This window comes from Malania oleifera, chromosome 8 (genome assembly GCF_029873635.1).
Source record: "Malania oleifera isolate guangnan ecotype guangnan chromosome 8, ASM2987363v1, whole genome shotgun sequence".
Classification (NCBI taxonomy): domain Eukaryota; kingdom Viridiplantae; phylum Streptophyta; class Magnoliopsida; order Santalales; family Ximeniaceae; genus Malania; species Malania oleifera.
This window is the reverse complement of record NC_080424.1, coordinates 11,118,965-11,263,143: the sequence shown is the minus strand read 5'-3', so window position 1 is coordinate 11,263,143 and position 144,179 is coordinate 11,118,965. Positions and strand designations below refer to the sequence as shown.

General features: G+C 35.6%; 2 protein-coding genes across 18 annotated transcripts; both read left to right on the top strand.

Moving 5' to 3' along the window:
• Positions 1–28,774: 28,774 nt before the first annotated feature.
• LOC131162430 (uncharacterized) lies at positions 28,775–83,821 on the top strand. Of its 17 annotated transcripts, none has more exons than XR_009138805.1 (4): positions 28,775–29,085; positions 29,330–31,022; positions 68,237–68,288; positions 81,238–82,506. XR_009138805.1 is itself a non-coding variant. In XM_058118886.1 (2 exons), exon 2 carries the CDS (start codon positions 29,529–29,531, stop codon positions 30,909–30,911), a length of 1,383 nt encoding a protein of 460 aa, XP_057974869.1. In that variant the 5' UTR covers positions 28,775–29,085; positions 29,330–29,528; the 3' UTR covers positions 30,912–31,197. The 17 variants fall into 17 exon arrangements, 2 of the variants coding, with proteins under 2 accessions (XP_057974869.1, XP_057974871.1); XR_009138807.1 differs by lacking the exon at positions 68,237–68,288 and adding an exon at positions 83,241–83,546 and having other exon boundaries at positions 28,844–29,085; positions 29,551–31,022; positions 81,238–81,397; XR_009138797.1 differs by lacking the exons at positions 68,237–68,288; positions 81,238–82,506 and adding exons at positions 69,053–69,212; positions 83,241–83,546 and having other exon boundaries at positions 28,845–29,085.
• On the top strand, positions 61,949–62,931 carry LOC131162580 (uncharacterized). Its single transcript, XM_058119195.1, has 2 exons — positions 61,949–62,494; positions 62,647–62,931. The coding sequence occupies exons 1-2, from the start codon at positions 61,949–61,951 to the stop codon at positions 62,929–62,931; spliced, it is 831 nt and encodes a 276-aa protein (XP_057975178.1).
• Positions 83,822–144,179: the final 60,358 nt, after the last annotated feature.

Here is a 144,179-nt window from a genome sequence, read left to right as displayed (position 1 = left end):
TATTTTTAATACTTTGTTTTATATCAACAATCACAACAAGTAAACACAAAATCAATTCAACCACAACCAATCAACAATATAATCAAAATCTTGATCTTTGTATCAATAATCCTGTAATAAATTGTAAAGCACGTTGAATTTATGTAAGCCCTGTGTTATTCCAAACTCACACTTCTTCTTTGTGTTTAGTTTTTAAACAAACTTTCATATTAATAAGTTTAGGATGATCAACAAACGTAGTCCCTTTTGGTTTTCGCAATCAATGCTGATTAAGCCAAAACGAATTATCCTCCGGTCTATTTAACAACCATACACTCAGAATTTAATAATTTAAAGCATACACGCAGGTTGTAAGTATTTCTAAAAAATAAAGAGTAAGGAAGATAGAGAGATAAAAATCTTTTACGAGGTTCGGCTTATACCCAGCTTATGTCCTCACCTTTGGCAAATCACCAAAGGATTCACTAGTTCAGCTCCGTTGATGGGTGGAACAATATCGATTACAATCACTCCTTCCTTTAGGCTAGAGCCCGCCTCTCCAAACAATATTCCCTCGTTCGGTCCAACGATTCTACAACATTGAATTGTCTATAAACAAGAACCAAGATAGAGAAAAGTTTGTGTACAAAAGACACTCTCACAGCAGAGTAGATTAATACAACAATCAGCACAAAAATACTTCAAAGTAAATCAAGTATAATAGGATTGAAGCTCAATACTGAATTTAGACCGCCAAATATCTTCCAAGTATTGAAAGATTCAGAATTTGAAGGCTTTACTTCGGAGTTTGTATCAGCAGTAACTCAGTAGTTGAAGTTGAATGAACACAAGAGAGTTTGAGAGCTTTTTAGAGAACTTTGATTGCTGGAAATTTCTTGATGTGTAAATTCTTTGAAGTTTGGGGTTATTTATAGATGTTTAAAAAGTAATTCCTTACCCCAAAGTTTTCTGGAAGTAATCCCCAAGTTTTTCAAAATAGTAGTGCCCAAAAAATCCATTTAAAAAATCTTCCCATTGGAAGTTTTTAAGCAAACGTTCGAGTGGCAGTTGCCTGCCACAACCTTGCAATTGCCTGCCATAGAAGAAACTTAAAACATAGAACATTGGCAGTCGCCTGCCAGAACTCAAGCAGTCACCAAGCATGACCACCCAAGCGTCTGGCTATGCTCAGGCAGTCGCCTGGCACCCTACTGCCTCTTTGAAATTTATTCATTTAATTTGGGATAGTCGCCTGGCATGTAAAGGCAATCGCCTGGACCTTCTGTTTTGTGAAAAAAAAATTTTATTCTTTAAACCCTTTTTCTTTGATTTGAAAAACATACTTTAGGGTTTTACTAAAACTTTATTTCCAAGTTTCTTTTGATTTTATGAGAGCTTCAATTCAGTTTATATTTGAAGTTCACTTGAAGTACTTACATACAAAACATCCTTAAAAACATATTCTTTTAATCTTCAAGTAAGTCCTTGTTCTTCTATCATCTTTGAGCTTCTGATCATCTTTCTTTCTTGATCTTTTTGAATCCTTAAACTTTATCATCCTCTTGAGCTTTGTCACTACCTTTAAGCTTTGCATTCTTCTTGAAAAACTTTCACTTGAAATAAACCATATTAAACATATCATGATTTGTTATCATCAAAATAAGAATTGTAAGTCTTGTTAGGCCAAAAATCTCTCCCTTTTTGATGATGACAAATCGAGAGCAAAAATAATAATAATAATAATAATAATAATAATAATAATAATAATAATAGGAAATAATGCTCATGGCTACCCCTTTCAACAAGCATGATATACCAAAAATATTTATACAAACCATGTCACTTGCAAAATGAATTCATACCCATATATATTCATATTCTTACAAGCAATGATATATTCATACTCTTACAAGCAATGAATTCATACAAGGTATTCCATACATATTCATAGTCTTACAAACCAGAGCATATTTCATTTTTACACTTCCTTCTCTCAAACACTCTCCCCCTTTGGACATCAATCAAAAAGGAAAAGAGAGTGATACAAAAACAACATAGTGAAGTGTTGTAGAATATAGTACTCGTAGATCTTACAAACACAAAAGAAATACTAGTCGGTGAAGTACTCAGAGATACTAATACATAGACAAAAGTGTTAAATAACACATAGAGAAAGTACATCAATCAGAGGCTTCCATAGACCCACTTTCATCTTCTTCTTTTTCTTATTCACCATATTGTTCAGCAGATTCATCATCACTAGATGGAGCAGAGCTGATATCCATCTGAGATTTTCCTTTGGAAGAGCTAGCCAAATGTTTCTCAATCTTGTCAACACGCTGAATAAGGCTTGAACAATGAGTTTCCACAATAGAAACCTTCTCCCTAAGTGTATCAAGTCAAGATTGCATTCCATCACTGAAGTTTATATAATGATTAAAAAATGGAACGAACCAAGAAGGAGTTTTTGGGTCAAGCTGTACTGAAGGGGCTGGCATGGAAGACTGATGCGGTGGTGCAGATAAGATGTGACGATGTCCCTTATGAAACCACCTTTGAGGCGAGTGCTTATATCCCATACGCTTAAGAATAGTATCAGAAAATATATCGTAATGGGTTTTTCTAGCGAAGTTAAATGATGGTGTGAGAACATTGAAATGAGCAAATACCATATTTAACATCCCAGCATATGGTAGAATGACACGAGGGGCATCAACTTTCATAATGATCCATTTGAGAAGTAAACTTGGAAGATCTAGCTTTTTTCCTTAACAATACACCACATAACAAAACAATCTAAGAAGAAAATATGATCATAAGAACTGGAACGTGGTAGGATATTATATCTAATAAGTTTGTGTAGGATCAAATCTTGGAGATTGTGTTGTTTATAAAGAGGTGGATGCCCAAAGGATATAGGTGTATTAGTTATGACTAGGGGTAAAAATTCTTCTAGAGTAAATCCTTGGGACATTATCCATTGTCTCTCAACAATGTGAACCTCAAAATCTGCTGGCTTGACTCGAAGAATTTTTCCCAAAGATATGGGAGTAAGATGAATATTTTGCCCTAGAAGATTTGTTTTGATCCCATTTTCAAACCTCTCCATGTTAGCATAGAAAATCTGAACCACGTTTGGATAGTATCCTTTTGCTTGATACGTAATAAACCGTTCCCACCCAATATCCTTAAAAAGGTCCTTGATTTCAGGAAAATCATAATTGAATAATGTAACATCAAGTATTTTACCTAGGATGGGTTCGGCTGAAGCGATTTGATTTCTATAGAGTTTCTTAGCATGAGGAGTTACTAACCACTTCTCTACTTCATCATTGTTGATCCTTGTGGGGGAGGAGGAACCTTTGTTACCAACCGATTTGATCCGTGGCATGATTGTTTTGAAGAGGGAGGCTGATAAACCCTAGGTTTTTATGCGATTTGATGTGGAGGGTAGGTTTGATTCACGGTTTCAAGCTGATTTGGAAGAGGATTTTGTTTGGAAAAGAGTAGGAATGAGGATTTTTGGAGAGAGAGGAGAAGTGGCAGGCGCCTGATGGAAGTTAAAAAGACATAGAACAGGATTTTAAACCCTACCTACCACGAGGTAGTAACCTGCTAGGATAAGGCAGGTATCTGTCAAACAAAAAAACTTAAAAGTCAGTAGCCTGGCAGTCGCTTGACACCTTGGTGGCAGTTGCCTGTCAAGCAGAGAACTTGTTTAGTTTGCTTCTCATATATGCATCATCCCTAATTCTCTTCTAATGAATATGAATCTCTCTTCAGAGAGTGGTTTTGTGAATATATCTGCTAATTGGTCATTTGTATTTACAAATTCTAGCATTATGTCTTCGTTTTGCACATGATCTCTCAAGAAGTGATGTCTTATGTCAATATGTTTTGTTCTTGAGTGAGATACCGAATTTTTTGAAACATTTATTACACTTGTGTTGTCACATTTTATCGGAATAGTTTGATATTGAATTTTGAAATCTTTTAGTTGTTGTTTTATATACAACGTTTGGGCACAGCAACTCCTTACTGCTATATATTCTGTTTCTGTTGTGGATAAAGCTACAGAGTTTTGTTTCTTTGAAGACCAGGAGACTAAAGAGTGTCCTAGAAAATGACACGTTCCACTTGTGCTTTTTCTATCTATCTTGCATCCAACAAAGTCTGCATCGGAATAACTTATCATTTCAAATTTAGTTTCCTTTAAATACCATAAACCTAGTTCAAGTGTGCCTAGTAGATATCTAAGGATTCTTTTAACAGCTGTTTGGTGTGATTCCTTAGGAGCCGATTGGAACCTAGCACACATACATACAGTAAACATAATATCTGATCTACTTGCTGTTAAGTAAAGTAAGCTTCCTATCATGCCTCGGTAATGCTTGGTATCTACTTGTTTCCCTTTTTCATCCTTGTCAAGTCTAGTTGAGGTACTCATGGGAGTTCTTATAGGTTTACTTTCTTCCAAATCAAACTTCTTTAACATGTCTTTAATATATTTAGTTTGATTTATGAAAGTTCCATTTTTTGCTTGTTTAATTTGTAATCCTAGGAAGTAATTTAACTCTCCCATCACGCCCATCTCAAACTCTTTTTGCATAGACTTAGCAAATTCATTACACAAATCCTCATGAGTTGCTCCAAAAATAATATCATCAACATAAATTTGTACTATAAGCATGTCTTTGTTTTTGGTTTTTATAAATAAAGTGCTATCTATTTTTCCTCTTGAAAAATTGTTTTGAATTAGGAACTTGCTTAACCTTTCATACCAAGCTCTAGAAGCTTGTTTCAATCCATATAAAGCTTTGGTTAACTTAAATACATGATGTGGATTTTTTGAATTTTCAAAACCTGGAGGTTGTTTTACATATACTTCTTCATTATATATCCATTTAAGAAAGCATTTTTTCCGTCCATTTGGTATAATTTGAAGTCCTTATAGGCTGCATAAGCTAAGAGCATCCTAATTGCTTCCATTCTTGCTATGGGGACAAAGGTTTCATCGTAATCAATACCTTCTTCTTGATTATAACCTTGTACTACTAGCCTAGCTTTATTTGTTATAACTATCCCATTTTCATCCTTTTTATTTCTAAACACCCATTTAGTTCCTATGATTGATTTGTCTTTGGGTTTAGGTATAAGTTTCCACATTTGACTTCTTTCAAATTGATTTAGTTCCTCTTGGATAGCTATAATCCAAGAGTCATCTTTTAAGGCTTCTTCAATATTCTTGGGTTCATCTTGAGATAAAAAGGCATAATGGTTGCAAATATTTTTCAATGAGACTCGAGTGGTTATTCCTTTTGAAGTTTCTCCAAGAATTTGTTCTTTTGGATGACTTTTAGCATATCTTCATTCTTTAGGTAGTTCTAGATTTTCTACAATGTTTTCATTCCAAGTTTCATTAATATTTTCCTCTTTTATTTCAAGATCTTCTTCTTTTTGTGGAATATCTTCTTTTTCATCAATCTTAATTTTGTTTTCATAATTGTTTGATTCATTAAATGTTATATGTATTGATTCAATGATAGTAAGAGTTCTTCTATTATAAACCCTATAGGCTTTGCTATTTGTAGAGTAGCCTAAAAAGATACCTTCATCAGATTTTGCATCAAACTTTCCTAAATCATCTTTAGTGTTAAGGATAAAACATTTGCATCCAAATACGTGAAAGTAGGACATATTAGGTTTTCTACCTTTCCATAGTTCATACGGTGTTTTGTCTATACTTGATCTTATAAACACCCTATTTACAATATAACATGTTGTATTTATAATTTCAGCCAAAAAGTATTTAGGTAGGTTATTTTCGTTTATCATTGTTCTTGCCATTTCTTGTAGGGTTCTATTTTTTCTTTCTACAACTCCATTTTGTTGTGGAGTTATAGGTGCTGAGAAATTATGATTTATTCCATATTCATTACAGAATTTATCAACTTCTTTGTTTCTAAACTCCCCACCTTGATCACTTCTAAAACTTGTTACATTATAGCCCTTTTCATTTTGTAATTTCTAACATAAGGTGATTAGCATGTCACAAGTTTCATCTTTATTTGTTAGGAAGAATACCCAAGTGAATCTTGAATAATCATCCACTTTTACAAAAGCATATTGTTTTCCTCCTAGGCTTAAGGTTCTAGTTGGACCAAATAAGTCTAGGTGTAATAGTTCTAGGGGTCTTTTAGTAGATATATACTTTTTCTTTTTAAAATTTGTTTTAACTTGCTTTCCCTTTTGGCATGCATCACACATCTTGCCTTTTATGAATTTGGTATTTGGTAATCCTTTTACAAGGTTTTTCTTTGATAATTTGGATAATAGGTCCATACTAACATGTCTTAATTTCCTATGTCATAACCAACTTATTTCATTCATGGCTGCCAAACAAGTTACGTTTTGATTCATTAGATTCTCAAGGTTTATACAATAAACATTATTTATCTTATAAGCTATAAATAAGATTTTGTTGACCTTATAGGTCACACCCTGGTTTTGATAATGACAAATACAATTGTATTTAATAAATATCTAGTTCATGTACAGGTTCATATTAGCATATCTTCAGTGGCAAGTGAAAAGCTCAAAGACTTGAAGACAATTTCATACTCTTAATTGTAATAGTTTTTAAATGAAATTTGTCTGTAATAGTAATTAGGGTTTTCGGTTTGTAATAAGCACACACATCACATGCATGATTTAATTTGTAAGCTCAAACCGAACCATGGATGAGATAGGACCTTAGGGTGCACCTTCGGTCGACCGACACCGGACTTTCTCGGTGTTTCCAAATTGGACCCCAAGTGACCTTAGGACACACATATATATCACATATGTTTATTAGGCACTTGAAATAGACTTATTTGGGTCAATTCGGGACCGAAATGCACACTTGGTGCACTTTCGGTCGATCGGCCAATTCAGTTCAATCTAGCCTGGTAGACCGAAACCGGTCCGGGTCAACTGTTTGACCCAGGCCCGGTCGACCGAACCCTTATAGGTCATTTGACCTCGGTCGACCGAACCTCCTGGGAGTCAACTTTTTGACCTCCCGATCGATCGACCAAATTTGTACTCCAACTACCTGGTCGACCGAGGGGTCTTGGGAGGATTCCCAACGGTCTAGTCGACCGAGCCATGCAGTTCAAAAAGGGGCCGATCGACCGAACCTTGGAGTTTTGGAAAATCGCCCTTGCCCGGTCGACCGACGACTCAGTTCAAAATGCCCTTGGTCGACCGAGCTACTTGAGTCCTGGTCGACCGAACCACTTTTGGTCGACCGGACCTCTCGGGTTGATCCTATTTTTACCGCGGTTAATAATTTTTTTAATAGGGTTAAATTATCTTAAGTGTCATTAAACTTTTCCAATAATCCCTAATAAGTCCCCAACGGTCAAAATTTTCAGCATGTCTATATATACTCCTTCATTTGGTGGATTAAGCACCGATTAACAAAAAGATTAAGAAATCCTTTCTCAAGCAAAAAATATTCTATCTTGCCTCTCAGTGCTCAAATCTTTTTGAAACCTACTCAAGCTTGCCTTCTTCTTCCATCCATATTTTTTGTAAGTGTATTGAGTATTGTTATCTATAGGTTTGCTCTCCATATTGTTGCATATTTGAATCGATCTTTTGAGAGCATAACCTAAGTTTTCTTAGGAGGCTTTGCCAATAAGCCTACCCTAAGAAAGACTTGTGGTGACATCCCAAGTATTGCATTCTCATTGCAATATCTTAGGAAGTTCGTTTTTGTTTGGGGATTGCAAAAATACTTTCAAAAATATTCGAATATCTTGTGGTGTTCATATTGATATATTTGTGAAAAGATATTCGTGTGTGTGATATATTAATCTTTGTGGTATTATTTATACAAGTATATATATCATTTGCCAAAAACAAAGATTATCTATTTTGCAATCCAAGCATATACACATTCTATTGATTGATAATGTTGAGGCTTGTTTGATACTCTGTGTGAACACGCTTGACTGAATATTTTGAAGTACACATATTATTATTATTGACACTCTCACGTACTTGCTACACTGATAGAAAACATTGTTGAGAGTTGACATATTTAGACCACACAGAGCTTACATTATTAAATCATCTGTGGTGTTTTGTGTTTGTGCGCATTTGTGGTACAAATCTGCTTTACGTGAAAGCACTCTTGTATTGTACCTTTGATTGTATATCTGAGAGATTCCAGGCGTGGCCTGAAGGGGCAGTAATCCAGCCCGGTAAGGATTGGTGTAAAGGTTGAGGTCAGCCCTGTGGTAATCTGACTTGGTTTGTATAGGTGCCGCTCCACCCATTTAAGTGAGCAAGGTATTGTGATAATCCCTGTGCTAGTTAGCCAAGGCAGGGACGTAGGCAGTTGGACGAACCTCGATAACATATCTGCTTGTCATCTTCTCTTTACTGCTTTCTGGTGCTTGAATGATTGTTTAAACTGCTTTATTTAATTTCTGGTATATTTACATTATTTGCACTAGATTGACCCTAGGCTTGTGAACATACTGCTGCTAGGAGGAATACCTAGAAGATAAAATTTAAAAATACCAATTCACCCCCCCTCTTGGGTTCACGGTAAAGCTAACAGATTTTATTTTCTTTAGGACTTTGGATAACACATTTTTCTTTCTTAAAGGTTATTTCAAACCCTTTGTCACTCAATTGGCTAATGCTTAAAAGATTGTGTTTTAATCCTTCTACTAATAACACATTATCAATAGTAATAGAAGGTTTTTTACCTATTCTCTCGATGCCAATGATCTTACCTTTGGCATTATCGCCGAACGTGACATATCCTCCATCATTTTGTCTCAGAGAGGTAAACTTGGTGTTATCGCCGGTCATGTGTCTTAAACACCCGCTGTCCAAGTACCACTTGTCCGTTGATGATGTTGTCCTAAAATATACCTACAATGGATGATTCATTATGTTAGTCTTTGGAACCCAAATCCTTTTAACTTTTTAGTTCCATTATTAACTTTCCATTCTCCTAGTACTTTAACATACTTCTTTTTTAGTGGGCAATCAAACATTACGTGACCTTTAGTCTTGCACATATGGCAAGTAGTGTGTTCATGTTTATTGTTTGAGGAAGTGTTAGCATAGTGCTTGGCTTCCTTGACGAAGTATCCCATGTATAAATTCTTATTCTTTTTATTTGTTTTACCATTATAACTTATTCCTTCTTTATTCCTATGTAGCATTTGTTGTCCAATCATCTTTTCAAAATTATCTTTACCTTTTGTAAAGTTATATATAATTTTTTCTTTATCCTCCACTAATTTCTTAAGTTCATTCACTTCTAAATCCTTTTTATTCAAGTTTTCTTTATGAGTTTTGCCTAATTCTTGAGTTACTTTACTTACTTCCTCCTCCAACTTCTCAATACAAGAGTCTTTTTCTTTTTCAATGGTTTTGAATGATTCAAGTTGCTTTAATAGTTCTTTATTTTGATCCTTCAAGGTTATATTTCTTTTGGAAATTTTTATAAATCTTTTATGTAGGGAAAACAATTCAACTTGTAATTCCTTGTATGAGGGCATACTATCACATGACTCATCACAAGATTCATTGCAAGATTCTATTGAAGAGTAGTAGGAATTTACCTCTTCATCATTCGCCCTGGAGCATATGTTTGTCATCTCTTGTCCACTTGAGTCGTTTTCCATTTCGCTAGAGCTTGAATCATCCCAAGTAGCCTTCATAGCTTCCTTCTTTTTCTTCTTGTCTTTCTTAAGTAATGGGCAGTCCGGTTTGATATGCCCTGGTTTCTTACAGTGATAACATATTGGAGGTTCATTTTTACTTTTATTTTATTTTCTACTTGATTCTCCTTTTTCAGTTTTCCTTTTGTTGAACTTTCTAGGAAATCCTTTATTCCTTCTATAAAACTTACCTAGTCTCTTAGTGATGAATGCTAATTCATCTTGATCTAAGTCACTTGTTTCACTTTCTTCTTCACTTGAGCTGTGGCTAGATGCTTTTAGTGCAATAGATTTATTATGCTTTGGTTCAGGATTTCTTTCTTTTAGAGTCATTTCATAGGTAAGGAGTGAACCTATGAGTTCATCTAAGGAGGTGGTCTTAAGGTTTCTTCCTTCAGTAATTGCTGTAGCCTTTGGTTCCCATATGGAGGGAAGACCTCTTAGAATTTTCCTAATCATTTCGTAGGTGGTATAAGTTTTTCCTAAAGCACTTAAGGAATTGATTATGTGAGTGAATCTTGTGTACATACTTGATATGGTTTCATCTGGATTCATCTTGAATGCTTCATAGTCACTTGTTAACATGTTTATCCTATTGTCCCTAACATCAATAGTTCCTTCATATATGACTTCTAATTTGTCCCATATCTTTAGCCGTTTTACAAGTCATGAACCTATTAAATTTGTTAGCGTTTAAAGCACAATACAAAGCATTTATAGCACTCGAATTTATTTGAAGCATTTTATAATCTAAATCGATCATATCCTTTTTCTCTTTTGGAATCTGTTTTCCATCTACTATTTTAGTGGGAATAAGGTCTACATCCATGACTACTTCTTATGCTTTCCAATCCTTGTGTTGGAGGTAGATTTGCATTCTCTTTTTCCAAAAGGTGTAGTTGTGTCCACAAAATATTGGTGGACAAGTTCAGGATTGGCCCTCTCTAAAAGGAGCTACTCCAATGTTTGCCATTTACATTTTTTTATAGCTTCTTGTTAGGAATTTGCTATAACTAGGCTCTGATACATAGCTTCCCAAGAGGGGGGCTGAATTGGATTTTTAAACTTGTATTATTTTTAATACTTTGTTTTATATCAACAATCACAATAAGTAAACACAAAATCAATTCAACCACAACCAATCAACAAGATAATCAAAATCTTGATCTTTGTATCAATAGCCCTATAATAAATTGTAAAGCACGCTGAATTTATGTAAGCCCTGTGTTATTCCAAACTCACAATTCTTCTTTGTGTTTAGTTTTTAAACAAACTTTCATATTAATAAGTTTAGGATGATCAACCAACGTAGTCCCTTTCAGTTTCCGTAATCAATGTTGATCAAGCCAAAACGAATTATCCTCCGGTCTATTTAACAACCATACACTCAAAATTTAATAACTTAAAGCATACACGCAGGTTGTAAGTATTGCTGAAAAATAAAGAGTAAGGAAGAGAGAGACACACACAAATCTTTTACGAGGTTTAGCTTATACCCAGCCTACGTCCTCGCCTTTGGCAAATCACCGAAGGATTCACTAGTTCAATTCCATTGATGGGTGGAACAATACCAATTACAATCACTCCTTCCTTTAGGCTAGAGCCCGCCTCTCCAAACGATATTCCCTCATTCGGTCCAATGATTCTACTACCTTGAATCGTCTATAAACAAGAACCAAGATAGAGAAAAGTTTGTGTACAAAAGACACTCTCACAGCAGAGTAGATTAGTACAACAATCAGCACAAGAATACTTCAAAGTAAATCAAATATAATAGGATTGAATCTCAATACTGAATTTAGATCGCCAAATATCTTCCAAGTATTGAAAGATTCAGACTTTGAAGGCTTTACTTTGGTGTTTGTATCAGCGGTAACTCAATAGTTGAAGTTGGATGAACACAAGAGAGTTTGAGAGCTTTTTAGAGAACTTTGATTGCTAGAAATTTCTTGGTGTGTAAATTCTTTGAAGTTTGGGGCTATTTATAGATGTTAAAAAAGTAATTCCTTGCCCCCAAAGTTTTCTTGAAGTAATCCCCAAGTTTTTCAAAATAGTAGTGCCCAAAAAATCCATTTAAAAAATCTTCCCGTTGGAAGTTTTTAGACAAACATTCGAATGGTAGTCGCCTGCTATAGAAGAAACTTAAAACACAGAACACTAGCAATCGCCTACCAAAACTCAGGCAGTCGCTTGGCATGACCACCTAAGTGCCTGGGTGTGCTCAGGCAGTCGCCTGGCCTTTCTGTTTTGTTAAAAAAAACTTTTATTCTTTAAACCTTTTTTTTTTATTTGAAAAACATACTTTAGGGTTTTACTAGAACTTTATTTCCAAGTTTCTTTTGATTTTATGAGAGCTTCAATTCAGTTTATATTTGAAGTTCACTTGAAGTACTCACATACAAAACATCCTTAAAAACATATTCTTTTGATCTTCGAGTAAGTCCTTGTTCTTCTATTATCTTTGAGCTTCTGATCATCTTTCTTTCTCAATCTTTTTGAATCCATAAACTTTATCATCCTTTTGAGCTTCGTCACTACCCTTAAGCTTTGCCTTCTTCCTGAAAAACTTTCACTTGAAATAAACCATATTAAACATATCATGATTTGTTATTATCAAAATAAGAATTGTAAGCCTTGTTAGGCCAACAAGGACGTTGATAGACAGAGTGGGGGAAAATGTTAAGGGCTTAGAATTTTGTGACCCTAATACATGATTTTGATGTATGATTATTGACTTGGAGGAAATAATGTTTAACCGAGATAATTGTGCAATTTTCACTCGAATGGTTTCGATATGTCTTGGTAATGTTGTGGTTGGTTCAGATAGTTTTGATGATGGTATTCTCGAATATAAGATATATGATCATTATTGGTGGTTACCTATATATGACTGAGAATACTTTGGAGACTTGTATTTTAGGGGAAACACTAGGTAAGCTATCTACCTCCTTCGATGTCCTAATGGGTACTAAGTGAGCACCCTAAGGAGCGCTCAAATGTAGACTTTTGGCATCCTTGAGGGGTTTCTTGGGCTTCCATGAGAGAATTGGGAGCCCTCAAGATGATATATTAGAGAATGGGCTTGTGTGGCACTCTCCTCCCAAAAAGTTGGGAGGACACCCTTCTTGACCATTAACTATACAATTATGGAGTGTTACCCTAGACCTCAATTATGATTGGGGATAAGAGTTAGCTTTAGTATTGGTGGAATTGGAGGTATTTCCTTTATTGTTAGAGTCTAGGTTCCTTAGTGATAACTTTAATTGGTTCAAGGCTATTGAGCCATAAGACTAGGTGTTGACTTAACTAGGCTTTTCAATCTTGTTTTGATGAAAACAAATGAAGGATATTTTAACATTTGTTGTTGAGTGACTTTATTTCAGGATTAAGTAAAACAACACTCATGATCATGGAAGCAAGTTGGAAATCAAAGTCAATCAAGTGAAAGCTTCTCAGAATATTGAAGTAATAAAAGACAAATGAAGAGCTTAAAGGCTAAGTAGGACTTGAAGTAAAGCTCTACCTCAAGAGACTTGAAGACTTAGAACTAAATGAGTTCATGCTTAGAAAGACATTTGTAAGCACTTCAATCCGATACTATTTAGACATATGAAGCTCTTTAGGACAAGAACACTTAGAAACCATTTCTTTTTAAACCCTTGAAAATGATTTTTAAAGAGTGGTACTTGAGCTTTTCAAAATGAACTAGAGTTTAAAAATCAAATATGAAAAAGAGATGACTGGTCAGCCGACTGACCATTTCTGAACTGGGATCAGTCAACCGACTAACTCCTTGGTCTGTCCAGCCGACTGACTATTTTGAACATAGTTGAGTCAGCGGACTGACAATTTATCAGAATTAATTTTTTGAGAGACACAGCTGACTAACTAGTACAAAAATGACCCAATTGAGTGAGTTAGCCGACTAACTCTACGGAGATTTTGAATTTCGAACTATACGAGAAGTTTTTCAAAATTAATTCTATGATTTAACATATTTTAAAAAGTTACCTAAATGCTCCATGTCAACTTGTTAAATGAGGAAACTTTTCTTCAAAAAGTCTATAAATGCCTCTCTTGCTCAATGAAAACATACGCTCAAGCAATACATGGTTTCTACACTAAAACTCTCCTAAAGCTCATACTTGCTCACACTCTTGCTGGGGCAACTAACATTTCTATATCAATAAGAAAGAACCATTGGTGACTTCTAAACCTTGAGTTTCATATTTTCTATTTAGATTTGGTTTTGAAGTACGATTAGTGATTTAACTTGTACAACTTGCTATGTGTTTGAGAGTGTTCTTGTATGTAGAGTTTATCTTGTATTCTTGTAAATTGTGACGATTTTAGGATTGTTGGATCGTTGGCTAAGCGAGGGGATATCGCTTAGAGAGGTGCTGCCCTAGCCTATTTGAAGGAGTGACCGAGTGAGGGAATATCACTTGGAGAGGCGAACTCTAGCCTACTAAAGGAGTGTGTAAATGGTGTTGTTTCTCCTGGCAAAGGAACTGGTTTTAGTGAATGCTTTGGTGGTTTGCCAAAGGCGAGGACGTAGGCTGGGTATAAGCTGAACCTCGTAAAAATCGTGGTCTCACTCTCTCTTTCCTTTGCTCTTTATTTTCAGTATATATATAAACTGCGTAGATGTTTTAAATTCCTTAATCATAAACACTACGTGGATTTGATATTAAGTAAACTTAAGCTTAATTTGTTTTTGAGATTGCGAAAACCGAAAGGGAGTACGTTGGTTGATCCATTCTTTGCGGAAACTGTAAGGGAGTACGTTGATTGGTGAAACACTGAAAGACTCTTTAAACTGAAAGTTTATTTAACATCTAAACTTTTGGAAAGAGTATTGTATTGCACATCATTTTAAGAAAGCAAATTCATTAACTACAGAGCTGTAAACAAACACAAACTGAATCTTCTATCTTAGTTTGTATATTGTGGTTGATTGGAAAATTGATTAGTTTGATTTATTGATTGGTAACTTGCTTGTTTAAATATTTGTGTTGTGGTTGTGGATTGAAAGTATTTATTGTGTATTTGAATAAATCAACAAGAAGTAAAGAATTCATTAAAAAAAGAAAAAGAAGTTAAGGATTCTTGAAAAGAATTAAAAAAAAATTTTTAAATCCACTTCACCCCCCTCTTAGGACTACACCTTCGTTTTCAATTGGTATCAGAGCGGGGTTATAACAAATCCCAACAAGTAGTTATAGAAAGATCTAATGGCACACATAGGAGTAGCTCCCTTTGGAGAGGATAAATCCTCAACCTGACCACTTATCTTTTGTGGTTTGAACTATACTTTTTGGAAATGACGTATGAGAATATATCTTCAAACTATGAATTGGAAAGCTTGGGAGGTTGTCATGGATGGTGACCTAATTCCCTTTAAACTAGTAGATGGAAAACAAATTCTTAAGGAGAAAAAGGACATGACTGAAATTGATCACAAAATGCTGTAAGTTAATTCTAGTGCTATGAATGCTTTATATTGTACTTTCGATATGAATGAATTCAATAGAGTCATGGCTTGCAAATCAGCCAAGGAAATATGGGACAAACTTGAGGTAACCTACGAAGGCACTATAGATGTTAGGGATAATAGGATTAATATGTGAAATTAGGAATAGCTTCCAAAGAGGGGGGTGAATTGGATTCTTTTTAATTTTAATATTTTTTTTAAGCTTTGCTTATGACACCAAGAAAAACACAATAAATAACTAATAATCACACTTAAAAAATACTGAAATTTAAATTCACAAGCCAATCAATTAACCTTAAACAATTCAACCACTCAAGCAAGAATCTTATAACTTTTATCAATTTCTCTGTAGATGTTCACAACCTTCTTTAGATAACCTCTTCGTATGCACTTCTCTTAATCAAGATTTCCGTGGATTAACCAACGTACTCCCTTTTGGGTTTCCGCAAAAAGTCAATCAAAATGTACTTTCTAAATATCAAGAGTCTTTCCTTATTTCTAACTTTAGAACCTGCAACCTGCACTTTAAATCACACAATAACAGCTTGTATAGAAAATAGGAAGTAAAGAAGAAAGAAAGACACAAGGTTTTTATGAGGTTCGGCTTCAACACAGCCTACGTCTTCATAATCTCTTGGAAAAGCTTCAAAACATATTTCAAACGATATTTAGCTTTGAAATACTTACAATATGTTTCCTAAGACTTTATATGTCATGCTTGAGATCATTCTCATTCTTTGCTTTTGAAGTTCTTTGGATATTTGCTTGAGCTAGCTTTATCTGCAAATGCTTTAGTTTCTCTTTGGATCATTTGTTAGATTATCTTCCTTGATGATCCACACTTGATCCATACTTGATCTTCACTTGATCCATACTTAATCTTCACTTGATCCTTACTTGATCCATATTTCCCGAAACACAAAAACTCAACCTTTCCAAGTAAAATTGTCCTTTGTTTGTTATCACCAAAACTAATTGAAAGATCATGTTAGGCCAACAATCTCTCCCTTTTTGATGATGACAAACAAGGAGTAAAGATAAAGTGTTGATTAAGGTGTAATCCCAAGAGGGGGGTGAATTGGGTATTTAAAAAAAATCCTTTGAAACCTATTTACCAATCAATCCCTATATCTAAGTTTAACTAGTCACTTATCAAGTTGGTGTGAAATTATTCAATATACACAAGCAAGCTAGAAATTGAAATACGATGCGAAAAATAAAAAGATAAGGGAAAAGAGAATGCAACCATGATTTTACGAGGTTCAACCTACTTGGCCTACTTCCTCGCCTTGAGCAACCACTCAAGGATTCACTAACCCTACTCCTTAAAGTGGGACGGAGCTTCCCTTACAATCCCTTGCTTACAAGAGGCACAACTTCCTCCTACTCCGCTGCTTATAAGAGATATAACTCTCTCCTCTCACACCTGTTCACACACCGAACCGTGTATACAATAGAATCTGGAAAATATACTCAAAAATAATGCTTCTAACAAAAGCTGGTGAGTACAATTCAAATTCCTAAAACATTGACATATGATATAACTTGAAGCTCGTAAATGGATGAAAACGATAAAATCGTTTTATGTATGATATGCCTCAACACACAAATCCCTTTTTAACCAAAACTTTCAAGTAAAGATAAATTTAAGACGTTTTGGAATAATCTAGGGTTCTTGGTTCACTTTGCAAAGATGCACACTTATATAATTGAAGTGAACTTGTTCGCAAAAACTTTGTCTTGAATAAACACTCAATCAAAATCACAAAGTTTTATTTCAAGTACTCGACCACAAAACTGAGTATATTAATTTGCAGAAAAATATCCCTCAATTAAAATTATATTTATAAGTATCAAGGATATTAAATCAAGTTCTAATGTATCTAAAGATAGATCCTTTTAGAAACCACACACTTGAATCAAACCTTTCAATGGGTCACACACCATAAAACAAATAACGATCTAGTTCAAAAAGACTTGATATATATAAAGATACTTTCAAGATCACTCTTTTAATCAAACACTAGGTTTTTCAATAAGAAGCCCTTTGAGAAAATATATGTATATTTATATACTCTTGAACCAAAATTTAATCTACGAAGTTAGATAAGCTTTCTCAAGTAATGATCTCTTAGAAAATTAATTTTTGTGCAAAAAGCACACTCAAGATCAATACTTTTCAATACTAGTCAAGAAACAAACAATGAGATGATATGCAAAAATCACAAGACTAATAACTTGAAAGATCAAACCTCAATACTAGATTGAAGTACAGTAGAGTAAACAAGTTCCTTTTGAAAATCTGAATTGATTTGCTTAAGCTTGAAGATATGAGATTGATGTATAGGCAAACGAATACACTAAGAGTAGATAATCAACAAACTTGCAACAAGGTGTGTTCTTCTCTTTCTTGTGTCTCTCTCTCTCTTCTAGGGTTTAGATATTCATAATATATAGTATATTACCCTTAGAATTGATCTTAGCCGTTGGATCAATAAGATACCTTGTGTGTCTTTTTAATAAAGAACTGATTTTTAGGCTTTCCCGTGAGTTCAGGCAACCAAACTCGACTTCAGGCTCCTGAAGTGTCAACTTCAAGCGCCTGAGGTTCCAAGGTCAGGCGACCGAGGTACCTCTGTCAGGTTCTATCTTTCCCATTTAATTCTTCAGGCTATCGAACTTAATCTTCAGGCTACGGAAGAAATTCTTCAGGCGCCTAAGGTTAACTTCAGGCTACCGAAGTCCCCTTTTTTCACACATATTCATTTTCAATTTAAAATTCTACTTTGATTCTTTGCTTGGGTCTTTTACAAAACAAGTTTTCATGATTTTAAACACATTTCTAAGCCCATGTAAGTACTCTAATGATGTACATGAAATGCATGAATCCTAAAATCATTCTAAGTTATATTGAGCCTCAAGATAAATCATACAAAAATGTAGATACATAAGTTCTAAATACCCATTCCCAAGACATTCTTGAACTTTGCCGTTTGCATCTTGATTCTCATACTCTTTGAGTTCCATGGTACTTTCTAGTATGTATAAGCTTTACTTTATGACATCCATGACTCGTTATCTTTCTATGCATGCTCAGTGTAAGTCCTGGTCACAAACCCAATGCACAGATCAAATATCAAGTGATTTGTCATTATCAAAAATCGGATTGGACTCATAGAGTCAACATAAAGGTTTTATGTGAAATGAAGTACTCCCCCTTACTATAAGCATTAATAAGTAAGCCATATAAATAGCCATGTAGATAAGTTCATCATATGCTCATTCATCATCTATCAAATATTCTTTATTTATCCAATTGATGAGTTGCATAGTAAGTTGTTATTGCTGATATCATATATCCATGTCAGTATGAGTTGTATAGTAAGTTATTGCTGATGTCATATATCCATGTCAGCTAAAACCATTTAGTCATTTATCTGAAACCATTATGTCATTTATCTTTACTGAGACCACTCTATACTCTCCCCCTTTGTCATTAGTCAAAAAGAAAAAAAAATGATTTAAATTCAAATACAAATCATTTGAGCATATCAATAACCATATATTCCAAACATATGTACACACTCAAGTTATTGTTTTTCAATATAGCATGGGTAGTGTGTAGCTCACAACATTTATTCAAGATACCAACAGAAATTAATTTGATGGTTTTTTATTTTACTAGTTTAAAATTTAAAATTTAATTCATGATATCAATTGATTAATGATTCATGATACTCCCCCTGAATTCTATACATTCAGTTTTGTTATTAATTTTGCTTTTATCATCCCATGTAAAATATTGAATCATATCATGTATCAAATATCAATATCATGCTAAGATCATCAATGTCACATCATGCTCATAGACATAATCATGCTCATAAATAATTTAACTTTGTGATACCAAGTGAGCTTCTAGATTTGATATCTATTGAAATTTTTAAATATAAAACCAAAAATACTTTATAGATACCAAAGCTTAATATCACATAATGTATAGTTCATGGATACCAATATAACTACTATATCTTTCATAGCTCATAGATAAAGAGCAGTATGTTTATCCATGTGATTCATTTAAAATCATGCATGTTCAAGAATTATCCTTATATCAAAAATTTATGCTTAAGCTTAATAATCTCATTCTCAATTTTCAACATAGTGAACCATACTTTTCAATATAAATCAAGTCAAGTTAATTAATACACATGTAGCATATAGCATATCAATACATCACATGTAGGCAAGTAGGCATGTAGCATGTAACATCAAGGCGCTTATATAATAAGCTCAGATTTGATATTTTCTTTATATTTTCTCAAGTTAAGCCTTGTAAAAAAAAAGGTCATTTTTATGATTTTAGCCAACAATGCCATTTTCTATTTTATATATGTGTGAAGTCATTATTTCATTTTTGGTACCCATATTTTCTTTGGTTCGAAGGATTTTTCAAGAGAGGTTTCTTTTATTTTCCATACTTGTTTGGTTTTAACACCTTTCCTTTTAAACGGACATTCAAACTTTATATGCCCCTTTTGCTTGCATTGATAGCATATGGTGTTTGTGAAGGAATTAGAAGATGTGCAAGTATAGTCTTTGGATTCTTTCGAGAAATATCCCATGTAAGAATTCTTTTTCTTTTTATTTTCATTTCCATTGAAACCAATGCCTTCTTTAGTTAGAGACATTCTTTGTAAGCCAATCATCTTATCAAGGTTTTCCTTTCCTTTTGTGAAGTTGTAAATAATTTTATCCTTATCTTTGATTTGATTCTTGAGATCATTTAACTCTATATCTTTCTTGTTATCAACCTTCTTTAATGATTTCTCTAACTCTAGAGATAATTTTTTTATTCTATCCTCTAATCCAGAAATATACATATCTTTCCCATATACAGTAGAGGATAGGGATCGAAGATCTTCTATCATTTGTTCATTCTTGCTTTCTAGTTTCTTGATTTTCAAGTTGTTTTCTTTTTCAGCAAGATTTTTGGATTCTATTTCTTTCATTGCTGATTCATACTTATGTTCTAATTGCTTGAGTTTTGAATCTTTATCTCTTTCAGCATTCTTTAAGAATTCTAACTCTTTCATTAAACTTTCATTCTTATTCTTCGATGAGGTGTTTTATTTATTTGCTTTCATCAGCATCTTATGTACTTTGAATAAATCATTTTGAAGTTCATCATAAGATAACATACCCTCATCACTTGATTTATCACTACAAGAATTATTTGAAGATTTAGTTGAGGAACTTTCTTCGTTATCCCATGCCATAAAGCACGTGTAGGCAACCTCTTGGTTACTTATTTCATTCTCCGAACTACTTGTACTATCCCAAGTAGTGGCTTTCATGGTTTTCTTGTTTTTCTTTTTAGACTCTTTCTTTAATAGTGGGCATTCTGGTTTTATATGTCCAATTTTATTGCAATTATAGCAAGTAGGGCTCTAATACCAATTGAAATTAGGAATAGCTTCCCAAGAGGGGGGGTGAATTGGATTTTTTTAATTTTAATATTTTTTTAAGCTTTGCTTACGACACCAAGAAAAACACAATAAATAACTAATAATCACACTTAAAAATACTTAAATTTAAATTCACAAGTCAATCAATTAAACTTAAACAATTCAACCACTCAAGCAAGAATCTTATAACTTTTATCAATTTCCCTGTAGATGTTCACAACCTTCTTTAGATAACCTCTTCGTATGCACTTCTCTTGATCAAGATTTCTGCAAATTAACCAACGTACTCCCTTTTGGGTTTCCGCAAACGGTTAATCAAAATATACTTTCTAAATATCAAGAGTCTTTCTTTATTTCTAACTTTAGAACCTGCAACCTGCCCTTTAAATCACACAACAACAACTTGTACAGAAAATAGGAAGTAAAGAAGAAAGAAAGACACAAGGTTTTTAAGAGGTTCGGCTTCAACACAGCCTATGTCTTCATAATCTCTTGGAAAAGCTTCAAAACATATTTCAAACGATATTTAGCTTTGAAATACTTACAATATGTTTCCTAAGACTTTATATGTCATGCTTGAGATCATTCTCATTCTTTGTTTTTGAAGTTCTTTGGATATTTGCTTAAGCTAGCTTTATCTGCAAATGCCTTAGTTTCTCTTTGGATCATTTGTTAGATTATCTTCCTTGATGACCCACACTTGATCCATACTTGATCTTCACTTGATCTATACTTAATCTTCACTTGATCCTTACTTGATCCATATTTCCCGAAACACAAAAACTCAACCTTTCCAAGTAAAATTGTCCTTTGTTTGTTATCATCAAAATTGATTGAAAGACCTTGTTAGGCCAATAATATGCTTACAAGCGAATATGAAACTTTTAAGATAAACCCAAATGAATCTATAATTAGCATGTACACTAGGTTCACTCATATAATAAACTCCCTCATTGCCTTAGGAAAAACATACTCAACTTATGAAATGATTCGAAAAATCCTTAGTGGACTTCCATCAATTTGGGAACCTAAGGCCACTGCAATAAATGAAAGAAGAAATTTGAAAAACACCTCCCTAGATGAATTAATAGGTTATCTCCTTACATATGAGATGACAACAAATGAAAGAAGTAGAAAAACCAAAGCCTAAGAATTTGTTGCATTTAAAGCCTCAAAAGAAAGCTCTGGTAATGAAAATGAAAAAGAGATGGATGAAGATGAACTTCAGCCTTCATATCTAAGAAACTTGCCAAAATCCTTAAAAGGAAGAATATATTCAAAATAAAAATCTAGGACTCGGAATCAGATGAAGAAGAAAACAATAAAAAGGAATCAAGGAATAAAATCCCTACATGCTATAATTGCAAGAAAGTTGAATTCTTAAAACCGGATTGTCCAAAACTTAAGAAAGATTCTAAAAAGGAAAAGGCAATGAAGGCCACTACATGGGATAATCTAAGTTCTAGTAGTTTAGATAATGAATCAAGTGACCAAGAGGTTGTTTGTTATATGGCATGGAACGATGATGAAGAACAAAACTTTTCATCCAAATCGGTTAATGAATATAGTAGTGATTCATCTAATGAATCCAATAATGAGAGCATGCCATCTTATGAAGAGTTACAAAATGAATTATTCAAAGCTCATAAAATGATAGTTAAAGTAACTAAACAATATACCTCATTGAAAAATAAGAATGAAGCTGTCATAAAGGAATTAAAATATAAAAATCTTGCTAAAAGAGAGAGATTTAAAAATCAAGAGACTAGAAAGGAAAAATGAAAAGATGATGAAAGAAATAGAAGATCTAAGATTCCAAACTTCTATGGAAATTGAGAAAGGCATATATATATATTTTTGAATTTAAAAGTAAAATCAATAACTTGTCTCAAGAAATAGTGAAATCATAAGTGAATGCTGATGGCAAGAAAGATATAGAGATAAATGATCTCAAAAGACAAATTAAAGATAAAGAAAAGATCATTTACAATTTTACTAGAGGGAAAGAAAATTTTGACAAAATATTTGGATCACAAAGAATATCCCTAAACAAAGAAGGCATAGGATTTAATGGAACTGAGAATAAAAGAAAAAAGAATCTCTACATAGGATACTTTACAAAAGCCTCAAAAAATTATGCTAGCACCTATTCTAATGCCTATACTCACACTATATGCTACCTATGTAAGAAGAAGGGACATATAAAGTTTGAATGTCGTCCATTAAAGAGGAAATATGTGAAAATTAAACAAGTTTGGAAAGTAAAAGAAACTTCTCTTGTTAAACCATCCATACCCAAGAAAATATGGGTACCGAGATAAAAGTCAAGTTCATAAATCAAGGACTCCATAGATGTTAGGTATTCCTTTTATAAATTATGAAAGAAACATAATCACATCTTCTACAAGGATATTGAACTTGTTGAAATGAAAAGATGAGTTTTAAGAAGCCTACTAATGCTTATCATATTAAAACTATTAAAAATTGTTGGCCTCAATCAATGAATGAATTGTACAAGGTTTAAGTTAGAAAACACTAAGATTTGCAAAGCAAATTTTGGAGTTCATATGAAATCAAAAGAAAAGAAAATCTGAAGCAAATTGAGCTTATTGCATAAGTAGTTTAAAGAAGAGAGCTTGACAAAGAAGTGGTCAGCCGACTAACCATAAGATCAGTCGACTGACTAAACAACACCTTTAAGGAGAAAGGATAGGTCAGCCAACTGAACAAAAGCTTAGCCGACTAACTGATGGTAAAAATTTTTTTAACAAGTTTGAAATGAAATACTTGAGCAACATAATAACAATCTAAGCAAAAGTATAGGACAATGCACATGATAATGATAGATTTCATGCTTATGTGATATGCACATGTGTATATCTTGAAATTGGTATCTTGAAATCTTTAAAGATGATGAAAATATTAATGATTTATGACTCACTATATTTTGAAAATCTGAGCATAAAAGTTATTAAGTATGATTTAGAAACATGAATTTTGAAATGACTTGATTAATTCTTGACCATGTATGCTTATGTTGGATCACATGAATAAATGAAAAATTGGCATCTAAATAATTTGGTACCTATGAGCAGTGCAAGATATGAAATCAACATTAGTATCTATGAAGTATATTGGTATCCATGAATATATCAATTGGTATTTGAGCAAGACAGCATAATTATGAGCGTGTAATGATATTGATGATATTGACATGATATTGGTATTTGATATTGGTATCCATGAGCATATACATGATATGAATCAATTTTTGAAGCATGGGATGATAAACTTAAAAGTATAATTGGTATCAAATCTGAATGTAATAAATTCAGGGGGAGTATTATGACTCACTACTTGTAGTATGATTTTTAAATTGGTATCATGAAATTTTCAATTGGTATCATGAATTAATGTCAAAAGAGGGAAAGAATGATGAATGACAAATATGATTTTTGAAGTATTTTTAGCTAATATGAATGTTGTACAACATATGTCTGATTGTAAATTTAAAGATGTTACAACACATATGTAATATGAATGACAAATATGAAATATGCATGACTATTTGACTATTGAAGCACACTACATATACTATATTACAATATATTGAGAAGTGTGTGTTCATTGACTCACTCGAAAATGAGCAGCTCGAAAGCTATCCCAAGTATAGGAGTTACGTCATCTAATATTAAGCCCAAGGGCTAGATCGTCTCCTCAGGGAATGCGTTTTAATCTCAAAATTTAACGTTCTTCCAATCAAAATTAAATTGCACTGAACTTGGTTCAGATTCGGGATTTCAAGGGTGGTTAATTCTACTTTTAACAAATTAAATAACACGTAATTAAAAAAAAAAACTAAACCTAACAAGCATTGAACTAAAGAACACTAATGGAAACCCTAATCAACTCAAGGAAACTTCGGAACACGCGCTAATTAAAGATGGCAACTTAGAATATGGAATTAAACACGCAATGGAGATGCAATCAAAACTAAACACACTCACAAACAGTAAAAATCAAACCTTTAACAAAATTAAGAAATTGGATCAAAACCAAACTTCAAGGGCAACCAAGAACTCAGACAGAAATTACCCCTAACAAACTAAACTAGACTGAACACAATAAAAATGAAAACTTTAATATGACTTGACCCTAAACTAAAACAAGTTTCGACAAAAAAATTTAAATTTGAAAAGATAACTAAATTAAAACGAGATTTGAATTAAACGAATGATAAATAAAAACTACTAAATTAAATCTAATAACAACTTGAATTAAATACAAGATAAGTAAATAGAAAAAAAAAATTAAAATCACTTAACAAGTATCCAAACTCTAATTTTTCAATAAATAGTAATAAACAAATAAAAAAACGTTTTCAATTGCAATAAAAGGAGAGAGAGAGAGAGAGAGAGAGAGAGAGAGAGAGAGAGAGAGGCAGCCATGGTAGGCCGTGGAAAACTCAGCAACTGCTATGGTGGAGCTCTCGGGTGCTGCAATAGAATGAGGCTTGAGGAGCTCTGTTCGGATCTGCTGCTGGTGTGGCTGGGTTTGTTCTAGTACAGCGGAGCTGTGCTGAAGATGGTTGATGCTGGAGTTCCAGGCTTTGGCGTGGAGTTGCAGAGGATGGTGGAGAAGTGCTCGGGAAGTAGAGAGACGCCGCGGCTGCTGCTGTGTTGTGGAGTCGCTGGATGTGCAGAGCTGCTGCAACAGATGAAGGGGCTGGTGGTGTTCTGATCAGAGGAGCTGGGCTTAGGGAAAGAGAAAGAAAAATAGCAATAGAGAGAAAGAAAGGACAAGAATAAAGCAAGGTAAAGAGAAAGGGAAAGAGAGGGGAAGGAGCAAGAGAAAGGGAAGGATGGAGAAGAAGAAGGAGAAGAAGAAGAAGAAGAAGGGGGTTCTCGGCTGGGGGCGGCGCCCAACAGGGGAAAAGAAGGAGAATGAGAAATTTAAATAAAGGAGAGGGGAGGCTTGCCCTAACCCACGACCCGGATGGCTCAACCTAACCCAATTGGAGCTGACTCGGCAACTTGACCCAACCCGAATTGTTATATTTTTTTTTTTCATTTTTTTTATTCTCTGTTCATCGCAAATCTGACTCTTCTAGAGCCTGTTTCTCGAAAAACTCAAAACACAAAAGTTGTAGATAATCCTTTCCTCTTTCCCAGAATTTTGAATCATCTCGATCGGAACTCAGACGGAAAAGTTATGCAAGAAATACAAACAGGTGTTGGCTTTGGTTTTTGAGATTTTTCTTGCAACAAAAAATTACCAAAACTTCATAAATAATGCAATAAAGTTCAAGAATGAAGATTTTGGCACTTTATTAAAATATTGGATAATTTTAGACATTTAATTAAAAATATAAACCGTAAAGCCCGGGTTAAGATGCCCAATTATGCAATTTTGACGCGTAATCATTCATATGTTCATTTGAACTTAATATTTTTGATATCTTACTCTTTTTGATTGATGTCGAAAGGGGGAGAAGTATTGAGCAAAAATTGAGCATGATATTGAAAAATTCGAACATGATATGTATATCAAAAGGAAGGGGGAGAAGTATTTGATATTGAATGATCTTGAACTTGAATGATGTAATGAGCATGATATTGTATGATATTGAAATTGGTCTTGGAACTACAAATATTGTTAAGATGATGCTTATTGTAAGGGGGAGTCTTTTTAAGACCTATTCAAATTTTTGCTCCTCATTTGTCATCATCATAAATGGGGATATTGATAGCCTAACTAGGCTTTTCAATCTTATTTTGATGATAACAAATGAAGGATATTTTAATATGTGTTGTTAAGTGACTTATTTCATGATTAAGTAAAACAACACTCATGATCATGGAAGCAAACTGGAAATCAAAGTTAATCAAGTGAAAGCTTCTCAGAATATTGAAGTAATAAAAGCCAAATAAAGAGCTTAAAGGCTAAGTAAGACTTGAAATAAAGCTGAACCTCAAGAGACTTGAAGACTTAGAACTAAATGAGTTCATGCTTAGAAATATATTTGTAAGTACTTCAATCCAATACTATTTAGATATATGAAGCTCTTTAGGATAAGAAGACCTAGAAACCATTTCTTCTAAAACCCTTGAAAATGATTTTGAAAGAGTGGTACTTAAGCTTTTTAAAATGAACTAGAGTTTAAAAATCAAAAATGAAATAGAGAGGACTAGTCAGCCAACTGACCATTTTTGAACCAAGATTAGTTAGCCGACTGACTATTTTGAACATAGTTGAGTCAATCGACTAACAATTTATCTGAATTAATTTTTTGAGAGACAAAATGTTGTTAGCCGCCTATCCAGCTGACTAACTAGTACAAAAATGACCTAGTTGAGTGAGTTAGCCGACTGATTTTAAGGAGATTTTGAATTTCGAACTATAGGGGAAGTTTTTCAAAATTAATTCTATGATTTAATATCTTTTGAAAAGTTACCTAAATACTCCATGTCAACTTGTTAAATGAGGAAACTTTTCTTTAAAAAGTCTATAAATACCTCGCTTGCTCAATGAAAACATACGCTCAAGCAATACTTGGTTTCTACACTAACACTCTCCTAAAGCTCATACTTGCTCACACTCTTGCTGGGGGGAACTCTACGAAATTGATGGTTGATTAAAAAGCTTTGGTTCTGATTTGCAACAAAGATTTCTATATCAATAAGAAAGAACCATTGGTGACTTCTAAACCTTGAGTTTCATATTTTCTATTTAGTTTTAGTTTTGAAGTACGATTAGTGATTTAACTTGTACAACTTGCTATGTGTTTAAGAGTATTCTTGTATGCAGAGTTTATCTTGTATTCTTGTAGATTGTGACAATTCCAGGATTGTTGGATCGTTGGCTAAGTGAGGGGATATCGCTTAGAGAGGTGCTGCTTTAACCTATTTGAAGGAGTGACCGGGTGAGGGGATATCACTTGGAGAGGCGGACTCTAGCCTACTAAAGGAGTGTGTAAATGGTGTTGTTCCGCCCGACAAAGGAACTGGTTTTATTGAACCCTTTGGTGGTTTGCCAAAGGCGAGAATGTAGGCTAGGTATAAGTCGAACCTCGTAAAAATTGTGGTCTCACTCTCTCTTTCCTTTGCTCTTTATATTCAGTATATATATAAACTGCGTGGATGTTTTAAATTTCTTAATCATAAACACTACGTGGATTTGATATTAAGTAAACTTAAGCTTAATTTGTTTTTGAGATTGCGAAAACCGAAAGGGAGTACGTTGATTGGTGAAACACTCAAAGACTCTTTAAACTGAAAGTTTATTTAACGTCTAAGTTTTTGGAAAGAGTATTGTATTGCATCTCATTTTAAGAAAGCAAATTCATTAACTACAGGGCTCTAAACAAACACAAGCTAAATCTTCTATTTTAGTTTGGATATTGTGGTTGATTGGAAAATTAATTGGTTTGATTGATTGATTTGTAACTTGTTTGTTTAAATAGTTGTGTTGTGATTGTGGATTGAAAGTATTTATTGTGTATTTGAATAAATCACCAAGAAGTAAAGAATTCATTAAAGGAAGAAAAAGAAGTTAAGGATTCTTGAGACTACACTTTAGTTTTGACTAGGTCATTGGGTTAGACACTTAGTGTTTCCTTGGCCAAGGATGAGTTTAGCTGGGCTAGACTTGGTGTAGCTTGGCCATCACATGGCCGCCACATTAGCACGACTCTTTATGGTTAAGGAAGATCTTGGCAAGGGTGTATCTTTTTTACCATTGAGAACTTCACATCCTTGGCAATTGGCGTCTTTGTTGAAATATTTCAACAAATAGTACTACTACAACAAGATAATATAAGAAAATACATAATATCGTTATCATTAAGTATCGAGAACAATTTTTTTTTTTCTAATATTATTGAAAACGTTACTCATCTTGCAAGCAACGCACTATTATATCTTTTGACGTCCCATTCAACCAAAACAATGGTATTGCCATATGATAATCTTATTTTTGAGTGTAAGATAATGTTTAGTTCACGAAATAATTATTTTTTGAAATAAAATAGAATATAGTAAATTTTTTTGGAACACATGTAATAATTATTTCTCATATATCTTTATTATTTTCTACGTCACCCCACAACGGAATCGATGATTGGTAGGGTAGCTGCTTTTCGCATGAATGTGTGCTGATACTCTCTGGAGGTCACGGGCATAAGAAGTGTGAGATTTTGACGCATTGATTTTCTTTGGAAAATATTTATTAAAATGTTTGGGAAAGCCTCCATACATTGCATCTGCTGTTTTCTCTGCGCACACTTCCATTCGACCTTTGCTTTGCACATAACCGCGTACAATTCTCAGCTTTCATCCATCATTATCTAGGGCAGTTGATGTTTCTCGTGATCCTATACTCCGTTTCCCGGCTCAATTTTGGAGGTTCTGGTCCAGTTAAGTTTCTGCAATTCCCTGTTGACGAACACCGTTTTTGATTTTCTTTTTCTTTGCAGAATTTGTATTTTCTTTTCGTGTTCAAATATTTCTTGGGTGATTTTTAAGCCTTCTTTGGTTCCCTGAGTTGAATTTAACGATTCCAGAAGTTCTTTCTCTTTGTGCCCGTGTGTGTGTGTGTGTGTGGGAAAAATTGTGATACATACTAACATTCCAAGAAGTATTGCTTGCTTGGGAATCTAGGTGGATGTGGAAAGGAATTTGTAAGCGCTTCAAGAGTGAAAATGGAGACATGGAGTTTTGATTCCGTTACCTGCGGACTGTGAAACACTTGATTATTACAAAAATTGCTTCCCATGGCAAGAAATGTAGTTGGACTGCGATTTTAGGGGAAATGGGTTCATGGGTTTGATTTGATTTGTTATATTATATTGAAGAAGCAATGGAGGGCAATCTATGTGCAGGTAATAATAACATGATTCCGGCTGCTGCTTCTTATGGCGGTTTGGAGTTCCCAGGTTCAGTTCGAATTAACCATCATCGTCAACACCCGTATTCTCATCATCAACAACAGCAGACGCAGCCTCGTCAGAGTGCTACTACCCATCCCCCCATGCATGAGGCGTTTCCCCTTGCAATGGGAAGCATGCAAGATTTTGAGCAGCAGACTATAACCATGGCCAATAATAAGCGGGGGGAGAGAGAGAGAGGGAAACATTTGATGAGTGATGATGAGGAATTGAGCTTTGTTGAAGATGCCGTTACAGATGGTCACAATGAAGTGAGTAGATCAAAGAAGGGGCTGGGATCCCCCTGGCACCGTGTAAAATGGACTGACAAGATGGTAAGACTTTTGGTTACTGCTGTTTCTTACATAGGTGAGGATGCTGCCTCTGATTTCGGTGTTGGGGGGAGAAGGAAATGTGTAGTTCTACAGAAAAAGGGTAAATGGAAATCGATCTCCAAGGTCATGGCTGAAAGGGAATTTTTTGTTTCCCCTCAGCAGTGTGAGGATAAATTCAACGATCTTAATAAAAGGTACAAGAGACTTAATGATGTTCTTGGGAGGGGCACATCTTGCCAAGTTGTTGAGAACCCAGCACTTTTGGGTTTGATGGATCACTTATCTGAGAAAGAAAAAGATGAAGTCAGGAAAATTTTAAGCTCCAAGCATCTGTTTTATGAAGAGATGTGCTCTTATCATAATGGGAACAGATTGCATCTGCCCCCTGATCCAGCATTGCAGCGTTCACTGCAGTTGGCCCTTAGAAGTAGAGATGATCATGAGAACAATGATGTAAAGAGGCACCTGCAAGAGGATTTCGATGATGATAATCAGGATGCAGAAATGGATGATTTTGATGAGGTTGAGGAAAATCATGCTTTGCGAGGGGATAATGGAGGACCATGTGGAGTACCCTTGGGCTCTACGAAGAGGATGAAACAAAGCCAGAGTCATGAATATGTGAGTTTTGAAAATCCCTCTAATTCTCAGGACTGTATTGGAAGCTCCCAATCTCATCTTCATATTTCCCATGCCGATATGAATAAACCATTCTCTGAAGGCGCACAAGCAACTTGGTTACAGAATCTTAGAGTATACTCACTTCAGTTAGAAGAACAAAGGCTTCAAATTCAAGCAGAGATGTTGGACTTGGAGAAACAGCGATCTGAGTGGCAGAGATTTAGCAGGAAGTATGACTGTGACCTGGATAAGCTGAGAATGGAAAATGCGAGGATAAAGATTGAAAACGAGAACATGGATTTAGAACTGAAGCAAAAGGAGTTGGGTGCTGATAGCTTTAAAATGAGCGCATGGCCTTAGAGCTCATGTGAAAGGAAGCAGGGGCTGATTATAATAAAAAAGAAGCTGTTGGCTTGCATGGTTTGCCAAAAATATCAGGACTTGCATGCAGCAAAACTTTTTTCTGCCTCGGTATGTTGCCATTGATCTTAATTGAATTTTTATGTATTGGATAAGGGAACCTCGCTGGAAATGATACCATTTTTGAATGTCTCTAAATTTTTAATGGTGAATGGTACTGGCATCTTGTTTCAACTTGTTGGCCTTTATAATGTTAAATAATTTGAGGTTGGAAATTTTGGAGCAAGAATTTCTTTGCTTCTGTGTTGTGTATGGTTTCTGTTTATAATTGCATATTGATATCATGTTTTGATTTTTTTTTAAATATATTTCTTGTTTATAAATAAAATTTACTATTTCTTTAACCTGCCTCGATTCATCATGATTCGAATGCTATTATGAATATTTCCTTTTTTTTTTTGTGTGTGTGTGTTTTTGTTGCTGTTTTTTGATGGACAACCTCTTGATGTCTTTACTTGCCAGAGTGTCATGCAATGTGCAAATAGATAGGACTATCCATAGGTGCTAAATTTTTAACGGTGAATGGTACTGGCATCTTGTTTCCACTGTTGGCCTTTATAATGTTAAATAATTTAAGGTTGAAAATTTTGGAGCAAGAATTTGTTTGCTTATGTGTTGTGTATGTGGTTTCTGTTTATAGTTGCATATTGATATCATGTTTTGATTTTTTTTATTTACATTTCTTGTTTATCAACGAAATTTACTATTTCTTTAACCTGCCTCATTTCATCCTGATATGAATGCAATTAGGAATATTTACTTTTTTTTTTTTTTGTGTTTATGTTGCTGTTTTTTGATGGACAACCTCTTGATGTCTTTACTTGCCAGTGTCATGCAATGTGCAAATAGATAGAACTATCCATAGGTGGAAATCTGTTTCTGGAAGAGGCACATCCCCATCCTTTCCTTTTGTCAATTGTATCCCAAATTTCCTTTCCCACAGTTTCAGCAGTGACCCAGAGCTGACCTGTCAGAGCAAGAGCCAGATTCCAAAAAATGCTGGTCCAGGGGCAGTGGAGCAATAAATGGTTTACCCTCCATAGCTTGAGCATCTTCTTTGTGTAGAAAGCACCAATTGACCAAAGTGAAACCCCTACGTTAAAGGTTATTAAGAGTGGGGATCTTCCCAAAGTCGCCTCCCAACCAAAAACAGCAACTTTGATTGGCATAAGAATTTCCCAAATAGCTTTCCGAGTGAAGTTGAGCCTGGTCTCATAGGGGTTGTTCGACTGCTTGTAGCAGAAATTGACCACAAAGGAGCCATTTTTGTTGAGCTTCCATGTATTCAGGTTGTGGTCCAACCATCCAATTGGGACTTTTCTGCATAATCAACCATAGAAATCTGCAAAAAATAAAGCTCCACATCATGGGCATTTCTCACGAAGGGGATGTTCCAAGCTGTCCCACTGATGGAGTGGTCAGCATACATATCAATGCATCTTTCTGTAGGCTAGATTGGAAATGGCAGGAAATTGTGTATGCTGCAAATGCATGTTTGCAGTGAAACTATGTTTTTTTGTTGTTATGTTAAAAGCTATTAGGCATGAATATTTATGAAAATTTATCATGGTTACTGCTTTTAATGTTTTTGGTATGAATATCATGTTGAGAGCTTGTGTTGGTTTGAGAGAAGCTTTAAAATCTAGAGATTTCAAGATAAATAGAAGTCAGATAGAATATATGAAACATAGTTTCAGTTATAGTTGGAATAGTGAAGAAAACTATTGAACCTGATGGTTAAAAAACTTCAAGTAGTGTAAGATTTTGATTCCCTGTATCTACTATGCAAGGACAAATAGAAGATGATGGGACTGATAGAATTAAAATTAGGTTGAGTCAAATGGAGTAGAGTTTTGGGCTTGTGTGATTATAAAACACCTCTAAAGTTAAAAGGAAAGTTCTACATGACAACTATAGAGCCATGGTATATGAATCAAGATGTTGGGGAACTAGGAATAGTACATCCTAAAAGTAAATATAGTATGAATGAGAGCACTGAGATAAAATGAGCTGTATAACTCTAACCCCTGTTTAATTCATGGAATGAAATTGAAGTAGGAAAGGAATTAAGATAGGAGTGGAATCAAGATAAGAATATAACCTTTGTTGAAATGCAATTAGTGTGTTTGTTTAATAACACAAAATGCCAGTAATCACAATTTAATTCCTTTTAGACGTTTGGTATTCTTTGATGGTTGCTAAAATGAAATGGAAATTAAGTCATTTTTCAAACTTATATGATTTCAATTAAACATTATTTTTTACTGAAAGTTTCTGCATTTTTGAATCGTCATATATTTTTACAAATTTTAATGATAATAATATGTTATATTTTGTTTTGATTTTCTTGTTATCTTTGAGACGTAACAATAATAAATAATGATGATTATGATAATATAATATTATTTTTGTTGTTGTGGTTGCTGCTGCTGCCATCACAGTTGCTGTTATTTTAGTTGTTATTGTTACTGTTTTATTATTGTAGTTGTTGTTCTTTCATTGTTTTTATAAAAATATCTATTATTACTATTTTATTATATTTTAATTGAGGGCGGGCCTTGGATCAATGGTAAGGTTTCTCTTTTGTGACCGGTTGGTCATGGGTTCGAGTCCAAGGAAACAGCCTCTCTACATAAAAGTAGGGGTAAGGCTGCGTACACTGTGACAACCCTTCCCTTACCCTCGCAAAGCGGGGAGCCTTATGGCCCGGGGACGCCCTTTATTACATTTTAATTATTATTATTATTATTGCTCTTGTTGTGGTTGTTGATGATGATATTGCTGCTGTTATTATTAGATTATAATAATTATTGTTGTTGTTGGAGGACAAAAGTGTTATGCTCTCTTGTTCTCACTCCTTTTCCTCTCTTCCCTCTCGTAGCTCTTGTTTCTTGTTTGGCTTTTGATCGATAGTGGCTATTGATTATCATGAGAATAGGTGGGTCTCAGAGAACAATCCAGGTAAAAGGAAAGCCCTTCAATTTTAGTTTAGAGAGAATAAGGGAAGGTGGCTTTGTTTCTTTATTTGAAAGAAAGCCGGTTTGTAATCAATGGGTTATGGTTTCTTTGGCTGCACCTTAATTGTTTGCAAATGGCTTGTCGTCAGTTGTGGGGCAGTTGGGAAGATCTCCTTAAAAAATAAGATTTGGGAGGGTGGAGTATTGGATTGCGATTAGGTTGACGAGGAAATTCAAAATCTTGGAATTAGGCATGGTTTGGAATCAGAAAAAGTTTTCTGTTTTCATCCCAAGAGGCGTTCATGACAGGCGGTTCGAGGAGTTTGTGGGAGTGTTTCCAATATTCATGGAGGATTTAGGTAAAGATCTTCTTTGCATGATGAATGGCACTGATTTGGGGCAATTTTAAAAAAACCATGAAAGTAGTATCAACAAGGGCTTTGATAACCTTGATGATGGAAGTAGGTGTTGACACAGGGGAAGGATTATCTTTGTGCATGGTATGGTGAGATTATGCACTGGAAGGTTAGTAGAGATGGATTGAGGCAGTCAGAAAGGCGAGCTACAGAAGAGGGCAAGCGGTTCACTGCAATGGTGACTAGGGTTTTGCAAGATGATTGACAGGGTTGGCGATGGAGTAATCTGGTCTAGGGGTGCTAAATATTGTCGTTGATTTGGGTCTATTATTAAGTTGTCTAGTCTTGGTTGGGGCTTGTTGCAGGCCTGAGTATCAACTGGTTGGAATTCAAGAGGCCCAACACTCACCTAGTGGGTAGTGGCAGAGTTAATAGTGAGGTGGATAAGAAGTTAGGTGAATATAGGCTTTGGCTTAGAGAGAGTTAGAGCTGAATGGGCTTCCTTGTCAGGCCCAAAATTCTAATTCTCACAAAGGAGGTTATCAGCCCATTTCAAGTTTTAGAAAGGGATTGAATAGGCACTGTGCAACTAATTTCATGCAGAGAAGGAGCTGGCCCTACCCTTTTGTTAACCTCACAGATAACATCAACATTGCAAAAAAAAAAAAAAAAAAAAGAAGAAAGGGGAAGAAAAGACCTAGGTCTTCCATAGCTCAGGGCAGGGGATTGACAGAATGAATACTCCAGCCAGTGTAGCAACTGAATTAGTGTTGGGATTTCAGTTGATGCTCCCGTGCTTTTGGTTCAAGAGGGTGGCTGCCAGGTTGAGGGCTTGATCAAGAAGTTGCCATTGGCTTTAGTTGAGGGTGGGGCTTACACTAAGATGAAGGAGGTGTGGACGATATCCAAAGGATTTCTGATAATGAGGGGATAGACCTAGGTAAGGGAAGGAATTTTGAGAGGGTTTATGTATGCCGGGTGGACAAGTGCGACAATTCTGTTGGGGGCAATGGAAAAAGATGCAAGTATCTAGTGGTCAATTTCTCATATTTATTCTCTATTGACTCCTCACGCTAAATTTGAGGTGTGGAGGGGTTCCTGGATTTGTTTCTAGAAAGACCCTTGGCTTGGGAATGCTTCTTTTTCCACATCTTTCCCTCATTTTTTAGGATTGAGCTTTGAGCCAAATAGAGTTATTTCTTTCTTTGTTGGCAATTTGAAATTCTTTAGTTTCTTGGAATCACCACTTCAAGGGACCACTGAATGATAGGGAGATGGTGGAGCTGTCATCCTTGTTGTCCATATTGAATAACTGTAGCCTGTCCTCGGGAAGGTATGCTCACTCATGGTCTTTTGATCAGTCGGTTATGTTCGTGCAAATCATTCTTTAAATTCTTAACCTGTGCTAATGGTCATTTTGTATTATTAGTATGTGTTAATAAGGGTATTTTGGTTATTGGTATGTACTTGACATATATTTATAAATAAAGGGATATACCTATCATTGTGATTAGGTCTTCTATTTTACTTAAAAATTCAACATGGTATTTGAGTAAGATCCAACCAAACCCTAATTGCATAACTGCCGCTAAATCAAACCCTAAACATCATAACGCCATGCAAACTTGCTGCTGCAGAAGGATCATCAGCATCACCAAAGTCCAGGAGCAGGTTCAGGAGTTGCCCGAAACGCAGTGAAAAAACCTGGATCTGCTGTACTCTTCAAAACCTCAAGAAATACCTCATATTTTGCAAAACTAACCACATAGCATGACACAGAACCTGCCAATCTGCCAGCCCGCAAAACTTCACTGCCAGAAGGAGCCTCCACTCGCCACCACGCGCTGGTCGAAATCCAGCAGTGCTGACCCCACGTGCTGCGTGAGTCTTTGAGCAGCCGTTTTGCTCCAATTTCCTCCCAAATGTCTTGAATCCTTCCCTACACCATAATACCAAGTTGTTTGTCATCCTTTTTGTCCAAATATATCACCTTTTTAGTTGCTCATGTGCGGCATTTTGGGAACGATTGTTTGCTAATGCCTGAAGCTGTTGGTTGTTGTTTATTGAGTTCATTGAGGCCTGAAACAGTGGTATTTCTGTCTTCTTGATTCATTTTTATCTTGTTAATCGTGTGCTTGTAGTTTGCTTGGTTGCCGAATGTTATTTGTAGGGATGGAGACCATGAATTCTGGGAGGATGTTGTTCGCTGTTTATTTCTAATTTGCTATTGCATGGAGTCTGCGTGTGTTTTGGGATGGAGTTCCCAAATCCTGAAAGTATGTTTCCTGAAAGTATGTTTCCCTTGTCAGGCACTTGTTTGAGTGAACATCATACAATAATAGTCTTAGGAGGAAGAGTATTCGAGGTTTTTGCAGTATTAGACATCCCAACAAGCATCCTAATCCGTTGCATTGTTTGTTCAGAGAAAGTCGTCCTACTATTTGTCTAATATCTGTTCCACTAGTCCTTGCGTCATTGTCTTAGCTGCCACCAAGGTCTTAAATTTTGATTTCTACTAAAATTTCAAAGCTCGAAAAGTGCGACCATTTTGATGGAAATTTCGATTTAAAAAAAAATGATGGAAATTAGTAGTAAAGCGTGGAATTCTTTTATGAAAATTTAGAAATGCTTAATAGACGTAATAATGTTAGTTTTAGGACTAATATATTATAAATTAAATACATCTATGTTGTGTATGAGGTGCTATAGTTGTAATTTTGTATGTGTATTAAACATATTAGGTTAATATAAATGGAATTCATAAATCAATTAAATATTATTTAGGGCAAAAGACACTCACCTCCTGTCAAGTTTACAATAAAGACAAAGACCTCTCTAGAGGTTTTTAAAATCCTACACACCTCTCCCTAAGTGTGAATTTAGGGACACCCAAACCCCCTCTTGTCATTATTCTGTTAGTAATCAAACAAAAGTTAAAAGAGATGATTTTTTTTCCCTCGTATGCCCTCAACAGTTAGGAATTGCCAACTGCCACATGTGATCTAGCTCACCATTGCCGTCGTTGGTCTTCTCAACTGTTGAACACCAAACTATCTCACTCTCGTATTGCACACCCTCTCTCTCTCTCTCTCTCTCTCCCTCGCGAGATTCGTTAGATCCATTGATGCTAGTTCCCCATCTCCATCGCCACACGCACACCACAACCACTTTGGCGTCCGAATGCTATCTCTGAAGCTTCGATGCCATGTTCCACTGAATGAGGTCGACCCATCTCTGTATCATCGAGGCTGCCATCATGGCTATCCTCACATCACCACCACTGTAAGTACTCCATTATCGCTGTGATTTCTGTCTTTGTTTTGTATTGACCTATGTTGATGTCCCTCTCCCTCATTGTTTCTATCAGATCCAGTTGGTAGGTTTCTACTACCTTCCCCGAACTCTTTCTTACCCAAACACTGAATACCCCTTTGCTCTCACTTCAAATGGACCGAACTCTATACTCTAATTTTCTCAAATATGGAAAATCTACATAGGTCTTCCATGAGCAGGCATATATGAACTTGTCCTTCCCAAAATTTGTACCCTTAATTTTTCAAATGAACTCAAATTAAATTAAATCTCAACTTCCTATTACTTTCGATTTTCTTCTTCAAAACTTTAATACCAGATTCTAATTCCTCAAATTGACTTAAAATTCCCTTCCGTGATACAGATACAAGGACCTGGATGCTGTATTTACTAGAAGATCAAGACTCGAGCATCCAAAATCAAACTGCCAATGCAATTAGGGCTTTAAAGATATTTTGTGAGAGGCTATATGGGAGAGGAAGGATTGGGGCTGCTGGGAGTGGAGGATTAAACAATATTCTATATTGCAGAGGGGAGGATTAGTTTTGGGGGTTATTGGGATGGAGGCTGAACATGATGTACAAGGGAGAGGGGAGGATGAATTTTGAATACTGTTGGCACTAATGTTGGGAATCGGCTTAACCTCGCAAGTTTTAAGGGGAAATTTGTCCAAATAATTTTTTTTTGATAGTGTTAATTATTTGTCACCCATAGGGGAGGCGTATGGTATTTTAAGAACCTTAGGGGAGGTCCTTGTCTTTATGACAAACCTTAGGGGAGGTGAGTGTCTTTTGATCTATTATTTATTATGCAAATAAAGATAATTTAGACATTAATGGTTAAATAAAATGCTATTGAAAGTTTAATTGTAATATTATTTTGTTTCAATGAAAAAAAGATAAATTAAGAGAGAAATTTCTCTTTGCTTCTATCTCACATTTGAGTTCGAAGGAAATTTCATTCAATGGTTAAAATTTTGACAAGTTTTGCTAAAATTTCAAGGTTTCAATAAATATAAGATGATTTGTTGAAAGTTTGGCAAAAATTAAGCAATATGGAAATCGATTGACATTTCGATTTTGAAGGCAATGGAAAATGGAAATTTCAATAGAAATTTTGATAATTTTGTGGAAATTTATGACCATGGATGCCACTAGCCATATGACAAGTGTATCCAAATTCTTTTCTGCCCTCCAATATTCTAAAAAACTAACTCAAGTTACCTTGTTGATGGGTCTAGTACTCTAGTTAAAGGGATGGGATCAGTAAATCCTACTCCCACTGTCTCTCTTTCTTCTATTTTACATATTCCTAAATCTCCTTTCAATCTCATGTTTGTTAGTAACCTTAAAAAGTCACTAAATTGTTTTGTGACCTTTTTTGATTCTGTGGTTATTCAAGATTTGAAGACGAGGAAGACAATTGGTACAAGATTTTATCGTTTTTTTCTAGGTTTCTTCAAAAACTTTTTAGAGTTGTTCACACGAGGCTATATACTTCTATTCATATGTTGGTAGCCTAGTGTTAAAAGACTTGGATCTTGGATCATTTTTCGTCAAAACTAAAGCAGATCTCGATACACTACCAAATCACGTAAATTGTTATGCTAATATGATGTTCATTTGTTTTCTTTCCATTTTACTTTGTAAGTGCACCCATAATCATAAAGCATGTTCATATCACATTTAAAATTATTTTATAGTGGATTTTGCTAGTTTAATAAGGACATAGATACACATGTCAATTTTTTTTTATTGAAATTAATACCAAGAAAAAGGAGAAGTTTGTAAAGCATTGGTTGCGATTTATATACAGGTATCAAAGCATTAGTAAATATTTTTTAACGTGAAACATCAAAAACTGCTGCACCACCACTTCAAATCCATTGTTGCCTTGGTTATGCATCCTTGGACAAGTTGAACAAAGTTGAGTTCTGTCTCTAATCTTTGAATCTTTTCAGTTGGGAAAATCATTGTGTTCCCTTTGCTTCCCGAGTCAATGAAACGGGCTATTAGTCCTTTCATGACAATCCATTTAGATGTTTGGGATTCCACTCGTGTCACATCAAAGTTGGGGTTTCGATACTTTGTTACAGTTGTTAATGACTACTTTAGGATGACTTGGTTGTATTTAATGGAAGATTGTTCATAGTTGTTTGATATCTTTTGTGCCTTTTGCTCTCAAATTAGGACTTAGTTTGATATGCCAGTTGGGATACTTTGTAGTAATAATGCTAAGGAGTACTTCAACACCCAATTCACTACCCATATGACAAATTTTGGTATGATCTATTAGTCATCTTGTGCCCACACTCCACAACAAAATGGAGTTGCAGAGCAGAAAATTAGACATTCTTGAAGTCATTCTCACCCTTTTGTATCAAATGTATGTAAAGTTTTTCAGAGTGATGTCGTGCTCATCATTTGCTCGCTCGTCAATAAAATGCCATCTTTTATTAGTGGTGGTAAAATCCTATGTTCGGTTATCTTCTCTAATGCTCCTTTCTTCCCACTTTCTCATATATTCGGCTACGTGTCCTTTGTCCATTAGTTAAGTCTAGGAATGGACAAGTTGGATCCTCAGGCTATCAAATGTATTTTTTTAGCCTATTCATATACTCATAAGGATATTGATGTTATAGCCTTACCTCTAGGAATGGACAAGTTGGATCCTCAGGCTATCAAATGTATTTTTTTAGCCTATTCATATGCTCATAAGGATATTGATGTTATAGCCTTACCTTACATCGATTCTTTGTTTCTGTTGATGTCACCTTTTTTAGTCTACATCTTATTATTCTGAGTCCTTGAGTTCTATTGACCTTGACAAGTCTCTTCCTCTGCCCAATCTTCCAGATCTTAACCTATTAAGTATGTCCAATCCTCCTACATCTTCATCTAGTTTGTGTCCTTGTTGCTTGAATCATCCCATTTTTAGGCATACACATGACAACTCAAGGGTGGAGAGCCTTCTCAAGCTTCTACTTCTATACCTCAAGTCCCCTTGTCAGATGATCCTATTGCCTAAAATGTTGATCTTCCTATAGCTGTTCAAAAAAGGAAATGCACTTGTACCCAACATCTATTCTCCAATTTTGTTTGCCATGATTTCTTATCACCCTCGTATTAATATTTTGTTAATATTTTGTCTTTTGTTGCTCTTCCAAAGTCTATTTTTGAAGCCCTATCCCATCATGGGTGGAGGACTGCAATGGTTGAAAAGATGCGTGCACTATATAATAATGATACTTGGGATTTGGTACCTTTTCCTCCAAATAAGTCTACAGTTGGTTGTCAGTGGGTGTATAGTATCAAAGTCAATCTATATGGTTTTGTGGCTCAGTTGAAGGTTCGCCTTATTGTTAAGGGATATTCTTAGGTGAACAATTTAGATTGTTTGGAAAATTTTTTTCCAGTCTCCAAGCTTGCCTTATTATGTATGTTCATCTCCTTAGTCACCCCTAACTGACCCCTACACCTATTAGGTGTGAAGAATGCTTTTCTATATGTGATCTTTAGGAGGAGGTCTATGACTCGTTCTGAGTTGTGCTTCCAAGTGCAGAAGTGTCAAGTTGTATCAAGGATGAGTCCAGGATCGTATTCCACAAGGACCACTGAGTATCAAAGTATTTGTGAAAGTTTAGTGAAATCCTGTTGCTGTAAAATGTGGTTTGAAAATCTTTTTGGTCTTTTATGATTTTGAAAATAGTAAACAAGGTGGGAGATGCTTGAGTAAACTATCAAAATGAGACTGAAATTTTATCAATTTTCCAAAAATGTAAACCTACTAACGCAATCAAACTAAACAGATTGATTGAAACAATTTACCAAACACTCGGGTTATGGGTTCAATGTCTGTTTGCTTCCACTGTTTACTAATTCCTTAGGTCTTACTCTTCTTGTTAATCCAATCAAGACATTAATAAGATGAAATTTTATTACTAAAGCTCGAGTAAATTTGCCACATCCGAATGGAAGAAAATAAAAACTCTCATTAAGCATCAACTGAATGTCATGTAAAATTTAGTTGATGAAAATTCTAAATTAAATCAAGGTTTTGATGTGCCTAACGTCAACAATAAAACAAGAAATAAGAGCTAGCGATTTATCAACGATGCCTTTAATTTTCGGTTTTAACCAAATAAAAGTTTATCAATAATATCATAGGAGAACTAACAAACTATGGAATGCAAACGACATTGTCCCACAACTCGAGTTACCAAACTTAGCCGCTCATGCTTGCAATCCACAATTCTCGAGTCAAATCAATTCCACGGTGGCTCATTGCTTCAATAAAACAAAAGACAACAAATTAAAACAAACCTAACAATTGAATGATAACGAAACACAAGAAAAATACGAACTTTTATAAAACCGACCCTGATTAAACCGAGCTTCGACAAAAAGATTAAATTTTGGAAAAACCTCAAAACAAAAACAATTTTTTATTATTTTAGATCCAACCTAGACCTAATTTGATTAAACAAATAACTTCAATAAAAACTAAATACAAAAAAAACTAAATAACATGTAACTAAATACTAAATACATGATTAAATAAACTTCAAGTTCTTCCATAAAACATAATAAAAAATAACATGTAACTACATAAAAGAAGAAAGAGATAAGAAGAGAGAGAGAGAGAGAGAGAGAGAAAACAGAGAGAGGAAGAGAGAGCCCGGAGTGGTTTGGTGTTGTTGTGGAGGAATGGTGACTGCTGTGATGGTCAGCCGTGGCTGCTTCTGCAAGGTGGCTGAGCAGGAGTTCTGGCTCGGCTGGCCTGGCATGGAGGCTGCCTGTGCTGTGCTCGGTTGCAGAGGCTGGAGAAGAGAAGTTGCTGGTAGGTCTTCTCGGCCGTGGTCTGGCAGAAGGGCGGCTAGAGAGTGGTGGCTACTGGTCTGGAACTGGTGCGGCAGAGCACCTCCGGTGATGGTTCGCGGAGTTGAGAAGGGAGCAGCTACTGTGGTGGCTCGTCGAAGGAGGTCTACTGGTGGCGCGTTTCTACTGTGGAGGGGCTGTAGAAAAAAATCAGAGAGAAGGAAAAGGCGAGGGAAGAAGGAGGGAGTGCAGAGAGTTCTGGTGTGGGGGCACCGCCCCTCGAGAAAAGAGAAAAAAGAGAAACAATAAATAAGAAAGGGAGGGGGGATGAAGCCCTAAACCTGCGAGACCCACGACCCGACCCGGCCTGCATGGCCGGGTGTCACGGGCTAAGCTTGTTCAGGGCATTATGCTTGCCTATGACCGCTTATCTCGTGTGTTTGGGATGGGTTTCCATCATGTAAATACTAGTGTAGGGTTATTTTCTAGTATTTATTTCATTGTAAGCCAAATAAGGCAGTATGACTCCTCGGTCACTTTGATGTTTCCTAGTGCTAGAGTGAGAATGGCCTAGAAAGCTCTTTAGGGGAGGGTGAGTGTTCATCAATCATTGTAAAACTCACTAGCAATTGTCAACGTGCTTAGCCTACTTGCCTCCCTCGCTAAGTACAACATGTCAACGGAGGATTTGTTAATGAATTACGTTTGCTTCAATATTTATTGCTTGGTTGCCACGGCTTTCATGAATTGATTATTATTTCCGCTGCTATCTGATTGAATGTTAATGAAAGTGCTTCGTGGATGAATGTTGGTAAACAAAAGGCTGGCTAGTTAAGCAAGAGTGCTTTAGCTAGCGCCGCACGGCCCTTCACAACGGTGTGAAAAAGGCGGACCGTGACATTTGGTATCAGAGCCAAGTCGGTGACACTTGGTGAGAGCCCAAGGTTGAGTTGCTACGTGAATTCGATTGCCTTCGTTGTTGGGTTTAGGAAGCTTTGGTAAGTGACCATGGCACCAAACAATGCTGAGAGGATCAGCGTGCTGGAAGCACAGGTTGAAGAGTCAACCAACACTATGGCCGCGGAGGTGGCCCAGATGAGAGAACTTGTTGATGAAGTGAGGGGATCACAAAAACATCAAGCACGTTTGATAGGCGACATTTCAGAGGACTTTCGCCACACTGTGGAAACTTTGCAAGCCCGGATGGCAGATCTGGATGCAAAGGTAAATGTGATGGTTCTTGCTATGGGGAACTCCAACACTCCGGGAGTCAGCAAGACCAAGGTGCCAGAACCCAGGACGTATGGGGGTGCCCGAGATGCCAAGGAGTTAGAGAACTTCTTGTTTGATGTGGAGCAGTACTTTCGCGTTGTGAGGATGGCCTCAGAACAGGCAAAGGTGGATACTGCAACCGTGTACTTGGTTGGTGATGCCAAACTGTGGTGGCGTACCAAGTACAGAGAAATTGAAAATGGAAACTGTGTGATTGATAGTTGGGCAGACTTGAGGAGAGAGCTCAAGGCCCAATTCTTTCCTGAGAATGTTGAGTATAATGCAAGGAGAAAACTGAGAGATCTCAAGCATACGGGGTCAATCAGTGAATATGTGAAACAATTTTCTGCTTTAATGTTGGATATTCGGGATATGTCGGAGAAGGACAAGTTGTTCTATTTTCTAGAGGGGATGAAACCGTGGGCAAGAACTGAACTTCATAGGCAAAGGGTTCAAGACTTGTCAACTGCACAAGCGGCTGTAGAACGCTTGACAGACTACGCTGGTGATGAGACCACTTCGTCCAAACGGTTTGGCGGAGGGGGAAACGGTGGAAAGTCTTTCAAGAATGGCAAACCCAAGAGTGGGGGAGCCGACCCTAATTCATCAACCTCACAGGAAGCTTCGTCGTCTCGAGGGTTCAACACACCCAATGGAAAGGGGAAGAGTAAAATTGAGTGTTTCTTGTGTCGAGGTCCTCATAGAGTTTTTGAGTGCCCTCACAAAGCATCACTTAATGCCTTACAGGCTTCTATTGCAGAACAGGCAGTGGAAGACGATGGGGAAGAGGATGATGCCCCGAGGGTGGGTTCAGTGCGGTTGGTGAACGCATTAGAAAAGCAGGCAAAAACACCGAAAGTTACACGAGCAAAAGGGTTAATGTTTGTGGACTTGAGGATAAATGGGAAGAGTACTCGCGCTATGGTGGATACGGGAGCTACTCATAATTTTGTTTCGCAGTTGGAAGCAGGAAGACTCAACTTATCCTTAGAGAAGGATACAGGACGCATGAAAGCAGTTAACTCTGTAGCCCAGCCTACTCTGGGAGTAGCCAAGCAAGTGGCTATAAAGCTTGGACAGTGGGAAGGTCATGCGAATTTCACAGCGATGCCATTGGATGACTATCCAGTCATTCTAGGAATGGAGTTCCTAATGGGGACGAGGGCAGTGCTGATGCCTTCGGCTGGTTCCCTGTGTCTGATGGGAGATCACTCGTGCATGGTGCAAGTCGTTGCAACGAAAGGAGACGAAGGGAAGTCCCTTTCAGCCATTCAACTCAATGAAGGATTGGGTAAGGGTGAGCAGACACGTCTAGCCACGGTGGTGGTAGACAAAGAAGTAGGCCAAGAGCTGGAGCCTACGACCATCCAAGCGATGTTGGATGAGGATAAGGAGGTGTTGCCAGATAAGCTGCCTCAAAATTTGCCTTCACGACGGACTGTGGAGCAAGGGATCAAGTTGTTATCAGGAGTGAAACCACCTGCTAAAAGGCCATGTTGGATTGCGCCTACAGAGATAGTAGAGTTGGGGAAACAACTTGATGAAGTGGAAGCGGGATGTGTTCGCCCTTCCAAAACACCGTTGGGAGCATCGGTGTCGTTTCAGAGGAAACATGAAGAGCATCTACGGAAGGTGTTCGACAGGCTGAAGGGAAACAGTCTGAATTTGAAGAAGGAGAATTTCTCTTTCGCTCGGCGGAGCAACAAATTCCTTGGTCAAGTCGTTGAACAAGGTCGTATCCGGAGGGGTATGGAGAAGGTAAGGATGATTCAAGAACGGAAGATCCCCACGACAGTGAAGGAGTTGCGTTCCTTTCTTGGCCTTACTGGATACTGCAGGAAGTTCGTTAAGGGGTATTCGCGGAGAATGACTCCAATGACAGGACTACTGGGAAGGTATTATTGGCCGCACACGCGGGATGATGTGGTTGATTATACCAAAACTTGTCTCACTTGCCAACAAGACAAGGGGGAGCGGAAGAAGTATGGTACTTTCATGGCCGCACCAAAGTACTGTTCGGCAGAGGGGACGACACAATTGTTCCTCGTGACTATTGTGAAACATTGGGGTGTTCCCCAAGTTACTATTTGTGACCAAGATTTAATGTTCACTGACAACTTCTTAACAGAGTTTTTCAGGATATTTAGGTCACACCTTGACATCTCTTCGAGTTATCATCGACAGACAGACGAACAGATGAAGAGATTCAGAGAGCTGCTAGATGAGTACTTGTGCCATTTTGTCAACGACAACCAGAAGAATGGCGTGCAACTACTTGATGTGGCTCCGTTCTGTGGCAACGCCCAAAGGTGCTCAATAACCATCAAGAGCCCTTTTGTGCTTGTTACAGGCCAGCTGCCACTGTTACCTCACACAGTGGGCGAGCCGTACAGACGAAAGAGTCCCAGGGCGTACATCTTCACTAGTGAAGGGAGACAGAATGCAAAGTTTGCCCAAGCCTATCTGTAGAAAGCTTTTGAGCAGATGAAGAAGTGGGCAGATCAAGAGAGAAGACCGCAGTCTCATGTCAACTGCCTCAAGCCATTCAACGCCAACACCAACAACCTGAGCAGAAGTCAGTCAAACAGCGCAGAGTTGAAGACAGTGCAACCTGACAGACAGAATGTTAAAGAGATCCTTGCAGACAGAAAGCTCATATCCCCAAGGAAGAAGCGGCAGAAGTTCCTAGTGAAATGGAAGTGCCTTGATGATAAAGAAATCAGCTGGATTTCTGCGGAAGATTTGAAGCCATTCGTGGACAAAGTTGAAGTGTACCTATCGCCAAAAGTCTACGAGGACGTCGACCGCATAAGTGGGGGAGAATGTCACGGGCTAAGCTTGTTCAGGGCATTATGCTTGCCTATGACCGCTTATCTCGTGTGTTTGGGATGGGTTTCCATCATGTAAATACTAGTGTAGGGTTATTTTCTAGTATTTATTTCATTGTAAGCCAAATAAGGCAGTATGACTCCTCGGTCACTTTGATGTTTCCTAGTGCTAGAGTGAGAATGGCCTAGAAAGCTCTTTAGGGGAGGGTGAGTGTTCATCAATCATTGTAAAACTCACTAGCAATTGTCAACGTGCTTAGCCTACTTGCCTCCCTCGCTAAGTACAACATGTCAACGGAGGATTTGTTAATGAATTACGTTTGCTTCAATATTTACTGCTTGGTTGCCACGGCTTTCATGAATTGATTATTATTTCCGCTGCTATCTGATTGAATGTTAATGAAAGTGCTTCGTGGATGAATGTTGGTAAACAAAAGGCTGGCTAGTTAAGCAAGAGTGCTTTAGCTAGCGCCGCAAGGCCCTTCACAACGGTGTGAAAAAGGTAGACCGTGACACCGGGTCACATCAAGTAGTTTAATATATATATTTTTTTCATTTTTTTTCTCCGCGATCACGGCCGATCTTGATCTTCCTGGAGCATGTTTCTCTCGAAACTCAAAACATGGAAGTTGTAGATAATCCTCTCGTCTTTCTTGAGAAATTTGAATCGTCTCAATCGGAGCTCAGACAGGAAAGTTATGCGCGAATTATGAACTAGTGCCGGTTTTGACTCTTGGGAATTTTCCTACGATAAAAAATTGCCAAAAATTCATAAATTGTTCAATAAAACTCAGAAATCATAAATGTGGCACTTTGTTAAAATATTAGACGTAATTAGGCATTTAATTAAAAATAGAAGCTCTAATGACTGGATTAAGATGCCTAATTATGCAGTTTTAGCATGTAATCAGTCTATATGGAGCAACCACTTGTGTTTGTTGCTTAGGGGGAGTCAAGTTCAGTGTGTTGGCTCAAGAAATCATTCTAGGTTTAAAATAATCTCCGAGAGCATGGTTTGTTTGTTTTACTGCTATAGTTCTTGAGTTTGGTCTTCAATAGTGTGCATCCTCAGTCTATATTTTATCATCATTCCATTCGACAGGATTCTCCTTGTTGTGTTTGTTGATGATATTGTTATTACCAGTGATGATGATCAAGGTATCTAAGGCCTAAAGCATTTCTTACAATCTAAGTTTTAGACCAAAGGTTTGGGACCATTAAAGTACTTCTTAGGTATTGAAGTATCAAGATCTCGTGTGGGAACCATCTTGTCAAAAAGGAAGTGTGTTCTTAATTTCTTGATGAGACTAGATTGTTAGGATTCAAGCCCGTTGATACATGGATCGTAGCAGTAAGTTAGTGGTAGATATGGGTGATTTATTGCTTGACCCAGGATGGTACTGGAGACTTGTTGGAGAGTTAAATTATCTCATATTTACTGGACCGGATATATCTTTCACAAGAAGTGTTTTGAGTCTTTTTCTTGATTCTTTGAGAACAAGTCAATGGGATGCAGTAATTTGCATCTTGAGATATCTCAGAAGTGCCCTCGAAAGAGGTCTCTTATATTAGGATCATGGTCACACTTATATTTAGGAATATATAGATGCATATTAGGCTGGGTCACCTTTCGATAGAATATCTACAACTGTATATTGTATCTTTGTTGGGGGTAACTTGGTTTCTTGGAAGAGTAAGAATGAAACAGTGGTGTCTAGGTCAAGTGTTGAATAAGAGTATAGGGCCATGGCTCACACTACATGTGAACTTGTTTGGTTGAAGAACATGTTGGAAGAATTGGGTTTTCCACATTCTTGGCCTATAGAGGTGTGTGATAACCAAGATGCTATTCATATTGCCTCTAACACGGTCTTTCATGAGTGGATAATACACATTGAAGTTGATTGCCACTTTGTTCTGGAGAAACTTGTGCAAAAGCTCATTACAACCACTCATGTGACGTCTGATTTGCAGCTGGCTGATTTATTCATGTAGCTTGGGGGTGATCATGTTAAATTCATTTGTAACAAGCTAGTGGTATGTGGTATCTATGCTGCAACTTGAGGGAGAGTATTAATGGTCATTTAGCATTATTAGTATGAGTTAGTGTTATGTAGTAAGTGTGAGTTAGTAAGGTATTTTGGTCATTGGTATGTACTTGACATATATTTATAAATAGAGGGAGAGACCTATCCTTGTCTTGAAGTCTTCCGTTTTACTTAATAATTCGACAACTTGTTCATATTCTTCTTTTCCACTTTATCCTATATTTGGAAGGTCAAAGTTCCCTAAAAAATTAAGGCTTTTACATGGTTGGTTGTGCTTAGTAAAATTAATACCAATAACTTGCTGCAGATTAGGAGACCTTTGAAGGCTTTCTCTCTAGATGTTTGCGTGCTTTGTTATATAGGAGTTCCGATACAGCATCTCATGTTCTTTTGCATTGCGAATTTGCTTGAAGGATTTGGAACAAACTGTTTGGTATTATGGAGAGAGTTGGTTTGTCCTTTTTTGGTGGAAGATTTGTTAGCCACCTCCTTCTCTGGTGGCTTGATGATTTTCTGGTTTGTCCTAGATTTTTATCAGAAGATATCTTATTCTCCCCCCCTTTAAATTCTTTTTCCATTATTTTTTTTTTCTTTTCATATAAAAAAATAAATGCTGAAAATAATTTCTCTTTTGTGAATCCCTAGAGTATTTAGAAGGGAGGTACAAATTTGAGGAGTAGCAAGGGTAAGGAGAAGGAAAGGATGCCTCAGTTGCATACATCACTGCACTTTCACTTGACACCTATTGTAATGGTAAACAACTTGTCCCGCTATGACCTTCTTCAGTTCTCAAAATTTTTGTGCTTCATCACTGCAGGGGTAGAGGACCCATCGCTACAGTTCTCAAAATTTTTGTGCTTCATCACCCCAGGGGTTTTGGACCCATCGTTAACTTGGTTGTGCTACTAGAGACGCCTTGAGGAATTTAGAATAAGAGAGCTCTCGTTGGGGTGGGCTTACTACCGAGATGCTTTCAGCAGTTATCTGCTCTGCATTTGGCTACCTAGCATTTACAGCAGGCACGATAATTGGTCACCGTCGATAATGATTGTATTGATATTTGTGAATTTTGCAGACAAGGGCGGTTTGTTTTTGGGTGAGATTTGAGAATAGTGTGGCTATGTATCTGAATCAAATGATTTGCTTGGGGATTATTATACATAGCTCCCTTTTTGATGGAAGGTTTAAAGGTTTCTTTTATAATTGAGGAGCAAGGGCTTAAATTTCGGTCACTACAAAAAAGTTTCGAGTTTCGGAGGGTACCGAATGGAACTCACTTTCAAATCTGTTTTGAATAATTTCAACTGAAAATTAGAAATTTTGGTATTTTCCGATGGAAATTTCGGAATTTCAGAAAGATTCAAAACTTTTAAAAAACCATGTAAGAGCAAAAAAAAGCCTTAATGAAGCCCCATGCACCGAAGCATGGTGTCTAGCTGCTGGCCAGCGATCAGCATGTCAGATGGTCGCTGGAGACAATCTTGTAGAGGTGGGCAAATGGGTTATGGCTGATTCGGGTCATGGTGTTGGCTTTTCGAAAAGTTCAAGGGAGGTGTCAAACCACACTGACCTCTGGAAGTGATGTCAAGTGGATTTTTATCGACTCTAATGGTTATTCTAGCTTGCCGAGGTATGACTGGTACTGTTAAAGCTTGATATGCATTGTTGGCCTACAACCTATCAGCTTAAGTGTTTAACATGGTATTAGAGCCAAGTTGCAAGGAGGACCTTGATTCTAGTCTTGTTGCTTACATTTATTGTGTGATTAAAAATTATTGTATTCCATATAATGGGAATTATTTATCATTTGTTTATCTCTCCATGTGTTGTTGGGCTGCGTATGCATGGGAGAGTTGAAGCTTGATATAATGTTGGTCCACAACCTAATAGCTTAAGCTTTTAAGTGAAGTGGTAATCTAATAGGTACTCCCAAGTTGATGGAGAGGCATAGGGTTAAGGAACTTAGGGTTTGGTTTTGTAGTGATGGCAGCTTTGCCCCCATTGAGAAAAAATAGACTCTTGGCAAGAAAATAGGAAATCAAAAGAGACACTTAGCATCAAAGCTTAGGGGAGGCTCACTTTTTTTTTTCTCTTAAATTTTATTATCGTATTGATTTTGTTTCCTATTCATTTTTTTTTTATAATAAAATAAATATTAAAAGAGAGCAAACGAAGTACAATGAGAGGAGAACAAGATGTCCTCCAAAAAAAACTATAAGAAAAAACACATTAAAGCTGCCCTCCAGTTCCTTTAAAGGTGGAACAGTGTCATCCCCAGAAAACCCCTAATAAATGGACCCAAAAAGAAGCCGAAAACACTATAATGCTATATCCCATAACAAATGAGAGGTTGTGCAATCCTCGAAGATTCTCGTATCTCTCTTCAAAGGTTCCATATAAGAGCAAAAACTGCCCAACTCCATACTGCTTTTCCCTTTCTACTTGATTCAAAGCCTCAATATCTCACTAGCAAGAAATGGTCCACAGCCCAAGCACCACCCATGCTTCACCAAAACATGAAAAAAGAGCACTTTGTAGATGGTTTGTCATCTGAAAATGAAGAAAAATGTGTGAGTTTGTGTTATTAGACTCAAGGCATATCATGTACATTTCAACATTGAGTCTTATAGGGTCTTCTAACCTGTAATAAATCATGCACATTAATCTTATTGAAAGCCAAATTCCAAAATCTTGATCACAAGGAACCTTTGCCTTCCAAATGATGTGGCTCCAAGGAAAATGATTGGGGAAGGAGCTTTTAAAGCAAAGGCACCGCCCATGCTTCACTAGAACAAGCAAAAAGAGCACTTTGTAAATGGTTCCCTGCTTCACAATGAGGAAAAAAGTGTGAGTTTGTGTCATTAGACTCAGGAAACATCATGCACATTTCAATATTGAGTGTTATAGGGTCCTCTAACCTGTAATAAATCATGCATATTAATCCTATTGAGAGCCATAGTCTTGAATCTAGATCAAATTGTGGATATTAAAGGGAACCTTCACCTTCCAAATAATGTCGCTCTGAGGAAAATGATTGGGGAAGGAGCTTTTAGGAGGTGAAGGAGGCCTTTTAGGGCTTTATATCTAGATGTTTGTTCTTTATGTTTTGATAGTTTAGAATCCATCTCTCATTTGTTCCTTCATTGTTCCTTATTGTGGAGGGTGTGGAATAATTTATTTGGACTATTTGGAGAGAATTGGGTGTGTTTAGAGTCGGGGAGGCTCTATTGGCTACCTTTTCTCATATTTTGAGAGGAATAGCTATGGCGTGGCATCGTGGATGTTGATACGAATGCGCAGTAGAAACTCACAAACTCGAATCAATTTGGAACAAGTAATGCAAGCACTCAACGATGAATATACGGAAATTAACAATCAACTGCAAAGAGAATAAAATCAAGCAATAAGAACACACGACACAAGAAATTACATGGTTCTGCAATTTGCCTATGTCCATGGGAGCAAGCGGCTGATTTTCACTATCTCATCAAGCAAGGGTTACAAATATAGTTTATATACTAATCCTATGCGTATGGAATACTTAGACTACATCTAAAACACTCCTGTAAGAATCCCCGGAGGGAAATCCTCCGAAATCTCTTAATCTACTAATCTCCCGATTTAAAATCTGTGACTTGCGCCGAACAGAACCGTCGACGGTTTCAGGAAAACCGTCGATGGTTAACCACCGAGAGTAAATCATTGACTAACCGTCGACGGTTAACCACTGAGAGTAAACCGTCGATGGTTTTCCTTCTGCAACTTCCTTCCTTGTTTTTTGCATCACCATGCTTCCCTGGTGCATGCATTCCACTCAAATATGAGCCACATCTCCAACAATCTCCACCGTGGTGAATACTCACCACTTAGGAGAAATCCGAAAGCATAACCTCGCTGATCCACCCGGGACAGTAGATTGGGACCGCCTCCCGTCTAGTACTTGGAGACGTAAACCAAGTCCAAGCGACGCTTGAACTTGTCTGTGGTAATAGGAACTCCACCTAATTGAACACCCAACTCCTTGAACGATCCTTTAAACCACAATGCTACCTTGGTAGCATTAGCCACTGCCAAGTACTCCGACTTAGTTGTTGAAAGTGCAACCTGAGACTGTACCCTAGATTTCCAACAAATAGGCCCTCCCACAACATACCCTGTTGTAGACCTTCTGTCATCCAAGTCCTCTGTGTAGTCTACATCCAAGAATCTCACAACTGACAGATTGCTCTGTTGCCCGCCAAAGCACCCCACTGCACTGACGTAGGAGACCTTTGACATGTCCTGAGCATCACCGTTCGTCCTTTGGTACCGAGCGGTAGAAAAATTAAATTGATTTGCCAACGGGGTATTGGTGACTGATTTAACCATGTTAAACCTCTCCAACACCTTCTCCGCAAAATCACTCTGAGATGACCACAATCTCCTTGAAATTTTGTCCACAAAGCTACCCTGAGATAGCCCCAATCTCCCTGCAACTTTCTCCTTGCGAATCACTAACCCAAGAATCTTCTTGGCTGTACCCAAAACCTTCAATGCAAATAACTTTCTCAACAGAGTTTCTAACTGATTATCCTCAGTCAAAATCTTCCCAGAAATCGATATGTTATTCACATTAAACAATAAAATAATTACCCACTTGCATCCTATCGTCCTCTTCCCCTCTGGAAGCTCCGCCAACTCCCATATCTGATTCTTATGCAGTAACACCATCTCCTCCACCATAGCACTTATCCATCTATTTTTCCCTTTGCTGTACACTGCTTCTTGAAAAATAGTAGGAACCTTGCTGGTAGTAATGAATGCATAAGACATTAGATCATCAAACTCATATCTGGGCGATGTCCTGATAGTGCATTTGGGCCCATTGTGATCTTGCTGGTTTCTCGAGTTTGAACTCCTTGCAATATAAATGATGTCATCTCTGTCTTGAGTTTGTAACTCCACCTGCATCATAATCTCTTTTTTGCTCCAGTTTATACTGTGATATTGTAGGTCTTCTGAGCTAGAACTCCCTGCATTTCTGCTCTGAGTCTCCAACTTCATGTGCACAACATGCTCATTGCTACTGCAACTTTCTGGCACCTGTTTCTCTTCATCTACCCAAGTACGCCGCATTATGGTTTTAATCTCAAAAACCATGTTTCCACTGATCTCCACCTTGTTTGCCGTTGGATCCCACAGCTTGAACCCCCCTTTCTGATACCCCAGAAAGGTGTACCGTCTAGACATTTCACCAAGCTTAGATCTCACCTCACTAGAAACGTGCATGGTTGAACCTCCAAACTCTCTTAAACTAGAGAAGTCTACTGCATAATTTGTCAAAACCTCTCCTGAAACTCTCCCATCTAGTGATACCCTTGACGATCGGTTAATCAAGAAACACGCCATACTCACTAACTTTGCCAAGAAGTTCCTTGCAAGCCCTACATACAACCTGCCATGCTCACAAAACTCCATGAACACCAATGTACTCAGTTCCAATGTCTGACCTGAGGAACTTTCTCTCGGTCTGGTTTTCCACCTTAGCCACAAGTTAAACCTGGCAAACATCTCCAACTTGTGCCGCATAAAGTACCCCCAGACCTTTCGTGATAAACTCACAAAGTACCTATGTTTAACCCGTGATGCTACCCTCACCAGTCCCCAAACATCCAAAACAATGTAGTTAAGAATACCTTCTATTTTGTGTGTGGTTGTTTTACACAAAACCGTATTACCTGACTCAGAATTTGCAGCTGCAGCTCCACGTACAACTATGTTACCTAGCAGTGTACAGATATTCCCTGGTAACCTGTGCCCTTTTATCACCATTCAAGACACCTTTTTACACCTTCATTATCTCACTTTCGGACTTGTAACTATAGCCGTTACAATCCAAAACCAATGAAATCACTTTTTTCTGTAGATTAGGTACATGCCTTATATCACATAACATCCTTACCACAACATCATACATCTTGATTTTGATATCCGCCATTCTGACAACTTTGCAGGCCGCATCGTTTCCCATCAAAATGAAACCAGAACTCACCAATTTGTAAGTGGTTAATTAGGCTTTGTTGGTGTTGACCTTATTGGTCACGCCCGATTTTGATTATGACAAATACTCATTGTATCTAATGAGTGTTTGAGGTTTTGTGCAGGAACTAAGGGTGATAAGATCAAGATGTGCACAAAGCAAGAAAAGCTTGAAGACCAAATCATATTCATTGTAATATATTTATATTGGTCTGTAATAGTAAGTAGGTATTGGGTTTGTAATAAGCTCACACACATCACATGTATGATTTACTACGTAAGCTCAAACCAAATCATGAATGAGAAAGGACCTTAGAAAGACCTAGGGTGTAAGGTCGACCGACACCAGATTTTTTCGGTGTCTCTATTTTGGACCCGAGTGACCCTAGGACACACACATATTCACATATATTTGTTAGGCACTTAAATAGGGCTTTATTGTGTTAAGACGGGGCCGAAATGCACACTTGGTGCACTTTCGGTCGACCGGCCAAATCAGTTCATTCTTGGCCTGGTCGACCGAACCATCCCTGGGTCAACCGTTGACCTAGGTCCCGGTCGACCGAGATCCTGTAGTTCATTTGACCCCGGTCGATCGAACCACCTAGAAGTCAACATTTTGACCTCCCGGTCAACCGACCAATTTTGTACTCCAACTACCTGGTCGACCGAAGGGTTCTCGGGAGAATTCCCAGTGATATGGTCGACCGAACCAGGCAGTTCAAAATGCCCTGGTCGACCGAAACTCGGATTTGGGGAAATCTCTCTCTCCGGTCGACCGAGCCTTTTAGTTCAAAATACCCCTGGTCGACCTAGTCATTTGAGTCCTGGTTGACCGAACCATTTCTGGTCGACCGGACCTCTCGGGTTGCTCCTATTTTTTTACCTCGATTAAATGTTTTAAACAGGGTTAAAATATTTGAAAGGTCATTAAACTTTCCTAATTATTCCCAATAGGTCCTCAACGGTTATATTTCAAGGGTTGTCTATAAATACCCCCTCATTTGGGATAATTAGCATGGGATTAAAAATATCGATTAAGAGAAATTTTCTAAAAATCCTAAATCCTATAATACTCATATCCAATCCCCATTCACTCATGCTTACCTTCTTCAATCTCTTAAATCCTCTGTAAGTCGATTGAGTGTTTATATTTAATAGGTTTGCTCTCCCATTCATTTTTTGATTGATTTATTTTCATTGAGAGCTAAACCTAAGTATTCTTAGGAGACTTTGTTAATAAGTCTATCCTAAGAAGACTTTGATAGATCTTCTAAGATTTGCACCTTCATTGCAACATCTTAAGAAGATTGTATTTGTTTTTTGGTTGCAAAACATTTTCAAAATACTTTCAAATATCTAGTGTGCTTTGTTTTGATAAATCTTTCGAGAGATATTTGTTTGTGTGAGAAAAATTTTTGTTGCAATATTCATTGATTTATATCTATAGTTGAATACAAAGATTAAACTCTTTTTGCAAACCAAACTTATACATTGCTAGAGCTTCATATGCGTATATATATTGAGAAAACTTGTTGATTGAAATATATGAAGTTTGGATAATATCTTTGTTTGAGCACTTAGATTGAATATCTTGTGATACAAAGATCATTTAGGTTTGCACTCTCACGCACTCATTACAACGATAGTAAATCTATTTGAGAGTTGACATCTTAGACCACATTGAGCTTACATATTGAATCATATTGTGGTGTATGTTATTGCGCGCATCTGGGTACATATCTGCTTTACACGAAAGCACAATCACTGTACCATTTGATTGTAATACACTTTGGTTGTATTTCCAGGCACGGGCCTGAAGAGGGAGACTAGTCCTGGAATAGTCTCGGATTGGCTTAGATCCGGTTAGGAAAGCTAGGTGCGTCATCCTGTTAAGGCGTGTAGGTTGAGGTCAGCCCCGCTAATTGATTTGGTTAAGGTTGAGGTCAGCCTTGTGTTAATTTGACCTGGTTGTAAAAGGTGCCGCTCCACCCTTAAGTGAGCTATTAGTGGAATCCTCAAGCTTGCGAGCTTGAGGCGGGGACGTAAGCACAGTTGGCCGAACCCCGATAACATATCGTGTGTTTGCTTATATTTCTGCATTTTATATTTACCGCACGTGTATGTTATGGGTGAATGATGCGTTTGACTTAATTTCCACAGTATATTTATCTACGCATTTGGAAATTGTGTAGACTGATCCTAGGTTGTGTACATACCGTTGTTGCATAGATCAACCTAGGTGAAAAAGTTTTAAAATTCCAATTCACCCCCTCTCTTGGAAATACACCAAGTATAATAGTTGGGCATCATGTGAAAAGAACATCTTGAGTCTAGGATCCAAGAATCCATGAGGCGTTTTGAACTCGATGAAGCATAAAACATATCACAATTACTGCTCTCTGAGTCTCCTTTCATTACATTCGCAGATTTTGATGAACTCTCTTGAGTTTTTGCATTCCCCTTCTTTCACTCTAGACACTCCGGTCTTATATGCCCTATTTTCCTGCACTTAAAGCACTGAACATCCTTCCTCATTCTGGACTGCGACTGAGTTTTATTATTACTCGATCCGCTCCAAGACTTGCCTTTCCCACGATCTTAATTAGCCTTTGCTACGAGCTCTTCACCTTGTGAACTCTCATTGCTGGCCTTCTTCCTCTGATGGAACCCCAATAATGCTCTTGTGATATCCTCCAACTCCAGGGTTTCTTTCTCCTATGTCAGAGTCATAACCAGATTCTCATACGTAGGAGACGTTGGTAGGGAATTTAGTAGCATCAATGCCTTGTCTTCATCCTCGAACTTCACATCAACTCGCTTCAGATCGCTGATGATCTGATTGAGTTGATGTGTTGATTCAGGTTTGAACCCTCTGCCATCTTAAGCCCGTAAAGTCTTTGCTTACGATACAACTTGTTCGATAAAGACTTGTACATAGACTGGTTCTCCAGTTTTAGCCAAATTGCTGTCGGCGATTCCTCATCCATGACGTGATAGATCATGTCATTGGCTAGACAAAGCGTGATAGTAGACATAGCCTTTACTTCCAACTCCTTCTAACTCGTGTCGTCCATGCCTTTTGGCTTCTTTCCGTATAGTGCCTTCACCATACCTTGCTGCACCAACACGTCTTTAACCCTCCTTTGCCAAAGTTTGAAATTTCCCGTTCCATCGAACTTACCTATGTCGAACTTTGCAGAAGAATTCCATGCCATTGCAACCAATAGCTCTGATACCAATTGTTGATAAGAATGCGCAGCAAAAACTTTCAAACTCGAATGAATTCAGAATAAGTAATGCAAGCACTCAACGATGAATATACGAAAATTAAAAATCAACCACAAAGAGAATAAAATCAACCAATAAGAACACATGACACAAGAAATTATGTGGTTTGGCAATTTGCCTACTTCCACGGGAGCAAGCGGCTGATTTTCACTATCTCATCAAACAAGGGTTACAAATATAGTTTATATACTAACCTTGTGCGTACAAAAGACTTAAGACTACATATAAAACACTCATGTAGCAATCCTCGGAGGAAAATCCTCAAAAATCTCCCAATCTATTGATCTCCCGATTCAAAATCCGTGACTTCCACCGAACAAAACCATCGATGAACCGTCGATGGTTTTCCTCCTGCAGCCTCCTTCTTTGTTATTTGCATCACTATGCTTCCCCGGCACATGTGTTCCACTCAAATATGAGCCACATCTCCAACAGTGGACGTGTGGCTTTTTGCTGCACTATGGGGGATTTTGTTGGAGTGATATGCCATGTATATTCACAGAAAAATAAAATCATCCATGCTTTGGACTATGATTCAATACTGAGATTGAAGAATCTTTTGCCAGAGTCGGTACGACAAGAGGCAAATAGATTAATTTTAACAGAACGTCTAAGTGATTATACTCCTAGTAGAGTGAGTGTATCTAGAGAGGAAGCCCCGTTTTTTATGCTCCTTTTTGTACTTTCTTTTCTATTTCATAAAATTTCTTTGTTTTCTATAAAAAATAGGTGAAGGAAAAAGATTCAGTGAAAGAAACTCGAAGGGAAAAAAAAAAGAGGGCAGCTCGTGCACAAGCAAGCAACCTTGGGAACAAACTTCCAAGGCCTCGCATAGTCACATGAGAAACAATGCCACTTCCTCTAGTATCCCACCAATTCCGATGAACCCCTTACTTTTTTAGTCACCTAGTGCCGTATGAAATTAATCTTTGAGAAGAATCCACACAACCATTTTCCAATTAGAGGGATGTTTTAGATACAACATTACCAAGTCTTAGTCTCCATTCATATACAAGGTCTTCTAACCACACCTAGCTAACAAGGTGGTCCCTTTTTTTCTCCCTAAAACCAGACCAAAGAAATCACGCATCAACCTCTCAAGTACCCTAGGGACTAAATGAATGGGAATGTTGGAAAGAGGAGGACTAATGAGTGTGGCTGCAGTGGCCTACTTTTGATTTACGATGGAGATGGCTAAGTTACATAATTTGTTGGTCCATGAAAAATGCAAAAGGACATGATCAATCGATACCTCCCGCTCCAGGCATAAAAAGCATCTATTGACAAGAAGGAAACCTTTTTCGTGTAGATTGTCCATGGTAAGAATTGTTCCAAGAGTAACTTCCCATGTGAAAATGGCAACCCTTGAATTCCAAATCAGCTTCCAAGGGAAGTTAGTGCTGCTCTCAGCTGTGGAACTAGGGTGTTTGTAGGAGTTGACAGTGAAGTTTTATCTTTGCTCAAAGCCCATTTGGGTTCATCAGAATTAGCCTAACAATGAGTCTCATAGAGACTTGAAAAAATCTGTAAGAGTATCAAGTTCCTAATTAAGAGCGTTCCTATTCATAGGAATATCCTAAACAATCCCTTCAATGGTGAATTCTGTGTCTTGGCTGCCAAAGGCATCTTTCTCATATGCAAGTATGAAGATGGAAGGAAAAGAGGATTTGAGTTGGGATTTGCCACACCAGATATCATGCTAGAAGAACACGTTCTCTGCATTCCCCATGTGAAAATAGACGAGAGGGAAGAAAATCTCCCATCCTTTTCTAATATATCTCCAACCACTAGTACTGTGAGCTTCTTTTAAAACTTTTGAGGTCCAACCATTATGAGTGAGGCCATACTTGACAGCAATTACGCCCCTCTAGAAGTGGTTTTTCTCTTCATGGATCTCCAAGGGGCGGGGGCGGGGGCGGGGGCGGCCAAAACTCAAGAGCTGGAAGGAAGTGGTTAATGAAGCACTAGACTGATCAAATTCTTGCTGACACTGGCAAGAAGCAAGAAGCCTTCTTCGTACCAACGGGAAGGTAAATGGAATTTTTTTTTTAAAGGGAAGCTATAATTGGAAAACCGATTCCCTAACTCCAATATATGAAAACTGTTGAGGATCCTCATCTAAGTTTGTTGAATTGCCTAATGAAACGTCTTGAGGAAGTTGGGTGAATGGCCATAACTACTGCAAGTAACATTGTTTGGTTAGCCACCCTATTGGGAGGTATTTTTTGTTGAAGGATAAAATCATAGAATTACATGCAAAAGGCAAATGGAATTTGCAAAAGAAATTGTAACATCAAACTTGGCATTATAGAAAGTTTATTTCTAACTTTAGCCTTTCATTTCAACGGTAAATGAGGTTTATTTGGACTGTGGAACTGAAAACTGATCCTTCCACAAATCAAACTCTGGCTTCTCGACAAAATCAGTATTTGAATTAGTTCTAATAGGTTGATTTTCATGATATTGGGCTTGATGCCTATTGCAAAGTAATGACAAGCTAGGACAACAAGGGGTGGATCTTTGTTACCGAAAAAGGGTGAAAGAAAAATCGACCTATTGTACAATTTAAATAGGTCTAGAGTGGTGAAGAAACTAAGAAATAAGTCAACACCCAAGGAAGTGAGGAGAAGACCTAATTCAAACTCACAAAAAGACCTACTTGTGCAAAAGCCTAGAATCTCTATTAATTTATGGGAATGCCAAAGGAGTTTAGAGAAGCAACTCGTATCCCTTTTATATGTTAACATTAGCAAGCTGAAGGAGAAAGGGTTTGAAGATACTAAGGAAGCTAAAATCACTCTTATCAACCTGCTTGCAACCCCATGGATCCTCTATGCCTCGAGTCTACAAAGACTATTGATAAAATTTTTAACTAGCTATGATAAACTTATTTAATGGTGATCGTTTTAGAAGGAAAGAAGCTAACTCCTAAATTTCATAATTGACCTTGTCAAACTACGAGAAGTTAATTTAGTTTTCATTGGGTAAGGAATTATCAAAGCGAGTGAAGTTACCTCATTAATTATTAAATTTTTGAGACCTGTCCACTTTGCCTCCCAAAATCTTGAGAGGTTGTTTCTTAGAAGGGTAAATTTGACAAAAGGTGATAGGTCATATTAAAGGCAGGAATAAACATATAAAAACCTTTATAAAAAGTGTGCCATGTCTTTTCTAAGAGATCCGTTTTCTATTTTTTATTTTTAGAAGGATTGGTTTTGGGGAAATTTGGTGCCATTGGATCAATCAGTGCATATCTACACCCTCATTTTTAGTGCTTATTAATGGCAGCCCCACGGAGCTCTTTATATCTTCGCGTGGTTTGCTTCAAGGAGATTTCCTCTCCCCTTTTTTGTTTATCTTGGTTATGGACATGGCCTTAAATTTGTATGAAATTGTCAAAATTTCCATAAAAATTTTTGATTTCTATCATCCTCAAAATCGAAATGGCATTCAATTTCCATTTTACATAAGTTTCGTTGAAATTTCAATGAATCATCTAAAATTTATCGAAATCTCGAAATTTTAGCAAAACTTGTCAAAATTGTAACTATGGAATGAAATTTCCGCGGAATTCAAATGAGAGATTTTGGAATGAAGTGAAATTTCTCTCTTAATTTATTTTATTTTTTTGTTGAAACAAATACATTATTATTACAAAGGCTTTTGAATTGTATGAAAAATAAACTTACAACAACATTTTTAATCAAACTATTCATCTCTAAATTATTATTATATGTATAATAAATAATATTTAAATAATTTAGGAATTTCATTTGTATTAACTGAATATGTTTAATGCACATTATATTACAAATATGTATGATACACATAATATTACAACTTTTCCACCTCATACACAACACAGATGTATTTAACTTGTTATATATTAGTCCTAAAACTTATATTATTACGTTTATTAACAATTTCTAAAGTTTCATAAAAGAATTCCATTCTTTACTACTAATCTTCGTTATTTTTTTCAAATCGAAAATGACATTGAAATCGAAATTTTCGTTGAAATTTCCGTACATTTGGAGCTTCAAACTTTGAATCAAAATCAAAATTTAAGACCTTAGTTATGGAAGTTTTGAGCCATATGTTAGTCAAAGCCAATGAAGGTGGCCTGCTTAAGGGGCTTATCATCGAATGGAACAACGAGATCCTAGTGATCTCCCACTTGCTTTTTGCAAATGATACTATTATTATTTGCTATGATGACCTTGTCCAAATCCTTAACCTCATATGCATTCTTCTTGGTTTCAAGGCAGTTATAGGTCTAAAGGAGAATTTGGATAAAAGAGAAATCATCCCAATGGGGCCTAGTGATAATGGACCTTTTCTTGCAGGCATCTTAGGCTGTAATCTTGGGATCTTTCCCATTTCTTACCTGGGCCTCCCCCTAGGTGCCAAGTTTAAAGACAAGGGTGTTTGGGATCCCATAATTGGCAGTTTTGGAAGGAAACTAGCTGGATGGAAAAGCAACTATATCTCAAAGGGTGGCAGATTCACGCTCATCAAAAGCAGTTTAGCTGATCTTCCTGTCAGTGGACCATGCCTCATCGAAGTTGGGTCCAAGACCGTTACATTTGGTATCAGAGCCACCCTGGGGGGTACTATTATGTGGGTAGGTCCTACACAAAGGTGTAAGCCATTTTGACGAGGGCATCATAGATTGGACGAGAGAGCCTATCATGGTCCCACATCGGATGTGTACTAGAGAGATCTTGGGCATATAAGGATGGTTTGGGCATCGACTATGTGAGATGCCTTTTATAGGACAAACCCATAAGGCCAGTGGGCCAAGGTGGGCAATACCTCACCGGAGTTGGGCCTAAGACTGTTACATACTTTATGACTTTGTTCCCCATCCCTAGTGCTATTTCCAAAAGATTGGAAGGGATCCAAAAAAGATTCCTTTGGGGGAACACAGGAGAAGAGTTCGAGTATGATGTTGTAAAATGGGGGCTTGTCAAGCGACCTATGCAAACGGAAGGGCTCAAACTTAGATCCCTCCTCACCTTCAACAAGGCTCTCTTAGGAAAATGGCTGTGGCATGTATGAGAGAAATTATTTTTGGAGGGATGTTATTGCAACTAAATATTGTGTTCATCATAATGGTTGGATCTCTAAAGAGGTTATCGAAGGCAATGGTGCAGCTGTTTGGAAATTCATCCAGAGACTGGGAGAATTTCTTCTCTCACATACACTTCAGTGTGGGTAATGGGGAGGATATATTTTTTTTGGCATGATATTTGGTGTGGCAAATACCAGCTTAGCGCTTATTTCCTGACCATTTACAGGCTTGCCTGCAATAAAAATGCCCTCATTTGTCACCATTGGGAAAGCACTAATAATGGGACCTTCTGGACATTCTCTTGATCAGGAGTGTTTATGACTGGGATTGATGCTATTATTAATTTCTATAGCAGCCTCTATCATGTTCAGAGCCAGTCCTCTTCCAACGAGGCTGTTTGGACCCTGAGCAAGGAGGGTATTATTACTGTCAAGTCTCATTATAATCACCTTTGCAGGCTGGCGCAGTGCGTGACCAATTTTCCTTGGAAGCTTGTTTGGAAAACAGCAGCCCCTTTGAAAGTTGCTTTTTTCACCTTGGATGCTGTTCTGGGGAAAGATCCTCACCTTAGATAATATCCAAAAGAAAGGTTTGACTACTGTGAATAGGTGTTTTTGTGCCTTTAAGAAGCGGAATCAGTGAACCACATCATTCTCCACTGCTCTTGGACCAGGATTGGAGCTTAGTCATTTCCATGGTCAAGCTGAATGGGTCATGGCAGATTTGGTTGAGGATGAAGTTTCACCTTGGAAAGGGATCTGCTCCAACAAGTCCAATAGGAGTGCCATTTCCCTCATCCCCCTTGCTATTTTTTGGGCTGTTTGGATAGAAATAAATAGAAGGCCTTTTGAGTTGAAGCTTTGTTCTATGCAGACTGTCTTGGATAGCTGGATGTTTATGATCTCTAGTTGGCACCATGGGTTGCCTAGGAGAGACTTCACTGTAATTCTTGATTTCCTTGATGTACTCCCTTGATCAGGTATTTGTTCTTTTGCTGTTCTCTCTGTACTGTTTGTCGTCCCCTTGATGCCCTGTTTTCTCTTGTAAAATTACTTTTCTGTGCTGATAGAAGAAAAGTTCAAAACAAAGTTTGAGACTGCCATGTCTCATTAAATTAATCCAAATGATTGCTATTGAGGACAAATAAAAAATGAATGTTTTTTTCCCCCCCAAAACTGGTAATAAAAAATGAATGCTAGGGAGGACAGATAAAGATTTTCCAAATATCTTGTGCTTCATTAAAGATGTAGTCAGGCCAGTAAATTAGTGCATGTGTCATCAATCGATGCTTTAAATGATATTAAAATAGCTAGCAAAACAAAGCCATGTTTCACTTAAGCCCATGTACATCAAGTTAAGTATACTTCTCTATCTCTAATAAAATTAGAAAAAAAAACAGGTGGATAATAATTTATTAATAATTCTTCAATAAGAGCGATCATATGTCCACTGAGGAAGGTTTGCACCAAAATACAATTCTTCTCCTCAAACCTTTATAAATAAAGGTGCATTCAAGGCTTCCAAGGTGCGTCTTTGCTGTGGGGAAGTTCTGGCAGATTCGAGCATCAGAAAAAGCCCTCGAAATACTTCAACCTCCAAGATTAAATCCTTAAGCTCTCCAGAACATAAGAACATGATTTCTGTTTGTGAATTCCAATGTTGTTCAACGTATTCCTACCAAAATGCCAAAGTGGAGAAGATCAATTTTTTTTTTTTAATTCTTTTCTTGTAAAGATAATTCCAGAGATTGTAATCCCATTTTCAAAATCAGTAAAGCAAATTGTTAATTTTTTTTATCCATTTTGTCTTGAAATCTTTGTGTGCAATCTTAATTTAAGGATGTAAGATTTTGAACTCGAGACTTTGATGCAACATAGAGGCAAGAGGAATTATATTTTTGTAAATTTTATTTTATTTTTATTTTCCTAATTAAGTAATTTTATTTAGGTAATATATGAAGATTCTAGGTTGTTTTAGTGTTTTATGCTTTTATATTTTCTGCCTTTTAAGCCTATAAAAGCCACATGCACTAGTTTTAAGGAAAGTTGAATTAAGTTTTTTTTTTTTTAATAGCTGGTGGGGGCGTCCTTTTTTTACATGAAATGGTGTTAGGGTAGACTGATCAATGTGACTAAGTGCTATTTGCAAGGTTCATGATTTTACCTCAAAATGTGTTGATTCACAGGTCTACTGAAGTTTTTAAGTCAAAACCATTTGATTTTAAGTTAAATTGCATTTGTGGTCACTGCCATTGCCATTGTACTACCATTTCTACCATAGTGATAATCCAATCTTTCTAATCAACACCATCACCTCTATTACTCTGATCACCTAGTCCACAAGCCATGTCTCTGTACCTCTGCCTACTGTAAATTGCCATTAACAGTCTCAGTCAGTAGTTGATCTCCAAATTTTCCTAGGAATTAATACCCTAGCACATTAAATTGAACACTAATTTTGGTTATAGTGAAACCTTGATCCAGGACTGATAACCACTATCCAATTTGTCATGTAATCCCAAAAGCCTAAATCCTCAACTCTCTTTATGCTCTTATTCTCGAAGCCATATTGTCTTTTGATCATAACTCCAACCCATTTTGCTGTTGTTGTGAAAATGACCAGTGTGGGAGAGAGAGAGGCAACAACTTTATATGGTACTTATGTTCATGGAGTCCTTGCCAAATCCACTATGCCGTAAAATGAGAACTGTCGTAGGGTTTTACCTTTTGGCTAAAAATACAAAAAGCTTCCATTGAAAACCCCAAATACTCTCATTAGCAATGTATATTGCATGGACATTGCACCTTGGCTCAACATACTATACTCTACTGGTTGGCACCCTGTACCCCCATCATGCACTGCCTTCCATCACTTGGAATTTGGAAAGGTTTTGTAGAGGGCAGGAGGCCAGAAAGTGGCCTCTTGTTCTCCACGTTAAACTTCCTCTCTCATTCAGACTTCAAATAGATCACTCACTAAATATGAAATGCAACTCTGTTATCTTCACCTTGCCGAATATCAGCCCTTAGGAGCTTTTTAGTCCTGGACTAGCATTTGAAGCCTGAACTGGGTGATTCAGTATCTTGTAATATATATGTTCAAGCAATGCAAGCACTTCACCTTAGTAACAACTTTCTTTGACATGGGTGTTGCATTAACCCTCGTACCCACCTTAACAAGCCGAATCTTATGGGTATTATTCAATCTCCTGTAAATTTGATCCATTGCTAAGTTGATTACCCTTCAATGGTCACAATGCAGATGAATATGTGTTGCACTCTATGTCGTTGGCCTCTTGCCCTCTGTGCAAAACCTTCCTTACTGATTTTGCTTCAACTTGGCAACCTTCTGAATATGAGCTGTAACTCATCAACTACAAGTGGAGCTCTGAGCAGTAAGAAGTCTTCCTTTCCATTTTGTCTCTTGTGGTGGTTTTCTTTTTACCATCTTCTTCTTCAACCATTTGTGTCACTGCTGATGGTTCATTGGCAGTAGTTGGTCATCAGCATGCTGTTCAATCTTGCCTTTGGATGTATTTGAGTCAAGTTGACACAATGGGATATTTGAACTCGACTCAACTCGAACATATTGAGAATTGAGATAGAAACGTGACTTGAACTTGATCAAGTACAAAATTGTTGAGCTTTAACTTGACTTGGCTGCAAGTCAACTGGATTGCATATTAATTTAAAAATAACATAATTTGTATATAGTATTAAATGTATGTATAAATTAAATATTATATGACTTATATAATATAAAAAAAATTAAATTACAGAAAGTTTGACCAGGCTTGATTAAGTTTGCAAGTAGTATTACAAATTTCGAACTTAACTTGTTAAGCTACTCGAATAACTCAAGCTTGACTCAAGCTCGAGTAGAAACTGAGTCGAGTTAGAGAGCGAGTTGAGCCTGAATAGCAAGTAGGCTTAACTCGCTTACGCCCTTAAATTTTGCCGCAGCCTATTGTCTCAGTTGCAACATTGGTTATTTTATTGCTATTAGCATATTGTTCACACCCTGGTCTATGCTACTGTCATCAGAAGTCTGGCCTCTTGTTTGATTGTGTGAAGAAAGAAAGCGGGTTTAAAGATGGTAAAAAGGCATTTCAAATCCAATTTCTCCACTGATCCAGTTTGAATCAGTCCCATTTTGATTGTTCGCCTTCAATAGAACAGAGGTTAAAAATGGTTATTAATTTGACCTCTTTACTGGACAGGCTTGATGCCAGGATGAACGAACTCAACTCCTTTCTTTGCAACTCTCATTTCCATTATTAATTGGAAAAAAAAAAAAAAAGGCAGTCTAGGAAGATGTACTGAAGGTAATTATTGCTTGTGATCTTGGTTCTTCAATCTTTGTATTGTTCAAATTTGAAGTCAAATTCTTCTCAAGTCCCAACTGGGGGAGAAATGACTGCAACACATATTAAGATGAATTATATTTTTACTAATTTTACTTATTTAGGTAATATCTTCAAGATTTTAGGATATTTTTTATGTAAGAAGTTAGCATTTTTGTTGAATTAGATTCTAAAATTGCTTTTCTTGTTGTCTCAGCATTGGAAAACCTATAAAAGACCCCATGTGTGCTAGTTTTAAGGAGAGGTGAATTGGAATTGAAATTTGGGTTGACGTTGGTCTTATATTAGACTGCCTATTGCATGCTTTTCACATTCATGTTATAAAGTTAGAAGATGCCATGAAGGTGTTCTTCTGGCAGAGTCCCTCCTTAATTAATTTTATTTTTATTTTTTTCTTCCTGCTAAAGATGAATAAACTGGTGGTTGGTCTTACTGGAGTTCTGAACTTCAAAAAAAAGTAGGCATATTTATGAAGAGTAATGGAGTGTGGATAGGTTTCAATCTAGTGTCCTTAAGTTACATTTCCTAAATTTGTAGGGATAAATTGTAGAACTTGTTTGTATTTTTTTCTGAATTCCTAATGGAACTATGCAAGTTGATTTAATATCAGAGGATTTCTGATTAATGTTTGTGCGCCAATTCTAAAACCCAAGTTATGTTAACTTCTTTATCAGAGTGTTATTTAGTTACGACTTCATAAGTTTTCTACCCTTTTTTAAAAGTGCACACAGGTGTTTGGCTCGTAGTTTGACCATCGGAGTACATCTGTATAGGTTATATTATGGTTGCAATTTTTATTCAGCACTAACTCTCCAGTCCGAGTCGTATAAAGGCATTTTCTAATCTGACTATGTATATGGCTTTTGAAGCTCACCTGGTCTTAACTTTATCATGCTCTGTTATTTATTTTACTTTTTTTTTTTTTGAAGAGCTCCGCAAAGTTTTTGTCTGCTGGGAGCATTAGACACTTGTTTTTCTAAGGTATACGGTATACACAATAATTTTCATTGAATATTATTGCATCTGATTCAATTGTTTGGACAATATTTTTTCCATGTCTCAATTTTATAGGAAAGTTGTAACAATATTTTTTCCAAAACTCAAATTATTCCAAAACATGCTGCCAATGTGTTCTTTCTAGAACCTATTATCCCCTTCCCTCAAATTTTATTTTTACAGTTTTCTGTATTTACTCATGATAATTCACCCAGTTTCATGGCAATTTATCCAGGAGCCTGAAATTCTAATCCCTTCTTGTTGGAAAATAATTGCTCATAAGAGTGTCACCATCTCACAACTCTTAGAAATACCTCAATTGCTTATGTCAGTGAGAAGGCAGTCATATGTGAGACGCAACTGATCATTGGTCAGCTGTGGTTACAGATTGTGATGGAAGCAGCCTGCCTCTATGATTTAAAACAGTGCTTTTTGAATTTACAGTGTCTTAATTTTTGAGCTAAATATTTGGCATTCGTTCTGAAGTCATTGAGATGGAAGCAGCTTGCCTCTATTGCTATGGATTGTGATGGAAGCAACCTGTCTCTATTGTTTACTCCTGGTATGGAATTACATGTAGTATGTGTTCAATTGGTTACCAGAAATCTTTTTGGCAGTCTCTATTATTTGCTTCTGGTATGGAGTTACATTTAGTATGTGTTCAATTGGTTACCATAAATCTTTTTGGCAGAGAGACGTTTGACTAGAAAGATGACTAAGTTTCATTTGTGTTCAATGTTTACTAGAAGGCATTAGAAAGCAGGATGCAGTATGGAGCCAAATGGAAAATCTTTTTCATTTTTTGGCCTTTCCAAGGTTCAGCAAAGAAAAGAAGGGCAGCTAGGGGAGTTTTGTGGCAGGTTCTACAGAAAGGAGGCAGTGCTACCAAGTATATAGTGGTAATAAAAGGTATTTGAGTAAAATTTTGGCATTTGTTCAAAGTCGTTGAGATGGAAGCAGCTGCCCCCACTGTTATGAATTGTGATGGAAGCAGCCATCCTCTATTGTTTGTTCCTGCTATGCAGTGTCATGTAGTATGTGTTCAATTGGTTACCAGAAATTTTTTTGGCAGATAAACGTTTGATTAAAGATGACTGAGTTTATTTTGTGTTCAATTTTTACTAAAAGGCATTAGAAAGCAGGATGCAGTATGGAGCCAAATGGAAAAGCTTTATTTTTTTGCCTTTTCAAGGTTCAGCAAAGAAAATAAGGGTATCTAGGTGAGTTTGTGGCGAGTTCTATAGAAGGGAGGTGGTGCTACCAAGTGTATAGTGGTAATAAAAGGTATAGGGAGAAACTACGGAAATTCTGTATGAGAACAGGTATACGTTGAGTTCTCATCCTTTTGCTTTAGTTATGGATGAAGACAATGAAAGTAATGGTGTAATCCCAAGAGGGGGGTGAATTGGGTATTTTAAAATTTTTGTGCGGAAACTTAGTTAATTTTAAAACTTATTTAACACGTCCTCTAAATATTTCAGCCAACAACTATACCAACAAACAATCCTAAGCATGAAACCAAAACACAAGATTAACAATATCCTTTGCAGATTAATGTTAACAACAATATGTTCAACTTACACAAATATTTATTCCAGTATTAGAATAATTAATTAACCAATATAGTTCAATTCCAGCAGATTGAATCAAAGTGGAAATCCGTAGCTACAACAGATTTTGATTAACAAGATTATTTAAATCATCCAAGGCATCCACAAATCAAATTAATTCATTCACAGCATTCCCAAATCAAAGTAAATTATTCACAGCATATAAAATCAATATGTATGTGCTTGAAAGTAAAGAGATAAGGGGAAAGAATGACGCCGAGATTTTTTACAAGGTTTGGCAATGTGCCTACATTCTTGCCTCGAGCAACCCGCTGTGAGGATTTTATTAAACCTCTTCGTTTTGTAGGTGGAGCACCACTCTTCGTTCAATAGGTGGAGCATCTCTCTCCTTTCAGTAGGTGGAGCAGCTCTCTCTTTTCAGTAGGTCTCTTGCTTGTCAACGATTCACACCCGAATCGTCAGATTACAAGTAAATCAGCAGCATATTTTCGTACAATAATGAAGTTCTCACAAAGAGTAGAATTGTACACTTTAAAATCAATCCAATACTCTCAAAGATAAATTTGATACGAAGCTCAAGAGATTTCTAGGTTTTCTGGATTGAAAACAATGAACTTGAAGTATGAAAACCAGAAAATCAATTCAGAAAAAGATGAATGGCGCACAACAGCTTTTCAAGAATGAAATCAATATGTTTTCAAGCTATTGGGTTGCCCTAACACAATTAGGGTTAGCCTTATATAGCTGGGTTTAAATTATGACCGTTTTGCCAAAGTTTTGGAAACAATATCTTTCAAAAATGGAAAGAAATCGCGCTGTTTGTAAAACATATCACGCACTTCGGTCTACTGAACTAGGAGTTCCGTCGCCCGACCCAATTAAAATCTTGAATTTCAAATAGGCAGTAGCCTTTCGGTCGACTAAACTTTAGGTTCGGTTACCCGAACCAACACTGTCTGGGCTTTTTCAATAGCAGTACCCATTCGGTTGACTAAACCATAAGGTTGGTCACTCAAACTCATTGATGCCAGACTAGGTTGTTCAGTTTCATGCATTTGGTCGACTGAGCATGGGCCTCGGTCGCCCGAACACCCTAAAATTCAGTGTTCTCTTTATTTTTGATTCTAAAAATCATTTGTATCCTTTTAAAGAGATATTTGGACTTTGTTAAAATATTTTCCAAGTTATAAAACAGGTCTTTAAGTCCAATTATTTAACCTAAGAGCTTCATAAACAAACATAAGTTTGAGAAGTACTTACATGAGACTTATATTACATTACACATGAAATAAAATCTAAGTCTTCATGTCTTGAAGCTTGATCTTCATCCAAGCTCTAGCCATTCTTCGTTTCGCTTGTTTGCTTCATGGCTTTTAAACTTAAATGTGGTCCATTGTGCTTGTAAGATATAATTCCTGTAAATTCACTTGAAAGTACAATTAGTTTCCTTAGTTTGTCATTATCAAAACAAGATTAAGCCTTGTTAGGCCAACAGACAAATCCAAAATGAGGTCCATGATGTATGTTATTTGCAAATGATATTGAGCTAATAAATTAGATGTGGAATAGAATCCAAGTTAGAATTATGAAGAGAAGCTGTAGGATTTAGAAGGATGGGATTCTTGAAATGCTTTCTGTAATAGTAGGTTTAGGAGGATTTTGAAGAAAATGTTAAATTTGAGGGGCAAAAACTCTTAGAACTAGTAGATTTTGTATCCTTGGATTTGTCATGCAATTAGCAGGTTGCATAATTCTGAAAGGTTATTTGTTGAAATTTTTTGAAAATATTATGGGATTAAAGATCAACTTCTCCAAGAGTGGTGTAGCTGGCATTAATATTGGGGATAGGGATTTGGAGAGCCTTAATGTTTTCGAGGTTGCGCGTGTTTAGATTGGCCACTTTCCTATATTGGCCTCCTTCTTGGAGCCAACCCTTGTTCCGTGACCTTTTAGGAGGATCCTGTGATAAAGAGGGTTGGCATAAGGTTTTTTTTTTTTTTTTTTTTTTGGGGGGGGGGGGGGGGGTGGAGAGGGCATACTTATCTCTTGGAGGTTGTATTACTCCCATTAGAACCTCCCTCTATGATATGCACATTTATTTCTTATCTCTTTTTAGAGTCCCATAAGAGTTGCTAGGGTAGGGTTCTTCAGAGGCTGATGCACGACTACTTTGGTCTAGTTTTGGGGATAATAAGAGAGTTCTCCCATTTAGTTTGGGGGAATGTTTTGAGATCCAAATCAGATGGGGGTTGGGGCCTTGGCAATATGGTTTTCCATTTCTATAATAGGAAAATGGTTCTGGAGTTCCCCTTAGAACTTAACTCTCTGTCGCACAAGGTGATGAAAAGTATGGGGCCCATCGAAATAGGTGGGTCATAATAGGAAGTGGCATTGTTTCTCATGCAAACCCCTGGAAGTTTGTTTCTGGGTTGCTTGTTTTTCTTTTCTCTCACTTGTTCGCGAGAGGGTGATGGCGAAAGGGTTTCTTTTTTTGGAAGATGCTTTGGGCTGGTGAGAGATCATTGGAGTTGATAATGCCCCATCTTTTTTTGATTTCCTCTATTCACAATTCACTTATCAGTTCTTTCTTTTCTTCAGAGGTAGCTCTCTTTTCTTGAGATTTCCATTTTTTTAAGAATCTCAATGAAAGAAAGGTTGATGAACTCATCAATATGCTTAACATTTTGGAGTTTTTTGTTCCTTCAAATAGGGGTGATGAGAGAGTTTGGGTGGGCGGACATTACTGATTATGTAGTACTATTGTCACGTTAGTAAGCATGAGTTAGTATGGGTATCATGTTCATTGTTTTGAACTCTGCGTATGTTAACAAATAAGGAGAGATACCTATCATTATGATTGGGTCTTCCAATTCACAGAATACTTTAACGAGGTATTAGAGCATGATCCGACCTAAATCCTAATTGCTGTAGCCAACATCAAATCACAACCTAAACCTCAAAATCTTTATGCATATCTACCACTGTCAGAAGGTCGCCTACACCACCAGAGACCTGAAAAAAGCCCTGCAGTCACCAGAAAAGAATAGCAGTCATTGGAAAAATTCCTAGACACCACAGCCAGTTCAGAACCCTAAGAATCTCTATAGTTTTTACAAAAACCAACTTTATAGCCACCCATGGAAACAGACGATCTGCCCAGCCCTGAAACCCCATCGCTGGAAATCCCTCATGCACCCTCATGCTTTGGTCAAGCCTGGTAGTGCTTGCACCATTCGCCAGTGCATTAGGCTTCATTCACCATGTTTTGGCCTAAACTGCATGTATATTATTCGAATCCCTCTATTAACCATATTGAGTTTTTGATGATGAATTCTGTTCAAAGATCCCAGAGTTTTTGTGGTTCTTGTGTGGACTCTGGAAATGGTTATATGGTTCTGCTGAAGCTGTTTGTCAGCACTCAATGGGTCCATTGGGGCCTGAAACAGTGTTGTGTTGCTGAGTTTTTGATTTGTTCTTTATCTTGTTCATTGTGTATTAGTGCTTGTTTTGATGGCCTAGTCTAGGTTGTGTTTTGGGATGAAGTCCATGAATCCAGGAGTCAAATAATAAGTTTGTCCTATTAAACAAAATCTATTTTAATTCCTATACTTTTAATTAGTACAATTAAGAACTTGTACTCACTAATTTTATGCAATTATTTTTGTCATCCTAATTAAATCTAAAAATAATAGTGATTTTTCCTTAAATACATAAAATGCATGTTGAATTAATGCAATGTACACATTGTATCCCTATTATTTAGAAAAAAGTTAGTGTTAAGAAGAAATTTTTAATAAGTTTTGTTCATAATGAAGTGATTATGGCTTTAAATGTATAATTAGTATAAATAATTCAAAAATGATAAATCTTAATAAGTTTTATTCATAATGAAGTGATTATGGCTTTAAGTGTATAATTAGTATAAATAATTCAAAAATAATATTTATTTATTTTCATAACTAATAATATTTAGGCCCCAAATGAGCTGACTAATCCAAAGACCGAAGGGCCTTCGATTAAATTACTTTAGATGACAACTTTAATTTAATAAAATTAATAAGTTTAAGTACTTAGTTGTTCAAATTAAAAGTGTAGGGACTAAAATAAGTTTTAGGTAATAGTACAAGGACTAACTTATTATTTCTCTCACTCCAAAAGTATTTTTTTTCCTTCTTCGTTGCTATACATTACAACTGGGAATTAAATTGGAAATACTTATGTGCAATGATCTAAGATTGTGAACATCTATTTGATAGGATTAGGCAAATTTGAATACTTTACAAAACTATTTGGAACCAGCTAAAGACCAGAGATAGTATTACTAAATGGAATCCTGAAATAGACCAGCGCTGTCCCTCTCTGGCAGTCTTTTGAATAAAAAAAATCAACTGTTTTTCCACTGTAGTTACTCAAAAGGGGATTTATTGGAAAGTGGAAGAGTGTTAAACTTCCAAAGCCTTTGTCAATTGGGAGGAGGAACTGGAAAGGTTCAGTTCTCTAAGTTCTAGGCCTATTTCTGATTTTTGCTTCACCTCTTTTTGTTGCTAATGTCTACCATATTTGGAGCAGAAACAGGAGAATTTTCAAAAACATTGTTTGGAACTGTGACTATTGTTTTTTTTTGCATGGTGGAGGATGTTAAGTGTAGGATTTTTGGTGTAAGGAGATTTTTGAAGGCTTTGACTTGTTAGTTGCATTCTGTTCTGTATCCCTTGTTGAGATAATATATTCTGCCTTAACTTCTTCTAAAGAAATAGCTGAACACTTGTTTCAATCAGTCCTTAGTGATGACAAATGGGTTCAGGAAGATGCATTGATTGTCTCCCGACTGTGGAACTTCATGGAACGTCAAATTGCACAGATATGCATGCATTTGGATGCATGAAAGGAGATTTGTGATTATGTTAAATTTTTATATTCCAGTGGCATTACTCATGTGTACCACCTCTTGTCTTATGTACAATATCTTCTTGGAGTACTTTCAGTTATAATAGGAAGACATGAGTGCCATAGAGCACTTTGTAGAGATTAAACATGTACATGAGGAGCTCAACATTGTGCAACCCATAACAACTAATGTTTATGACATGCAAAGCAGAGGGATCAGATTGTAGTTTCTGGGTCCTAGCAGATTTGAAACTTGAGTTCGACGTAGCTTGGTCCTAAAAACTCTTGGTAGGGTAGAGTTGCCATCCTTTGCTAATGTATGTTCTAAGGTCTTTATGCTTCCTCCAGAAAATTCCATAGCCCCTGGTCCTAGTATTTCAAACCTTTAAAGATTGTGTTTTTACACAAGGTGAATTTAGTTTTCAACCTAGTAGTCATAGAGGTGCTTAGGATGGTTAGAGTTGTCATGGTAGAAGCGATGGACATGGTAGAGGACCCCATGTGAGTGCATTTACTGTGGATGAGGAGCTAATATGATTGAGTAGTGTTGGGATCTTCTCAGTTAACTGCCACTCATCGCTAATGCAGTCATCTCAAATTCCACTCATTTGGGTCCAGCAAGCGGGGAGCTGTGCAAACTCAAAACAAAAAATGGACTTGCAAATAGAAAAAATAGACATGCCCTTGAAGTCATTAGTACTTTATTGTATCAAATCAATGTCCCTAAAGTGTTTTGGGGTGAAGTTATGCTCACTGCCTACTCTTTTATCAATAGAATGCCATCCTCTGTTCTTGGTAATATAATACCCTTCTCTATTCATTTCTTGAATGTTCCTTTGTTCTTTTTACAACCGTGTATATTTGGGTGTATATCTTTGTTCATTATTTAACTCTAGAGGTGGTTAAGTTGGATCCTCGTGCTGCAAAAATTTTTTTCTGGGCTACTCATGTCCTCAAATGGTATATTGCTGTTATAGACCTGCCTTGTGTGGTTTCATTTTTCCTTTTTGGTTTTTTATGTTACCTTCATTGAGTTTACACCCATACCATTCTAATTCCTTGAGTCCATTTCACCTTGTGAGTCCCTTCTTTTGCGTAGCCTTCCAGTTTTTGGCATATTATCTTTGCCAAGTCTTCCACTTGCATCTTCATCTAGTTGCAGTCCTCATCGCCTTGATCATCCTGATTTGTGAGCATTTACACAACAATTAAAAGGAAGAGAGCCTCCTCTAGCTTTTACAGCTATGCCTTTGGTTTCTTCTTCTGGTGATCTTATTTCCCAAGATTTTGATCTTTGTATTGCTGTTTGGAAAGGTAAATGCACTTATACCTTACCTTCAATCTCAAATTTCATTTGTTATGATTTCTTGTCACGCTAATATTACTATTTCGTTGGTACTATCTCTTTTTGCTCTTTCTATTTATGTTTCTGAAGCCTCCATTCTAGGTGGAAGATTGCAATGGTTGAAGAGATGCGGGCATTACAGGATATTGGCACTTGAGAATTGGCACCTTTTCCTCCTAAAATGTTTTTGGTTAGTTATTGTTAGGTGTTTTCTGCAAAAGTAAATCTTGATGGTTCTATGGCTCGTTTAAAGGTCCACCTCATTACTAAAGGATATCACAGGTGTATGATTTGGATTATTTTGACACATTCGCCCAGTTGCTAAACTTGTTTTTTCATCTCCTTAGCCACCATGTGTCATTAGCCTAAGATGTGAAGAATGCCTTTCTACATGGTGATCTTCAGGAGGTCTACATGGAGCAATTATTTGGGTTTGTTGGTGAAGGTGAGTCAAGCTTAGTGTGTTGGCTTAAGAAATCCTTATATGATCTGAAGCAGTTTCTCAGAGTGTGATTTGAATATTTAGTACCATGGTACTTGAGTTTTGCCTTCAATAGTGTGGTGGATCACTCTGTTTTCTATCGTCATATTGCTTGTACTAGGATTTTGCTGCTTCTGTATGTGGATAATATTATGATTAACAATGTAATGATTAAGGTATGTGGAGCCTAGAGCATTTTGTACAGACTAAATTTCAGACCAATGATTTAAGGCCGTTGAAGTACTTATTAAATATGCGGTCTTCAAATTTTTTGGGAAGTATAGTCTAGACCTTTTAGATGAAATTGGGCTACTAGGATTCAAATACGTTGATACACCGTAGATCCTAACAACAAATTAATGCTATATGTCGGTGATTTGTTGGCTGACCCTCGATGATACCAAAGATTTTTTGGAAAATTGAAATATCTCATAGTCAACAAGATATATCTTTAACAAGAAATTTTGTGATCTAGTTTCTTGATTTTTTGAGAACAAATCATTGGGATGCAATCACTGGTATCTTGAGATACCACAGAGGCGGACCTTGGAGAAGTCTCTTATGTTTAGGATGAGGGTCACGCTTATGTTGAAGGATGTACGATTGTAGATTGGGCTTGGTCATCTTTCAACATAGGATCCACATCGGGGTACTATGTTTCTGTTGATGTTAACTTGCTATTTTGGAAAAGTAAGAATCAAACTATGTTTTTGTAAGTTATTAAATCCCTATACTAAATATGGTCATTCTAGTCCTAAGAATAGACTAATCCTAAATTAGAATTGCAGTCTATATTCAGAGGGTCCTAAGCCAACATCTAAGTTGGCTTTGGCTTTAGATGTGAACAAGATGCTCCAAAGACTACCAATGTTTCAAAAGGCTCAATCGAGGCTTGCCTTAAGGTGAGGCATGCCTAAAACGCCTTGAGGCTCAATCTAAGATACCATATCCCCAAAAAGCTAATGCATTACATAATGAGGCTTATTCATTTGCATAAAACACACACCTTTTGCTCCTTTTTAGCTCAGTCTTACTTGTTACTTGTTTTGGGTGCACAATCTCAAGTTAGATTTGGCCAAAAAGTTTAAAAACATGTTTATGTAAAAGGAATGTTGTAAACATTTCTAAATCTTTTGAACCTTAATCTTTACAAAATTATTGAGTTGTCTCAGATCTTCATAATAATTTGAACTCCGTAACATTATAGCTATCTCTTGTCATGATATGTGTAATGAATTCAAGTTAGCAATTTTTGAATGACCAACAAGTAGTTTACAAATTATATTTTTTTACATTTTATTTTTGATTTTCTTAGCTCTTATTTATTTTTTAAATACATGGTATTTGTTTACATATTTTTATCCAAAAAGCTTACATATCAACACCTCAGGGCTTATGCCTCACCTTTTAAGGTTAAGATCCCCTGTCTTATGCCTTTGCCTTTTAAAGCATTGAAGAATACAATAAACATGATACATAAAGAAGAAATAAAACCAATACTAATCTATAAACTCTTGGACTTCTTGAAGCTTTAGTCAACTACCCATTTAGTCTCTAAGCATTATCCTCTCTTGATTCAAACATTAGATTCACCAACTTGAGTTCAATCCCTCCAAGTTCTTCACAGGTTTCAAAGGCCTAGTATTTGACTAATCCCTTCGCAATACTAAAAATAACTATTAATATCATCATCAATGCTTTGTTATCATCAAAACTATACAACAACAACAACAAAACCAAGCCTTAGTCCCACTAAGTGGGGTCGGCTATATGAATCCTTTTCCGTCAATTTATGCGATCATGGACCATTTCTTTTGATAGATTCAAAGACATTAAATCCTTACTCACTATCTCCTCCCAAGTTATTTTATGTCTACCCCTACCCCTTCTACTGCCTCCCACAGTAACTAAGTCACTCTTCCTCACAGGTGCACTATAAGGCCTACGTTGCAAGTGTCCATACCATCTGAGTCGTCCTTCCCTTATCTTATCTTCTATAGGAGTTACACCTAACTTACCACGAATATGTTCATTCCTTAATTTATCTTTTAATGTTATACCACTCATCCATCTAAGCATCCTCATCTCGGCAACTTTTACTTTTTGGATATTATGTTTCTTCGTCGCCCAACATTCTGATCCATATAGCATAGTTGGTCTTATAGCTGTCCTATAAAACTTTCCTTTCAATTTTAAGGGTATTCTACGATCACATAGAACACTTGAAGAACTTCTCCATTTTACCCAACCTGCTTTAACTCTATGCATTACATCATCTTCAATTTCTCCTTCAGCTTGCATAATAGATCCAAGGTATCGAAATCTACAAGTACTATTTATTTCTTCATCATCAAGTTTAACTTTGTCTCCAATATTCCTCCTATCATTACTAAAATTACATTTCATATATTCTGTTTTATTTCTACTTATCTTAAAGCCTCTAGATTCCAAAGCTTCTCTCCATAATTCTAACTCAGCCTCTACTCCATCCTTAGTTTCGTTAATTAATACAATATCATCTGCAAACAACATACACCATGGAACCTCCTTTTGAATACTCTTAGTCAATTGGTCCATCACTAAAGCAAAAAGATAAGGACTCAAAGCAGATCCTTGATGTACACCTATGGTAATTGGAAATTCTCTAGTTTCTCCGTCTATAGTCTTTACACTAGTCATTACTCCATCGTACATATCCTTAATGACATCGGTATACCTACAACATACACCCTTTTTTTCTAAAACCCACCATAAAACTTCCCTAGGTATCCTATCATATGCTTTCTCAAGGTCAATAAATATCATATGCAAGTCCCTCTTCTTTTCCCTAAACTTTTCCATTAATCTTCTTAAAAGATAAATAGCTTCTGTGGTAGATCTCCCAGGCATCAAACCAAATTGATTTTCTGAGATCTTCGTTTCTAACCTTAATCTTTGTTCAACTACTCTTTCCTATAGTTTCATCGTATGACTCATGAGTTTAATTCCACGATAGTTATTACAATTTTGAATATCTCCTTTATTTTTGTATATAGGTATTAAAGTGCTTTTCCTCCATTCATCTGGCATTTTCTTAGTTTTTACAATTGTATTAAATAAATTAGTTAACCATATAATTCCGTTATCACCCAAGCATTTCCAAACTTCAATTGGGATGTTATTTGGTCTCATAGCTTTCCCATTTTTCATCTTTTTTAGTTCAAACTTAACTTCGTTAACTCTAATTTTTCGAATAAATCTTATATTTTTAGTCTTTTCCTCATTTGACAATTCTAAATTTAAGCCTTCTATTTGGTTTTTATTAAACAACTTACTAAAGTAACTTCACCATCTTTCTTTAATATCTTCGTCCTTAACCAAGACAATATCATCCTCACTTTTTATACATTTTACATTTCCTAAGTCCTTGTTCTTCCTTTCTCTAGCTTTAGTAAGTTTAAATATATCTCTTTCCCCTTCTTTTGTACCTAATCTATCATACAAACTATTAAATGATCTATATTTAGCTTCACTAACGGCCTTTTTTGCATATTTTCTTGCCTCCTTATATTTTTCAAAGTTATCGTTGTTTCTACATTTTTGCCACGTTTTATACCAAATTCTTTTTGTCTTTATGATTTTTTGTACATCATTATCCCACCACCAACTTTCTTTGCTATTTGAGAATCTTCCCCTTGATTCGCCTAAAATCTCTTTTGCTATCTTTTTAATAGAGTTAGCTAATCTATTCCAAAGAATATTTGAATCTATCCCATCCTCTAAGGTCCAATCCCCATCTTTGATCATTTTATCTTTAAATTTTATTATATTTTCTCCTTTTAGGTTCCACCATCTAGTTCTCCTACACTGGTTTATTTTATCCTTTTTCTTCCATTTTTTAATGCATATATCTAACACTAAGACTCTATGTTGTGTGGTTAGACTTTCACCTGGAATAACTTTACAATCCTTGCATGATACACGATCTACCCTCCTAGTTAAAAAAAAAATCTATTTGACTTCTATTTTGTCCACTTTTAAAGGTTATTAAGTGTTCTTCTCTCTTCTTAAAGCAAGTATTCATTATACTAAAATCATATGACATAGCAAAGTCTAAGATCATCTCCCCAGACTCATTTTTGTCTCCATATCCATATCTTCTATGTATCCTTTCATAATTTTTATTATCTCTTTCAACGTGTCCATTCAGATCTCCTCCTATAAATATTTTCTCAGTCCCTGGTATGCCTTATATAATATTATCCATATCTTCCCAAAATTGTCTCTTAAGATTTTCTTCTAAGCCAACTTGAGGAGCATAAGCACTAATGATATTTATTATCTCTTGTCCTAATACCATTTTGATTTTTATAATTCTATCCCTTACTCTAATTACATCCACAACGCTATCTTTTAAGTTTTTGTCTATAATAATGCCTACTCCATTCTTATGTTTTTCTTTTCCAGTGTACCAAAGTTTAAAACCTGATTTATCGATTTCTCTAGCTTTCTCCCCCACCCACTTAGTTTCTTGAAGGCAAATTATATTAATTCTTCTTTTAATCATTGTATCCACAATTTCCATGCTTTTACCCGTAAGTGTCCCTATATTCCAAGTTGCTAATCTAATCCTAGTTTCCTGAACTAACGTCTTTACCTGCCCACGTCCAGAATGATGCAGGAATCCTCGCATATTTGACACCGTATCCGGGCGCCGACACGGCGCGTCGCTTCGGGGTGACGACCTAGCCCACCCTCGCCCACTTTTCGCTACACCCGGGTGGTTCAAGTGCAACGCGTCGCTCGTAGGGGACGCCCCAACAAATATTCGGTAAGGATTCATATCATAGTGATCTGACAAATTTTACGTTGGCTGTCAGCTACCTAACGCAATCCTCCTCCTTAACCCGGGCTTGGGACTGGCTGTGTGTGAAAAAATTAGGACATTTAAGTGCATCACAGGCGGAGTTGTTATCATCAAAACTATAATTGGTGAAATTTTGGGAGTTGGGGCCAACGATAGAGTTAAAGCAAGTTGGTCTAAAATTAAAAAGAAAATATTTTTATGTAACAGCTGACAGACCAACTATGTTATATGAATCAAAATGTTGGGCAACTAAAACAAAATATCCAAAATATAATTGTAGGTGATATAAGAATGTTAAGATGGATGAGCTGTTTAAAAGATTTGAGTAATGAGAGTACATCCATTATTAGCAGTTGCACTTCTAGAAGAAGATATTTAGGATGGTTTGAGCATTTGCAACAGAGACTGAGTAGCAGTTCAGTGAGAGACTGATTTAAAAATGACATTAGAGGATGTAGGAGGGGGAGAGGAGACTTAAATAATTTGAACTGAGCTACTAAGAAAGGGTTTGACAGCAACTCCCAACTTTTTCTTCGAGGACATTGTTCTAGGCTGTGCATGACAGTGGAAAAGGACTGATGTAGCAAACTCCGCCTAGTCAGTGGTGTTGTTTCTTAATGTTTAGCCTCAATGAGTCATGATCTTCTGGTGCGAATCAATCTTTGTCTGACTTAATTGTATGCTAGCAATAAGCATTGGGCTTCTTGGGTCGAGTAGAATTTTCTCATAGGTATTTTAGTAGTCACCTGCTGAAGCTTCAGTACTGTACATTTTTTTTGTTGTGTTTTTAGACAGGTAACGGTGGCCCTTGAGGGGGAGCAAGAGGACTGATCCTATGACTTTTCACTCTTCATGAAGGCTTTGATCACTTGTCTGCCTTTTGAATGTTCAATAACTCTAGCTATGACTTGGCTTTATATTTTTCTCTTAAATGGCCTGTTTTACTTTGCCTCAATATTTGGCCAAAGTTGCTTGTTTGCTTGACAGCAGAAAAACTATGAGATGATAATCCACACCATAGCCATGTGGTAAACATGAGTAGTTAGCTCAAGGCTTTGTTGAGCTGAGTAGAATTATCTCCTTAGGGTGTGTTTGGAATGCTTTGGTTTGTATTGTTTCCATTTCCATTTTAATGTGTTGTATTTGTTCTCTATTTCAAAGAAATATTTTTATGATACTTGTGAAAATTTACCGAAACATATTTCCATATTTTGGTAAATCTGAACACGTGCTCCAAATTGTATTGTTCAGATTTTTTATTTTTTATTTATTTATTTATTTTTATTTTTTTATTTTTTTTATTTTTTAAGATTTTTTTTAAGTAGATGTAGAAGCAAAAACAGAAGTGAAAAAACCATTACCAAACACTCCTTTAGGTGCTTGGGGAGTCCCTTTTAAGCTTCATCTACTCTATATATTGCTTGTGGCTTTAATATTACATGCTTTCTCAATTCTCAGCCACAATTGTTTAGTATCTTCTTGCAGTACACAGACTCTGTAGATGATAATGTGCACCATTGACATTTATTAGCAGTTGTCCAACTCCTTGTCCTCTGGTAGTTAGCACAAGGCTCTGTTCTGTTTAATTCCTCTTTGACCCATAGATGTTCTCATTTCTTTTACACCGCATCCATTTGTTACCTACTTTCTCAATGTTCCGCCACAAGTATTTGATGTAACCTGCCTGATAGAAATGCTTTATTTGTCCCCCCAATACAATTTTCTCACCCCCACCCCCCAAAATTTCAATTTCAAAACATTATCTGCTTTTTATCTACTGACCTTCAAGTCACAAAATCTATATTAGGTTATATATCAGCAGAGGAGCGTCGTATAGGATGGAAGGCGGAGGAGTCTCAATCTCTGAAGATCATCAAAACTTCAACTTTTATGAGCAATAAGAATTTGCTTGTGTTGATTTTATTAGTTTTGAAATTAAATAATGTTAAGAATGGTGGATCAGGATTGTTATTTTTGACATCAGTAACATAAATTACAGTTTACAGGGCGAAGATACCTTGCATGTGAACTTGTGATGTGAAAACCCATTTTGAAATGGAGGCTAAACACAAATTTATATATGATTCTGAAGCGCCATTTTCTTGTCCAGAAATTCTGAGCAACAGTCGTAGAAGCGCATGCATTTCAAGCTGCTGGCCTTTCAAACCATTGAATTTCGCACAAAAAAAAGAGGGATTTTCTTTTCGGCTGTTGGTTTGGGCTCATGCCGGTAGGGGGGAAAATGAAAATCATGTGTTTGGACCAAAATTATGTTCTTGCACTTGGTGAGCTGGTTGGATGCTAATGTCCTTCTAAGATGGTATTTGTACATACTATTATAATAATAGAAATAGTGATCAATAAAAAATAAACGTAATATTAATATTATTATTATTATTCTGTTATAATAATATATCTTCACGGTTATAATACAATAATATAAATAAAAATTGACAAAAAAAATAAATGCAATATTATCATCATTCTGTTACAAGAACATAATTTAGTGGTTGAAGTTTTGTGATCAAATTGGTCTTCCATTAACATTTTAGTTAATTGGATTATTATATGTCAATTTATTTATTTATGATGTAGACATGGATTTGATTTGGTACATGTCATGGTAGGTTATTGTGTTAAAAATATGATTATTCATCATTCATAAATTAATTGTTCATATAAGGATTATGGGTATGATGGTAAACCCTTCCAAATGCTTGTGAGGATTTCCACCAAATACTGATATGGGCTACATTTCTAATATTTTCAAGCATCTCTCTCTCAAATGTCAATATAGAGGAATATTTTTTATTTCATGAATCAAATACCAATTTAAATTTGTATAAATTTGAATAAAAGAACTTGGAATCTTTAAGTTCTTTAGATTTCCACACTAAGGAAAATGTGACCAACTCCATAACCCTTTTTTAACTATAGTTTTCAACCAAACAACTGCAAACTAGAAAATAAATTGACTATCACAGTCTACTCCATCACACACCCAACTAACATTTCGAAGAAACACATACTTTTTCGATAGATTATGTTTCAAATGACTGGGTAATGTCAAGAAAAAAATATCGATGCTACAAACATAGATTATAAACTTGATGTGGTATTCTTTCCTTTTGGGTATAGTATTGTTACCTAATTTATCATTCAAGTTCCCCAAATTTGGCATAAAATTTTTTAAAGTCTCGTACATCAAGTTGAGAGTGAATTTATTTGAGATTTAAAAGAGAAACATGTCAAATCCAAATACATGGTTATGAAGCTGTAGTGGAAAAAAGAAAAGAATTTTTTTATTTTTTCCAAAAAAAAAGGGTGGTGGCTGGTGAGTGGTGGAGGGAGAAACACGTAGGTATGGAAATTCTCATCAGCCCAAATCTCCCCATAATGGGTATGGGTGATGCACATGGGGCCTCCACCTTCGTAATTCCCACTGCTCCTTGGACGCATGGGCCCCTTTCTACAGTGACTCTCCCTCCTCGTTCCTGTGCGTGCAGGGGCCTTTTCGTAATTTACTCCTCGGGTGTTTTTTAAATATGGGAGGAAATTAACTATTTTAAATTAAAGAAAAAGATGAAATAAAAGTTGGGGGAATACGGCGTCGTCGGCGGTGGCGCTGTGATGCGCATGCACATGCACATGCACATGCTTTCATGTTTCCATGATAAATATCTCTCAGCAGCATTTTGGGCAGGCAGCTCATCTGCGAGAACCTTTCACCCTAAAATATTCACAACCCAAATCTTTCTCACATGCTCCCCATAACTTCCAGTTTACTCTCATCCACATCGAACTCCCTTCTATTTATTACGCTCCTATAATAATAAACATAAAGGGCTTTTAATTAACGCAAAAGAAGTGGGAAATTTAAGCCTCCCTGTATGGACCAAAAATGACGGCGTTTTACGCACTCATGTGTAAACTTATCCATAGCATGATGATGATGATGATGATACATCACGATCAGGGAAAAACACCATTGATCCTGACCGTTAAATGTTTGCATGGTTGGAGCGATGGAAAGGGGAAGGGGAGGGTTGAGTGACAAATACTCCTGGGGAATTCATGTGGGGCTGCTCCAGGACGTGTGATGTATCTGTCAACCCCTGCTGGTTATCATTTTAGGGCTTCGGGGGAGTGGGAGGGATGAAAAGGGCTTTAAGGGGAAACGCAAACAAGAATAAAAAAGAAAGAATCCCATTTGCTGCATTCCCACATGGTGGGTTGCTTAGTTAGTGACAGATAACCCCGAGGGTTAAACCACATGGGATGGCACATAATGTAAGTGCACATTCACATGCCCACCATTTTGAGTATGAGCCCTTTTGTCCGCACGTAACTTTTCAAAATGGGTCTCCATGGGCCCCCTCCCCTCATCAGACAGCTATGCTCATTCCATTTTTTACAGCCTAGCAATCTCCTCCACCCCAAAAATATATTTTATTTTTTATTTTCTACGATCCAAGCCAAGGTGTTGCAAAAATTTGTTGTGTATTTATTACGTGTAGTAGGGAATAGCGGACCCAGAATATTTGGTCATTTGATTTTTCATATACTCTCTGATTACAACTATTATGAAAGCTATAATTTAAACATGACGAGAATAAAATTTAAACATAATTTTGTTTCTATCTTTTATTCCATTATCTCATGAGTTATTTGCTCAATTCAATTTGAGTAAATGATTTTTAAATAAATTACCAAAATATCTTAGTTAACATATTAATATTGTGGCTTCAAGATGCCAGCTGGAATTTTAAATGATGAATACAAAATTAAACTAATCAATTTAGGATTGCTATATATTGAGCAAGGCATGCAGTTATTTATGTATCAGCCTAAGAAATTAATGAATATTTCTTTTTTTAAGTTTTGAAAGCAATAAATGCATGGGGACATTATAATAAATATATTATTTATTTCTTTGATTGAACAAAAACATTAATTTATTCTTATATATATATATATATATTTTTCGATAACTCGGAGACTTCAGCCACCATCACGCCACTTTGTTCACCAAATTCGGGAGTGAAAGCCGCCCACCCATTGACGCACCCTTGATAATTTACCGGCGTAATACCTCGAAAAAAAAACATCTTATTATGCTATAGCATAATTCTCTAGTCATTATATTGGGTATATGCAAATATACAAGGTATCATTAGTTTTAAGATAAAAATGTAAATTTGTCTAAAAAAAAAATAGCGATATGAATTTTAAATTAAAAATTTGTTTGTCTATTAATATGAACTAGTTTTCCATCAAGCTAAACAATTGCATTAATTGAATAGTCCTACCTTTGACTATTTTATCATTTAAGTCGGGTAATAAAAGCAAATTAATTTTTCCTCCTCTCCATTAATCAAGAAGTAAGAATGTAGACATTTTATATAACCAATTATATTTTTTATTTTTTATTTTAATTCATCTTTTTTTAATAATAAGTTTAATTTTCTTATCTCCCTAATTATTATTCATTCCATTGTAAGTTAGTAAGTAGGAAAGAAATATGGTCTAAGTAATTATAAAATTCTTGATTGAAGTTTAGAGTTTAATCCGGATCTTAAAAAATAGAGAAGAACCAAAAATTTGGGAGTTATGAAATATTATATGTTAGTTTCAATTCATTAAATTAATTAATTAGCTATAGGTCAACATAGGACATTTTCTACATTATATTAGTTTTACTATACAATAAAAATTTATACAAGGGGCTTTAAGAAACAAAAAGTGGACATTCACCAAATTAATCAAAAAAATACTATTTTTATATAATAGTCTTCTGACTAAGAAATACTTGTAAGGAACAGTTCTTTCATGTAGAATTTAGAATTCACGAATCACAAGATATTATATTAATGTTTGGACTCACTAAAGTGATCAAGACCTAGATAATTAGATCCATATATAGCTAACCATACCTCTTCCTTATATGATCAATAACTATTTTTATGTTTGCTAATTAAGGTTTGCTTTTTGGCTCTAACATTAGTCTCACTATTTTGAATAAGTATAAGAAGCTTATCAAATTTTCAATTGAAATCTAAAATTGAAGATACTAAAGGAGTTGCTATGGATTAGTTCTGAAATATATGATTGCAAAATGGTTGTTAGAGTTGTATGTCACTAATCATGAGATGTCTACTTTTTAATATATATATATATATAGTACATCAATCTAACTATTTAATTAATATGTGTTATAAGGTAGTCGCAAAATAACTATCACAAGTAGAATTTTTAATATTTTTTCTTGAGTGAAAGCTAAGTGAGTAGTACTATCGAGCCTTCTGTATCTTTAATAGTATTTTATCGGGATTAAATTCATATATGACTTACAAAGAACAGTATTAGAATATAGGATTAGGAACCTACCAATCACATGATGTTATGATTATGATACTTTAGGACTTACTCTAAACCACAACTATTATTTGTTTGCATTCAAGCGTTAACATGATATCACTGAATTTTAAATTATACTTATAGAAATTATTTCTTACAAATGTTTTGCGGATTCTTGGTAGATCTTTCTCTAGATATATATAGGATGCTAACTTCCAACATTACTTGAAAAGGACAGTCACTGATTCTTGCACTCATCCACACACACACATAAATATGTAAATACTTTCCAACCTCTAGGGAATAGGAGGTGAAATTTTAATATTTTGTCACTTTTCATTTGCAGTAGCAGTTTGTACCAAGTTGCAGCAATTGTATCAATGCTTATGTGGAGAGAGAGAGAGAGAGAGAGAGAGAGAGAGAGAGAGAGAGAGAGAATGGGCAGTGTACACTATTAATTTTCTGTGCGTCTTTTAGGTTTTATTGGCGTGGAAAGAAGGGAGCTTTCCTTGAGAATGCAGAGGACAATGATCAAAACTTGGTATGGTGGTCCAATTGGCACTCCAGCAAGAAAGAACCTTTCGCCTTTTCCTCCTCTCATATTTATTTCAAAATTTACCTTTCCTTGGTAAAGTGAGGAAATATCTGAGGAATTAATTCTTTGATGCCAGAAACTTTTATACCTAAAATGTGCCCGGCCCATCCAGAATGCGGCAGCAAATTTGGCTTCTCAACCTCACAGTTTGTTTGGCTCGTAAAATAATTATTCTTTCAAATAAAAATTTTCAAAATATAAATAATTATTATTTTTTATATTTTTATTATTTTATTTAATATGTGGAAAGAAAAGAAATAAAACATTTTCATAATAAATTTAGAAATAATTATTCCTTGTCATATAAGAAAAATACAAAAAGGAATATGTCGGAATATTCAATTAAATTGAATGATTTGTAACGAAGAAAGATGATTTGTTTCCTAATTCAATTAACTTGCTTGAGATTTATATGGAAAGAAATCAATAGGATACATCTAGTTGGGCCTATGATGGGAATTCTATACGAAACGCCTATGGAAAGAAATGATGTAGACACCCTGTCTAGGGTCTTATACAACCAAAAAAAAGATTTTTTTTAATATTTTATTTCATACAAAAATACAAAAAAAGAGAAATATACAAAAAAATATATTTTACATTGGATTTTTTTAAAAAGAAAAAGAAAAAATGAAAGTGGACCAGCAATCTTGAGTCTTTAACTTGAAGTTGCAAAACAATATATATAAAAAAGATAAACGACATGTGCAAAAATCAAAATTTAAAATTGATTTGCCAATTAAGTTTGATTGAAAAATAAATTTGATTAATCAACTTGAATTAGAAAATTAGATTTATTTTGATTGTCTGATTTGAATTTGATTGATTAATCAAATTACTCCTTAAGCCTATAAATAGAGAAGTTTAGAAGCAAGAAGAGGACAGAAAAAAAATTCAATACACGAAAAGAGGAGGTAAAAAGAGAGCTTCGTGTTAATAAAAAGTGAGGGAGAAAAAGAAAGTATTTTTTTCCTAAAAATTTAGGATTGGAGGTTCTTGCGTAGTTAGCTTGCCCTAGACTATCAAGGGTGATTTTTCGTCCGATGGAGCTGATATTTTGCTAGATGGCGTCTGACTCATCATTCTTCACTCTCAATGGTTTGATAGCCATTTAGATCTTGAAAATTGTGGTTTTAGGCCTGGATAGCAGCCTTATTGCAGCAACAGGGGTGCCTGCGCAGTTAGGTTGATCCAAATGATCAGTTAGTGATATCTAGTCCAATTGAATTGAAATATTTACAGGTTGTATGTGCCTCACCCTTCTTAATTTGGATAAGCTAGATGGTTATTTAGAGCTTTTAAACTTTGGTTTTGTACCTTCAACAACAGCCTTATGATAGCAACAACTTTAGGATTGATGGTGCCTATGCAGTCAAGTAGATCTAGACAATCGGATGGAGATTTCTCGTCCGATTGATCTGAAATTTTTACAGGTTGTGCTTGACTCACCCCTCTTAATTGTGATCAGTTAGGTTGTTATTTAGAGTTTCGAAACTTTTATTTTGTGGCTCGGACAATAGTCCTATCGTAGCAGCAGCTTTAGGATTGGAGATATTTGCCCAGTCAGCTTGACCTAGAGAATCAGATAGTGATTTCTTGTCCTATTAAGCGGAAATTCTTATAGGTTGTTCTTGATTCATCCTTCCTAATTCTGATCAGTCAGCATGTTATTTAGAGTTTTATAACTTTGGGTTTTTTTTATTCAAACTACAATCTCATTGTTGTAGCAGCTTCAGGTAAGAAAAAAATCTTTAAAAGTCCTTTAAATTTTTTAGAATAATTTAAAGAAAATTAAAGCAGACCTCGGAGGGTAATGTGTGCCATGGTGACACATATCAAGGTGACATCGTGCTAACGTCACACTGCTACAATACTTTTAAAAATAAAAAAAATAAAAAAACCATGTGTCACCTTTGGAGTGGACATATGGCACCCGCTGGTTTAACCGAGTTCATTTTAAATGAAGAAGATGAGCCAGTTCACCATTTTTATTTAGTTATTAATTTATTTTATTTTATATATTATTTTATTTAATATTTTTAAATATTTTTAATTTTTAAAAATAGAGAAAAATAGCAGAAAATTATAAAAAATAGCAGTAAAAATAGAGAAAAAATTGGAAAAATATTTTTGAACTCAAGAAAAATATTTTGAGTAATTTTGATTGGAATTTTTTGAAAAAAATTACCAAAAAATAGAGACAAATCTTTAAAAATCCTAGAAAATTTTAGAAAAAATTTCAGAAAATTTTTACAAAGATTTTGAAAAACCTGGGAATGTTTTCAAAGATGATTTTACTTATTTTTGGTGTGGGAGTGTCCTGATAATATCAAAAATGGTAAAGAGGTATTTTAGGCCTCACCTGTATCAGTTCTGAAAAGGGGGGGAGGGGGAGGGGGAGGTTTATCTAACAAGATGCTCTCATTTGGAGGTCTTATTAGACATTCCTAATCACACCATGATTTTTTATTTTCCTTTTAATTAATTTATTTGTTTACTTTTATTTATTTATTTAGTCATTTTATTTGTTTGTTTATTTATTTATTTTATTTTTAACGAGTTAATTAAAGACCATCAAAATTTAATTTAGGGATAATTCATACCTGATTAGGTACCGATCGTAGAATGGGTGTGTAGGGGATGCTGATACTTTCCCCTCGCATAATTGAACTCTCGATTCCAAGTTTGGTAAATCTGACTAAGACTACTAGTTCCTTGTCCTAGGAATGGTCTAGAGACAAATCAATGAGTAGTAAATAGGTGTTCTAACTGCACCAAGGTATAATAGATTATTGGCGATTCCATTCAAATTTCAATGTCTATTATTCCTTGCCATTTCGGGCCTTTCTCCTCGACATTGTGACAACTTGCCGACTCCGCTGGGGATGTAGAGTCAAGCCGTCAATTAGTTGTGAATTATCCCGAATATGAATTTAATGGTCTTTTGATTATTTCATGATGTTTTCACTACAAAAAAATTGATTTTTAGTGGCAAAATTATTAGTGACGGATCTAATTTCGTCACTTAAAGTGCGTAGCAGTGACGATTTTTAAAAACCGTCACGAATACTAAACTTTTAGTGATGGTTTTCAAACCGTCACTAATACTGTCGTCACTAAAAACCAGTTTTCCTGCTAAAACCATTGTAGGAAATCGCTTTTTGCATAGAAACTATCCCGAGAAAATATTAGCGATGTTTTTTCGGGTTCTAGTGACGATTTTAAGGTGTCACTAAAAGGCAATTGTTAGTGACATGAAATTAGGATGTATTCCCAAGAGGGAGGGGGTGAATTAGGTTATTTAAAAATTATTCGTGAAATTTTAAATACTTCAACCCTTAACTATTCAACTTTCCTATATATGTATATATGTAGATATACAGCAATAAAAACTATGTTTATTACAAGCCTTTAGACATGAATATGGATATACAAACTGAATTTACAATAAGAGATAACACACTTAGTTGAACACTTGTTCGTATTATAACTTTTAGGTTAATTCAAGAAGATTCACAATAATGTACTCAAGAATAAATTCAGTGATTGATTTATGCCTTAATGAATATCAATATTAAGATCTAACTTTCAGTACATGTATTTTCCTTCAAAACAGATTTTGTGAAATACTTGTTTAGCTTCAGCACATATACTTCATTCATAGAATATGTTCACAAACAAGTTAATCCTCAGATTATTTATTTTCAAACTCAAAGTTGTAAACTCTTTTGAATGGTCAAATCAATGCTTTGCTCATACAACTGATATATATTTGATCTCAAACAAAATATGTTCAGCAATTTCACTATGTTTAACAAAATTCCTCTTTTCAACAGATTTTCAAATATTTAGCTCAACCTCAAATATTCGACAAGATTTAATATTGAGCATGAGATAATATTTAGCAAGTTCTTATAACAATAAAGACATGTACGCAGTTTATAACTTACAGAAAATAAAAAAGAGTAGGCAAGAGGAAGCTGAACACCGTTGTTTTTACAAGGTTTGGCCGCAGTCTACGTCCTTGCCTCCAGCAACACGCTACGAGGATTTCCTTTACCAACTTCGTTACCAGGTGAAGTGACACCTTCTCTCCCTCAAAGGTGGAGTTCACCTCTCTAACGAGAATCCCCTCCCGTTAGGCAATGATTCAATCTCCTAAATCGTAAAAAATACAAGAAACAACAAATACTAGATTGTACAAGAAAAAACTCCTTAAATGAGCAGATTAGTACACATTAGATTCAAAAATAATACTTCAAAAATAATATAAAAGTTGAAGCTCAAAGTATATTTCTAGAACTGATTGAAAGATTTGAGTTTTGAAGATCAAATCAGTCTTTTCCAAGTGAAAGAATCAAGAACACAATAGTAGCCTTTCAACAAAGATAATACAAAAGAGTTGTGCGTGCCATTGCTTTTCAACTCGTGTTCATTACCCTAATGTGCGAGAATAATATGTTTAAATAGAGCACTAGGGTTTCAAAAACCTTCCCTTAAACTTTCTCTTAGTTTGGAAACCATTCACGAAACATTTGGAAATAAGATCAATGTTATTTAATGTTTAAATACTCGCATCAGTCGCCTGTCCCCGAAGGATTAGTTGTCAGTGCTCCTTTTAAATTAGCATATTCTGAAAGTCAAATTGAGGTTAGTTAACTGTGCCTGATAGGTTAGTCGTCTGTGCCTATTCTGTTTGAATATTTTCAAACATAAAAGAACCACAATCGCCTGATGATTTATCATCAGTTGCCTGTCCTTTCAGCAACCTTATTTCTTAATGATTTTTGGTTCCAAACTTAATTCATATATTTGAGAACTCACTTTGGACTTTGAGAAAATATTTTCCATGAATAAAATCAAGTATCTAAGTCCAATGACATTTCCTAGGAGCTTCAATTAATCAGTATTGAGTTTTGAAGTACGTACATAAGACTTTTATATGATTTTCCTATCTTAGTGTCTAAGTGTTCATGTTGTGAAGCTTCCAGTATGTCTTCTGAGCTTTATGCACTGCTTCAACGAGCTTTATGTCTCACATGACTTGAACTTTCATGTTTCTCATGTCTGATAGCCTTAAGTGTGATTTTTTATTCAGATTCTTCAAGTATATCTACTTGAAACCATAAGATCACTTAAGTCCTGAAACTTATACTCACAAAGACATGTTAAGTAATCTTGATTTGTTATCATCAAAATGAGATTAAGCCTTGTTAGGCCAACAACGGTTGATTAACCGTCACTATTAGTATCATGCTAGTAACGATTCCGTAAGCCGTGGCTAATAATACATGTTGACTATGAAAAAGTCAACAATATTAGTGACGATTCTCAGAAACCCTCACTAATAATCCATTATTAGTAACGGTTCTTCAAACCCGTCACTATTATTGTTGTATTAATAACGAATTTAATAAACCATTACTAATAGAGTTTTTTATTTAAAAAATATGAAAATAATTTATTTAACTAAATTAGTCACGGTTTAAAAAAATCGTCACTAATAGTCTTTTATTAGTGACAATTTTTCCAAACTGTCACTAGTAGTCTTTTATTAGTGACAGTTTTTCCAAACCGTCACTACTAGTCTATTATTAGCGATGAATTAATTAAAACGTCATTGATAAAGTTTTTTATTTAAAAAATATAAAAAGAATTTATTTAACTATATTAGTGACAATTTAGAAAAACTTTCACTAATATTATTTTATTAGTGACGATTTTTCCAAACCGTCACTACTAGTCTATTATTAGCGACGAATTTATTAAATCGTCACTAATAGAGTTTTTTATTTTTAAAATATAAAAACAATTTATTTAACTATATTACTGATAGTTTAGAAAAATCGTCACTAATAGTCTTTTATTAGTGACAATTTATACAAATCGTCATTACTACTTTATTATTAGCAACGAATATTCTAAACCGTGACTAATAGTGTTTTTATTTAAAAAATGTAAAAACAATTAATGTAACTATATTAGTGACAGTTTATAGAAAACCGTCACTAATAGTCTATTATTCGCGATGAATTTATTAAACCGTCACTAATAGTCTTCCTTGTTTTGCTTCTTGGACAATATCATCAATTGTTCTTATTTGTCCACTACTATGAAGATAGTCTAGTACTGGCCCATCTGAATTGTAATCATCTTCACGAGCAACCCACCCATGCATAAATATTTGAACCAAACTATTTCTTTCACGTGCATCCCATTCCTTTTTTGTACTATGAATGAACAGTTTCAAAAGATCTCTCAAACTCGATTGCATTTAAAAAATTAGTCCAATCATTGCAGAACTTCACCACAACATCCTTGGTCTGTACATGGTCATTCCAAATATATCAACTTCAAAATATTTAAATTAAGAGAATCTTGGCAAAATACTTGGAAACTAACCTAGATGATCAGTTAGACCTCTCAAACTGCAAAGTGGAATGATCTATGTTTGGCCAATTCGGAACTGGGATTGTTCTTAACATAGTGGACAAAAAAGATCGAAGAGATGTCATTTTTATAATAGTGAATATTGGTTGAAAAGATTGTGTTGACTTTTTGAGTTCAATTCCTGTTTTGATTATGACAAACCACAACATCTCATGCGTGCGTTTAGTCTTTGAGCAGACTTATAATGTAAAAGGCACAAATAAGAGATGCATTATGGAAGCCTTGAATGCACACTAACGATCATATTCCAAGGCGTATTCCATAGACAATCAGAAGAGCAGAAGATTTGAAGACTTTATTTATTATTTTCTAAGTTGTAATAATTATTTAGGTTTAATGTGTGCATGCATATAATATGATCTAATTTGAAGCTCAACCAAGACCTCAGATTAACCTTAGGGGCTTGAACTTTTCATAAAAACATTTTTCCAAAACAAGTTTCTTTAAAAAAAAAAAACCCCCCTTTATGTTTCTTCTGTCACATTAATGATCACTTTTCTCTATTAAACACTCCTTATCTTAAAAAATGTCCAACATGAAAGTTGTGGTATTTTCTCTTAGCTTTCGGTTGATACAAAGAATGTTCAATTTGGAGTTGTATAGAAAAATTTATACTCAAAATACTGGAAGGTATCCGCACAAGAAAAGTCCTTTCATGCTGAAGACTTTAAGAAAAAAACAGTCAACGGTTTGGGAGAGCCTAGAAAAACCGTTGACGATTTTGTACGTGTTAGAACGCTCAATGGGCATAAAACGCCTAGTTTTAAAAATAAAATCATTTCTTTATTCCCTAACGGTCATAGAACGACTACTTTGATTTTTGGCCTATAAATACAAGCCTAAACTGTAACAACCCCAAAATTCATATAATTTTTTTTATTTTATAATTACAGTCAAGCTATATAACATAACTCTGATATTTTGTAATTATAATCATATCATCATCACGGGCCCAAAGTGGGTGCTATGGTAACTTGTGCATTCCATACATACTACCTACACAACAAAAAACATAAATATCCAAACCATAGACCAAATTACACAATACCAGAGTACTAACAAATCCACACATATATACATATACAACCTTTCCAAAAATCCAAAAATCCTGAGGGCTGGTTAACCCAACTACTCAACCCAAAACTCACCCTAGATCTATGTCAACTCAGCCGCCTCCTCTATCACTGAGCTAACCCTCCTCATCTCTTCAGGTGTCCTGAAATGTTTATAATACTTGGGTGAGACACCTCTCAGTAAGAAGAAATATGTTATTACCAGTGTGTGGTAGATGAAATTATTAGCATAACATAACTTTTAATTAAACTATAAATGAGATATCATTTAAAGGTATTTGTACAATAACTCACACCTATGTCATTTAAAATACATAATTTCTGAGTTATCTATTCAATCATACTTCTATCTATAATAGGTAATCTATGTTTTCAATAAAAAAAACTATATATGTACATAACTATGTAAACTTCCCTGGATGGATAACTGTATGTCATGATTTAACCCCGCATGATAGGGTTGTGCAACCTGTAGGTTGGACTAGACACCGGCTAGCCTACTAGTGCTAGTCAAACTATGTATATTTGTGGCACAAAAGGCCTGCTCCACCTGTTTTGGATGCGAGGGAGCCCTCTACTATCCTCGGGCACAATCGGCATCCAATACCATACTTTATCTGAGACGTATGGTTGCACTAACTATACTGTGATAGCTATGGTACCATGCTCTGTAAGCTGCTTTGGTCCATCAGGGTCTGATACTATGTAATACTATTTCTATATAATATTGATCTGTTTTACCATGGCTTTGAATTAACTCTAATAACCACGATTCTGTAATTCCCTATATTAACCATGACACTATAATAACTGTATATATGTATAAACTGTATTTCTGTGTGTGATGGTTCTATAATTTGTATATCATGGTTCTGTAAAACATTGTATAATCATGGTTTTGTAATTTTTGTAAAAATCATAGCACTTTAATAACTATAAATCTTATTATGTAATAATTGTAAATCGCTTACTATAATAACTGTGAATCATATTTCTATAATACTATAAATCACATTTCTGTAAAAGTTGTATGAAACTCTGTGCTAGACTAATTTTACTTATGCCACATAATTAAATAAATAAATCTCATGTACTATAATTTGTATTTTTTTGCTTTATAAAAATGATTTATAAGTTGTAGTATTCATCCTGAAATCACATAATTTCAAACGCACATTCTCATATTCTGAATTATTCAAAAATCCTAACACAATAACATATAATTATATATAAAATATTTTACTGATAGAAATCTCTATATTAACTTGCATAACATATTCCCTTACCTGATTAACTGAGACCTGTTTACATTTTTTTTTTCTATTTCATGCCTGCAGCGTTTGTGATTTTAAAACCCTAAAATTACACATATATTCCCCAGTCAATTAACTGAATTCTTAGAATAATTATCATCTTCACATTTTTAAGCCTATACATCCAATAAACCAGATAAACCACCAATAAAAACCCAAACTACATCCTTACCTCAGCTTTGGGATGGTTCTTAAATTTCTCTGAAATTAGGATAGCTTCCCAAGAGAGGGGTGAATTGGGAATTTAAAAACTTTTTTTTTTAATTCCTTTTAAGAATACTTAACTTCTTTTATTGTTTAACCAATTCTTTTACTTGTTTGTTTAATTTGTCAAACACACAATAACTTGGTTTCTTTTATACAATCAACAACACAAGCACTTAAACAATTAAATCACCAAACAACCTTTCAATCAACCACACTATCCAAACTAATCAAACACAATTTGAAAGCAAACAACCAAACCAAAATTAAGATATACAGTAGTAAGAAATTAAGACGGTTGTTTATTTATGTATGCTTAATAAATATGAATCAAGCCCTGTAGTTGAATGATATGCTTGCTAAAATAAATTTGCTTCTTTTATATGATTTACAACCACACATCCACACTCTTCCCAAAATTCAGAATTCAAGTAAACTATTAGTTAATTTTCTTTGGGTGTTTTAACCAAGTAACGTACTCTCGTATGGTTTCCGCAAAGTATGGTTTAACCAACGTACTCCCTTTTGGTTTCTACAACCCAAATCAAAATTAAACTTTAAGTTTGTTTGATTTCCAAATATACGTAGTGTTTATGATTTCAAATTTAAACCATCCACATAATATAAATATGCTGAAAATAAAAAGTAAGGGAAAGAGAGAGTGAGACACAAGATTTTACGAGGTTTAGCTTCAACACAACCTACATCATCGCCTTTGGAAAAACCACCAAAGGATTCACTAAACCTGTTCCTTTACCGGGCGGAACAATACATTTACACACTCCTTCAGAAGGCTAGAGCAGCACCTCTCTAAGCGATAATCTCTCGCCTAACCAACGATCCAAAAAACCTGGAATCGTCACAATCTACAAGAATATAATATAAATTTTGCGTACAAAAAATATTCTCAAAATTTGGAGCAGGTTGTACAAATTGAGATGTAAATTGTACTTCAAAAAAACCAAAGCAAATTAGAGTATATGAAGCTCTAAAGTTTTTAGAAGTCACCAATGGTTCGTTTAAAAGAGTAATGAAATTGCAACCCGGAACCAAGTTTTGATATTTTCGATCTACCAAAATTGTAGAATTCCTCTCGAACAAGAGATGTGAGCAAAGAAGAACTTCAAAATAATTTCAACACAAGATGAATTTCAAATTTTATCTGATTTCTCTCTTTTCTTGTGTTTTCTCTATCATGTTTTTTCACTACCCAAAGAGGTATTTATAGGCTTTTTCAAAGAATAATGTCCTCATTAAATTAGGTAGCATTAAATTATTGAAATAATTTTGAAATTCAAAATTTTGTTAAAAAAAATTTTATCATTTAATTAGGTAGCAATAAATTATTGAATTAATTTTAAAATTTAAAATTTTTCCAAAGAACAATTTCCTCATTTAATTAAATCATTGAATTAATTTTAAAATTCAAAATTTTTCCAAGGAACGATTTCCTCATTTAATTAGGTAGCATTAAATTATTGAATTAACTTTGAAATTCAAATTTTTTCCAAAGAACAATTTCCTCATTTAATTAAATTATTGAACTAATTTTGAAATTCAAAATTTTTCCAAAGAACAATTTCCTCATTTAATTAAATTGTTGAATTAAACTCTTCTTTGCTTAATTAATCTTAGAATATTAACTTGTTTAACCTTGAAAAATGTGTTCCAAGACTTAAACTAAAGTCTCTAAGTCTCTTTGCCTAATGAACTTCAAAATGAAAAAAAGAAAAAACATATTTTAAGCTCTTTTAACGAGGTGTTTCTTAGTTTCTTTTGACTTATGAGAGCTTCACATATCTAACTAGCATTTGACTTTGAAGTACTTACAATAGTTCTTCTAATTATGGTATTCTTAAATTCTTTAGCCTCCTTCAGCCTTTTGAGATTTACTTTTGACTCTGGGTTTGCTTGCCCTTAAACTTCTTCATTTGTCATTCATTGCCTTCAACATTTTGAGGAGTTTTCACTAGATTAACATTAAGCTTCAACCTATCAACCTTGAGAGTTCTTTTACCTAAAACACATCACTTAATATCATATGTTAAAGCATCATTCATTTTGTTATCATCAAAATAGGATTGAAAAGCTTAGTTACGTCAAAATTCTCAAACTCAAATTCTGCTTTGGTAAACTCGTAGAGAATTAACCCCTGATCCTCGTAGTAGTTTCTGATTGTCGATTCGGGCTTAATTCAGAGTAGAATTGTACAGAGAAGGGGGAGGACGTTCGTGGGTTTAGAGAGAGAGAGAGAGAGAGAGAGAGGGGGGGGGGGAATAAATTCTTAGAAGCAAATGAAGCTCGTAGGATTTTATAACTTCAGCATTGCCACACAAAATCATCAACTGTTTTTCTGGGTGTCACAAAAACCATCGACGGATTGGTCTTTAACCAAACCTTTTTAATCATTTACCTTGTTACTCTACTGCGGTAAATACAAAACCATCGATGGTTTGGGCTGTACCCAAACCTTCTTCCTCTTTTCCTTATTTATTTTAATTATTATATTTTCCGAGTCTTTACATTCTCCTTTCCTTTTAAAAATTTTGTCCTTGAAATTTGCTGACTATACATGTACCAAACTCTAAAGGAAAAATTCATTGTACTTTTATTAATTACCCTCACTTATGGCAGAGGAATACCGTGGTTACACATACGGTCTTGTGAGATTACAATAACTAACCCAAATTCTCCCAAAACCCACTATATCCTATAATCCAAAACACAATTTACACATATATTATCCTGCACTGCATAAAATAAAATCAAAACAATACTTACCTTACCTGAACTATTACTTTTTCTTTTTTGACTAGTGCTGATCCCCACTGATCAGATGTGGGTACTTCTGTTGTATCTCTTCCTCTAGCTCCCACCAAGATTCCTCCAGTGCATGATTCCTCCATAATACCTTCACTAGTGGAATTTTCTTGGCGTGCAACTCCTGTTCCTTCTTATCCAGAATATGCATTGGTATTTCTTCATATGTTAAAATATTTCTAAGCTCTAACTCCTTATAGCTGATCACGTGGGAGGGATCTGAGATGTATTTTCTCAATATAAATACATGGAATAGATCATGAATCCTAGATAGTGCTAGTGGTAAAGCTAATCTATAGGCAACTGGACTCACTCTTTCAAGTATTTCAAATGGGCCAATGTACCTTTGGTTCAGTTTACCCTTCCTCCTAAGCCTCATAACTGCTCTCATTGCTGCTACTTTCAAGAACACATGGTCTCCTACTGTAAAGACCGGGAAAATAATTGTGTGGCATGAGGAAATATCAGTTCAGTACAGAATTTATACAATTTCATAGTATCATGATTTAAAGATTATAAATTATCTTTATAATCAGAAAAATAGAGGGTAGTACATAAGTTTTATTTATTTAATTGTGAGGCATGAGGAAATATCATTTTAGTATAGAATTTATACAGCTTTCATAGTATCATAATGTAAGAACCCGAACTGTGATATATGGATCAATTATGTAAAAGAAGGTAAATTGGTAAATAAAGCAGAATTCGTCGACGAGGCTAGAGTTCATCGAAGAAGCCTCTTCTGTTCTTGTCGACAAAATTCAGAGGCTCGGTGATAAGGAGAAGCCGAGAGATTTTGGGAAACCGGGGATCTCAGGCTCGTCGACGAGGCCACCACTTCATCGATGAAGGCAATGGCAGACTTATTGATGAGAACGCTAATTCGTCGACGAGGGGGGCCGACTCAAGGGCTATAAATGTCAGTTTCCATTGCTTCTAAGCTAAATAATCTCAAAATATCCTCTCCCTCTCTCTCTAGAACTTGAAGAACTCTCTCTCTCTAGTTTTCTTCACCGTTCTTCGCTTGATTCGTAAATACAACGTTACTACAAGGATCAGGGAAGGATTCTCTACGTTTCTAGTGGATTAGAATCTCGTTTTGAGTGTTTTCGGGTTTCGGGCTAAAATCGAGGTAAGGCTCGGTTTTCATTTCTAATTCAGAATATGTGTAGTAGTACAATTTGTAAGCGTGTATTGTACTATGGTTTGTAGGTTTTGAAGTCTCGATTCGTAGTTTTGGGGACCGTAGAGTTCGTAGTTGGATTTCGGGTTAAGGTAAGGGAATTTAGTTTATATCGGTTTATTTTTGAAATCAGGATCGATAAGCTTGTAGGCTACGATCGTATGTATGTTTTGGTAACTTATTTGGGAAAATATATCAGGTAAAAATATGGGATTTTCGGGTTACAGTTTTTGGGAAAATTTGGGGATTTTGGGTATCATCTCTACTTTGTTTGGAAAACCATTCGTTTTGTTTAAACTATATTATTGAGATTACTGTTATCCATATTTGCATAAACTGTATACTTGAAATGGAAATCGATATTATTTGCCATAAACCAAATAAGTGTGGTATGTATGGTTGTATGTAATTGTTGTACATATTTGTAAACAGTTATGTGGCAGCTAATTACCGTATGCTGAAATGTATAGGAGTGTGAGCTCCAAAATGATTCTAGGTTTTGTGAAATTGGCTTGTGGCAGCTAATTACCATATGCCGAAATAGCTATGTGGGGGCTAATTACCTACGCTGCGCCATGAACCAGTGTGAAAATTATGGGTGAGAGTGTCCGACTCTATATTCGAGGGTGTGAAATATCACTATGTATCCCGACTGGTCACCAAGGGGTGTGAGCTATACGGTATTGGCAATGTAATCACTATGAAATTTTGGGTTTGATGGAGTAGTTACGTGTTTGCAATGTAATCATTGTGAAACTTTCGATTCATGGAGTAGTTGCGTACTGTTGTGAGCTACATCGTATTGGCAATGTAATCGCTGTGAAACTTCAGGTTTCATAGCGTAGTTGGGTATTAGTGTGATGACACTGACCGTATGTTTTGGGTATCATATGTACTGGAATGCATTTTTGAAAATACTAGAACTATATGGAATTGTATAGAAAAGTTTTCAAACTGTATCGTATTGTATAGTGTTATGTTTTTGCGTAAAATAACACTGGTATGCGACACATTGATATAACTTGTTTTCTTCCTTACTAAGAGATGTCTCATCCCGAATGTACGTACAATGTTTTCAGGTCTATTAGGTAGCCATATTTAACATCCTAGCAATTAGAAGAGGAGGTGTCTTTAGCTGCTGTTAGTACCTGATTAGGTATGAGATTTTGTAACTGGGTTGTCGTGATGGCTTTTGGTACACACCCGGAGTTTGTATGGTATTTATGGGATTGTATACCTTAGTATTGTATGGGTTTGTGTATCCTAGTTTTGTACAGACTTTGGTATGGTATGTTATATAGATAGATGAAGCATTTTTTGCTGCGTAACTAATGAGTATGGATGTTTATGTGTTTGTGTATAGGGTATCCGTGTACCTCACGGGGTCATACCCTCTTATTGTATTGTATCATGTATGCTTGAATTCATACAGAGACAGGTTAGGTTACTATATTCACACCTGCGACCCATCTGCGGGTTTGGGGTGTGACAACTTGGTATCAGAGCTAATAAGGTTACTAGGTCTTGTAGAGTTGGTTATGAGTATTGATGTGTACATACCAGAGTATAGGATGTAGGAAATGGGTAGTGTTGGTCGATGGTTGTTCTATTGCTAAATCGGGATTTTTCGGCGGTATTCCATGTTTTTCTTGGGATGATGATTCCAGTAAAGGCTGGGCAAACCATTGATGGATTCGTGTTGGTGTGATGGGGCAGGCTTAGACCTATGAGAGTAATAGTTGACATGATTAGGTCTATGATTATGTTAACTGTGTATGATATAGGAATTCTAACTGATTCCTATTATGTTTTCAGAATGGAGCCCAAGGATAATAACTTGGAGAGTGGCTCCAAAGATACGGTGAGCGATGAGTCTCCTTCTGTATCTTGTGGTTTGGTGAGACAAGTGATCTGAGAAATTGGGCAGAGTGTTAGAAGACGTGAGAGCTCTCCTATTGATGCGGGGTGTACCATCGACAGGTTCACACGCATGCAACCTCCGACATTTACGGGAGGACCTGATCCGATAGTGGTGGAGGACTGGGTCGAGAAGACCGAGAGGAATTTCGAAGTCCTCCACTGCACTAAGAAGTAGAAGGTCTTGTACGCTACCTTCTAGCTGACTAGAAAGGTAGGGCGTTGGTGGATGGTGGTGAGTTTGCTTGAGAGGCAGAGAGCCGATCCATTTGTTATGACGTGGGGCTGCTTTAAAGAGGTATTTTTCGAGAGATACTTTTCGGTCTCTATTCGGGATGCAAAGGCCGATGAATTTTCGGGCCTAACGTAGGGAACTTTGACGGTGTAGAGGTGTGCTGCTAGATTTATCGAGTTATCTCGATTTGGCCGTACTTGGTTCCGAATGAGCACGAGAAGGCTTGGAGGTTTGAGAGGGGTCAGAGGAAAGACATCCGCCGTCTTGTGGGGATGCTGCAGAACCGTGAGTTCTCTGTGTTGGTGGATAAAGCCACCATAGTTGAGATCGATCTTCGGGGAGATGAGGTAGTGCGGAATCAGGGGAAGAGGCTAGTATCTTTTGGTCCTCAGAGTGGTCCTCGCCAGGGATAGTGGAAGAAAAAGAAGAGTTTCAGTTCCGGTTATCGGCAGAACACTGAGCGGCATAGTTATCAGGGGGATCCATCCCCTGCACCGTGCGCCAAGTGTCGTAAAAGGCATGATGATGAATGTCAGCTGTTCTAGGGAAACTACTACAACTTTGGCAAGTCAGGCCACATGTCACAGAGTTTCTAGGAACCGAGGAGAGATACGCCTGCACAGAGCCAGAACCGTGGGACTAATCAGATGCCTCGGGGGAACTACCAGACAACCACGGCTTCGCCAAGGGAAAATTCACTGACTCGAGCAGATGCAGAACACGCTGGGTTGTGGTGATAGGTACCATGTTATTGCTTTCGAATAAAGTTGTTGTTTTATTTGATTCAGGGGCAACCCATTCAATCAGATCTACTAGTTTTGTGAAGTTATATGGGGCTGACACCTGTGTGATGAATGAGGTGTTGTCTGTGACTATGCCGATTGAGAGTGTAACGATTTATAGTAAGATGTTAGGGAATTGCCTAGTGAAAATCCAGGAGAGAATGCTACCAGCGAACCTTGTAGTATACAACATGTATAGTTTTGATGTCATACTAGGGATGGATTGGCTATTCTCCAGTTTTGCGGTGATTGATTGTAGTAGGAGGGTAGTAGTGTTCAGACCTCCTAGAAAGTAGGAGTATGAGTTCGTAGGATCGTGTGTGCATTCGATGCCACATGTTCTATCTGTGTTATAGGCAAGGAGGCTACTCTTGGATAGGTGTCAAGGGTACCTAGCTTGTGTGAAGGAACCGCCGCGAGATAAGTTGAGATTCGAGGATATTGGGGTAGTCAATGAGTTTCCAAATGTGTTTCCTGATGATTTACCCAGTTTACCTCCGGATTGTGAGGTGGAGTTTGCGATAGAGTTGCTGCCTAGTAAGGCATCGATCTCTAAAGCTCCGTACCGGATGGCTCCAGCAGAACTTCGAGAGTTGAAGGAGCAGTTGCATGAATTACTGGACCAGGGTTTTATTCAACAAAGTGTTTCGCCCTGGGGAGCTCCAGTTTTGTTTGTAAAGAAGAAGGATGAACCAATGCGTATGTGCATTGACTACCGTGAGATCAACAAAGTGAAGGTGAAGAACCGTTACCCTTTGCCTCGTATAGATGATCTTTTTGACCAGTTGCAGGGAACGTAGGTCTTTTCGAAGATTGACCTACGGTCAGTGTATCATCAGGTGAAGGTTAGATCTGAGAATGTAACGAAGACTGCGTTCCGAACTAGATACGGTCACTATGAGTTCTTGGTTATACCGTTTGGGTTGACTAATGCACCGAGAGTGTTCATGGATCTGATGGATAGGGTGTTCCATAAGTACCTGGATCAGTTCGTAGTGGTGTTCATCAATGACATTCTGGTATACTCGAGGAGTTCGGAAGTGCATGAGAACCATTTGAGGTTGGTACTATAGATTCTATGAGAGAGGAAGTTGTATGCTAAGCTGAAGAAGTGTGAGTTCTAGTTGAATCAGGTCTCGTTCTTAGGCTATATGGTGTCTAGGGGCGGTATCTCTGTTGATCCTAGCAAGATTGAAGTTGTGGTCGACTGGGCTAGACCGAAGAGTGTGCAAGAGGTTCAGAGTTTTCTGGGACTAGTGAGTTACTATCTTCGGTTCGTAGAGGATTTCTCTAAAATATCTAGATATCTGACACGATTGACTAAGAAGGGGGTGAAGTTTGACTGGACTAGTGATTGCGAGCAGTGCTTTCTCGAGTTGAAGCACTGGCTGGTTACTACTCTGGTATTGACCATTCCTTCGGGGGATGGGGGTTTTGTGATCTATAGCGATGCGTCCCTGAAAGGTTTGGGATGTGTGCTTATGCAACAGGGTAAGGTGATAACTTATGCTTCTTGGCAACTTAAGGAGTATAAGAGGAATTACCCTACACATGATTTAGAATTGGCTGCTGTAGTTTATGCCCTAAAGATTTGGCGACACTACCTGTACGGTGTTCAGTGTGAGATTTTCACTGACCAAAAAAGCATTAGGTACTTTTTCACATAGAAGGAGATGAATATGAGGCAGAGCCAGTGGCTAGAGTTGATCAAGGACTACGATTGCACAATTAGTTATCATCCGGGGAAGGTTAATGTGGTAGCTGATGCATTGAGTCGGAAGTCAGAACATGCAACAGTATTTGTAGTTGTAGCTCAGCATCATGTCAGACGGGATCTAGAAAGCCTTGGCATGGAGTTAGTGTCCGGTGATCATCAGGCTTTAATTGCTAGCTTGGTGATTCAGCCGACCTTGTTTGAGCGAATTAAAGTTGCGCAGGCTAATGATGCGGAGTTAGCTAAGATTGTGGAGAAAGTACAGTAGGGTTTGGCTATGGATTTTAACATCTTTGACAGAGGTGTGTTGAGGTTTGGGACTAGACTATGCGTTCCAAATGACGATGAGATCAGGAAGACGATTCTGGAGAAAGCGCATCGTTCTTTGTATATGGTACATCCCGATAGTACAAAGATGTATCGGGATTCGCATGAGTCCTTTGGGTGGAGTGGTATGAAGAGGGATGTTGCCCGGTTGGTGGAGCAGTGTCTGACGTGTCAGTAGGTGAAAGCAGAAATCAGAGGTCGGCAGAGCCATTGCAGTCTTTGCCTATTTCGGTGTGGAAATGGGAGCATATATCCATGGACTTTGTTACCGGATTGCCACTAGTGCTTCACGGGCAAAATGCTATTTGGGTAATTGTGGACAGGTTGACGAAACCTGCTCACTTTGTATCGACAAAGGTTAGCTACCCTTTGAGTAGGCTAGCGGACCTGTATGTGCATGAGATAGTGAGAATGCACGGAGTACCGGTGTCCATTGTTTCAGATTGGGATCCGAGGTTTACTTCTTATTTTTGGAAGAGCTTGCAGGAAGCATTGGGGATGAAACTTACTTTCAGTACAGTGTTCCACCCCCAGATTGATGGACAGTCGGAGAGGATGATACAAATCTTGGTGGATATGTTACAGGCTTGTGTATTAGACTTCAGTGGTAGTTGGATTCAGTTTCTGCCATTGGTGGAGTTTGCCTATAACAATAGCTTCTAGGCTAGTATTGGGATGGTACCGTTCGAGACTCTGTATGGTCAGAGGTGTTGATCTCCTTTGTATTAGGATGAGGTTGGTGAACGTCAGGTTTTAGCACCTAAACTCGTGTAGCAGGTGTCTGAGAAGGTAGGTTTGATTTGGGAGAGGATTAGATCGGCTCAGAGTCGGTAGAGGAGTTACGCAAATGTTCCCCACCGTGAGTTAGAATTCGAGGTGGGGGGTAAGGTATTTCTTATAATCACTCCGACGAAGGGAGTGATGAGATTCGGAAGGAAGGGCAAGTTGAGCCCGAGGTACATCGGACCATTCGAGGTTATTAAGCAAGTGGGTCTGGTAGCCTATAGAGTTGCACTACCCCCAGCACTCTCAAGGATCAATGATGTATTTCACGTATCCATGTTGAGGAGGTACGTGGTGGATCCATTGCATGTTATTAGTTACGAGTCTTTGGGACTTGAGAATACTTTGGAATATGAGGAAGTACCTGTTCAAATTATGGACTGGAAAGTTCAGAAGCTTCATACCAAAGATATACCTTTAGTAAAGGTATTGTGGCGAAACCACGAGATTGAGGAAGCTTCTTGGGAACTGGAAACGAAAACACGTTGGAAGTATTTGCAGTTATTCTGAGTAATAGTTGGATAACAGGGCGGTATAAGTATGTATGTATGTATGTATGTAATACTCTGTTATCGTATTAGTATTATGTGGTTAGTCTCTGGGAGAGTCTTGTAGTATTGTGAGCTCCCAAGACCGTGTATGTATGTAACCACGGTATTCCTCTACCATAAGTCAAGGAATGTATGTATGTATGTATCGTAACGGGACTGCATATAAATGGTTGTTGTTTTCTCTAGAGTATGTATGTATGTATCGTAACGAGACTGCGTATAAATGGCCGCCGTTTCCTTTAGAGTATGCATGTATCATAGAGGGGCTGAGTATAAATGGCAGCTGGTTCACCTCAGAGTGTGTATGTACGTGTATGTATGTAGTAGTATTAATGTGTTCGTATTGAGAGATTGCAAATTTCAAGGACAAAATTTTTGTAAGGAGGGGAGGTTGTAAGAACCTGAACCGTGATATATGGATCAATTATGTAAAAGAAGGGTAAATTGGTAAATTAAGAAGAATTCGTCAACGAGGCCAGAGTTCGTCGATAAAGCCCTTTCTATGCTCATTGATGAAATTCAGAGGCTCGTCAACAAGGAGAAATCGAGAGATTTCAGAAAACCGGGGATCTCAGGCTCGTCGATGAGGCCACCACTTCGTCAATGAAGGCAATGGTAGACTCGTCGACGAGAACGCCAATTAGTAGATGAGGGCGGCCGAGTCAAGGGCTATAAATGTCAGTTTCCATTGCTTCTAAGTTAAGTAATCTCAAAATATCCTCTCCCTCTCTTTCTAGAACTTGAAGAACTCGCTCTCTCTAGTTTTCTTCACCGTTCGTCGCTTCATTCATAAATCCAACATTACTGCGAGGACCAGGGAAGGATTCTCTACGTTTCTAGTGAATCGGAATCTCGTTTTGAGCGTTTTCGAGTTTCGGGCTAAAATCTAGGTAAGACTCGATTTTCATTTCTAATTCAGAATATGTGTAGTAGTACAAATTGTAAGCATGTATTGTACTGTGATTTGTAGGTTTTGAAGTCTCAGTTCGTAGTTTTGGGGACCGTAGAGTTCGTAGTTGAATTTCGAGTTAAGGTAAGGGGATTCAGTTTATCTCAGTTTATTTTCGAAATCGGGATCGGTAAGCTTGTAGTCTACAATCATATGTATGTTTTGGCAACTTATTTAGGGAAATCTATCGGATAAAAAATACATAATTTTTGGGTTACAGTTTTTGGAAAAAAATTAGGGATTTCAGGTATCATCTTTACTTTGTTTGGAAAATTGTTCGTTTTGTTTAAATTGTATTATTGAGATGACTGTTATCCATATTTGCATAAACTGTATACTTGAAATGGAAAGCGATATGATTTTCTATGAACCAAATAAGTGTGGTATGCATGATTGCATGTAATTGTTCCAGGTATTTGTAAAACAATTTTGTGGCGGCTAATTACTGTACGCTGAAATGTATAGGAGTGTGAGCTCCAAAATGATTCCAGGTTTTGTGAAATCGGCTAGTGGCGGCTAATTATCGTGCACCGAAATAGCTATGTGGCGGCTAATTACTGTGTGCTGCGCCATGTACCTGTGTGAAAATCGTGGGGGAGAGTGTCCGGCTCTATATCTTAGGGTGTGAAATATCACTATGTATCCCTACTAGTCACCGAGGGATGTGAGCTACACAGTATTGGCAATGTAATCACTGTGAAGTTTTGGGTTTCATGGAGTAGTTGCGTGTTGGCAATGTAATCACTATGAAACTTTGGATTCATGAAGTAGTTGCATACTGTTGTGAGCTACATCGTATTGGCAATGTAATCGCTGTGAAGTTTCGGGTTTTATAGCGTAGTTGTGTATTAGTGGGACGACACTGACCATATGTTTTGGGTATCGTATGTACTGGAATGCATTTGTGAAAATACTAGAACTGTATGGAAATATTTTCGAACTGTATCGTATTGTATAATGTTATGTTTTGCATAAAATAAAACTGGTATGCAACACATTGATATAACCTGTTTTCTTCCTTACTGAGAGGTGTCTCACCCCGAATGTACATACAATGTTTTCAGGTCCATCAGGTAGCCGTATTTAGCATCCTAGCAATCGGAAGCGAGGGTGTCTTTAGCTGTTGTTAGTACTTGATTAGTTACGAGATTTTGTAACCGAGTTGTCGTGATGGTTTTTGGTAGACACCCGGAGTATGTATGGTATTTATGGGATTGTATACCTTAGTATTATATGAGTTTGTGTATCATAGTTTTGTACATACTCTGGTATGGTATGTTATATAGATAGATTAAGCATTTTCCGCTACGTAACTAAGTATCCGTGTACTTCACGTGATCGGACCCTCTTATTGTATTGTATCATGTATGCTTGAATTGATACAGAGACAGGTTAGGTTTGTAACACCCCAACTTGGGTCTGCCAGGGAGCACTGCGTCTCTCCTCCTCCACGTGGACCAGATAATAAGGGGGCGGGCCTTATTGGACTAATGACAGACCCCACAAACCAACACGTGTCCTTTTCAGTATGTTTTGTCCTTATTCACACACTTCCTGAGAAAACTTCCCAGGTGGTCACCCATCCCAAGATTGCTCCAAGTTAAGTACATTTAATTATGAAGTTCTTATAGGAAAGCTCCCGAAAAGAAAGGTGCACCTTATTGATATGGGTAGTAACATCTAATTTTTTTAAGTCTTTTCATCTATGGGGTATCACATTCTCCCCTACTTATAGAACGCAACGTCCTTGTTGCGAACCCACATTTCCAAAACCAGGCGATGTGAATCTTATCACACTGCCGGCTGGGTGTTGGCTCTGATACATTTGTAACATCCCAACCTGGGTCTGCCAGGGAGCACTGCGTCTCTCCTTGTCCACTTGGACCAGACAACAGGGGGGCGGGCCTTATCGGACTAATGACTGACCCCACAAACCAATATGTGTCCTTTTCAGTGTGTTTTGTCTTCACTCACATACTTCCTAAGAAAACTTCTCAAGTGGTTACCCATCCCAAGATTGCTCCAAGCTAAGCACGCTTAACTATGGAGTTCTTATGGGAAAGCTCCTGAAAAAATAGGTGCACCTTATTGATATGGGTAGTAACATCTAATTTTTTTAAGTCTTTTCATCCATGGGGTATCACAAGGTTGCTATATTCACACTTGGGACCCATCTGCAAGTTCGGGGCGTGACACATGATTTACAGTATATATATATATATATATATATATATATATATATATAATATATATAATTTACAGAATCATGATTTAAAGTGTACACACAGAAAGATGTTTTACAGCATTTACGGAATATCATGATATACAGATTACAGAACCATAACATTTAGATATTACAGTTTATTCAGATAAATTATTACAGTGTTATGGTTAATTCAGTTGAAATAGAATCACGGTAAAACAGTAAGATATATATATATATATATATATATATATATATATATATAATAGTATTATATAGTGTCAAACCCTGATGGACCAGATCAGATTTCAAAAAACGATACCGTAGCTGTTTCAGTTCAGAGTGCAACCACATATCTTAGATAGTGTGTGGATTTTATGAGTAGTTGATCGTGCCTTGGGAGAGATTGCAGGCTCCCCGATAGGCCAGGTTGAGACGGCCAATCTGACGACTGAGGTTTCAATTGACTTATCATGGTAGGCCAACTAGTGTTAAGTCTCGCCTACGAGTTGCACAACCCTGTCATGAGGGGTCAAATCATGATTTTACAAGACTTAAAATCTTGTTTTGATGATAACAAACAAGTGGAATTTAACATATTTTGTTAAGTGATGATATTTCAGGATTCAAGTATATGAACACAAAGTCAAATGCTTTTAAGGATGATTCAAAGCTTATATTTCAAAGAAAGATGTCAAAATGAAGCTTAAAAAGTTAAAGGCATGGATTCAAAGATGATATCTATTAAAGCTTGAAGATCATGAGAGTGTGGATGTTAAAGAGAAACTTGCTAAAAGCTTAAATCTTGAAGACAAGAGAGTCAAAGAAAGATAAGCATGAAGACTCAAGCACCTAGAATGTCAAAGTATTAAGAAGTCTTTATGTAAGTACTTCATATTTTAAATTTCTTATGGAAATATGTTTGAAGCTCTTCTAGGGTTAAATATTGACTTAGAGACCTTATTTCAAAACCTGAAAAATGTTTTATAACAAATCAAATCAAGGGAGCAAAAAAGATTTTGGAAAAGTAAAATGAAAATTTTGGAAGTGGTCTGCCCAGACGACTGAGGAGAATCCTTAGAAGTCTAAAGAAGCACCTCAGACAACTGAAGTTTTCCTTCAGATGTCTGAAGAATTTCTTCAGAAGTCTGACGTTTTAATTCAGGAGACTGGAGATTTTATTTTTGAAACACAGAACAGGCAGAATACCTTCATACGTATGAACTATCTATTTAGTCGTCTGAACAGGACCTTTAGAAGTCTGAACCTACGCTTCAGATGTCTAACCCTGTGTCTAGTTCAATTTTTCAAAGCTTTAAGGAACTTTAGAAGACTGAACTCGAAAGTTCAGTCATCTGAACACTATTAATGGTAAATTATAAATGTTTTAAATTCCAAAATAAGGTTGCTTGTGCCCCAAATTTTCTAAAAACTTGGAAGATACTCCAAGTAAACTTGGGCATCAAGAAAACCCTTTTCTAAGAATATAAATAAATGGTTTTTCAAATCAAATTAAAACCAAGAAAGAAAGAATTGAAAAATCTGCTGAAAGCAACTTGCTCTTGAAAAGCTCCCTTTTGCTCACTCATTGCAATACTCTTTTGCTGAGAAACTGAAGTACTGATAATCTATAATCTAGTTCATACTGCTGATATCTATCTAGAGAAGGAATTGGTGAATTCTATACTTGAACTTCATCTTATTTCATCTTGATATTTAAATTTTGAAGTACATAGTGCTAAATTTTTACTAATATGCTCTTTTAGAGAATGTTCTTGTACGCAGCGATTATCTTGTATTGTTGCAGTGTTTTTGACGATTCTAGGTTGTTAGATCATTGACCAAGTGTGGGGTATCCTTTGGAGAGGTGAATACTCTAGCCTATTGAAGGAGTGCCCAAGCGTGGGGTATCGTTTGGAGAGGTGATTACTTTAGCCTATTGAAGAGTGTGTAAGGTTTTGTTCCGCCCGAAAAGGAATAAGTATAGTGGAATCCTTAGGTGATTTGCCTAAGGCAAGGACGTAGGCTAGGGATAAGCCGAACCTCATAAAAACCTTGCTCTCCTTCTCTTTCCCTATTCTTTTTATTTTTCAAGCATACTTATATACTGCATTGATGATTTAAATTCTTGATCATATATACTACGTAGTTTGAAAATTAAATAAGCTGAAGATTAATTTGTTTTTGGGCTTGCGGAAACCGAAAGGGAGTACATTGATTGATTCAACACTCAAGACATATTAACTGAAAGTTTATTTAAAGTCTAAAATTTTGGAAAGAGTGTTGATTGTGTAGCAAATTGAGAAATAAAATCAATTAATCACAGGGCTTACATATTTACACAAGGCTATAAACAAACAAATATTTTGAATTCCTGCAAAAGCTAAAATTCCTAAAGAGCTACAGATTATATTGAGTGATTGATTACTTTAAGTTGATGATTGGTTGAATGATTGTTTAAATTTTGGTTTACTTGAGTTGATTACTTTTGTTAAGTTTTGGTTTGTGATTTGAATAATTAATTAAGTGCTTGTTGTGTATTTGATTAATAAACAAAAGGTTGAGAATTCATAAAAGGAATTTAAAAGGAATTTTAATAATCCAATTCACCTCACTCTTGGAACTACACCTCAACTTTCAGTAAGATTAAATAGAAAGTTTAGAAACAGTTGTATTTTAAGCCACATAGGTGTGAGTTATATTGTATTCTATTTTACATATTATCTCAGTTTGAGTTAAATAGAAGTTTATTGTTCAAGTTAGCTCATTTGCCACACACTGGTAATAGCATATTTCGTTTTATTGAGAGTTGTCTCATCCTAGTAATTTAAACATTTCAGGTGAACCAGTTAGATGAGCATATCAGTCTCGGAGATAGAGGGGATCTTGGACTATCCTGTATGTAGGGTAAGTGAATGCTGGGAGATGTATTTTTGTCTAGATACTAAATGATCTATTGGAGAATACTGGGGAGATGTGTATATATATGTTTTGAGAAAATATTGAATTCTGATATTGTAATTATGGTTATATGATTTTATGTTTTCCGCTAGATAGGTGTATTATCTTATGAACATGAATTCCTCGGTGCCCACTTTGGGACTGAGATATTATAGTAGATATTACAGGGTATCAGAGTATTATGGTTTCATAGCATATATAGCATATAAAAAAATATGGTATGAATTTTTGGGTCGTCACAACAAATGTGCAAAAATTATTTCAATTGTAAAAATTACTTTTGGAATGAAAAACTCCAAAATAAGATTTTCAAAATCCCTTTCATGTTTGAGCATCGTTCTTACAGTGTTCAACATGAAAGATGTGAGATTTTCTCTTAGCTTTCTTTTGATACCAAGAACGTCCCATTTGGAGTTTTTAAGAAAAAGTAATGCCCAAAATATTGAAAGGTGTTCATAGCAGAAAATTCTCTTCATGTTTTTTGCCGCCTCATCGATGAGTAATTTTCTAAATTAATCACTTCTCATATTAAAAATAATTCAACAAGAAAGTTGTGGGATTTTCTCAAAACTTTCTGTTGATATCAAGAACGTCCAATTTGAAGGTATATAGAAAAAGTAATGCCCAAAAATGGGAAGGGTGCCCGCAGCGAAAATCCAGAATCCATCCGACCAGGTCTTCACTCTGGTCGACTGCAACTCGCGAATTTGACATCTGGTCGACTGGATCTACACCCCAATCGACCGAACCTCTTAGGAAAAGCACCATAATGGTCGAAAATGGCTAGTTTTCAAAATAAACATATATTTTAAAGCCCAAACGGTCATATAACAGATATATATTGGTTTTGCCTATATATACCAAGTTTAAACACTTGGATAAGGTTAGCAATTCATCTTGAGAGCATATTTGAACATTCTTTGATTGTTAAGAACATTTGAAACTCACTTTGAACATCAAATTTAAATTTCTCCTACTCTTATTTTGAAAACACTTTTGGAGAAAATATTTTGAGGTATTCTTGAAAGCTTTGAGCATATTCTTACACTCACATTTATTACATCAAAACCTTCTTACTTTGATATTTCAAAAGTCTATTTTGAGAAAATCATTTCCATAGTCTATTGAACTTCATATTTCAAATCATTTGAGTGTGCACTAGAAAATATTTTTCATTGTATTAATCAACTCTTGAAGGAGCATTCATCGTACACAAAAATTATTTACATTCATTTCTTTACAGTTCGGGTTTTGAACCATGTCAAGTGAGGGTATATCACTTGGAGAGGTATCTCCGCCTATAAGGAGGGATTACGGTTTGAACTGTACCGAACAAGGGTATATCACTTGGAGAGACTTCTTCACCTATAAAGGAGGGATTGCAGTGGCGGATCCACCCAGGTATAAAGGACCAAAATAGTGGAAATCCTCACGTTGTCATTCTCTCTATCCCTACTCTCTTTACTTTTTCCTTACGTATATGTTTGCATTTATATTATTGTGATTGTTATACACGCTTTAAATTTAATCTTGATATTTTTTTGGAAAACGGCTAAATAATAAGCTAAAATTTTTAAATATCTAATTCACCCCCCTCTTGGGATAACACCAATCCTCACAACTATCAATCCTCAAACAAGGGTTATAAAATAATGTAAATATGCTAACCCTAAGCGTACGTAAGGTTTAGAAATTATTTAAAGTACACCTGTAGTAATCATCGGGGGAAAATCCTCTTTTATCCCCAATCTACTAATCTTCCCCATCCAAATCTCGTAATCACCGAACAATATCGTCAACGGTTTAATGCCGAGGATGAAGGATGCAGACTGAAACTGTCGACGGTTATCTACTGAGAGCAAACCGTTGACAATTTCTTCCTGCAGCTCAACTTCTTTGTTCTTGCTTCACTTTGCTTTCCATGAGCATGTATTCCACTCAATGTGAGGCACATACTCCAACAAATTTTTTAATTTCCTCTGAAAAATTTTATTTTTCATAAAGTTAAATTAATTTATTTTAATAGCTATTCTAAAACGCAAGACCTATGCAAATCGTCCCATGAAAAATTGGATAGTTCCTATAATTTTTATTTCAATATAGATTTAAGAAAAAGTAACATACTAAAAAATTAATCATATCTGTCCAACTGGGTTGGTGGTAAGTGCAATTTGTGATTTTGGTGACCTCATGGTCACGAGTTCAATGCCCGTTTGAGAGTTTATTCTGGTGAATTATCAGGAGTGCGTCATTGGACGGACAACTTTCACCCCCTGTATTTGGTGCCGTACCATGGTGTCTAAAGTGGCGTGATGGTTAAAAAAATTTAATCGTATTCATTTAAGATCTGCTAGTTCACATATTATTAACCAAAAAAAAAAAAATCTTAACTCAGAAAAGTAGTGTCGAAAATTTACAATAGACTACTTTTTACAACCCTCAACGAGGTTGCAGAAGGCTTTTTGCGATACTAGATTAAAAGGCTCATTGTACGTAAGGATGGGTTTTTTACAACGCACATAAAAAGAAGTAAGAAATGAGTAAAAATATTATTCATATAATTTTAAAGTTGCTGCGATTTTTATTTTTTTCTTTTTTACAGCAGGGCACGTCGCCTTGAAAATAAGCTACTTCTACTGCTATAAATGCTATGGAAATGTCAATTAAATGCTTAAGAAATAACTTCAGAATACTTAATAAATAAAGTAAAAATTCAACTTGCAATGCTTAAGGAATATTACATGCATATATGTGTTCATATTTATTATAAGTTTTTTAATGACTTGTCAAATACAATTTGGCTTTTGTCTTTTACTTCCTAACACAATTATACATAATATTAATACAAAAACACATGTACTTGTGCGCACGCGTACACACACACACACATTTATATATATATAAATTACATTCTTACACAACTAACATATTATATAGTGTTCCATGAAAAGAAGTATATGTTGAAGGAGATATTAATTTGATTAGAGAAATTATGGATAGTCATAAAAGTCTTTTGAGTACTTGAAATATTAGACCAACTTTGAGAAATTCACTTTATAGTATCATCAATAACATAAATATCATTAACATACAATAATGAACTAGCTATCTTTTCCAATTTGTTTTTAAGGCTCAAAGCAATCATTAAGAAACTATAAATTTTAGGTAAATCTCAAACGAACTGTGTCGATTAGTGCTAGTTATTTCAAAAATTCAATGCGGTAAAACTTTATGATTGATTTCTTAATTAATTATTTAGAGATTTATTATTTTGAATTAGGAAAATATTAAATTGATTTTATTATTTAACCTAAATGATAAAATTGTCAAAAGTGTAACTATTTGTAATTATCTAAATTTATTAATTTATATTAAAAAAATAAATTATTTACAATTAATATTAATAATATTTTTTAAAAGATTATTTTTTCTATCATAAAAATTAATGGTATTTAAAAAAGGCAATACAAGAGGCCGGGCCCTCTTTGACTTTCAAACAACCAATGATAATTTTTTATACTTTTAAATTTAAAAATAAAAATTTATAGACACCAATCAAAATTTCTTTATACGACTAAATAAAAATTTAATTTAATATAATGGCCACAAACTTATTAAAAGTAACATTGATTCACGTGCTTGTTTGATTTTCTCAAAGCACATTAGTATCAAATCATCCTCAATACATGCCTACTTGTGGCAAACATTTAGTAATGTTAAATTTATTAACTTTATATATATATATATATATATATATATATATATATATATATATATATATTGACAATTCGAAAACACCAGCCATTAGTGCACCATTTTGGACACTATGATGCGGCACCAAATCCGGGGGGTGAAAGTTATCCACCCATTGACATACCCCTGGTAATTCACCGGGATAAACTCTTAAAGGGGAATCAAATTCATGATCTTGTGGTTACCAAAGTCACAAATCGCCATTATCACTTGAACTAGCCCGAGTGGACATTTATTAACTTTATATTACTAGCAATTATAAATTATGTTCCTTAGGAATGTTACAATGATTAAAATTTGGGAGTTTTATTTTAGAGATTTAAGTTTGAATACAAAGAGGGATGGAGAGGGATCTGAAATATGATATATGCACACTTATTGTATGATTCAAATGTGTTGACTTTTTGAGTCATATCTCGTTTTTTATAATGACAAATGTAAGGTATTTAATGTTTGCCGAGTTTGTGTGTAGGATCAAATTGACAAAATCATATGACGGAACACAGTGGCTTGAAGAAAAAGAAGACAAAAAATAGTCATTTATTGTAATTTATATTATGTTTAATTCGGGTTTGTAATAGTAAAGTAGGAATGGTCTGTAATAATTGATGTGCATCGTGCATGTAGGAACCTATAAGCTCAAGACGATAGATGGACCTTAGGGATCACCCGTCAACCAACGCCGGATTTTTAGGGTTAGCTTAAGAAGACCTTAGATTGACCCTAGGTCCCCTGCATATAACTTTTTCTAACAACTAAAAAGACCTTAAATTGACCCTAGGTCCCTTGCATATAACTTTTGCTAACAATTAGGACCAAATCTTAAATGAGAAAGTGTTTCAAGCGACCGAACCTTGGTGTTCAAAACACCTCGGTCGACCAAACCATTGATTGGTCAGTGGATTGACCTGACTTCGGGCGACCAAACCCAAAATGACTCTATCGTCCTCGGTCAATCGAATATATTACAAACCTCGGCCGCCCAAATGTTATGTTCAAAATACCCTCGGGCGACCGAACATGCAAGTTCGGCAGACTGAACTTGAGACTAGGCGATCAAACCTCAGACAGATTGGAAAATTGTCTGGTTCAACAAACCAACCCTTTCCTCAGGCACCCAAATGTTTAAAAAGCACTTTTCTTCATGTGTTTGTTCGGGCAACCGAATTAAGGGTCAGGCGCCCGAAACTCTTGGGTTGGCCAAATTTTATCGCGGGTAATTAAGGGTAAATCAGGGTTATTTTGGTGAAACATGTTCAAAAAAAATTTAATAATACCCTTTATGTCCCAACAGTAATATTTTTGAGTGAGGCTATATATATATATGTTCATTTGCACAAATTAAGTGGGGATTAGAGATTTTGATTAGCAAAATTTTCTATGAATTTTTGAGAGTTATTTCTTCACATTCAAACCCTAATACTCATCCTTTGGAAAAATCTTTGAGTGAGATTATACTAAGATTACCTACACTACCTTCTATAGCTTATACCCTCATTGGCTTGATTGTTTTTTTGATTTTCTTAAGAGTTAAGCCCAAAGGATTTTCCCAGTGATTTAATTAATAAATTTATTTTTGGGGAAACTTTCTTAAGCTTGTGAGTCTTTGCATTCTCATTGCAAAACTCAAAAGTTTGTCTTGTGTTGTGAAGAAAAATATTTTTGACAAGCTTGTTTTACAAATATCTCTTATGCTTAACATTTTCGAAAATCATTTTTGAGATATTTGATTATTTTATCGAAAATCTTTGAAACTCTATTTGTGATTAAGATATATTTATATATATTGTTTCAATGATCGATTGATAATACACTCTTGCACTTGATTACTTAGTGACATTAACTTGAATGCTATTACACACATTTTTGTACTGAGCTTATAGTTTTTATCTGTTTGAAGTGGATTGATTAGTGCTTGTGCGTATTGGTACAAATCTACTTGTGTTTAGAAGCAACTTTATTTGTACGCAAAATTTGTATTTCATTATTATATTCCAAGCGTGGGCCTGAAGAGGGAGACTTGCCCCGGTAAAAGTTCCGGATTGGTTTTGACCCGATTAGGAAAGTTAGGTGCACCATCCTAGTAAGGTGTTGTAAATGGTGCCACTCCACCCATTAAGTGAGCCATAGTGGAAATCCTTTTGCTTGTGAGCTCGAGGCGGGGACGGAGGCACAGTTGGCTAAACCTCGATAGCATATCACGTGAGCAATTTAAATTTCCGCAATTTATATTCCTGCACATGTATGTTATTGTGTGAATGGTGCGCATAATTTAAATTTCCGCATCTTACATTTATCTGCGCATTTGGGATTGCATAGACAGACCTTAGATTGTGTAATACTGGTTATCTGGTTTAACCTAGGAAGAAAGTTTAAATTTCCAATTCACCCCTCTCTTGAGAATACACTAATTCCAAAAATTGGTATCAGAGCCTCATGACATTGACTTAAACGTTCTTTTTTTTTTTTTCTAAAGATCGAGATGACTCACATTGGTGTATCCCCCATTTGGAGAGGTACAGTCACCTACTAGTCCTCCATTATTTTTTTTGTGTAAATTACACCCATTGGAAAATTCGAATGAGCATATTTGTAAAATCTATAAATTGGAGGGCTTGATAGGTGATTGATAAAGGAATTTGTATGCTAGTAGAAAATGATATTAATTTGATGCATTCAAATTCATATACCATGGATCTATTGTTTTGCGTTTTAGAGTGTAATATTTTTGTTTGAAATTATGACATGTAGAAGTGCATAGGAGATCTGGGTTGAGTTGGAAAAGAGATATGGAGAGACTGAGGTGTTGACTTTATTGGTCATATCCCATTTTGATTATGACAAATACTCTGGTATTTAATGGTTGATGAGTTTGTGTGCAGGACCAATCAGAAGTATCATATGGTGCACGCACATGGCACATGAAGTGAAGACCTGAAGACCTTGAAAATTATTTCATGTTGTATTATAATTTAATCCTTTATTTGGGTTTGTAATAGTAACATAAGAACATGGTCTATAATAATTAATGCCTTACTTGCATGGTAAGATGGATAAGTTCAAGACCATAGATGGGCCTTAGGAAACACCGGTCGATCGATGCCAGATTTTTGGGGTTAATTCTCAAATGCCTTAGACTGACCTTAAGACCCACAAATCGGCATGAAAAAAGTTCCTTATTGCATTAAAAATAAACATCATATGAATAGGGTTAATGTATAAGGGACTTAGAACCGAAATACATTAAAAATGCATGCATGTTCGGTCGATCGAACTTTCATAGTGTAAATAATTCGGTCGACCAAACTAGTCAAGCGATCAACATTTTGACCATAACTCGGTCGACCGTACTGTACCAAGTTCATATGACTTAGTCGACCAAACTCCCACTAAGTCAACGTTTGACTCCTCGATGGATTGACCAAATTTAAATGAGCAACATCCTAGTTGATTGAACCCATACATGGGAAATCCCAACACCTTGGTCGACCAAACTTCATAGTTCAAAATCACCTGGTCGGCCGAATCATGCAAAAATGAAAAATCGCCTTTGGGAACCTTAGTTTGGTCGACTGAACCTTCAAGTCAAGTTTTGCCCGGTCGACCGAACTTTGTCATTTGGTCAGCTGAACCTCACGTTTGGTTGACCGGTGCTCTTGGGTTGCCATATTATTTTTATTGCGGTTAAATTTTTTAAATAGGGTTAATTGGGTTAAAATGGTTTAAAAAAATACTAATAATACCCTATGTGTCATGGACAGTTATAATTATGGGGTAGTCTATATATACTCCCTCATTTGAAAAGATTAGCACCTGATTAGCAATCTTAATTAGGAAAAATCCTTTGAAATTCAAAAATCCCCTATACTCATTTTTGAGCCTCCTACACTCATTCTTACCAAATTTATTGCTTAAATCTCTTTGTAAGTGTGATTGAGTGTTCCTCTCATTAGGCTTAAGCTTTATCTTGTTCTTATTGATTGAGATTATTTTATTAGAGAGTTAAGTTTGAAGTTTCCCTAGGAGACTTTGTTAATAAGTCTTCCCTAGGAATACTTCATTAAGCTTTTGAGTTTTGCATTGTCATTGCAATACTCAAGGAGTTCACATTGAATTTTGATTGCTAAAATATTTTACAAATCATTTTCAAAATATCTCTTGTGCTTATATTTGAGAAATATATATTTTGAGATATTTTCTTGAGTGCTAAAAAATCGTTATTGCTATACCTTTGATTAAGATTATCATTTTAATAAAAAGATCAAATAACTATTTTACAAACCATTATTGAATATCTCTTGTGGTTTATTTTGATAAAAAACTTCTGTTGAGATATTTGAAATATACTTGTGATCTTTGCTAGTGCATTATGATTGAGAATATTATTTTGACACAAAGATTCTATCACTTACACTCTCACATACTGATTGCATTATTGGCATTAATTTTGAGAGTAGACACTAAGGCTACACTGAGCTTATCATATCTTATCATTTGACAGTGTGTTGATTATATTGGTACATATCAGCTTGTGTAAGAAGCATTTCCTTGTATGCAAATGAACATGTGTTATTTATGTATATATGTTTCTTATGTGGGTTTAAAATGCCAGCCATGAAATTTATGTTTTCTGAGCCTAGGATTGTCGATATAGTTATGTATGTGTGAAAGTAAATGAATGGAAGTGAAAGGAATTTTCTAAGGAATTATGTAAGAAATGAAGTGTATTTTGAGCATGTAAATGTTAAATGTGGGTTGGCTTATTTTATAAGAAATATGTATGAATTTTACTGTTAAATTGTGTGACATGAGAATCTGTGCAAATTATATGTTAATTGTATGAGATGCAGGCTAGGTAAGTAAAGCAATGAGAATAAAATATGATATGGACAATGTTGCCTGTGTATGTAAATGCAACCATGTAAAGGTACGACAGCTGAAAGCCAAGTTAGCAGATCTAGCTCATTTTTATGTGGACTAACTGATGACAGCTAAAAGGAGTTGTGTTAGATTCTAGTGCATTTTTATGTGGACTAACAAATGACGGCTAAAGAGCAACTGTAGTACAAAGGAATGAAATGAAAATGTTATGAAATGAAATGACAAGGAATGACAATGCAATGAAATGAAATGTGAAATGTGAATGATACAAATGGGAAAGAGTCACTTAAAGTGAAACACAAGGAAATGTTAAGTTATGAACATGAAAGAATGTGAATGATTGAATAACGATGGAAAGAATGATATATTATAATATTAGAAGTATTTATGTATGTAGAACATGTTGGGTGGGGAGCACTTTTCGCTTGAGGGCTTGCTGAGTAAGGCGAGTGCACTAGTAGCTTCAGATGTGGTAGTAGCTGCATAACGCACTAGGGCAGAGGGAACCTACTTGTATGGGCCGGTAGGATTCCCTATCCTTAGGGCCTTTGCCGGTAAACTATTGTTGAATTGTGTGAGTACGAGATTAATCTACCACTTGAGGGCATACTGAGCAAGGTGAGTGCTCTGATATGTTTTAATTATGACCTTAGGTTTAGCTAAGTATCAGAGCAGAGAGGTGCTACTTGTATATGCGGGTAATCACCCCTATCCTTGGGTAATCTCGTGGGTTAAATATTTGCATGTGATTGTTTAGGTTCAGAAAATGATTTCAATGTTATATGATGATTTGCAAATGAAATAAAAATGATATCTATTTATCTCATGTTAGCCACACGCTGTTTTAATATGTATGTTTCTTCCCTTACTGAGATGTGCCTCACCCGAATATGATTATTTCTTTTCAAGACATCCTCGAGGTCGGGCTTTGAGAGCTCGAGGGTTGTTAGCCTTCTAAGGATTGTATAAAGAGAAAGGGTATATTTTTATATACTTTGGGGGAATGTAAATATTTATGTTTTAAGTTTTTATGTTTTAAATCTGTTGAGAATGGAATGGTTGTGAAAATACTGAAATGCTTTTGGAGATGTATGTATTTATGGAAATGCAGGTGTTGGATGATTTAATATGGATTATAGTTAGAAGTAGTAAACTCTGGTGTTATGTTATATGGAGATTATGATTATGTTTTCCGCTGCGTATGTTATGGAATATGATTTATAGGGATATGATTAGGTATAACGCACCAGACCCGGGCTAAAGGGTTAGGGGCGTTACAGATGGTATCAGAGCAATGTCCAGCCAGAAGTGTGATTAATTTCACATCGCCTGGATATGGAAATATTAGAGTATTAGGTTAAAGATGATTTATACCAGAGTATAGGAAACAGTTAGGATAAGGATGCTAGATGGATAGGTCAGGTTAGGTGTTGAGAAGTAGGTATAGTGTAGGGAAGTATAGGATTTTGTTTTATAACTTGGAGGCGGAAATCCCTTGGCGGACTTCTGTGATTTTTTGATTCATTCGAAAGTTTCTGAAAATTACGGTAAATCCATCGATGGTGATATTTTTTAGCCGTGAGACTAGTCCTTATATGGAGAACTTGGATGTGTATTAGATTTAAAGTATATAATTGTGTTGTTGAGATTATGGTGTGCGATATAGTAAATTGTAGAATTATGGGAATGAAAGACCGGGTAACAAATTTCGAGGATGAAATTTCTTAAGGAGGGGAGAATGTAAAGACCTGGAAATTTAAAAGGATTAAAATAATTAGAAAAAAAATAATAAATAAAATAACAGATAAATAAAAAAAAGGAATGGCGTGAAAAAAAAAGAAAAAAAAATAAAATTAAAGAAATTAAATTAAATTAAATAATTAAATAATTAGTTATTAAATTAAATATTTCTACATTGGTTTAAAAAAAAACTAATTGAAATAAGAGAAATATATATATATATATATATGTATAAAGTAAAAGAAGATAAGAAGAAAGAAGAAAGAAGAAGAAAGAACAGAGCTGCACGCAATCCCCCCCCCCTTTGAAATTTATATTTTCCTGCGTGTTCATCTCCGTCTCTCTCCTTCTCTCAATTTCTTGATGAGTTTGCGACGGATCGGGAAACGGAAGGTGCTATTAAAGAAGAATAGAGTTGCACGCAACCCCCCCCCCTCTGAAATTTATATTTTCCTGCGTGTTCATCTCCGTCTCTCTCCTTCTCTCAATTTCTTGATGAGTTTGCGATGGATCGGGAAACGGAAGGTGTCATTAGAATCCTGGTTCTGCTGCCGACATTTCTACTAGAGCAGATTTTTCATGAAAATGGCTTAGGCACTGCTCCTGGGGAAAGGTAATTTTTACCTATTTTCTTAATTTCGCTGTTAATATGTGGTTAAATCGACGAATGGACACCACCACGGGATCCTAGTCATCGTCGTCATCATTTTAGCGTAGGTAATTTTCCAATTAGAGTTTTCTAAGCCCTACTCCAAAGCGAGAGTGAGATTTGAGAAATTTGGCAATTTGGCAAAATTTAAGGGTGTTATTATTTATTTAGGAATTATGGCTCTAGGAAATATTTAAATAATATTTAATTCAGAAATAATTTATTAGAACTAGGAATTTAATTTCAGGGTCCGGGTGAGCGTCGTAGGTATTTTTCGGAGTCCCTGTTGGCATAGTTCAAGAAACCAGGTAAGGAGGAAATTTATATATTAAATCAGGTTTTTCATGAATTAAAAATGAACATGTGTTATTTATGTATATATGTTTCTTATATGGGTTTAAAATGCCAGCCATAAAATTTATGTTTTCTGAACCTAGGATTGTCGATATAGTTATGTATGTGTGAAAGTAAACGAACGAAAGTGAAAGGAATTTTCTAAGGAATTATGTAAGAAATGAAGTGTATTTTGAGCATGTAAATTTTAAATGTGGGTTGACTTATATTATGAGAAATATGTATGAATTTTACTGCTAAATTGTGTGACATGAGAATTTGAGCAAATTATATGTTAATTGTATGAGATGCAGGTTAAGTAAGTAAAGCAATGAGAATAAAATACGATATGGACAATGTTGCCTGTGTATGTAAATGCAACCATGTAAAGGTACGACAGCTGAAAGCCGGGTTAGCAGATCTAGCTCATTTCTATATGGACTAACTGATGACAGCTAAAAGGAGTTGTGTTAGATTCTAGTGCATTTTTATGTGGACTAACAAATGACGGCTAAAGAGCAGCTGTAGTACAAAGGAATGAAATGAAAATGTTATGAAATAAAATGATAAGGAATGACAATGCAATGAAATGAAATGTGAAATGTGAATGATACAAATGGGAAAAAGTCAATTAAAGTGAAATACAAGGAAATGTTATGTTATAAACATAAAAGAATGTGAATGATTGAATAATGATGGAAAGAATGATGTATTATGATATTAGAAGTATTTATGTATGTAGAACATGTTACCTTTGGGTAAGGCGCACTCTTCGCCTGAGGGCTTGTTGAGTAAGGCGAGTGCACTAGTAGCTTCAGATGTGGCAGTAGCTGCATAACGTACTAGGGCAGAGGGAACCTACTTGTATGGGCCGATAGGATTCCCTATCCTTAGGGCTTTTGCCGGTAAACTATTGTTGAAATGTACGAGTATGAGATTAATCTACCACTTGAGAGGCTTACTGAGTAAGGTGAGTGCTTTGATATGTTTTAATTATGACCTTAGGGTTACCTAAGTATGAGAGCAGAGGGGTGCTACTTGTATGGGCGGGCAATCACCCCTATCCTTGGATAATCTCGTGGGTTAAATATTTGCATGTGATTGTTTAGGTTTAAAAAATGATTTCAATGTTATATGATGATTTGCAAATGAAATAAAAATGATATCTATTTATCTCATGTTGGCCACACGCTGTTTTAATATGTATGTTTCTTCCCTTACTAAGATGTGTCTCACCCGAATATGATTATTTCTTTTTAGGACATCCTCGAGGTTGGGCTTAGAGAGCTCGAGGGTTGTTAGCCTTCTGAGGATTGTATAAAGAGAAAGGGTATATTTTTATATACTTTGGGGGAATGTAAATATTTATGTTTTAAGTTTTTATGTTTTAAGTCTGTTGAGAACGGAATGATTGTGAAAATACTGAAATGCTTTTGGAGATGTATGTATTTATGGAAATGCAGGTGTTGGATGATTTAATATGGATTATAGTTAGAATTAGTAAACTTTAGTGTTATGTTATATGGAGACTATGATTATGTTTTTCGCTGCATATGTTATGGGATATGATTTATCGGGATATGATTAGGTATAACGCACAGGACCTGAGTTTAAGGGTTCGGGGCGTTACAAAGTCCATGCTAGCATGTCCTAATTTCCTATGCCATAGCCAACTTATTTCATTCATGGCTGCCAAACAAGTTACATTTTGATTCATTAGATTCTCAAGATTTATACTATAAACATTATTTATCCTAAGAGCTATAAACAAGATTTTATTTTCTTTGGGATTTTTAATAACACACTTTTCTTTCTTAAAGGTTATTTCAAACCCTTTGCCACTCAATTGGCTAATGCTTAAAAGATTGTGTTTTAAACCTTCTACTAATATTACATTATCAATAGTAATAGAAGGTTCTTTACCTATTCTCCCGATGCCAATGCTCTTACCTTTGACATTATCGCCGAAGGTGGCATATCCTCCATCCTTTTGTTTTAGAGAGGAAAACTTGGTCTTATTGTCGGTCATGTGTCTTGAACACCCACTGTCCTAGTACCACTTGTCTGTTGGTGATGTTGTCCTAAAATATATCTACAATGGAGGATTCATTATGTTAGTCTTTGGAACCCAAATCCTTTTAACTTTCTTTGTTTTGTTGTTAGTTCCATTATTAACTTTCCATTCTCTTTGTACTTTAACATACTTCCTTTTTAGTGGGCAATCAAACATTACGTGACCTTTAGTCTTGCACATATAACAAGTAGTGTGTTCATATTTGTTGTTTGAGAAAGTGCTAGCATAGTGTTTGGCTTCCTTGATGAAGTATCCCATATAATTTCTTATTCTTTTTATTTGTTTTACCATTGTAACCTATTCCTTCTTTATTCCTATGTAGCCTTTGTTGTCCAGTCATTTTTTCAAAATTATCTTTACCTTTTTTTAAATTATATATAATTTTTTCTTTATCTTCTATTAATTTCTTTAGTTCATTTATTTCTAGATCCTTTCTATTCAAGTTTTCTTTATGAGTTTTGCCTAATTCTTGAGTTACTTTACTTACTTCCTCCTCTAACATCTCAATACAAAATCTTTTTCTTTTTCAATGGTTTTGAATAATTCAAGTTGCTTCAATAGTTCTTTATTTTGATCTTTCAAGGTTATATTTCTTTTGGAAATTTTAATGAATCTTTTATACAAGGAAAACAATTCAGCTTGTAATTTTTTTTATGAGGGCATACTATCACATGACTCGTGACAAGATTCATTGCAAGATTCTGTTGAAGAGTAGTAGGAATTTACCTCTTCATCATTCGCCATGAAGCATAGGTTTGCCATCTCTTGTCCACTTGATTCGTTTTCCGTTTTACTAGAGTTTGAGTCATCCCAAGTAGCCTTCATAGCTTCCTTCTTTTTCTTCTTGTCTACCTTGAGCAAAGGGTAGTCTGGTTTGATATGTCTTGGTTTCTTACAATGATAGCATATAGGAGGTTCACTTTTACTTTATTTTCTTTTCTACTTGATTCTACTTTTTCAGTTTTTCTTTTGTTGAACTTCTTAGGAAATCTTTTATTCCTTCTATAAAACTTTCCTTATCTCTTAGTGATGAATGCTAATTCATCTTGATCTAAGTCACTTGTTTCACTTTCTTCTTCACTTGAACTGTGACTTGATGCTTTTAGTGCAATAGATTTCTTATACTTTGGTTCAAGATTTCTTTCTTTTAGAGCCATTTCATAGGTAAGGAGTGAACCTATGAGTTCATATAAGGAGGTGGTCTTAAGGTTTCTTCCTTTGGTAATTGCTGTAGCCTTAGGTTCCCATATAGAGGGAAGGCCTCTCAAAATTTTCCTAATCATTTCGTAGGTTGTATAAGTTTTTCCTAAGACACTTAAGGAATTAATTATATGGGTGAATCTTGTGTACATACTTGATATGGATTCATCTGAATTCATCTTGAAAGCTTCATGTTCGCTTGTTAACATGTCTATCCTATTGTCACTAACATCAATAGTTCCTTCATATGTAACTTCTAATTTTTCCCATATTTCTTTAGCTATTTTTCAAGCCATGACCCTATCAAATTCGTTTGCATCTAAAACACAATACAAAGCATTTATAGCACTTGAGTTTATTTGAAGCATCTTATAATCTGAATCTATCATATCCTTTTTCTCTTTTGGAATATGTTTTCCATCTACTATCTTGGTGGGAATAAGGTCTCCTTCCATAACTACTTCCCATGCTTTCCAATCTATGTGTTGGAGGTATATTTGCATTCTCTTTTTCCAAAAGGTGTAGTTGTATCCACAAAAGATTGGTGGACGAGTTGCGGATTGGCCCTCTCCAAAAGGAGCTATTCCTATGTTAGTCATTTAGATCTTTTTATAGCTTCTTGTTAGGAATTTGCTATAACTAGGCTCTAATACCAATTGAAATTAGGATAGCTTCCCAAGAGGGCGGGAGGGGGGGGGGGAATTGGAATTTTAAAATTATTTTAGGTTTAATTCTTTATTTTATATCAACAATCACAACAATTAAAAACAATTCAACCACAACCAATCAATAAGATAACCAAAAACTTGATCTTTGTATCAATAGCCCTGTAATAAAGTGTAAAGCATGCTGATTTTATGTAAGCCCTGTGTTTATTCCAAACTCACAATTCTTTTTTGTGTTTAGCTTTTAAACAAACTTTCAGATTAAATAAGTTTAGGATGATCAACCAACGTAGTCCTTTTCGGTTTCCGTAATCAATGCTGATCAAGCCAAAAACAAATTATCATCCGGTCTATTTAACAACTATACACTCAGAATTAACAATTAAAGCATACACGCAGGTTGTAAGTATTGCTGAAAAATAAACAGTAAGGAAGAAGAGAGACACAAGATTTTACGAGGTTCGGCTTATACCCAGCTTATGTCCTCTCTTTTGGCAAACCACCAAAGGATTCCACTAATTTAGTTCCGTTGACGGATGGAACAATACCGATTACAATCACTCCTTCCGTTAGGCTAGAGCCTGCCTCTCCAAACAATATTCCCTCGTTTGGTCCAACGATTCTACAACCCTGAATCATTTATAAACAAGAACCAAGATAGAGAAGAATTTGTGTATAAGAAAACACTCTCACAGCAGAGTAGGTTAGTACAACATCCAACACAATAATACTTCAAAGTAATTCAAATATAAAAGAATTTGAAGCTCAATACTCAATTTAGATCACCAAGTATCTTCCAAAATTTGAAAGATTCATACTTTGAAGGCTTTACTTCGGAGTTTGAATCAGTAGCAATTCAGTAGTTGAAGATGAATGAAGACAAGAGAGTTTGAGAGCCTTTTAGAGAACTTTGATTGTTGGAAATTTCTTTGTATATAAAATCTTTGAAGTTTGGGGCTATTTATAGAAGTTTAAAAGTAATTCCTTACCCCCAATGTTTCCTTGAAGTAGTTTCCAAGTTTCTCAAAATAATAGTGTCCAAAAAATCAATTTAAAAATTTTCTCGTTGAGAGTTTTTAAGCCAATGTTCGAGTGGTAGTCGCCTGGCATAAAACAAACTCACAACATAGAACACTAGTAGTCGCCTGGCATGACCACCCAGGCGCCTGGCTATGTTCAGGAAGTCGCCTGGAACCCTACTGCCTCTTTGAATTTTATTCAATTAATTTGGACAGTCGCCTGGCAAGTTGAGGCAGTCACCTAGCCTCTATGTTTTTTAAAAAAATTTATTTTTAAACCCTTATTTTCTTTGATTTAAAAAACATATTTTAGGGTTTTTCTAAAACTATATTTCTAAGTTTCTTTTTGGTTTTATGAGAGCTTTAATTCAGTTTATACTTGAAATTAACTTAAAGTACTTACATTCAAACATCCTTAAAATTTTAATCCTTTGATATCAAGTAAGTCCTTGTTCTTCCATCATCTTTGAGTTTCTGATCTTTTCTTTGAGCTTTCATCAAGTTATCTTTAATTCTCAACCTCTTCAAGATCTCTTTTTAATCCATAAGCTTTATCATCCTTTTGAGCTTTGTCACTACCTCTAAGCTTTACCACTTTCCTAAAAAAATTTCACTTGAACCACATTAAACACATCATGATTTGTTATCATCAAAATAAGAAATCGTAAGCCTTGTTAGGCCAACAAGATGGTACAAAGATAATGCTTTCATGTAAAGCAGATATGTACCCAAATATGCACATTCACATACACATCAATGATATGGATATAGAGTAAGCTCAGTGATGCAAGTTTTTATGCAATCAACACTCAATATAATATGATCAGTATGATGCTCAAGAGTGTTCAACACAAGCAATATCATGGAATCTAAACAGAGTACTTCAATAGCAAATCAATATTCCAAGGATACAAATCAGATAATCAAACTAGTTCAAAAGGGTTTTCTTTAATGTAATATGCACAATACTAGTTTGAAAATACTTGCTTGTTTGAAAAATCTTTGCACCACAAAAACCAAACTATTGGACACTTGTAACAAGATGCAAATATCCTAAACATTCTTGGTTTATCCCCACACAAGATTTATAATATAAAATTCATGGAATAAACCTATGCTAAACTCCCTAAAAACAATATTTCAATCACACAAGCAAGTGAGAGTATTTAGCAAGATTTAGTAATCACAATCACACAGAGAGAGCCCCTCACAATCTTGGAATATATCAAAGGAATGGAAATTTGAGAGTATTTGGCTAAGAGGTGTATTTTCAAAAGAGAGGATATTTTGGCTAATATATTTGCTAATTCTTATCTAATCTTGCAAATGAACTCATATTTATAGCCAGGGGTAAAATTATAACCAGTTGGGACATATTGGGAATAATTAAAAAAGTCTCAAATGGTTAAAATACAATCAGCCCAAATTAACCCTGTTTTATCGTGGGTAAATTAATTTTAATCGGCTGGGGTTCGGGTGGCTGAACCTAAGTTCGGTCACTCGACAAGACTCAGTAATAAATTTTAGTAAACTTATTTCGGTCACCTAGTTTCACGTTTGGAGACCCGAATCAAAGTCAGTCGCATTGTTTTGTGACTTTGGGTGCCCGATCCTATGTTTGGTGGCCCGAATCCATGTGTTCGGTCGCTCAGGGTTCTTTTTGAACTAAAATAGTTGGTCACTTGAGTTGGTGGACTATTCCTTTCAAGGGGTTTGGGCGGCCAAGGAAAGTATGAATGTTAGATCAGTTGCCCGAGAGCGCTAGTCAACTATTGACTTGTCAACAGTTCAGGTGCCCGAGGAGTCTTGAACTCTAGGGGTTCGGTCACCCGAAATCTCTCAATATCTTGATATTTGTTCAGTTTAAAGTCATAATTTTAACACTCCTATATATTGTATGATATGTGTGTGAGTGTTGGGACCTATAATCTTGCTATGGTCTTATTGAGCTTACCATATATCCTATATGCATGATGTGTAGGTAAGGTAAATACACATCCTAAGTTACTACTACAAACCCATATTACAATCATTGAATTTACAATTACAAATTAAAGGTCTTCAGGGTCTTTTGGTTGCTTCAAGAGTCATTCTTTGTGATATTTATTAAGCTTGCACAAACACTTGATAATTATCAAATTCCAGTATTTGTAATTATCAAAACCAGGTGCGACCCATAAGATCAATAAACCTCAAACTGAGAAGCCCATAGCTGCTGCTGTCTGCTGCTGCCATACCCAAACCAGTAGCAGCTTGCTACTGCCATAGCACCCGAACCACTCCTCTAGCTGATCCCACTCTCTTTTCCTTTCTTTCTCTTTTTCTTTTTCTTCTTTCCTTTTATTTAGCTTTTTTTTTTAATTTTTTCTTTTAAATATTTAAATGAATCTTGTTATTTTTTTTTATTGAGTTTTAGTTAAAGTTTTAAACTTTGGATCTTTGTTTAGGTATTATTATTATTATTAAAGCTTATTTATTTATTTTTTCTCTCAATTAAATTTAGCATTAGATTTAATTATTGCTCAAGCTATTTAGTTAATTGATTAAAGTGTGATTTGGTTCTTGAAAAAAAAAAGAATAAAATACCAAAAGAAAAAAAAAATATTTTTTTTAGAAGTTAAATTAGTAGTTTTCCTTAAATTTTAAATTTTGTTTCTTGAAGTTTGATTTAGTTTAGGTTTATTCTTATTGAAGTTCCCATTTTTATCGTGTTTAGTTATTGTTTATGTTGTTAAAGCTTTAGTTTTTGCACAAGTTTTTGTTTGCGTTTAATTTTTGATCTTGATTCAGGTTCTTGATTTTGTTAAAAGTTAAGTTTTCTTATTTGCGTCTCTGTTTGATTGAGTTTTAATTTTTTTTATTTTTTTATTATTGCATGTTTTAATTACGTAGGAAAATTATCATCTTTAGTTTTATTCCAAAGTTCAACGCGTGTTTCAATTCTTGTTCGGTTGTTAACATAGGTTTTTCGTTTCTCGTTGTTAAATTTAGTGCGTGTTAGGAATTAGAATATAAATTGTATGTTCATTTAATTTATCAAAAGCAATCTCAAAAATCCAAAAAATCTGAATCTGAACTATGTTAAGTGCCCTTTTTGTTTCTCATTTTTTGATTAGAATTACATAAAATTTGAGATTAAACTGCATTCCCTAAGGGGACGATCTGACCCGTGGGCTAAATATTATACGACAGAACTCCTATATTTGGGATAGCTTTCGAGGTGCTCATTTTTAAAGTGAGTAAAGTTTTTGGCACCGTTGCTAGGGAGTGCCAGTTTTAATTTCAAATTTTGTGCTTTTCCAATTATTTTTAATTTTTCATTAAATTTAAAAATTAAAAAAATAAAAAATTGAAAAATTTGAAAAAATTTGATCATGCTTGTTTGCTACTATGTTGATGAATTTTTCTGAGATAACTCGAATAGATTGTCCAAAATTTCACTTAGCACTAGTAGTGACATAGAGAGCACAGAATCTGACTGTTCTCCTATTACTTTTATGAGTGATTCTGAAATTGATTTGAGTAATATGTTTGAAGAGTTCTTTGAGGAAGTTATTGCTACACCTACACTACTTCCAAATTTTCTACAGCCTACACGCACATCCACACCTTCTTGTATTGTGTTACCATAAGATGCATCGAAATTCAATATTAAGCATGGCATGTTATATGTGATACCCCAGTTTCACGAGATGGATTCTAAGAGTCTATGCCAACACTTGACAGATTTTGAGTTGGTTTGGACCACTTTCATTAATAGGGTAGAAACTGATGAGTATATCAAACTTCGCTTATTTCCCTTTTATTTGAAAGATAAGGCAAAAATCTGATTAATTCTCTGCAACCTAACTCTATTACTAGTTGGGTTGAAATGCACCGTGAGTTATTACATGAGTTCTTTCCTTTTCAAAGAACTCGGTACCTACAGGGGCATATCAGTCAGTTCTTGCAGAGAGGTTATGAGACGTTCCAAGCTTGTTGGGAGAGATTCAAGGACTTGATGAATATATGTCCACACCACGGATTCGAATCATGGAAGTTAGTGAATTATATTTATACTGCTTTAACCCCTACATGTAAACAATTTTTCCGGACCTTGTGCAACAGGGAGTTCTTCAGTAAGGAACTAGATGAGGCTTTATCATTCTTCGATTACTTAGCTGAGAGTGTCCAACAATTGAACATAAGACATGAATGGGCACCAATAGCAGCACAACCTCTCAGAGCGATAAGTGGTGGAGGCAGATATGAGGTCAAAGAGGAAACTAGTCTATAGGCTCTTGTTGTTGCACTGTCTAAGAAACTAAAGGCTATGGAATCAAAAAAAAGTGAAAGATGAGGAGTGCTCTATCTGTGAGACCTTAGACCACCAGATTCAGGATTGTCGTTTACTACTAGTTTGGCAAGAGATTAGATATGATTGGGTACAATCAACGAATTGAGTCAACAAATCTCAGAATTAGCCATTCTCGAACACTTATAGTCTCGGATGGAGGAATCACCTAAACCTCTCATGGAGGAATGATTAGTTTGGTCCATCATCCTCACAATATTAGCAAGTTCCTCAATATTATGCACTACCTCCATAACCGCAATATCATCCAGTTGTAGCTCCTCAATCGCAGTATCAACCGCAATAGATTTCTCAGAGTTACGCACCTCCAAGATTTCAACAAAATTTAGTTCCTATTCAAGTAAATAAATCTCCTGATAATAGCATGGCATAGATGGCAAATTGTTTCAGCAATTTATGCAGCTTCACGTCACAACCAACTAAAAACTAAGGTGTAGTCCCAAGAGGGGGGGGGGGGATGATTTGGATTTAAAAATGTTCTCTTAATTCCTTTTAAGGCCCCATAACCTCTTTTGCTTCTTTTAATCAATTTTTGACTTCTTTGTTTGATTTAAAAATTACACAAGAAATACTTAAAATGAAATTCAATCCACAACCACAACACAAGTACTTAAACAATAAAGTAACCAATTAATCAATTTTCCAATCAACCACAATATCCAAACTATAATGTAAGATTCAACCTTTTGTTATTTTGCATCCCTATATATATGAAAGTTTGATTCAAGCCCTAAGGTAATGAATTTGCTTTCTCAAAATGAAGTTCAATATAAAATCCAATACTCTTTCTAAAAGCTTAGAATTTAAATAAACTTTCAGTTAAAAAGTCTTTGGGTGTTTCACCAATCAATGTACTCTCTTATGGTATCCGTAAAGTATGGATCAACCAATGTACTCTCTTTCAGTTTCTGCAATCCCAAAAACAAATTAACCTTAAGTTTATTCAATATCTATTCCACGTAGTATATATGAATAAGGAATTTAAAACATCCATGCAGTTTATATATGCTAAAAATAAAGAGCAAGGGAAAGAGAGAGTAAGACCATGGTTTTAACAAGGTTCGGCTTATCATCAGCCTATGTCCTTACCTTTGGCAAACCACCACAGAATTCCACTAAATCAGTTCCTTTTCCAAGTGGTACAAAACCATTTACGCACTCCTTTAGTAGGCTAGAGCCCGCCTCTCCAAGTGATATCCCCTCACTAAGTCACTCCTTCAATTACGCTAGAGCTCACCTCTTTAAGTGATACCCCATGTTTAGCCAACGATCAGAACACCTCAAATCATCCAAAAATACTATAAGAATACAAAAGAGTAGCTGCGTACAAGAACACTCTCAAATAGAGTAGATTAGTACAAATTTAGCACTATGTACTTCAAAAATTTAAATACCAATATGAAATCGAATTGAAGCTCAAGTGTAGAGATCACCAAGGGTTCTTTAGTAATTGAGAAAACTCAGTATGAGAACCATTGGTCGATTTTTCAACAGCAATTCAGATGATTTTCCCCAACCAGAGTATGAGAAATAGAGAATTTTGAGAGAGATTGAGAGATTGAATGCAAGTTTGCTGTGTAATTTCTTGGTTTTTAATTTCTTGGAATTAAGGTAGTATTTATAGACTTTTTAGGATTAATTTCCTTTTTCCCCAAGTTACTTGGAGTGTCAACCAAGTTTTTATAACGTTCACATTTGAAAAACTAATTTTTTTAGAAAATTCCCGTTAAGTTCAAAAATTCAAATTCTCGTAGAGTCAGGTGACGGATAGGCGATTGGGTAAGCAATTTTCACAAGGTCAGTCAGCTAGACAGGCGGCTGATACCTTTCTATTTGATCAGAATTTAACCCAATTAAATGTCAGTCGGCTGACTAGACATAGTTCAAAAATGGTCAGTTGGTTGGACATTGTCAGTTGGCTGAGTAAGGTCCGTTCATTTGGTCAGTCGGCGGGGCAGTTTATTTAACCGTTGTATTCCTATCAGTTAATTGAGTAAGCCTAGTGTGTAATCTGGTTAGTCGGCTGACCAATTCTTTTTTTTGGTTTTTCATTTTTAGTTTTCAAAATTAGTTTTGCTCTCTTGCTTTTATCTTTCATAAAATATTTTCCGGGGCTTTAAAATTGGTCTCTAAGTCCATAAATATCCCCTAAAGAGCTTTAACAATATTTCAAAAGATATTTAAAATATGAAGCACTTACATAAAGATTTCTAAGACATTTGGATATTCTTGATGCTCGAGTCTTTATGCTTGTCTTTTCTTTGAGCTCTTTTGTTTTGCTTTCTTTTGTCTCTTTTGCTTTTCTTCTAGCTTTGATATACTTTTAAGCTTTGTCTCATATTCTTCAAGCTTTAAAATTTCATCTTGAAATCCATGCTTTAAGCTTCATATGATCATCCTTCTTTGAAGTATAAGCTGTCAATGGATCCTTAACTTTGCTTTTTCATGCTTGATCCTTATAATTCCTGAAATATCATTTCTCAACCAAATATGTTATTAATTTAGGTGTAGTCCCAAGAGAGGGGTGAATTGGGTATTTTTAAAATCGTTTAATATTATTTACAACTTAAACCCTATTTCTATATTTATCAAATTATTTGCAGGAGTTTGAGGCTGATTTAAATTTATTTTATCAATGAATTCTTTTTACCCAATGAAGTGCGTGTGGAGTTATTCAAACATACACACATGAAATACGAGTAATGAAATGCAGTGTGGAAATTAAAAGATAAAGGCAGAGAGAAGACAAACACGATTTTGAGGTTCAGCCAACCCGGCCTAAGTCCTCGCCTTGAGCAACCCACTCAAGGATTCCACTATAACCCTGCTCCTTTAATCGGGACGGAGCTTCCCTTATATCCGCTACTTATAAGAGGCACAACTTCCTCTTCACTTGGTTCACAAGCCGAACCGTGATTACAATATAATATCAAATTTGCAAAAAACTCAAGATTCGCTTCTATTAAAGCTAGTGAGTACAATTGAAACAAATCACATATACATATGGGGAAGCTTGGAGCTCAGTATGTATGAAATGATATAATCGTTATATGCACGAAAGGCTTCAACCAATTTCCCTTTTATCAAATCTCCCAAGTAATGATATAAGTAAAAGCTTTGGAGAAAATTAGGGTTCTAGTTCACTTTGTGAAAATGCACGAATATCAAATGTGAACTTATCAAAAGCTTTGTCTTGAATATTATATCGATTAAAATCAAAAAAACTTTCTATCAAATATTCAACCACAATATGATCTTTATAATATGCAAATATATATATATATATATATATAAAATAGGATTTCCAAAGATAAAAAACTAAATATAATGTTTTCCAGAAAATATCTCCCAATAAAATATATAGTTATGAACACTAAGGATATTTAATCAAGTGGTTTTAAGATATCTAAAATATAGAGTTTTTAACTGAATACACACTTCAATCAAAACAGTTTAACCAATGGCGAAAACTTTTCTCAAGTATTGTTCTTATTAAAATAATCTATAAGTAAGTACACTCACGATCAAACCCTCGGCTTATATTCAATAAAAGATTTTGAGATGAAAAGTTCTTTGAAAACTAAATATCAACAAGTAAATCAGTTTATATGAAGAACTCTATGAGACTAAATATTAACAAGTCGTTTGATTTACCAAACCTCAATATCAAAATGCTTGCACAATAATCACAAGAAAACCTTTTGAGAATCAAAGTAGCTTAAGCTTAGATGTGTAGTATAAGATTTGAAATCCCAATCACAACCTCAGTAGTGTGATCTTCCAAATTGTGCTAATATGCTCAATTGTATGCCAAAGGTTCGATTTCCTTCTTCTTGTGGTTGTTTCCTATGGTTCTTCTTGTTCTCTTTGATCTTAGTTGGGACACTAGGGTTTAGATGTTCATTATACAGGTACCTTGCCCTTAGAATGAATCTTAACCGTTGGATAAAAAATAAGCATGCGTGTTCTCTCATTAAGAATTAAATTTTTAAACTTTCGTGTCAGTTCAGACGACTGAGGGTTAAGTCCCACAAGACTGAAGTTCCTTAGAGCTTTGAAAAATTAACTTAGACACAGGGTCAGACGACTGAAGTTGGGGTTCAGTCTTCTGAAGTGTCGGGTTTAGACGACTGAAGTCTGAGTTCAGTCTTCTGAGGTGCTTCTACCAGGTTCTGTGTTTCACCATAAATTCTTCAAACGACTGAACTTAATCGTTGGTCTTCTGAAGAAATTATTTAGACGACTGAACTTGACTTTGGTCTTTTGAAGTTCAATCTTCAGACGACTGAACGTGGAGTTCAGTCTTCTAAACAAACCAATTTCTAGATTTTTCCGTTTTAGTTTCAAGAATCTGTTTTGCTCTCTTTCTTGGCTCTTTTATAAAATATTTTTCGGGGTTTTAAAAATATCTCTAAGTCCATGAATGTCCCCTAATGATATTCATGAGATGCATGAGTCCTAAGGTCAATTTAGTTATAATTTGAGCCTCAAATTAAATCGTATGAAATATGTGAGTACATTCAGTTCTAAATACCCATTCCCATGATGATCTTGAACTTGCAGCTTGCATTTTCATTCTTCAACTCTTTTAATTCCATGAATTGTTCCAAGTCATGTATGCTTTAATCTTCATGGCTTCCATGACTTATTATCTTTCCGTGCATGCTAAATATTGTTCCTGTTCACAATCTTAATGCACAAATCAAATACTAAGTGATATGTCATTATCAAAACCGGATTGGACTCATAGAATAAAAAATCTCCCCTTTTTTAATGATGAGAAATATACGAGAAAAAATATAAAATGGATTACGCCTAACAAGGCTCCCCTTTAAATAATGCATCAAATATTCAACAAATGAAATATGCTCATGTCAAATAAGATATGCTCATGCTCATGCACAATTAGTTTTGCTGAACCATTTTTGCCCATTTTTGCTTGCTATAGCCTGATTATTCTCCTATAGCCTGATTTTTCTCCCCCATTACACAACTAGTGTTACCAACAATTTTTGCTATTCTTTTCCCCCTTTATACAATTAGTTTTGCCAACAATTTTTTCTCCTGATTTTTCTCTCCCTTTTAACATAAAAAAAAAAGGTGTATAATAATATATGAGTGGACATAACCTTATGTTCTTCCCCCTTTTGAAATCTTAAAGTTTTAAACTTGTTCAACCATATCATTTTAAAAATTATATTACAAAATGTGTCTCCCTGTGTTACTTCAATTTACTTCTCCCCCTTGCAAATGCAGAAAGTTGTGTTGTTGAATGTAAATTGTGTTGTGAACATACATAGTGTGGCAAATTTCAAAGATTATGTGATGATTAACATGTGTAAGTCAATAAACTCTTATTATGATGTGAGTGTAGTACCAAATGTTAACAAATGTGATACCACATAAGAACTAATAAGCTGAATATGAAATTTTTAACCAATTGTGAATATTGAGTGACGTTGCTCCTCCTGAATTATGTCATCTAATATAGTTCTAGGCAACCTCTCGACTATGCAACAGACCTAATTCACGTCTAATTTGGATAAATCTATCCTGCGCAAGTGGTTTTGTGAATATGTCTGCCCATTGTTCATTCGTGCATACAAACTCAAGTGTCACATCTCCCTTTTGCACATGATCACGAAGAAAATGATGTCTTATTTCTATATGTTTAGTTCGTGAATGTAATATAAGATTCTTTGAGATATTTGTTGCACTCGTATTGTCGCATCTTATAGGAATTGTGTCATAGCTTAATCCAAAATCCGTCAGTTGTTGTTTCATATAAAGGGTTTGAGCACAACAACTTCCTGCCGCTACGTATTCTGCCTCAGCTGTGGAAAGAGCAACTGAATTCTGCTTCTTGGAAAAACAAAAGACTAACGAATGTCCTAAGAAATGACATGTACCACTCATGCTCTTCCCATCCACTTTGCTACCAGAAAAATCAGCATTTGAATAGCTAATAATCTCAAAAGATATATACTTAGTATACCATAACCTAATTTCCACAGTTCCTATCAAGTATCTAAGTATTTGTTTGACAGCTAACAAATGGGACTCTTTTGGTGCAGCCTGAAATCTTGTGCACAAACATACGCTAAATATTATGTCAGGTTGGCTGGCAGTCAGATATAGTAAGCTACCGATCATTCCATGATAGATCTTGACATCTACTGGTATACCTTGTTCATTTTTGTCTAATTTCGAAGAAGCACTCATAGGTGTTCCTAGTATTTTTTCATCTTCCATATTAAACTTTTTGAGCAGATCTCTAATGTACTTTGATTGATTTATAAAGATACTATGTTTCACTTGTTTGATCTGAAGTCCTAGGAAGAAATTTAGTTCACCCATAATGTTCATCTTAAATTCATTTTGCATAGTACTAGCAAACTCATTGCATGAGTCTTTATTTGTAGCTCCAAATATGATATCTTCTACGTGTACCTGAACTAAGAGCAAGTCATCTTTCTTAGACTTGATAAAAAGTGTTGTGTCTATCCTTCCTCTGATAAATCCATTATCCAGTAGAAAGCCACTTAGTCTCTCACACCAAGCTCTATGAACTTGTTTTAAACCGTACAGGGCTTTTGTTAGTCTATAGGCATGATTTGGATTCTTATGGTTTTCAAAGCCTAGGGGTTGTTCTACATATACTTCTTCACTTATGTAGCCATTTAAAAATGCATTTTTGACATCCATTTGATATAGTTTGAAATCCTTAAAAGTAGCATAGGCTAAAAGCATTTGAATGACTTCCATTCAAACTACAGGTGCAAAGGTTTCTTCAAAATCTATCCCTTCTTCCTAGTTATATCCCTGACCTACTAGTCTAGCCTTATTTCTAACAACTATCCCATGTTCATCTTTCTTTTTCTTATATATCCATTTTGTTCCAATAATTGTCTTATCCTCAGGTTTAGGAACTAATGTCCATACTTTTTTTTCTCTCAAACTAGTTTAACTCTTCTTGCATAGACAACACCCATGATTCATCCTCAATTGCTTCACTCACATTCCTAGGTTCTTCTTGAGATAGAAAGGCAAAATGACTAATCATATTCCTAAGTGAGGATCGTGTGGCTACTCCATGTAATGGTTCACCTATTATTTGATCAATGGGATGATTCTTTATGTATTTCCACTCTCTAGGTAGTTCATTAACCTCATTTTCAATTTGAGTAGTTTCAGTAGATGGTTCCTAAATTATTTTTTCTTTCCTAAATCATCTTTAATGGATAGTTCTTCAAATTCCTTATTTATCTCAATCTCATCTTCATCAGTCCTTTTTGAGAAGGGATTTGAATCATCGAACACTACATGAATGGATTCTTTAACGGTTAATGTTTATTTATTATATACTCTGCAGGCTTTACTATCTAAGGCATACCTTACGAAGATACTTTCATCTGATTTCACATCAAACTTTCCTAAATGTTCATTGTCTCTAAGCACAAAACATTTACAACCAAAGACATGAAAATATGATATGTTTGGTCTACGGCCATTCTATAATTTGTACGGGGTCTTATTAAGAGACGGTTTAATCAAAACTCTATTTAGAACATAGTAGGCAGTATTTGCTGCCTCAACCTGAACATACTTAGGTAATTTATGTTCGTTAGGCATAGTTTTGGCCATTTCTTGTATAGTCCTTTCTGCTGTGGTGTTCTAAGAGCCGAAAAATTATAAGCAATTCCTAATGAATTGCAGTAGTCTTCCATGCTTTGATTTTTAAATTTTCTACCCCTATCACTTTGGATTTTAGTGACAGTATAACCCTTTTCATTTTGAATTTTTTTACAAAGATTTATAAATTGTTCACACCCTTCATCTTTGTGACCTAAAAATAGAACCCATGTATATCTTGAATAATCGTCAACTATAACGAATGCGTATGATTTTCCACCTAAACTCTGAATTGGGTTTGGTCCAAATAAATCTAAGTGTAACACTTGAAGTGGCCTAGTAGTAGAGATTTCTTTCTTCTTCTTGAAGTTCGTTTTTGCTTGTTTTCCTAGTTGGCATGCATCACAGATTTTATCTTTCACGAATTTAGTCTTAGGCAATTCCTTAACTAATTCTTTCTTAACGAGTTTAGATATTAAATCCATCTTTGCGTGTCCTAGTCTCCTATGCCAAATCCAACTAATCTCATTTATGGCAGAAAAACAAGTAACATGTTGAGATGCAAGATTATCAAGACTAGTGACGTATACATCTTCATGACGATCAGCAATACACAATATTTTATTTTTAGATTTGTTCTCTACCGTGCATTTGTCATGTTCAAATGAAACTTTGTAACCTTTATCACATAGTTGACTTATACTCAACATGTTATGTTTTAGTCCATCAACTAACAACACATTATCAATGACAAGTGAAGGTTCCTTACCTACTTTACCAACTCCAATGATTTTACGTTTAGAGTTGTCCCCAAATGTAACGAATCCTTCATCTTTGGATATGATAGATGCGAATTTAGCTTTATCTCCTGTCATGTGTCGTGAGCATCCACTATCCATATACCACTTGTCCTTCGAGGAGGACAATCTCAAGCACATCTGCAGGACATAATCACGTAACTACTTTTGGTACTTAGATTTTCTTGGGTCCATGGGGGTTAGTACTAGATTCTCCTTTAACTTTCTAGACTTTCTTAAGTTTGGCATCTTTATTTTTGAACGGACATTCAAATTTAACGTGACCCAACCTCTTACATTTAAAACATGTAATATTTCTATGATAGTCTTTAGTTGGAACATATGATTTTGACTCTCTTACAAAATATCATATGTAAAGATGTTTCTGTTGACTTTACGAGTCCAATCCTGTTTTGATAATGACAAATCACTTGGTATTTGATCTGTGCATCGAGTTTGTGAACAAGAACTATATTAAGCATGCATGGAAAGATAATGAGTCATGGAAGCCTTCAAGTAAAGCTTACACATCTTGGCAAGTACCATGGAACTCAAAGAGTACAAGAATCAAGATACAAGCGGCAAAGTTCAAGAATCTCTTGGGAATGGGTATTTAGAGCTTATGTATTTACATTGTCATATGATTTATTTTGAAGCTCAAATATAACTTAGAGTGATTTTAGGTTTCATGCATTTCATGTATATCATTCGGGAACCTATATGAACTTATAAATGTTTTCAAATCATTGAAAAATATGTTTTATAAAAGACCTAAGAAGAGAATCAAAGCAGATTTTTAACTTAGAAAAGAAAATTTGAGAAAAAAGGGAGTTCGGTTGCTTGAACCTTACTTTAGTAGCCTGAAGAATAAGTTCGGTAGCCTGAAGATTAAGTGCAGTCGCCTGAAGAATTAAATGGGAAAGACAGAACCTGGTAGAGGTACTTCGATCGCCTGACCCTAGAACCTCAGGCGCCTGAAGTTGTCACTTTAGGACCCCAGTTCGATTGCCTGAACTTGCGGGAAAGCCTAAAAAATCATATTTTTATTAAAAACACGCGAGCTATATGATTGATCGAACATCTGAGATCAATCCTAAGGGTCATACACTATATATATTAAATGTCTAAACCCCAGAACGAGAGAGATACACAAGAAAGAAAAGAACACACCTTGTTGAGAGAACGTTGAAAATCTACTCTTAGTGCTATACGATTGCTTACTTCTCAATCTC

Excerpts from the sequence above, each read along its gene's own strand:
- LOC131162430 (XM_058118886.1), top strand. The coding sequence starts at position 29,529 with ATGGAGGGCAATCTATGTGCAGGTAATAATAACATGATTCCGGCTGCT.
- LOC131162580 (XM_058119195.1), top strand. The coding sequence starts at position 61,949 with ATGGAAGTTTTGAGCCATATGTTAGTCAAAGCCAATGAAGGTGGCCTG. Across the intron at positions 62,495-62,646 it reads TGGGGGGTACTATTATGTGG|GACAAACCCATAAGGCCAGT; the intron begins GTAGGTCCTACA and ends TGCCTTTTATAG.